This window comes from Chamaea fasciata, unplaced genomic scaffold, assembly GCF_029207755.1.
Source record: "Chamaea fasciata isolate MVZ Bird 193981 ecotype frontalis unplaced genomic scaffold, bChaFas1.0.hap1 SCAF_1, whole genome shotgun sequence".
Taxonomy (NCBI): Eukaryota; Metazoa; Chordata; class Aves; order Passeriformes; family Sylviidae; genus Chamaea; species Chamaea fasciata.
This window is the reverse complement of record NW_027094086.1, coordinates 135,358,822-135,503,000: the sequence shown is the minus strand read 5'-3', so window position 1 is coordinate 135,503,000 and position 144,179 is coordinate 135,358,822. Positions and strand designations below refer to the sequence as shown.

Genomic DNA, 144,179 nt, shown 5'->3' with positions numbered 1-144,179 from the left:
ACACTGAATGTCCACTAATAGCTGCAGTGCCCTAGGTGAAACTGAGGTACATTTTCTAGTTTAGTTTCAACTACAAGGAATCCAGTTTAGGCTCTCTGAGACTCCTCTGCAGTGCAAATCAAAGAGTGCAGCAGCCAGGAGATCTGCTTCAAACACACTCTTGTGATGGAACGGACTCACTGCAATGTCATTGTGCTCTGGAGCAGCAAGAACTGTTATAGTCTCACATGTCCCCAGCAGGGCTAAAGTGAAACTGATGGCCATATGCAGCACCACCATCAGGTTAGACAACTCTGAAAGGAAACCTAGTTAGTGTAAAAACTGTTCTCTGGAGTGCACCAGTGTGGCATAATTGCATTGCCTCAAAACACAGCACTAATAGAGATGCAGTTGTAGCCTGGATTTTGTGGCAGAACATTCATTTCTGCTTGGCATATAAAATGGAACTGAAGCAGACCAAGCCTCTGCACTGGGACTTGGGAGGCAAGGATAAGAAGGATTTCTGGAGATGGGTTTGAAAATTCATCTGTGTGCAGACGTGACACAGCCCTAGGCATTTAATGAGATCGTACACCATGAATTTTTCCCTCTGTGGAATAACATAGATGGAAGAACTTCCTGCCTTCTGAGCCCCTTGTAGCCTGAAAAAACAGAGGTAGTGCATCCTGGAAGCAGGGCATTGCTTCATTCCAGAATTTTGGGTATAGGGACTTTTTTCTTCTTTGGTTGCTTGGTTGCTTTTGTTGGTTTTGATTTGGGGTTTTCTTCTTTTGACAACACAGTTGCCATTAGGTAAAGATTCAATATGAAAGTTCTTCAGCTGTTGGTGGGAGGTTACAGGTGTGTAATGGCTACAGCTGAAGTCAAAACAGGTGGCTTTGAGTTTAAGGACTATTACAGCTGTTATGAAGAAGACAAAAGTCTTTAATTACAAATTCTTTTTCTTAGATAGCCTGAAAAAGTCTTATTATAAACCACACTCACTTTTGCTTTTTTAAAGTATTCATCTATCATTCTTTACACATTACAGTTTGTTCCAACAAATTATAACTGGTTCCAATAATAATAATAAACGTAATATTCACCTCACAAGCAAAATACTTTTTTATGTATCTAGACCAAATATTAACATTTAATGCATTATACTTTTTAGCTAAGTAATGCCTTAGGTAAATTAGAATGTGTTTGTGTTCTGGGCCGTATATGAGACATCAGGACAATCCAGTAGAAACTATTTATAATTATGGAAAGCAATAGGCAAATACAACTGTTGTAGTGTCAGTAATGATTAGTAAGTCATTCTAATTTTAACTGCATTTTCTTGATTTCCAGATAGTTTTTTGAAGTTTAATCTTCAGGTACTAGGAAAGTAACTCATCAGATCATATTCCCAGTGATTCCACTGAACCAATCCAGACAAATATTTATTTAACTTTGAACATTTTGGAAGGCTATTTCCTCACTAAATCAGCAGTCATTAAGAACTGTTTTAAAAATACAGGGATTTTTGCTCCATGCTGCTATTTGAAAACTCTTTATTTTACAAACTTGGACAACAAAACCTAAGAATGGTTTTCAAAAATGCTGTAGCTCAAACAAGATTTTTTTTGACTAGTTAATTCTATCTCTTGAAGTATTTTGTTTCATTTGATATGAATCTACACACCTGCCCTAATGTTTGCTATGTAATAATTCTGTTTTCTTCTTTAGTGGCGTAGACCTGACCCATTGGAGAAAAGTCATCAGACCACATTCACTCTGATAGAAATGGAGCAAAGAATTTCTGTACAAGTATTAATTTGGGACAAGAGTATGCATAGAAGTGCTAAAGCCAGAAACTAAAGTTCTTCAAAACTATAATCATATAGACTCCTGGTTTGCTTACATACAGTGCTTTATAGTTTTTTTATGGAGTTCCTAGTGTTTTTCCTGTGTAAATTAATGGCAACATATCTGTTGATTTATGGAATTTCAGGATTAGATCTAAGTACTAAGGTAATTATAACAAAGACATGTAGGCTTACAGTAAAACAAAGACCATTCTAATCTGTTGATTGATACATTGTGGCAAGTGTTTAACCAGCTTGTTTATTAATGGCTGTCAGCTAATAAACACCACTTTAATTAGTTTAAACAAGTACCTCATTGAGTAGTGATAGCTGAAATTACCAAGTGCTGTAAAAGCTGAATATGCCAGAGCTCTCCTGGACACCCATAGTGTGAATGAGGTCAGGGCAAGCAAATCTCTGATGTATAAGGTAGATTTATTTATTGGTTTTTTGTTTGTTTGTTACCCCTTACTCCCCATCCTCTCAGAGAACTGAACATGGCACAACGTGCTTTTAAACTTGCTCACTAACATCTTAATAGAAAAAATGTCCTGCATCTGCATAGAGACTGTCTTTTTGGAGAGGCAGACATGCTTCCTGTACCAGACTGCTAAGGAATGATCAGCTTTTGTATTTGGAAACAGCTTTTGTACAATAGAAATGGTGTTTATGTGCATACACAGCAGTGTGCAGTATATAGGTAGGGCAGATATTTGCAGGGGGGCTACAGGAGAGGTGGGAGTGCCTGTGCTGGACATCCTCGCCTAATGGTGCAGGAAGCAAGGAAGGAGGGATTATCTGTGCTTAAGACAATGTGACAGAGACAAAAGAGAGCAATGTTTGAGATCATCAGCACAGGATGAATTTCAGAAGCATTTATCTTTGATGAAATGTTGCTTTAATTGTTTCTCTTTGAAATGTGTCTCATTTCTGATAGCTGTTTGTGTGGAGAAGTAGCAATGTTCAGCGCTTAATGCATTGGATGGAGAGATCTGGGATTTATCTGCCTCTGATTCCCTGTGTGATCTCCAGTTAATTGTTTCCTCTCCCTGTCTCAGTTTCCTTATCTGTAAAGTGGAGTTAATAATCCTTTCTATCACACAGTGCATAGTGAAGTTAGACAATTCAATTAATAGTTGTAAAACTAATTTAGCTGCTGGGGTAGAAAATGATAAAAAATGTATAAAATTATTCATAGATGTGGTAAGCTATCACTGTCCGAATCTGAGGAATGAATGTTCTGCTTCATATTTTTACCAAATTCTGCTAAGTTACTTGTATCACTATTTATCTTTCTCTTTACTTAACATATTTGTATTAAGGCAAGCAAAAATTTTTTTCATATGGAGTATTATATTAGCTAACTGCTAATATCAAACAAGATTAAAGGTATAGGCCATATGCCACCTCAGTAGAACACCAGTGATTGTAAGTTTGAAGTTGAGACCCACTGAGCTATTGGGTGAATTTGGCTTAGCCTTTGGTGTGGTTTTATTTATGTTTCTTTTAGCCAAATAAAATACTGTCAGACCATGGACTACAAATAGTATTTCACACTGGTACTAATTTAGAATATTTTGATTTTCTACTGCAATAACCATACACCCTGAAGACTGTCAGAGACATTCATATAGCTTAAAGCCTTCTGTTTACTAGCTAGCTGTACAGGCTTCCGTAGAAGTAGACAAAAATCCATCATGTCCTTGTTTCTGTGCATGCAATTGTGTAGAAGGAAGGCTAAAAGCAAGTACAATGTTCTGTTAGCTGCCTGGCTTAGTTATGCATGTTGCAATAAAGAGCAATAAGTGGAAGTTGACCTTGTTGAAGTTATAAGGCTTTACAAAAAGATTAAGATATTGCAGGGATGTGAGGGATGAGAACATAGAATCATAGAATCACAGATTCATAGGATATGCTGAGTTGGAAGTGACCCATTAGGATTATTGAGTCCAACTCCTGGCCCTGCACAGGGCACTCTAAGAATCACACCATGTGCCTGAGAACATTTTCCAAAGACTTCTTAAACTCTATCAGGCTGGTGCTGTGACCACTTCTCTGGGGAGTTTTTCCAGTGCTCAACCACCCTGGGGGTGAGCAACTTTTCCTGATATCCAACATAAACCTGCCCTAACCCAGCTTCAGGCCACTCCCTCGTGTCCTGTCACTGGTCCCAAGACGGAAGAGATCAGTGTCTGCCTCTCCTCCTTGTGAGGATGTTGAAGACCACAATTTCCCCTCAGCCTCCTCTTCTCCAGGTTGAAGAGACCAAGTGACCTCAGCCACTCATCATAAGGCTTCCCATACAGATCTTTCACCATGGCTTTCCTTTGGACACTCCCTAATAGCTTTATATTGTGGTGCCCAAAAAAAAGCTCTTCAAAATGCTGGGAAAAGAAATTGCAAAATCTGTGATGAAAACCATTCTGAAACTCCACCCCACCAAAAATTTCTGTGTCTACCTTTCTGGTCTATACAGGCAGTACATGAGGTGTCTCCTGATGGAGATGAGGACTGCTGGACCTGCTCCTCCTTGCTTTCAAGGCTGATTTCATATTAGCCCCGGGCTTAGCAAATGATAGTCTGTAGGAATGCAGAGTGAAATGCAGCCTCTCATGCATGAAACATCAACTGAAGTGGCCATTATACAGAAACTGCTGTGACCAGATCTAAGACTTGAGTGAGCCTCCCACATTTCAACCTGAAGTAGGAGCTTGGGGTAAGAGCTTGAAGTTGCCAGTGAACGAGACTTGTATCATTCCTGAGCTTTGAGTGAATAGGGCAGAAAGAGCTGAGGTCACAGGGGAAGGCAGAGAAAGTCAAACTGTTGCATATATCCAACATTTAAGGTGTTAAGAGAAGGAAGTGGGCTAATACGTGTTCCTAGTATGGTGGTACAATGTTGGTTTTGTCTATAGCAAATGGCTAAACAACATTTCAAGTACTTAATTCATTGTGCTGCGAGTCTTGTGCCCGATAGGTCGCCAGATGACTGTGAGGCAGGGCAGAGAGCAGCACAGTTTTCATGGTCAGCTGATACTTTCTGTTACAGATATTTCTTTTCTGTTACAGATTTTTTTTCTCCCCTGTTACTTGTAGCTTTGCACATCCCCAGCAGCTTTGGCTAAAAAAGTCCACCTTGAACGGAAAAAAAGATTCAGACAGTCAATTTTCCCTTCTTATGAGATTTGTAAATTCTTATAAACTCCCAGTTTGCTTATGTTCAGTAGAGAAATTTGCATTTTGGAACTAAAAAATCCGCAAATTCCACTTTACTTAGGGTAGTCACATGTTTGACAGCTCCCAGGATTGCCAAGACTTCACAAGAGCATCTTTGCAACCTGTGGACTCAGGGACAAAGCTGAACTTTTTTTATGTTGAGCTATACTTTGGAAGAGGTGAAGCTGAACTTGAAGCTGATCCTGTCCTATATGAAACCCATTGATACACACAATAAACAACAAAACACATGTAGTTCTGGGTTAAGAGGTACTGAGAGCTGAGAGCATTTTACTAGGGAACTTGTAGAGTGACTGCAAGCTTGCCCTGTGCTTGTACAATTTCCCAGGCATGTATCCCATCAGTTGACAAAGATAATGTGCCACAAAAGCACAGTGGAATAGGAAAGTATGAACAATAAAAACCCCAACAGAACAACCAAGTGGGAGACTGGCAGTCTAAACCATTACAAATGTGTGGTGCAAATATGCCTGCATATGTCTTTTCTTCAATTAAATAAATATTTCATGACAAAACAGGATATTCAGAAAATCTCCACTCAGTCCTATAAAATAACATTGCAAGTCAGGATGACTTCTGAGCCCCTTCTCTCTGCTCAAGGACTTCTTTCTCTCAGGTTAAATCTGGTTAGTTGAGGCAGCTACTGCACCTTTGAGACAAACTTAGATACAAGAGTGAGGGTGGCTACATAAAAGCAGCTGCATTCCAGTATAATCATGCAAACTGGGTTGGGGTGATGCCCTAGAAGTTCTGTACCAATATGGATTATTCCATACAATGCCTATAGGACCCAACATGCCAATTAAACTGTAAGTTTTCCAAAATGCTGTGAGGTTTGGGGGATTTTTCACCCTTGAAAAAACACTCTAAATAACACTCTAGTTACCCATCTAGAGATGTGCATGATCATCTACTGAAGTTTAAAAATGAAGCAGACATTTTCAAAGTCATAAAATGGAAGCATTTGGAACAGAAGTAATTAAAAAGACAGCCAGTACACTTCCTGTGAGGAAATTAATTTTTCTTGTTTGTATCATTGACCTGTCCTTACTGTTCCCTGTAATAGGAGCCAAAGGCCAGGTGCCTAATAGTGTTACTCTTTCTAGGTTGCCTCATCAGAAACAAATCTTTCCCCACGTGTTGTTTGGTGTGGTTTGGTTTTTTTAAGCAGGCTGATCTTTCTTCATGGCCAGGACTGACAGTTTCCAGTGTCTGTTTAATAGCTGATATACAGGTAGGGCTTTGGGAGAGCTTCATCTCTAACTTTGGATGACAACAACAAGAGGTCTCTGTCAGGCCAAGTCACCCCTAACCTTCTTTCGTATTCCACTGAGAGGAAACAGAAACTTTACAGGCATGGTCCAACTGTCCTGCAATAGTGATCATTGGATCTTCAATGCTTAGAAAGGAGTCCAGATGACTAGTTCAGATGAAGAAGTCTTTTGAATCAAAAAAAGACCCTGTATTGAAATTAAAATCTCCCTGTCCTTTGTCATTCAATGTGATTCTAAGTATAAAAGCAAACCTTTTAGAGAACGACAACTTCTCAAATTGAAAAAGGGAGGAGAGGTGAGGCAAGGCAAAAGCAACTTAAGGGAAGTGATGAAAAGATAATAGGTTTCTTTGACTTATTAAAAGCAACTGCATTTCTTTAGAAAATTATAATAGTAAGGAATATATTTAGCTTCCAATACTTCCAAAGGAAAAAAGAAAATAGATACGTCTCAATTAATATATTTAAGAGAATAGATGTAATGTCTTGTAGTGTTGATGTTAGCCATGCTATAACAAGAGAAAAAATGAGTGACAGCAACTCATTACAGTGACATACCTTAATTTTCCACATTCAGATATTCTTAAAATAATACTTGTGTAGTAAGTACTAGATGAACTCAGAACACTAACAGAAAACACACATGAAATTACTCATTTCCGTATACGAAAAATAAAGTATTATATGCTTCCCTGAGCATTTATTTTTTATGTTCAAGAAAAAGGTAATAATGCAGGAAAATTGGCATCATTTTCTGATTATAATGGAAAATCTGAAATTGCTTGAAAAATTCATTAAATGAGACCTTAAATAATTGCTTTGACAAGTAAAGAAAAAAGTTGAACTTGTTTTTTTGGTGTTTCTCTCTGGTACAGCTACTGTTTCCATTTCAACTAATATCTTGAAAGTGGCAATTCACTGCAAAAATCTAATCTCGAGAAAGCACAATTTAATCTGGGAGCAGAAAATCTATGAGCTGTATTATAAACTATTAAAAATGTCTGTGATGTGAAGAATAAGATATTCTATTCTGTAAGAAGTGAATGGTGAGCCCAGATGTACAAATTTAACAATTATTTGAGATTAATTTTCCTTTATATTTTTTTGCTTTTGTGATATTCATTATCCAGCCAAGATTTAAAGAGACCACTAAAATGTTTAGAATGGTCAAAATTTCATAGTAATTTGTGACATAAATGTTAGTTGAAGATATGCTTCAGATACTTGGATTTTATCTCAGCTATCCTCGCTTGATTATTCAGGTTCATTAGTTAGTCAAATTACAGAAATGTCATTGAAGTCACCTTGTAAATGTCAAGCTGAATGTCAGCTGACAGCTGAAATGGTGACATTACTGAAATGCTTCATATGAGGGTACTTTTTGTCACAATAAAAATGTTTTCTGTCCACTGAAACAGCTGTGGCTCAATGGTATCTAATTTTACACATACAGAAGAACAGAAAGGATGGCTTCTGCTTTCGAAGGCTGTGGGAGAAACAATTTCATGAATCTCAATATGAAAATCTATTGTAGAACCTCTTCAACATTTCAAGTTGCACACTTCAAAATAATTAATTCATATGTTATTTAATATTACGTTGGTGACTTTTGATGAAATGAAATCAATAGGTTTATGTTCCAACCTCAGTGTTTCTTTTTGTATATTAGTACAACCCCTAATTTGGGTATGAGGGGGTTAATTCCACCCTATTTATCTAATTGTCTACCCATGCTGAAGCAAGCAGAGCAACCGCACTGCACTTGACCATAAAGTGGTGGAGTTTTTGTTTCTGCTGGCACACTGGAAGGCTTTTGGGCCATTGTGCAAATTACAGTATAATGCAATACCCTAGAAGAAATAATTATACCCAGCCTTTGTGAGCCAGAAATCACACAAAAAAATTTGAGCCTTTTATTTTGATTACATATAATGTATGAAATTCAGTTCTTCCAAAGCTAGGGGAACCAGGGGGACCAATATGATTATGACTCTATGAATATATTTTTTCCATTTAAAAACTGGGATCAGACCTGAACAGAACAAAAGGATGAAGTACAATCTGAATGCTAGAGACTGGTGTGCAGGATAATATGAAGGGAAAAACACAGCATATGAGTAACTGCTCAGTGCCTTTGCATGTCCTGAGTATCTGCTCCCTAAGGTGCCCTTTCAACAGCAATTTATACTTTGTGAGTATGACAGGTAATACTGAATCATTCCCCATTTTTTTCCAAATCTTTAGAAAGGGTAAGAAATAATATTACTGTGTGTGTAGTGGAGGAAGGAGGTCTTTGTGGTTCTTTTTACCATTCCTCTAAAAGCAGACACGAAAAAGCTACTTTGCTTTGTTATAGCTAAGGCAGATTGTGATTAGTTATATACCAGTGCGGTTCTCCTGTCTTTTGAGTATCTTTTCCTTTGACAAATTTGTAGCTAGCACTGTAGCAGAGTAACTTTCCTATATTGCAAAAGGTGAAGGGTATATTCTCATTAATTTAGCAATATTGAGTTGCACCTTATTTAGCCATTACCATTCTTTGATTTAATAGCAATATATGGAAAATGAGGTGTCCAAATTTGGCCATTTGCGAGGGAAGCCTCTGAAAGTTCAAAAAAGCAGCCATGTTTCAAAGAGTACAAGAAGGACACAGAGGCAGTGTGCCACATTGGCCTCTGAAACCAAAACTGCAGCAGCATCATCATGGCATGCATGATATTTGTAAGATGCCACTAATCTCAAAAGGTTGAGACTTCCATACAGTAACAACATTTTAATTACATGTGATCTTCAAAATTAGTGAAATTGCAGGAAAATATCTCTTAATTTCTATTCCTACCACAAAAGAGTGGAAGAAACGGAACTTTGCACATCACAGGAGGGGAGCTCTCCAGCAAATTTCAGGTTGTTCCATTTCATTCTCACAGATGCTGAGCAATTAATCCACACCTTTAATCACAGTATAATAAAAAAGATACACAGATGGAGAAATACAGTGTCTGTAGAGAAACAGAAGGGTCTCAAAAAAAAATTGTTGACTCTCTCTGCATATCCAGTGGCAAACAGAAAACGCCCAAGTTTACTGTTTGAGAAACAATATGTTTACTGAAAGAGAACATACTCCTAAAAATTGTGTTTTAGAAGTTTAGTGCTGATGAGATGGCTCTGGGCTATTGTGACCAAAACCTCAGAGTATGCCAAAGGCTGTGATTCCCTGATAGATCACCCTGCCTGCCTCCTCACCTCTCTCTTGTGCTACTGTTGGTACTCATCTGATCCACAGTGTACCAGTTCAGGGACTTAAACAAGCACAAAAAATGCAGGTTTTGTGAACTGGATCTTCCCAGGCTGAGACATGCAGAAGTGGTAGCACAAGGGAGAGAAGGGGGAAGAGGGTGGGAAGGGTGAGGGGTGAAGGGTTGCTAAATTGTGATGGAACTGCATCATAAGTGAAAGTTAAGACAAAAGATTAATTAGTGACATGTTTATACTTGTTGAGGTTACAAGGGACCTCTGGAGGTCATCTGGTCTAACCCCTCTGCTCTAGCAGGGACACCAGAAGCCAGTTGCCCAGGAACACGTCCAGAAAGCTTGTGAATATTTGTGAATACAAGAGGGAAGTTCTTCTGCAATTATGCCAAAAATAATGGGTTTTATTTCATAATAGGTTCATAGGATGTTGCTCCCCTGAAAGGAATGAGTACATGGCCAAGTGGTTTTATGAGAAATGCTTTGAAAATCTGCAGAAATTTTCAGATTTGGGACTCACAGAAATTGGGCTTCTCACATGGAAATGTTTTAAGGATTGAGTAGTCCAATTTTAGCTTGGGAAAACTGTTCCCAAAGACCTAGATTTTAATCCAGACAACAATGCTTTAGAACCCCAAATCAAGTCCTCTAACATCAGCAAGTGTCCCAGTAGGTACAATTAGACCTGCTGCTGGTTTGGCAGAAATCGAGCCTAAGGAGCTGAGCTTGCAACATGACATCTCTCCTTGTGGTAGGGTTAAGTGTTGGTGTTGGCATCCCCAGATGGCAACGAAGTGAGCGTTCTCTAGAGAAAGAGGGAGGGCATCAGAGGGGGTTTTTTAAATGGTCTTTAAAGGTTGTGTGTCATCCAGAGAGACATACAAAACAGATTCCAGCCTGAAAGGGGAAAACTTGTCAGATTTTAACAAAGCAGACCAAACCATAGGTTGTAGACTGTTTAAGATGATTGTATTGAAACAGTTGTCCATCGTACCTGAAATGCATTGGCTGAAATTCAGATATCTTAAGAAATTAAGAATTTGAATCATGTAAATCATCTGATAAACAAGATAACTTTTTAGAAAGCTACTAAAAGGGTTGAGGATTAAAATGCATTAGTAAACGTAATTACTTTGGATCAGGTCTCTAAGGATTTTGGCCATGGTGTGAAGAAAGAAGCTTGAACTTAAGTATTGAAAGGTCAACAGTGAAGGCTTTTTTGTACATGAACAATAAAGTCCTTCACTGGGTAAAGAGGACTGAGCTAGAGCAGTGGCTGTGGCCAGACCATCCCACATGCCAGGATGGGGGGCCTCCTGGCAAGCATAAAGCACTGCCTCTTGGCAGGAGGCAAACAGGAGTGAGCGAGCACAGGATACCAGATTAGCTCATATTGTCACGGACTGGCAAAGACTTGTGCCCTGTTTGCCAGAAGATACTGATTCATGTTCCTGACTGCCATTCACTTGTATGACCAATTTATTCTAACCTCTCAATGTCTGTTTTCCCCATCTGCTAAGAATCAGTTAATTAAGAAATCAACTGCAATTTGTTCAATGCTTTAAAAAGCTAATATGATACATAAATACTAAATAATAATAGTAACTTCCTTTGGGATGCATTATGAACTTTTCCTAAAATAGCAACAGGTCCTGTCAGCTAAAACTCCAGGTTTCTCTCAGCAGAAAAAGGCTCAGCAGGCAAAATGTCCATTCTGGAAATTTCCACAATATTGGAAATTTCTCCCTGTCAGGAAGCTAACAATGCCCAAACTGGTTGTTTCCAGCCTTTGCGATGGGAGGTGCATGGTTTCATTTAATTTCAAACATTAGGGCTGCCTGCTCTCTCTTTTTTCATTGCAGCAGCTTCCCGTGCTGTGGTCACCTGCTATGCGCTGAGACCCTGTTGTATCTGACTTCATACTGGCCCCAGGGTTTTCTTCCTTTTGGAAAAGGGACTTTCCTTTAAGCCATCAATTTTCATTTTCAAGGCAAAAATGGTTTTGCCAAGACCAGTGTAAGTAAATCCCAAGGTGCCCAATAGATCTCGTGCTTTAGGTAAAATTCTCCTCAATCAGAATGATTTTCCTGAGTAAAAATCAAAAGAGCCAGTCCTCAGATGCCGTTATTCACATTTTCTTCACTTCAGGTACCAGTTTGAGGTAGTTTTACCATAGGACAACGCTTTTTCAGGTAGTTGTTTTTATCTGAATGTTTTTCAAGTGCACTTCTGCTCAGGTGAAAAATGTGTAATCAATGACACTTTCCTATTCCTCAGATCCCTCCTTTGTGTATATTTGGTGAGATGACTCTTTACTGAAGTAGTTAAAATATTGTTATAGTGCTTCACTACCTCCTACAGCACAGAGCTCATCTTTCTGCAAAGACTTTGGGTGTGACCAAAAAATCTTTACGGAGGTCCAGCCCAGTCAGTTCACCAGGTGAAGTCAATGAGGGCACCATTTATGCTGCTGAACTTTGAGAGTCAGAAATAAGTGGAGAAAAAGAGAAAAGGAACCTTTAAATTGAAGGCTGATTTTTGAGATTGATCATTACCTCTAAGCTTGAAAAATTTCACCTGGACATCATGGAAAATATGCCTGCACATTTATGGACAGTATTCAGGAATGGGATTTTAAATCTTAAAATTTCTATTCATGTGAAAATCAGTCATTTAGAAACTGAAGCTTTTAATTGGTTTAGCCGTCAACTTTAATCCTTTATGCTCATGTTATTTACGTGGCTGTAGATTTCCACATATATCCTACATTCATTTTATATTTAATGTATCTATCCACTTTGTTAGACTGTAGCCTAAAATTGTTAAAGCATTGTTATTGAAACACTTGGGAATAATCTCAGGGCTACAGCACAGAGAAATTACTTTCTCCTATAAGTTTCATAGGAGAATATTTTTTATCTTTTCAATGTTTACTATTGCTATATTCATAATTACTGCTTAGGTATTACTGCTTTTATTACCTAACAAGTGGTGTGGTATTTGGAGGAATGGTAGGAATTTAGTATGTAATTTCTTTGTGTACCAGCTGGGATACAGTAAAGCTAGACAGGGAGTACTGTCGGGGCGTGGTGCCTGTGATACTCCTGTAATGTAGTGAAGAGCTGACCCGTGCAGCTCTCCATGCATGGGACTCAGGGGGTCACAGTCTCCACTCCAGCCCATTAGGGTTAACCACAGCACACACCACTCCTGTACCATACACTCTGCTTCCTCACATGCAAATATTGTTCTCTTCATAGAAACCAAATTAAGATACAAAAGACTACATGTATTTTTTTAATAGTTCCTCATCCAAAAGATACTCTAACTTGGCTTTTTTTTTCCTACTTTTCCTTAGAAACTGTTGGAAGCAACAATATTTCAGGCTTATTGGAATGCTTAGAGAAATATGTCTTTCTCCTTGAGAGATTTGTTTCAAGCTAATACTACTTTCCACAAGTGAACATAATGAAGGACAGAGCCAAGAGGAACCTAGTAACTGATAGAAAACATCCCAGTAATGGATAAGAAAGCAAATTATTAAAGTACTGACATGATAAGTCATACAAATGGTTTCTTTTCTCTGTGCAAAAGGGGAAATACAACTTGCTGACAGAATGGGTCACTTTGATGACATACTTCATGACACCCGGTGTCCCAGCAGCAGCTATTTAATTTCATTTATAAGGTAATACTTGTTTCAAAAGAACAGTCTTATTCATGGTTCCTCTGCTACTTTTTTTTTAATATCTGATGCCTAAACCTCCAAAGTAATTTTCTTGTCACGAAGAGCATGCAGAAGAGGAAAGAAAACACCCACTGCTTTCTTCCTCCCTCTTCATTATATTATGTACTTGTCTCTCCTCCATTTCCCTTTTTTTCAGCTCTTCACTGTAACAGTCTTTCTGACTCATGTATTTGTGTGTATGTTTCTGCCTAGTTGTGCAAGCACTAAATGACAAGAAATAATATTTTCTTGTAATTTTTAATGGTATCTTAACACTATTCTTTGGTACTCAGATAATGATCTTGAAAAATAGATTCTGCTCAATAATTAGTGAAAAAAGCTGACCTGTTTGCCATGTACAAGGACAGCTAAAGCCTCTCCTTTGCAATGTTCAGGAGCCAAAATAATACAGAAAAGGACACAAAAATATCAGATTACATAATTATATTTACTGATGTTTTCTCTGCTTTGGAAATAGAAAAGACTCCACAATCTGCCCCAGGTTTTCTTTCTTCCCCCTTCTTTCCCAGCAGGACCTGAACAGAAACCATGTGGTCTGCAAACAGTGAGTAGGATGGGAAAGGTTTCTTGCCCCATCACAAATATTTAAGTATGTCTGATTCTTAATTTTTTGGACAATTTTCTGTGAGTAAGTATTGGTTCTATAAGTGTCTGCAACAGTAAGTGTAGTGTTGATCCAGTGTCGCCAATACCCTGATTCTGTACTCAGCACAGCCTTTAGGCCTTGGAGCCTTTTCCTTCCATGGAGTGGGAGTTTAAAACATTTCTTACACTTGAGCTCAAACCAAACTATAGTTATTCAAGGAACTGAAAAACACACTGGAACATGTGAATATTTCATTTGTAGACAGCCTCTGTTTATCTTTGCTTCAAAGCAGAAACAAAGCCTCTTGGCCTCCTTGTTGTCTTCTTCAACTCAGGATGGGAACCCTGACTCAATTTCTGCAGGACTGTGCAGTGCCTAACATCAAAGAGCTGACATTTTCATCAGTAATTCTCCTGCAGCACTGCACATAACTCTGCAGTTTGCAAGCTTCTCAGCTACCCTTTCTGCTTGCCTTGCAGAGGAAATGTGGCTGCAGCTTCATCTCCAAGTGCAGAAACAGTAACAGCATAAGAAAGCTGAGGGCCAAATTAGCTGTGGTTTGCGGTACTTCTTCTGTTTCCATTTTCTGCCCTCTACTCCTACCCACCTCACACACATAAACCCATTTACTTTAGAGAGCGAGCTTTGGGCATGTATCACTTGCTCACCTGCGATTTCATTCCTCCCTGCCTCAACACCCCCCACCCCCACAATGAATCAATCACCAAGTCTACTTTAATCACAGATAAGATGCTCTCCTGGTACTAATCATTGTAGCTTCTTTGGTTTTAAAGGCACTGTGCTCTTTTTTTCTTCTGTGAGAAAAGGAACTAGCTGGGGTTAAATTATGTTCTGTGCTTAGAAAAGACATTCTTTTTTGCTTATAGTAACTCACATAGATAATTCTATACCCTCACTTCGTCTGTGTTATGTCAATTGTCATCCCACTCTGCTGGATTTTGCTCTCATGCAAAATAAATAAAAACTGGATTCTTGACGATCAAAAGAAAAAAAAAAGAAGGAAAGTAGTTAAAAACAACACAGAAGACATTAATAACCAATTTTAAGCTATTATGAATCACATGCTTATAATGTATCACTTTAAAATAAAGCATGACTCATATTATTTGGCCATATTTTTACAACTTTCTCACAGTGGAAGATGGGGCAAGTCTGCTTTCATTTACTTGTCAAAACAATATCTGCAATGTAAGTGGTGCTGGTCCTAGCCCTGGCCATATCTAGCTTCCCAAGTCCTCTACTACATATTGGTCGTGTTGTAACATAATCAATTTGGGGGGACCAAACTGATCCAGCTCCTACCTACCATGGCTCCTTTTTCCTCATGGGACCACTGGCTTTCTCCAAAGCTCAATTTCTGGAAATTATCATGCTTGCCTAGCAAAACTGAGAGGACCTAAAACTTGTTAGCTCTGATATCAAACCTGGGAGATGTGCTGCTGAAGACTGCTGTGAAGCTGTATAATGATCAAAGCTTTGTCTGCACATAGGTCACAGTGCTTGAACAACACTGATAATCCCTGCTAATTAATCTCACACCAGGACTCTGGTTACTGACACCAAAACACAAATGTAGATTGAGCAGTGTCTTATCACTCCTTGAAGTGCCACCTCCACTGCTAAAGCTTACCAGGGAAGAAACCTTGGGCAAAGAGGCACCTCCTCAGCTCTAGAATAGCCATAATGATTCTGATTATTGTAATTTTTAAACCAGAACAGGCAAAGCACTACAGTATCTGAAGGTAGAAGATGTCACACATGTAAAATGTTCTCTTACGGTGTAGCAACTTCTCCTAAGAACAGGAAACAACCTACCTTTGCTAGTAAAATTGTTTAGTGTAAACAGTTGCAGTTACCTCTGCACCTGGGTAACTATTTACATCAAACGTTACACCACTCATCTAATGACAAAACATTACCAGAAAAGAAATGTGTAGATCAGGCCTCATACATGTGTGCTTTCAAACAAGTACAAGAGCAAAGAGTTTTAGTAAACTGAACAAAACCATCACCATGGCCTCACGTAGAGCAGTGGTGGCCTTGTGGTTTGCAGCTGCATAGGCCTTTCAAGGACAAGTCCAAGCACAGATTTGCAGCACATTACCATGCACTCAAGCACCTTTCTCTTCAGGTCTACAGCATTTTGTGCAGCTTCTTGGAGATGTCACTAAAATCTCTTTTGGTCTTCTGCCGAAGCAGCTTTTACACTTATCTTCTTTCTGGTCTCATGAGAAATCAGGTTGTTCTTTTCTGAAAACTTTTGCGTTTTATGTAGTAATTACAAAGTAGTTAGATGGACAAGCACATAATTTGTTTTCTTTCCTTTTGTATTCTGGTATTTACCAAGCTGATTGTTTGCATTTATTTTATATATTTAAAAAAAAAGTAATATTTTAAATACCTTTGCCATCAGGGAAGTTTTTTTAGTAATGAAAAGTGATTTAAGGAGATTACTATGTGTAGTTTTTATTTTCTTACAGAATACTTCTTAGAAAATATGTATTTTTTCAAGTAAATCAAAAAGAATTTGAGAAAAGACTGTTATCTAGGGTAAATATTTCTCTAGCAGAACCACATCACAATTTACTGAAACCTAAATACTGCAAGTTTTTTAACATTAGAATAAAAAAAAAAAATCCACAGAAGAGAGACCTGAAAGATTTTAACCCTCTAATAGCATATTCGGGTCCATTGTAGGTTTTTTTAATTGACTGAAATAATAATATATTACAAAGAAGCCAGAAAGAAAGAAGGCAAACGTATCCACCTTTGAGAAGGACAAGGAGAATTTGAGGCCATACAGGCCACTCAGCTGAGCTGCACTCCCTGGGAATGTTACATACTGAATCTCCTACAAGCATTTCCAAGCACAGAAAAGATAAGAAGGTGATTGAGAACAGCCAGCACAGAATTATCAAGGGTAAATTATACCTGAACAACCTGATTGCCTTCTGTGATGAGATGACTTGCTCTGGGATGAAGGGAGGAGCAGTGAGTGCTGTGTACTTTGATTCTAGCAAGGCCTTTGATATGGTTTCCCATTATCTCCTTAGAGCCAAATTAGTGGGGTATGGATTCTCTAAGTGGGTGATAGCAGGGGTAGAAAATCAGCTGGACCACCATGCTGGAAGAGTTGCAATCAACAATATGAGGCAGAAGTAGTGACTGGTTGTACAAGTGGCCTCCCTCAGGGATTCATAGTGGGGATAACACTGTTCAATATCTTTATTCATATAAAGAATGGGGTGGGATGGAGTGCGCTCTCAGCAATTTTGTAGGCATATGACATTGGAGGGAGCAGCTGTGGTTCAAAGAATCTGGACAGACTGGAGAATGATCTGACAGAGACTCATGAAGTTCAAGGGTAAATGAGGCCTGGGATCTTGCATCTGGGAGAGATTAAATAGACTGTATTAGCAACAGTGTAGCCATTTGTCTGGAAAACATTTATTGCCCTCTGTTCAGTACTTCTGAGGCTGTATCTGAGGTGTCTCTTTGGGGGTACCCAGGACAAGAAAGGCATTGACATACTGGAGCAGGTGCAGTGGAGAGCCACCAGGACAGCTATGGAGCTGCATGATGAGCTTGTGAGAGCAGACTGAGACACCTGAGTGTGTTCAGCTGTGAGAAATGAAGGCAAAGAGAAGGCCCTACTGCTGGTTCCAAATCTAATGGGAGAGGAGCACAGAGAAAACAGGACCAGACTCTTTGCAGAGGAGCCCAGTGACAGGAGAAGCAGCAGCAGCCACAAGTGCTAAATGATCTTTAGAATTATTATTAGATATACAGAAAAATGTTTCCCCTGTGCAGGTGGCCAAACACTGGAAAGGCTGCAGGATTTCCTTCTTAGGAGATTTCAGAACTGGAATGGATCAAGCTGATAGGTGGTGCAATGATGACCATGGGATTTCTTCCAATGTAAGTTGGGCAGAGGTATACCTGTTACTTTGTTTAGATACTGTTTGGGTACATGGGAGACCTGATTTTCACAAGGTCTACTAGAACTTCAGAGTTCAGTTATTGTTGTCAGTACTCAGGGTCTTGGTATCTGAGATTTTGAATGGAGGCATTCAAAATAAAAGGACGTTTCTGTAAATTGAGCTTTGAAAACTCGGTATCTTACTTTTCCATGAGTTTCAGGAGAATTTCCAGGGCTAACCTAACAGTTATCAGTGGAGCATTTCAAGGTCTCTGGCAGAAGAATGCTAGAAAGTCCTAAAGAAACACTGAAAGAATGCACAAGCATAACCTTTTCTCAAAACAAAACCTGCAGTTCCAGGGACAACTGTCCAAATTAGAACACGTAGGAACAACTGTAATTCTGTGACAGCTCTTCAGCTATTGTAGCTTCTGTGATCAACCACAGTAAGCACAAAAAGCTAAAATGGCAGATGCTAAGGAATCTGCATTTCTGGGCTATGAATTCAAAATTCTTCTGAAATTTTGAAAATTATAAATATAACAGCTAGAGGGAAATGGGAACTACAATGTTTGGGGGTTTGCGCAAAATTAAATAAACTCTGCACCAAGCATTTTTTATTAAAGGAAGTGCAATTAAGGAATTAAATAATACATTTTATTTCTCAATCTATTATTCAATTGTGTGTCCTTTTATGTTTTAAGGGTTATTAAAAGCAGATAGAAGAAGTTTAAAATATTTTCCATATGATAAAGAGCGTATTTGGGGGGGGGGGGGAGGGATAGAAAAGAAAAAGGAAAAAAAAAGCTTTCTTACTGGCATGAGAGCAATTAATAGATTATTCAAAATTACATTTATTACCTGATGTTGAGCAAAACACCTTTCAAGTTGAAGAGTAAACAAGAAAATGTATATACAGAGTGTCCTTATGAAGCTTATATTTGATGCCTTTTGTAAAATATCATTATTTTAATAGTGAAATCTAGTCAGTTCGAGGAATTGTTGGGGGAAAAAAGGTTTATATATTGTATATACTGCCCTCTAACCCCCCTGGAGTAACAATGTACAGGAAGAGTTCTTCAATTTCCTAGCTGATGACACCTGATAAAACAGGAGTTGAATCAACAGAGAGACACTGGAAAATCTCACTTACTCTAGAAACTGCACAGAAACAACACACAAGGTTAAGCTGTATGCCTTGCAAACCTATAAAGAGTTAAAAGCCTTTTCTACAGAAAAAGGAAGAGGTTAGCCCTTAAAGACCATATAAGCTGCAAAACCTGGCAGTTGTGGCTTGTTAAACTGCTGGGAGGTGGAGCTGGCAGCTGTGCTGCCAAAGTGGGGAAGTCGTAAAAGGGAAGCAGAGGGCCCCAGAGGGAGTAGGACAGTTGGGTTTTGTATTTCTCTGCCTTGGAGACTTGACTTTGTTTGAACTAAAATGGACAGTGCTACTGCTGGATGCTGATCGTAGGGACACTTAGTTGGCTTGTTTATGGAGAGCCAAACAAGGTGAAAATCAGCTGTTCTGGCTTCCACTGTTTTTAGGATTGTGACTACAGGAGCGGCACCTGGCTGTGCTAATTCCCTAAACTGAAGTGGGATGCTATTTTTTCACCCTTAAAAAAACCAAACAAACAAAAAAAGAGAAAGCATCACTTATGTTAGATGCCTGATCTCAAATTGGAGCTGATAATCTCTTTGCAGGGCTTTGGTTTTGTACTGCGCTTCCTGATGAGGAACAAAAATAAATCAGCAGTGCTTAAAATGAAATGTCAGAATCCTTTTGGCTTAAGAAATTATTACATTTGTTTTTGCAAATTAATTTTAACAGTTTTGAATTTGTATTTTAAATTTTGTTCTGTAGACCACTTGGAATCTTCTGTAATAATGTGAAATTCTGTGAGTCCTATAGCTCTTAAAGGCACATCTGAAAACTGCAGGCAATGCTTTCTGTCTGTAAATATATGTATTCAGTAAGCATTGACAGATTGACTTGTTCTTCTGAATATGGAGCAATTAAGGAGTCTGCATTTTAAATAGTTGGTAGATACTAGTTTTCTATTTTTCCTTTTCTGTTTTACAGATGAAGGAAAGTATTTGTCTTAAAAATATTTGGTCTGGTCTTTTTGTATTTCCAAAAAAAATTGTAATGGTTAATATTTTGACATCCTTGTAGGTTTTGTGCTCTTGTAGAATATTAACTGACTTCAGACATTATTTATTTTCATCATATCTTTAAGACATTCTCTTTTTAAAAAGTGGCAGCATTTTAGAACTACAGGGTAGATTTAAAGTAACCCAGCTTGGCTTGAAGTGACATGTGCCCAGACCAATTTATGGAGTAATGGAACAATTTATGAGTCTGCCTTAGCTGAAATTAGTTTCTATGGCAGTTGGCCCAGGGAAACTCTGTGAGCCTTCTGTTCTTTGCAGCTGCAGAAAATAATAGTAAAGGGAAATATTACCTTCCAGTAGCGAGGCAAAGCCTCACAAACTATGTGATAACCCTGTCCTTCAGACTGGAGACCCTAACTCACCTGCAGAAATGCTCTGGGTGACCAGTGAGAGAGCAAGCAATTCAAATACTTTTTCATACTGAAATAAAGTAACAAATGAGTTTTATGTCTAAACAATAATACTAAACAAAACTCTGTGGCAAATACCAAAAAGAACACATAGGTTTTAGAAGCAAGCTTGCTAAATCATGATTAATCCCAAGCTTTTCTTAAAATTGAAGGTGAGAGCTCACACTCAATTTATTCTAACCACTGATGAAGTCAGTCAAGGGCAGCCATTCATTAGCACAGTCTTGCTAGATTGTTTACAATTCTTCTCTCTCCCTTGCCTACCAGCTTCCAGATGGGAATATCTTGCACCTAAAAAGGGACAAAGCCGAAATTTTAGAACTAATGGCAGAAAAAATGGAGCAGACTGGACAATGCAAAATAAATAGTTTACCCCAAGCCTACTTTGTTACGTTTTACAAGCCTAGAGGCTCTTCCTTTTGGTCTCCATTGATGTTTCTACATATAGTCTGCTTTGTTAAAGATAGTAAACTACTTTATGAGAGGCAGAGTACATCCTGTGCTTTCAAAAACATCAGTTTAGTCCAGTGGTGGCATCACACCTCTTTAATAAGGTTTCCAAGCGATGTGAGTTTGCCCTAGTTGTGTTCTTATTCAGTCCTTGTAGGGTGCAAAAGCTTTACATTCAGTTATCAAAAAAATGGACATTCCAATTCTCAAACACTTGTATATATTGAGGGGTGGATTGAGCTGAGTGGGAAGCGCCAGTCAGGATTTGAAATGCAAAGTAATCCAGAGAATTCATCTCCTCTCTATTTTCCTAAGTGCTTTACATGGGAACCAGATCCTGACTAGATTTCTAAGATGCAGCTAAGGACTCACTGAAACTTCAAAAGAGGTTTTACTGTCACATCTTGGCCCTTCTTTCTTTTTTTTTTTTTTTTTTTTTTTTTTTTTTTAATTTTTTTTAGTGTCTGGACCATCATCACATTTGAGTTAGTTTGTTCATCAGTTATCTGTGAAGTGAAACAAGCAGTGTTGCCTGCAATGCGGCATGAATGCAGTTGTGGAGATATGTGATCCACAAGATAGAATTACAGTCATTTAGATTGAAAAACACCTCTAAGAACGATTAACCTAGCACTCCCAAGTCCTTCACTAAACCAGGTTCCTAGTGGAGATGTCTCTCTGTTGGCACTACAGGCAACAAGGTACCAGGTTTAGTCATAGCTTTTAAGTGTTTAAATACTGTCCCAGAAGGTCTTTCATCTCCCATTTCTGTATGGGCACCATGAATGCTGACTGCAACATATACTCACAGTGTCATGCTATAGAAAACTGTTAATGGACTGAAACACAACTTCCATGTCATGACAGGCTTGCATGAAACTGTCCCTAAGTCATAAAGGAACAAAGAAAAGACCTGGATTGTGTGCTCTCTCTCTCTGTAGAGAACCTGTCTCCAAGGCTTAGCTTACAGTAAGGATTAGGGTACAGTTAGAATTAGGGTCGAGGGAAGGACAGCCTGCTGCTGGAGTTGGAATGGGTTTACAAAGGAGCTTCAGAGAAAAGCAGTGCAGAGAGAATTTGAAAGGAAAAGTTTTTTGGTGTGGGCACTAATGGGGTATCCTGATCTAAGACTCACCTTGTGGTCATGGTTAGGGCTGAGAAAAAGAAAAAGCCTAGGAAAGGGCTAGATAGTTGGAAGATGCTAGAAGAGGGCTCTCATAGTGAAGGGCAGTGAAATTCTCAAAGAATTTCTCTGCAAAGAGAAATTGGCTTCAAGAACTTTTTGTCCTGGGCCGTGGCTGAGGGTCATGTCTGAAGCTCAGCCTCTGAGATTAAAGTCAGGGAGAGAGGGAGTCATGAGCTTCTGCTGCAATAGGACTGTGAAAGAATGGATAACTGGAAGTGTTAGCTGCAAGGAAAATTTCATTCCCAGAAGTTTTCTGTTTGACCTAGCCCACGGTAAATTGTAGCCCAAGACTCAGCCTTGGGTTAGGTGTATTGATATGGCTGGGATGGGTTGACCTCGGCTGGATATCAGGTGCCCATCAAGTTATGCTATCACTCCCCTCCTCAACTGGACAGAGGGAGCCTCCTTCCCAGATTCACCTTCATTGCCAGCTTTTATGTATCTTTTCCCCCCACTGGGGGAATGGGAGCCTATAGTCAGATCATCACACATTGTCTTTGCTGCTCTGTTCTCCTCTTTCCTCCCCTGCTCCACTGTGAGATCCCTCCTACAGGAGACAGTTCTCCATGAACTTCTCCAAAATGAGTCCTTCCCACAGGCTGTAGTTCTTCACAAACTGCTTTAGCACAGGCCATTTTCACAGGACGCAAGTCTTTCAGGAGCAGGCTGCTCCAGCGTATGTTGGCATCTTCTCACAGAAACCACCCCTATAGGCCCCTGAACTACCAAAACATTGCTATGCAAATCCAATAGAGGCTAGGGTTACAATTATGGTTAAAAGAAAGAGAGCCCAGAGCTGCACTGAGAGTTGAGTTAGAAAGGAAGTGGGCTGCAAAGAGAACTTGGCTGGATGACTGGATTGGGAATTAAAAGAGGGGTGACAGCATTTGATTGTGCTTACATCAGGATTAGAGTTAAGGCTGGGAGAAAGAGACAGCTTAGAATTCCAGCAGGAGGAGAGTTAGAGAGGGGCTTTTAAGGGGAAGTCTAAGTTCAAGGAACTCGACAGGGCTGCCTGGTCTGAGGTTCAGCCTGCTCTTATGGCTGGAGTTGCCTCTGAGGTTATTTTTATCAACACAAGAGAGTGCAGTGCTGCAGTTAGAACAGGCCTAGCACACCTGGGGTGCAGGAAGAACTTTGTTGCAAGAACTGTTTGTTGTGACTGGTGCTCTGCAGTCCTGTTCTGAAGCCCACCATACAGCTCGTGTGAAGGTCAGGGCTGGTGCTGGGAGCCAAAGAGAGCCAGAGAGCCTAGAGCTCCAGATGAAGAGAAGCTTGAGAGCAGCTGATAGTGAAAAGGTTGGGCCACAGGGATACAGCTTGCCCGTAAAAACTTGCTGGTGGAAGCAATGGCTGAGGGGCCTGGTCCAAGGCTCAACATAACACCTAGGTGTAGGGTGAGGTTTGAGTTATATTTGACAGAAGGAAAGAGACAACAGCTGCAGCTGGCTCAGGGCTAGAAAGTGACTGTCCCAGGGAAGTGTAGGCTGCCAGAAGAATTTGGCAGCAAAAACTTCCTGGTGTGGGCACTGGCACCACATCCAAAGCCCAGCATATGGTTTGTTTGAGGCTTAAGGTTAGAGCTGAGAGACACAGAGGACCTGGAGGTAGAAAGGAGGTCTTAAAAAAAATGGTGTGGGCTAGAGCAAATGTAGCAGGGAGAATATTTTATTGAGGGTACTGGCTGGGGTTCCTGGTCCAAAGATCTGTGTTAATGTTAAGGTGGGCATTTGGACAGGGAGAGCCTAGAGCTGCACAGGAAGGGAGCTTAAAAGGAAACATCAAAGGAAAGAGTAGACTGTGAGAAGAATGTGGCTGTGACAATGTTTTGGTATGAGCAGTGGCTGGGGACCCTGCATTGTGACTCAGCATAAAACGTTTGCCATCAGGGTTAGTGCTAGAACAGGGGGAGAGAGAGCCCTGGAGCTCCAGCTGAAGGTGAGTTAAATGAAGTTTGAAAGGGAAGTCTAGGCTGCAAGAAGTAGACCAGGAAAATTTTTACTGTGGGCACTGGCTAGAGGGTCTCAGCCTCTGTTCTGTTTTATTTTAAGGGATTGGATTACAATTGAGGGAAAGAGACCTCCCAAGAGGAGTGTAGGCTGCAAGTGTAATCAAGTTTTGTCTCTTCAAGTGACCCCTGAGTCCAGCTGCATCTATATTATGGATTCAGTGGAAAACCTGTGCCCACAATTGTTCCTACAGGAAAGGCAAGTATAGGCAACCATCTTTGTTTGTGGTACTTAAAATTGAAGAGGACAAATCTTTGCCTCAGACTTTGTCATGTAGATAGCCCAGGCCCTTGATTTTTAAATTTTTTTTATTTTTAAATTCTGCTGTAATTGTTATGGTCAACATCTTTTGTTCTTCAAAATAATAAAACAACCTTCTTTAGTGAGAACTCATATTTGCAGGAAAGAGCTCTTCAAAATCTGTGCCAAGATGACAAGTCTTCTAGAAAAAAGAGCAACTTCCTTCTTCAGTCTTCCCTATTAAAAAACCTACTAAAACGTTTGCTATTTATTATTTATAAACCAAAATGCTTCACTGTAGGGATTTATTCTGGAAAGACAATGAAAGACACATATGTGGCAGATGTTAGTCATGTTGATGTGTGCAGCATTGCACATTGCTCAGATGTCATGTTCTAAGCATAATGTAAGGAATAAAATGGGTACTGAACTCTTCCGAAAGTCTGACTTCAAATCTATATTTAGGCATCTAAGTGACCTGCTTTTATTCAAAGGTGCTGACTACTCAGCTGCTTCCATTGACTGCAGCAGAATATAAGGCATTTTTTTGTTGTTGAATCCATTTTCAAGAACAAAAATTACGGTTTAGTATCTCTATAACTTTTAAGTAATTCTGCTGAAAAAAATAAATATGACAGAAAATTAAATACATCTCTGTTTTGTTCTACTTTCCATAAGATGAAGGAAGAGGACCGTATAATAAATCCCAGCAACTGTACCTATGCAGGAGGGAGATTAAACATTACTGGTTTGGATTCCAGCATGATAGATAACATTGAGAACACAATGGCAAAAGAGAAATGGAGATGTGCAACATATTTTTAAATTTATGAAAGCCTCTCTTGGGGTCCCAGACTCATGTATTGACCTTAGTTGCCCTGAATAGCCACATGTGGGAACACATTCTGCCCAGGACCTCCACTTAAGCTCAGGTAGGGCATAGTTTTGGTGTTTGCCTGAGCTGCATTGTAGGTATACCTGTCTTCAGCTCTGTCTTCTGGCTATACCTTGGGCCTCTCTTGTAGGTAGCTTGCCTGCACCTGCAAACACACCTTGCCTGTTTCTGGCCCTGGATAGACCCTGTGCCTACATTGTGCCTTCCTGGATGGATCTGGTTCATCACCTCAGCTTCTCTGGGACTGCTGATGCGATGTGTGCTCTTGCCAGCACCCTGCCCTGAGTGTGAGCCCTGTGGGCATGTGCCTCGTCACTGAGGGCACTGGTTGCAGTGGGATGGCCCTCACTTGTGGTTTGTCCACCTCATGGAGCTGCCCTGCTCTTGCTTCTCCCTAAGCATCTGGTCGTCTTGCTGAAGCATCAGCTGATGAACAAAGCAAGATCTACAGCAGGCAGCTGAGTTTGTATTATTCAGAAGCTGACGCATGACTTACTGTAAAGGCACAGGAGATGTATGCTCTGTGTTACCCGTGGGTACTGACCCCGAACAGTGACGGCAGATGTCATTCAGTTCCTCATCATACAGCAGAGCAAAGCCTATGTGGTGTTCGATATTTTTGAGCTGGGCAGATGTGCTTTTGCAGGATGTCACCTATCACTGACCACATCCTCTGTGGCCATGGAGACGATCAAGAAACATTCTGCTGGGGGTGTAAGAGCACAGTTGAGGTCACAGGGGTGCAATACTCTTGCAGGGGACCGAGCTTTCTGTATTTGCTGCACGCCGACCGTAAGGAAACGCTCTGCTCAGGGAGCCGAGCTGGGGCGGGAGCAGCTGGCAAAGCCCTGCCGCAGAGATACCTCTCATTCCTATCGATCCCTTTACAGAGAGGGAACCGGAACCGGAGTAACTATCACACAAAGTGTACAAAGTTACGGTGTGAGCAACTAGTTAGCTAAAGAGTAGGGCGGCGGCAGATTTGGTTTCCCAGAGGACTGCGAGAGGGCCGGCGGGCAGCGGACCAGAACCACGCTCTCCCCCGGGCGGCGCCGCGGCAGGACGCAGCCCCGCAGGCCCCTCTGCCTGAGGGGAGGGAGGTGCGGGCGCCCCCCCTGCCCCGCTGCCCGCGGCCGCGCAGGCGCCGCGCGCGGGGAACATGCGCAGTGGGGCGGCAGAGCCGGCGCTCCGCGGTTCCCGCGGGGGCGGGGCGGGCGCGCGGTGCGTGGCGGGCGGGCGGCGGCCGCTCCCCGCGGGGGGGGCGGGGCGGGGCCGCCGCGCCGAGCGGGGCCATTTCAGCCGCCAGGCCGGGATGCGCCCGGCGTCCCGCGGCTGCACGCCCGCCGCCCGCCTGCCCGCGGGGCTGCGGCGCTGACCGCCCGCGCCCTTCGCTCCTGCCCGCCCGCCGCTCTACCCCACACCGGCCCCTTCCACCTCTGCCGCCGGCAGCGCCATGGCGGCCCCCAGCAGCATCGTGCCCGTCATGGCGAGTAAAACCAAGACCAAGAAAAAGCACTTCGTGGCGCAAAAAGTGAAGTTGTTCCGGGCTAGCGACCCGCTACTCAGCGTCCTCATGTGGGGGGTCAACCACTCGGTAAGCGCCGCCGTTGGACGCACGCAAGCCCGCCCGCCTCGCTGGGGCATCGCAGCCGGGGGCTGCGGGGCGCGGGCGGAACCGGGGCAGGCACGTGCCGCCGGGAGCCCCCCGCCGGCTGTCGCCCCTCGCCCGGCGGGGCCGGGAGCGCGGTGCCGAGCGTGGGGAGCGCGGCGCGGAGCGGCTGCAGCGCCCTGCCCGGGCGCGGATGATGCGCGGGGGCCGTGCGGGGTGCCTGCGGTAGCCCGTGTTCGCCCTTTCGCCCCGCGGTTCCGCTCGGCGGCAGCGGGCGGGAGGTGCCCGGGAGGCGACGGTGCTGCGAGCGGAGCCCGAGCAGCTCCGCTCCTGCCGCCGGCCGCGCGCGGGCGTCGCATGGATGTGCTGCAGTTGGGAAAAATCCCAGTTATCAATGGGAACTGGCCAAGTTCGTCCCGTGTCCGTGCAGTTCGCTTCTGCAAGTGTCCGCTGCCGGTGTGCGGGGGAGGGGAAGAGGAAGGGCTTGGTGTGGTAAGGCGGCAGAACTGCACCATTTGCGAAGTGCTCCATCACCCTGCGGGGACGGGCGGCCCGGGCTCCGGGAGAACCCCCGGCCGGGCGCTGGTCTACGTTAAAATTAGGAGCTTGGTAAAGATGTCACATGGTTTGGGCATTACGAGGCTCAGGTCACAGCTTTGCATCTTTAAATAGCCACCGTGGCAGGTTAAAAGCGTAGAGCCCAAAGATCGCCAAAAATCGAGTATCAGGGCAGTTGAGCAAAAAGCGTATTCCCTTCTGCTGGCGGAGCGAAGCCTGTGTCGGGTTTGCATGGGTTACGTCTGCTGCTGAGTAACGAGCCTGTAAGAATGTCAGTGTGCAATTTGAGATTAGACTACAAATTTTGAAACAGCCGCATGAAACCGGCAGAGCTGCCTGTAGTACTTACTCGCTATTCCTTTTGTTTCCTACACATCTTTATCCCGTGAGTCTTTTTCCTCTGTGGATGTTTCAGTAGTTTGTGCCCAAAGCCTGGAGTCTGTGCATCAAGACTGAGCCCTGTTAGAGCTGTGTTAAACAGCACAGTGCCTGAAGTGAGGATCATGGGGAAAGGCTTTGGCTGTATGTACCAGACAGAGAAGAAGCTCCAGTGAAGTTGAATACTCTGCTTAAGGCAGCACTGTGAGTCGGTAGGAAATGGTGACAAAGGATTTCAAGTTTTCTGTAGGTCAGCTGTGAGCAGTGACATCCTATGTCATGAACTGATAAGACAGTAGTTATTTATCTGCAAAGCAGAAATAGCTTTGATTGTGGAAGTGTGTGTTACTCTGTTTGCCTGAATTTGGCTTAAATACACACATTTCTTTTGCTCCTTTTTTAGTGGCTGCTGTTATAGAAAATTCCCAAACAGGCCTCTTTAATGAAAGAAACAACCTGGTAATTGCAGGGTGAGAGATTTGTACTGAATGGCAGCATGTGCTAGCTGTTCACTGTCTCCCTGAGGAGAGAGGGAGAAGATCACAGATGAAAGCAGAGATGTTCCTGTTGCAACAGCTCATTGCTATGTGAGTTCACACTGGAAATACCGCTACTTTTAGAGGAAAGATCTCTTTACTGCAAGTAATAACCAAGTAAATAGTGACAAATGCAACATCATACGTGATCCTCACCATCCTGCAGTCGTGTGCTGTAGTGTGCGTAGCCGTTACCAGTAGAAAATGTAATAAAGTGTGTTAGTTCATGCACAGAAGCTTCAAAATTGTGAACTGAAATCCTTTCATTCGAGAGGCTCAAAAAACAACACCAGCAACACAGCCGGCTCAGAGAAAAGAGGTTTCACGTTCACATGAAGGTGATGGTTGTAGGTGTGAATATCTGTTATGTTCTGCAGATGGCATTCCATTTCCTTACCCCACTGCAAAATGTTGTCATGAGTAATGCTTGGAGGCCCTGTGGAAGTGAAATCCCGCTGAATAAGAGAGCATGGAAAAAAAGGTTAATTTGATGCGTCCAAATTAAACATCTCTTCTTGGCCAAGAATGCAGCATTGAAGTGTTGCAGGCTCCTCTGTTAGATGCTTTTCCTGTCATTTTGTAATGCTTCATGTGGCACTGTCCAGCAAATGAAAATAAGTGTGCAGCATGGTTTAACTCTGTTATCACAAGTAGGAGTTTCTCATGGGAGAAATACAAACAATGTGCGTGGATTAATTAAGAGCAGGAATTAAGAATCTCTGGGTTTCTTAGCAGAATAAACAGAAGTCCATAAGCAAAGGCTAGACTAGGAACTGAGCGTAGATCATGGTTCATGATGATAGTAATTAAACCTAGAACACAGTAATTATCTGAAAAATTATATTTAATACTGCCTATCAATTAATGAGACAATAGAAGTCTCTGAGTCTTACTAACTGTCTTGGGGAATAAGTATATATAGTGAAAGAGTGAAGCTGAGATGCAGTTCCTGCATTTCTGGCATTGCTGCATGTTTTGGAAGAAAACACTTGGTGAAGATAAAAAAGGAAAAACATTATTTTTCTGCAGGTTTACTAATACTATACTTGACTGTTGTGTTTTGGAGGATTTTCAGAGTTTGAAATTGAATGTGAAGAAGTTACGGGAAAAAAAACCCCCAAAACAACAAACTGTTGTTTAACTCTCCTGTTCCAGGAGAAAACACGACTCTAAAGGGGAAACCTAGGCATTGGTGTCACAAAGCTGAGGGCTGACAGCAGAGGTGTGAATTCTTAAGGGGGGGGGGGGGGGGGGGGGGAGGAATTTGCAGAGGCAGGACTGTTACCCAAGGTTTTTATCAGTTACCCGCCCTTTCAAGAAACGGTAAGCAGCTCTCAGTTGCTGTTTAGGTAGAAGTAGAGAGATAACTAATGCAAAACCTTGCTTGGTAGTACCGTCAAATTCAGTAATAACTTCAAAGGGCATGTGAGAGGAAAACATGCAAACATTACCCAAATGTCTTATGAAGCAAGAAAAAAATGTGTTCACATTCAGAGCTGTAAATTCATTTCTCAGTGTTCTGACATATGCTGTGGAATGAAGCTTGCTGCTAAGTGAAAGGGAAAGCAACTGTGTCCCATTTTGTAGATCTGATTATAATACTGATGACTTGTAGCAGCAAAGACTAATTGTCAGTGCTGGGATCTTGCAGGCATCTGCATCATTACAGTTGATTTTTATCTCGGTCTTTTACCCTGTGTCAAAGATAATCTGGCTGTGCTACTGAAATAAATATTTAAACTCAGTGGTTAGTATGACTTAAAGCTATATTTTTAACTAGCACCATAATTGTATTTAATTTACAACTGTGTGATAAATAACATTCTTACCTCTATATTGTCACTGCTGCTGGATTTCCAATGATTGTTGGAAGGAAGGTGGCATGTAACTTGTTTTTTATGCCTAAAAATGAAAGCCACAGATTCTGTGTTTTCTGCATCCTATGATAATCATCCCAGGCACAATGATGATGAGTGTGCTGTCGCTAGAATTGGTTGCCTGCTTCTGTTAGGAGCTTGTTGGGAAAGCTGGGAATTTGTAGGCTTAGGTCCTTCAAAACTTCACCCTGAAAGATGGCAGAAAACTAATACTGTGGGGGGTTTTGTAACTAATTTTGAGGTAAAGAACAGACTGCTGGAGAGCTTGCCCACTGTGTCAACCATTAAATTAAACGTATTTTGGAGAAGAGCATGAATGCCTAATGAAGTTATTGAGCATACTGTACAAGTTAAAATTAAAAAAAAAAAAACCCACAACCAAAAACAAACAGCCCCCCCCCTCCAGCCCCTGGAATCTGTAATCACCATCTGTTTCTTGGATGATTACAAGCTGATCCAAAAATTTAACAGGGCCTGACTTCTCAGTGGCACTTGCTGCCTAATAAGCAAGTGGAGAAACAAGAATACATGGATAAAATTACTTCCCCCCAGCAATTTGTGGAGTACATCAGAAGGAGTGTACTTTGTGTGGCTCAAGAATTCAACGCATGATAAACTCCATCACCTTCTTTAACTTCTCACATGAGGCACTGTGGGCTTGATGCTACTGTTGCACTCTCCCTTGTATTCTTGCTTGATATATTTAACATAAGTGGAGCAACACCAGGACAGAAAAATGAACAGAGTGGTGGGTCTCCTATGTATCAGTGTACCTCTTGGATTCCTTCACCTTAGAGTTAGAAACTCTAACTCTGGGCAGGGGGAACGTGTGACAAGTAGATGCATCTTTCTCCCCCTCTCGTGCAGTAAGATATATTTGATCACATTCAGAATGCTTCTGTATCTGCAGAAAGCTATAAAATGTCTATTCTAGTCAGTTTTCAGTTTGGGACTTTTCTTAGTTAGTATGCTGGCCTTTCCTGTTACAAACTTTTATACCGATAAATACACAAGTAGTGCACTTATTAATACCTGTCGTTATGTTTTAACATGCCACTGGAGAGCTTATTAGGTGAAGTGGAACCACTTGGTTGTGGCATAAATCACTTTTCTTAGTCCTGCCTTACCTAGCATCTCTCCTAAGAACTTTCTGTCCTGACACATTGTACAGGTAGGAAAATTACACTGAAAAAGTATCATTAAATTGTTCTGTGGGAAGATGAAACCTAAATAATTGAAAACTAGGTGATGCCTTCTGTAATACAAACTCCATGTTTGATTAATTTTCATTAAAGAAAGGGTGAGATCAGTGACAAAAACAGGCCCACAGCACTTAGTGGTAGTGGTACGCCTTCAAAAGTTACAGGTGTTGATAACTTGTGTCCATATTTTTAATATAGTCTTAAATGATAATGGAAGTGGTGGCACCCTGAGGATGTGGAGCCATAATGTTATCTCATGGCACTGGCTGTCAGCACAGCAGGTTGGCTGGAAACTGTCTTGAGGTGGGGAGGGCTACTCATCACCTGCCAGGTGGGTTCTTACTATTTGTATATAATGCCGAACATCACTGCTGTGGCTGTGTTATAAGTGGCTTTTCAAAGCTAAGGCAAAGTAAAACTGAGGGTATTAGTTAGGATTTTCAACAGTGGGCTTTGGAAAAAACCCATCTTTTGAATTGTTTAATGGGGGTGGTGTTAGACTCTGGGAGAAGGCTCTTTCTAAGAAGCTGGAAGAAACAATGTATTAAAAAGCATTGATTACATCAGAGCAGATAACAAAGCAATTAAAACTATTTTAAAATAGTCAGTTGGGCAGTCAGCCCAGATGTTTGCATATAGAAGGAAGCAGAACAGGAAGAGCTATTTATTGAAAACTTGGTTCTTTTCTGGGTGTCAGCCTCTGTGTACTGCAGAAATTAATTTGATACTGCCTTTGCAATTGAGTGGATGGACTAGTAAAAATAAATTGTAAATATTATGGTTAGGTTAAGGGTAGTAAACATGCCTCCATGAAATACAAATGGGAGTGATATTTCATGTCTTTCTGTAAACTCTTGAAAGGGACATATACAGTGGCTTCTGTTAGGGATGAGAGCGGAAGAGCTGTGAAGGAGCTCTAACAGCAGTTTCGAAACTACTTTCTGTGGTGTCTTACAATCTACAAGATGAGGTGCTGCAGAAGCTAGGGTCATTTTTTTTTCCTGTGGGTTTTTGAAACTGAATTTCATTAACCCTAGCAGAGAGGGCTGGACAATGTTCCATGAAGCAAATAGGCAGCATGAATTTGTTTTGTTGGCTCAGCTTAGTGGTCTTATTTGAGTATCCTGTACCACATGCCTTAAGAGTCTCTAGGGTATTATTTTTGAATTCCTTGCTCATTAAAGCAGACACTTGCATTACGCCCATTGCCCAGGCCTGGTAGATGTTTATTTTCCTCCTGTAGTTTCAGGGTGGCAAACTTTATTTGCAATAACTGACTCACCCCATTATTCAGTTCCTGCTCTACAGTCCTGTTTTCTGTTCTTCCTTGAAAACATCTTGTGCCTTAGGGATCCTCACACTAGTTGTACATTGTGCAACCTTGTGACAACTTTAGAGTAAGGTGAAACTACCCATTATTTAGAGCTCTTCAGTGTCATCTTGCCAAAACTAAGCACTTGGGAGTTGTAGTCATTTTGGCTTGTGGATATCTCAACTTGTTGAGAGGTTAGTCATCTTGGTTGTTAATTATAAGGGTTTAAAGTTTTGAAAGTAGTACTCCAGTATGTATATATTCATCTCCATACTCCAGTATGAATTATTTTATGTTTACCTCCAAGGCACATTTCCATGTGTTTCCACTTATTTTACTTGGTACTTACTATATGATATCTAACAAGTTCTGATTTCTCCTCCTCATTTTCACTATTGGTAACCCATGTGTTTGCACTTAGCAAAATAGTTGAAGCAGTCTAAGAAATTGCTGCCTCGCTGTGGACGGTAATGACAAACCTTGTTGGTTTTCATAGTCTGCATGCTGGTAAATGGTGAAATGGGTTAACTTTGAATTGTTGAGATGGTGACTTCTTGCATGTGGTTTGCTATGTGATCATCTGTCTTACAGTCTTCCTGTTGGGCCTGGGCTGTTATATAAGTTAATTAGTTTTGTGTTGAGAGATTGTTTAATAAGGGTGTTGTGAAAATTGTTTGAAGTAGCTGAATGCTGTAGTGATGGATGTCAAACTGAAAAGAAAACATTAGCTTTATCTTCAAAGGATGGAGTTGAGTAGTTTGCAGTAGAAGTACTTAATGGCCATACACCTTTTAGAGTACTTGATTTTCATCAGGCTTAGTGAAACAGCTACCTTGTGTAGCAAGGTAGTTAGTCTAATCCAGCTCTTTTGTGTGTATTTTAAGTTCCCACGGCAATCTGAATATTCTTAACACAGCTGTGAGTATATGCATGGTCTTTTTAGATTGTAAGACAAAGCTGAAAAAAAATCAATTCCCTTATGTGCTATTATTAGAAAGCCTGTGGGGCTCCTTGGTGAGACTGAGACTTACAGAACCACCTTTCAACTGCTTGAGCTAACTGGTTTAGTCTTTCACTTTTCCTCATCTCCCTCCTGGTGTCTTAGTCATATGCTGTCTCACAACCTGGCTATACCTGTGTTTGCATTTTATCAATCTCTGCCATTGCAGCCTTCCCGGTTAACAGATTCAGCCGTATCTGTTTTCCTTATTAGTTATTACTCAGCTCTGAAGTAGTAATCCAGCAAAAGTAATACGTTTTGAGGAGTTTTTTAGTTGGACCATAATTCGTTGAAGTTCATGGTGCAGCTATGCAAACAGCTGTGCCAACACAAAGAATGTGGAGTTGATGCAAAAACAGAAGAGACAGAGGGAAATAACTTCCTTGTAAGGAAGTGCCAGTTTAAGCTAACATAAGGTTAGACAAACTACAGCTTCCATAATACTGAAGCCTACTAAAGTTGGGGCTGCTGGACTGGTTTCTTTTCTCTCTGGTACTGGTCTGATCCTATTGCAAGTTCATTTGGGGAGATCCGCTAACAGAAAAGCAAATGCTGGAAGGTGAATGGGGTAGGAGTTGTATACCGGAAAAGGCCGTATTAGTGTCAGTCCCAGCTTAAAAGAGGAATTGCAAATACTGCATGGAGCATAAAGGGAAGAGTCTGATGTGTGTATATTCAGAGGTGAGTTTTTATAGTAGCTTTGGGAAAGTTGGAGGGACTTGTGTAGCTCTATAGTGGGTTCTTCAATTGACCACTGATCTCCTATCTATAGCTCAGTTTCATGTGTAGTAACCTCAAGTTAAACTGTTGTCCACAGTAAAAAAAAAACCCACCTGAGTAGAGAACTCTCACTGGATTCTGCGCTTTTAATGAGGAGACCTTTCTCAACTATTTTAGTCTCTTGAAATAGTAGTGTATTTTGAAAAAGACAAAACTGTCTATATGGTGCCCAATGGTTTCTGGTCATCTCTACAGTCTTGGTTTTTAGAACATGGTAAACCCTCTAACTTCATAACTTGCATATCCAGAGACTAAATGTCTTCAGAAAAGTTGTAATGGTTTCCTAGGGGCTGGAGTTTTTGAGGTTGCTTTTAGAGATAACTGCTGACATCTGGAAGTACTTTTAAACAATAACAGTTCTTGAGAATCCTACCTTTAAATAAGTCTCCTGCAGCCTCTCAAGTATGTGGCTGTAGAAGTCACTTTTTGGGGGGTGGGGGAGGTCTGGATGGGAGAGAGGAAAATAGCCAGCTTGGCTAGCCTAAGAGCAGTTAAAAGAAAGCAGCTTATTAGTAGTGTTACTACACTGAACTGAAATTGAGAAATGGCTGATAAGCTTGTGGTGCCAAGCCTCAGTAATCATGTTGCCCAGTGTTTTGTAGACCCTTGTTAGATCATGTGGATACCAAAAGCATTTTTGGTACAGCAGGTTATGATGTCAGTGTTGCTGGCTGTGCTTTTCATTTGTTCAGTGTGCTTTCCTCTATCACACAGAAATGTAAGTTTTCTGTAGTTAGTGTTTATTTGTGTTATGGTGTGGTGTGACCCTCGTGGGTTGGATTCTGGGTGATTATAACAGAACTTTCTAGAAGAGCTGAGAGAGAAATAGTTGTTAACGTTTGTGGTTGTTGGGGCCCTTTACAATGTACAAATCTCATGTGTTATGATTTCCTGGAGCTGAGCAAAAGTTAGAAGATTGACATAACAAAAGCAAGGTTGCTAATCTCTGAGCTTCCTACTTTGGTCTTTCTGACTTTTTGTATTTTGAGTTGAATACACAGCTAGTTTTAGGTGACCAAGTTGCAAAATACCAAAAATTGAAAAAACAGTAGAGTTGAAGTATGGGATATCTATTTTTACTTCTGGAAGAGGAAGGACTTCTCAACACATGCTGGCTCAGCTGGCTATTCAAAAGAGCTGGTTTTCTCTCTGGGAATGACAGCAGTCTCAGACAAGCTGACTTTACTGGAAAGCCCATTCCAAACATTCTCAGTCACTGCAAACTTGCAGGTAGAGGGCTCAGAAATGACTCACTCAGACCGAAATGCAGTGTCAGATGCTTGACACCAGCTTCCTGTGCAGTGCCTTGGGGTTGATGCAAATTAAGGTGTCCCTGCTGCTCTCAATGTGTGTTCCCCCTGCCCTCAGTAGCAGAGGAGAATTGAAAAGGAATTTTCTCGTTCAATAACTCTTTTAGGTCTTAAGCAGAATTGTCGGATGAATATGCTTTCAGTCTGGCTCATGATTCACTCTGCAGTGTGTGGTGTGTTAACCAGCCTTCCCCTGTGATGACACAGTGGACAGGACCAAACAAGAAAAGCTTTCTGGATATTCCTCAGGCTTACAGAGGACAAGAGGTAAAAGTCGTTTACAGAAACAAAACCTTTGTGCTTGTTAACAAACCTGTGTACCTGCTTGCAGGCAAAAAGCACTGCAACCACTGATTTTGGAACCTCTTGCCCATTCTGTTCCTGATATAGCAGCTTTTCCAGCTGTTATTTTGGGCTTCAGCTGATTCAACAATGCTGCTTTCTCTTTCTACCTACAGCTGCAGGCGGTTGTGGCTGGTTATTTCATTTGAGTGAGCAATGTCCTTCAGGCTATGTTGGCTCTGGGATGTTAATAGGGTTCAGATGTCTGTGAGCTCACGGAGTCTTGCACCCCTTGTTGCTCCTCTGCTTATTCTGTTGCAGTACATCAAAGCAAAACAGTATTGAAATATTGAGTATCTTGACCATTGCTAGTGCGCTATGCCTTTTTCTTGGTGTGAGTGCAGTGGATTTCTCTTCCTTCTCCACGATCTCTCCTGCGTGTTGAGGATTTTCCCCCCATGTTACAACAATTTCCTGGTATTGGTGCTTTTAGTTCACTTTACAAGGGAATTACTCTTCAGACATTATTTTTGTAATTGATGAAGCTTGCAGAGAAGTATATTGCAAGTTTCTCCTTGAAAGATGTCGTTCCATAGGATATTTTTAATATTCCTGTCTTGTTGAGGAAATCTCCCAGACTTTCACATATAAGTCAAGTTTTTCATTTTCTGTGAATGACTTGCTGAAGTTCCTGGCTGAATGTGACTTGCTTCACATTAAAAGTTTAAGCACCTAAGAAGTTACTGGAAGAGCCTGAAAGTAGTGGCTGCTCCTGCTGTGATGTGCTGGTCACCTGAAAAGTGAAGATTTATTGGGTTCTGATTGGTGATGACTCTTTTATGATGGGCAGCTTCTTGCTAACTACTCTGGGACAATGTGCTTGAGGTCTTCTTCACTATAAATACCCTTCAAAATGTAGAGACTCTTTCCTGAAAAGCCATGTTTCTAACTGTTTTACAGAAGAATGTGTGTAATGACTGGTCGTTTGGGGAGTGTCTCTATTGCTGAAGTTGCTAAGCCATCCTTATAGTATTTGACTTGTAAAAATTCTTGTTTTATCCATGTGCCTTAAGACTTACTAGGGTCATGAAAACATTCTTCTTGTTTGATTTTTGTCACAAGATACTGTTCTTGTGGCAGCACAAGGCTTAAAAGTTCAGAAATGAAAAACAGATGAGGGATATAGAAATATGTCTAGCTGGCAGACTAATTTAGTCAGCGGAGTTGCTGTTGTTGTGTGCATATCATTATCTCAATAGCAGCGCTAAAATTCACTTTAAAACTGCATTCACTGCTTAAGAGATCCTGTGGGGTTTTTTATTTACAGGGTAAAATTGATTTAAACCATCCTAGTTTAATGTGTGTTACTATACATAGTTGAGTTGGGTAAGCTGTCAGCTGGAACCTGGACACAAGGGCATAGACATCCTTATACTCAGGTGGTAGAAAGTAACACCTGAAGTAACCTGCTTGGTTCTATTTGTGTTGCCATGGGACCCCTTTTGAATTGAAGACATCATCCAGGAGATCTGGGTCGCATAAAAGCACATAACTGAGATTTCAGGATTGCTTGTTTTTCAGTCAGATTTGTATTCTGACCAATAGTGGCCTTTTGATAAACGAAACTGAAAGGAACCCTGATCATCTGTGTCTTGCTGATAGTCTTGAAACATACAGCCTGTTCCTCAAAAAAAAAAAAAATTGGGGGAGTTTGATATGTTCTGTGAACATTTGACTTGCTGGTCAAAAGCTTTGAAAAAAGATAATTTGGGACATGCTAATTTCTGGCATGGGAAGCACTGTATTGAAATAATAAAAAACTATGCCCTTCATTAAAGAAAAAATGTAGATTTGGCTGTATGGAGTTCTCAGGATGAAGTTGTATAGCTACTTGTAAAGGCAGGTAGCTTTACTGCAAAGGTTGCCCTCATTTTCTTCACCTGCTGTTGCAAACAGACTCAAATAGTGGTGCAAGCTGGCATGGATCATTTAGATGATGAAATTTAATACTGTGGCTTCAAGTAGGTGGAAGAAGCAACTGAGAGCCAAGATAGTAAAGCATGATCCTTGTGCTACGTTTTCTCTACCAGTTACCTTTGCTTCAGTAGCTGGCAAGCCTGAGCTCAGAACTGTTTTGACAGATTTGTGCTTGCTATGGTTTTCCCTTTACTTGAATATAATTTTTTCACAGGAGTTGCCGTGTAACCTCCCATGCTATGCAACTCTGCTGAGGGATGCAGAGAGTCGTCTTTCTGGGTACTATGGAGTGTGTCTGGAGCCTTGCTCCACACTTCTGGTGCATCCTGCTTTCCATATTATGCAATATGGACTAATAATAGTTGTCTAGGTAGTAGTGTTTTTCTCTCTCCTCGAGGGCTTGATATGTCAAATACTTGAAATATAATTCTGTAGGCTGTGACCATGTAGGGTACTTAGTTTATGGAAATGATCTCTCTGTTATTAAAGTTTGTTTAGTCCAGGAATGCTAAACTTTGTTACAGTGTAGTTTTTGGTGCAGTTATACCATACAGCAGTCTCTCTGCTAGACTTCTTAACCACTCTTTGAAAAACATGCAGTTTTATTTAAGTTTTCAGATACATCTAATGTCTCAGAGCTTGAGGTAGGGTGGACAAAAGGGGCCAGACAAACCAGGAGTAAAAATGCTCAGCTTTTGGACTCCTTGAACATAAAATAAACAGTGTGCAGTGAGTCTCAGCACTGCTGCTACATAACTGACGGGAGCTTGCAAGGTTTTTTTGTGGGTTTTTTTGGGTTTGTTTGTTTGTTTGGGTTTTTTTTTGTTTTTTCTTTTATGGATTGTCCAAAGGATCAGTGTTGCTGAATTTTGCTGTATCTTCCAGGACAGATAAGCTGATTTCCTGCCTAATTAACTTACTGCTTTCTGAAGTGTTTCCTAAAGCCTTGAGATCCTGTGTATTTACATGTATTTGCATAAGTAATGCACAAAGGAAAGTGCTCAGGAGAATCTGACTGGGGCTTCTGGTGGAGCTGGCAGCGCTCACTTTCGCACGAGGTACCTGCTTCACAGCTCCCCCAGCGAGCAGGCAGCTTTGCAGCCACCTTGGAGGGGCATGGTAAATGGAACAGTGATAGAAGTGCAGTCAAACAAATCCAGCCTGCAGCTTTGCTTTTGGGTCAGTCAAGCTGGCACAGATCGTGGATGCTGAAATCTGCTCTTAAAGTATCCAGGGTGACTGATCCGAGAGAGGTGCCCATGCTATGGATGTCTAAAGTTTGGAATGGTAATTGTCACCAAAAATTAGAATGAAATATAAAATTGTGCAAGATTACTTCAAAGCCAAGTTAAGCTAACCACCAGTGAAAACTCCACAACACTGTTAGTCATCTTCAATTATCTTGGCCATGACTGCAAAATTGTTGCGTGACTCTATTGTAAATATAAAATATATCCTGTCTTAGTATAAACATCTTTTACCTAAGTGATGCTCCCTTGTCACTTAGCTCCAGCAGTATGAAACCAAAGACATTTAATCTTGTTAATTTTCCATGGTGATTTGCTAATTAACTATTTAAATTATTGATTGGCTTCCCCCCCACCCTCTTCCAAGGTGAGCTTAAGGTCAGGAAGTATGAAATAACCTGACACCAGTAATACTGCAGTGTAATACTTTCACTCCTAAAGATTTCCAAAAATCTAAAACTGGCATTGTACCTTCACTTTCCACATATGGAAGAGGAAGGGTGTTTTGCAGACTAGAGGGGAATTTTGTTTGAGGGTTTCCATGGCTTTCAGTTGTCTTTCTCTGATTTCTGGGCAAGTTGTTCTATGAAAGCGTGGCTTCATCATGAGTGTAGGCTTCCCTAAAACCTGTCCTTTCCACAGGGGAGCTCAGCTGCTGACGATGTGTGTTTGTGTCTGGTCAGCCAGGTCAGCGGCTTGCCTGCTGAAAACCAACACGGTGTCAAGGCAGGCAGGGGGGAGCTGAAAGGATAGGAGTGGGATGCAAGCACTGCTGGGAGCAGTGGGCAGGAGAGCACCCTGGGAGTTGAGCTGTGTGATGCCTTGCTGCAGAGGTAAGGCTAAGCCTTGGTCTATGCCAGCTGTGAACCAGATCCTTTTTGGGACTCTGTTGGTTTCTTTCCCTGCATGGAGGGTAGTGATTTTGAAACTTGGAAGGTTGTAATGGTGATCTTCAAGAGAAGGAGCAATAGGTGAAAAAGTCAGATCTGTCAGCTACTGCTTGAAGTTTCTGCTTCTATAGGTTTTACCAACAGCCTTATCCTCCTAATAGGCCTCTTTATTCTTGAGCTTGTTGTCCTCTAACAACAGATACCAAGACTCTTAACACTTAACCAATTTTGTGCTTTCTATGTCAAGAAAAGAAGCAGTAAAGTCTGACAACTCTCATATTGCCAGTTTAAATATCAGTCTTTTAGGGGAAATGTTTTTAGATGTATATGCAGGAAATGCATATTTCATTACATTTAGTTTTAGGCAACTAAAATGTAAAGGAAATGAAAGTATAGTCTCTGGAATGGGATTTTCTAAAAATGCCTTTGGAATACAGGTAGTCCATATCTATGGTAGCTTTTGGTATCTTGGAAGTGCTTCTGCTTGTCCCTGTGGGAGACACTGGCACCAGTTTTAGTCTGTAGCTGGACCTAAAAATGAGTGTGTTGGACTTAGTCCATCATAGTATTCTGTCTTTAATGTTGTGGGTTTTGCAGTAAGTGATAAGGAAACCTGAACAAACTGTTCCCCTGCCTTTGTCAAGAAATGGGAAAGTTACTTTACTTCTTTCGGTTAGTCCTCTGATGAGACTTCTTCCTGGCATTATATGAGACTATTGAAAATCATCACAGAAATTATATCTTTTTTCCATGCCTAGAGTTTCTTCCCTTCTAGTTTTGAATGTACATCACTTACACCTCCATTGCTGTGTCCCCTTCCAGTTTAGAGTTGTGTCTCTAGTAAGTCTTTCCCCTGAGGGACAATTTGTGCTTACTCTGAATAACAATTTGCCAAATAGGTAGTGCTGTATTAGCTTGCTTGCATCTATGTGTCCTTTTATATATCTCTGACTATATGCTCCTAGTAGATGTCTTGGATGGGATAACTTGTAGTTAATTTTCAGGTATTGCTTCACTTTTACCTCATTTCAGCAACAGTTGTTAGTTTGATCCTATTTTTTTTTTCCCCTACTGTTCTCAGTATCATACCTTTGGCCAAACTGTTTTCTAGAGAGGAGAAAATATTTTTAGGAAATTGTGTATTTAGTTTCTGGTGGGATCTGACAAGTACTGCAGTCAGTGCAAAAGGGACAGGCAGAGCTGCCTGGTGGGATACGGGAGCAATGAGTCTGTCCCGTTGTGATAGGAGCAAGCTATTGGCTTTGGTGTCTTGCATCCCAGTTTTAACTTCACTTATATTAGGGACACTTGTAGACTCTCACAGCTGTGCTACTCTGTAGGTCCCTTGGGCGAGCAGGTATAAACTACATGAGCAAAAAAGTAAGGGAACTCTAATTGAAATTACATGTGTTTGTGCAGCCACTGTGCGCTGCCATGTGTTTTACATGATACATCTAATAGTTAACTGGATTACTAAAAAAGACCTTCAGCATCTACTATTGGTCCAACATACCATTTTAATTTGCCTTTGTTCAGAGACTGACGTCTCCTCTCTCTGCCACTTCAGTAAGAGACATGCTTCAGATTCAAGTGGTTTCTCTCCTGAGTGACCTATTTCTGTTTTCTCATGCAGTCTTCCTATTAGGCTGTGTCCCAGCAGTATGAATTGCAGCAGAGCAGCGGTACTACCTGTGGCTTTAAGGTGCAGGGATAAATAACTCTGATCAAGCCCTTCTCAGCTGTGTCTGTGCCTTCAATAAAAGGAGGCAGCGTTCCCACTGCTTAGTTTATGCTGGCTCTAGTATTTGTCTGATGATCCAGTAAATCAATTCAGCTTGCTAAAAGACCAGAGACTATTCTGGCAAAAAGTCTGTGTTTTGGGCTTTTATATTGTTCTTATTTTTTGCTGTGTTCATAAGCTGAGTCAACTTGCTTTCTGATTGAAGGGGTTGTTGGTAGAAAGGGGAGAAGGAGGCAGGACTATTCCCACTTGCCAAGTGGCAAATCACGTAATTCAGCTTAGCTGGGAAGCAAAAGGCTGGGAAAACCACAGCCTGAGCTGGTCTTGCTGCTGGCTACTGTCGGGGTAGGTCGCCAGCTGAGCTCAACAAAAGGCACATTGAATGCCAGGGGGTGGGAGGCTGGATCTGGCTGACAAGCTGGGTTGCTCTGCCATGGAGCTACTTTGGAGAAGGCGATGAGCAAAGTTAGCACTGTAGTGCTGCATTGTATTCTACAGTAGTCTTCCGAGTTTGAAGGAGTTATCCTGACAATTAGTATTTTCCCTTTCTTATGCTGTTAGGCTCCCATACATCAAACATGTATGTATGGCAGTACTTATGTACTTGCACTGATGTGCTTTCAAGAGCAGCTTCTAGTCTGTGTGAGTTGTAATGCACATACTTTCTGCAGATATTCGAGCTCTTCCTTTCGTGATGGCAGATCTTGGTGTGGGCTTGAGGAATTCAGAGTTGAGTTGACTCCGCATATGACATGTGCATCAAATACTTCCAGAGTATTCTGGATCTGCAGTTGAGCAAGTGTTGTGCTTTTTTGGGTGGTTTTCTGCTTCCCTTTCTACCACTGTGTCTGCAAGTGTTTTTGGTCATCACTATCTGCCTTGATTTTTATTTCTTTTCATAACCAGGATGTTCTGATATCTTACCTAAGTAAAATACTGTGTCACATGAAGGTCTCCAAAGAGGGTTGTGACTGCATGGCATATGTCCTTGGAAGATACTATACTCACCAAATTTCTCGGTATGTGGCCAAACTGATTTCTCATTTTGATGTTAAAGACTTTCAGGTATTGTGATGAGTTTTAACACTTCCTCCTTCTTTCAGAATTCTCTGCACAACACTATTGTGAGAGCTATGTATTAGTGCATGCCATGACTAATGAGCAGTAGGCTTGAATGAAGCGTTTGGGACAAGAATTTTGATGCTTGTCAAACATACTTGTAGGTAGCTCTGGTAAATGCTCAGAAGCTTTCATTTTTGCCTCACTAGATTAAATTTCATACTTGAATTCAAATCTTAGATACTACTTACAGTTTGTTGATGTTAGGTGTCACTAGTGCCTTTTCTACAGTTCATTTGTGAAATGTACCAAACAGAGTTGCAATTTAGGTGGCATTAAGTATGTCTGACTGTGTACATCTGTAGCGTGCAAGTGTGCTGGTGGTGAGGTAGACAGCTACTTTTTATATGTGCCACAAAAGAAAATTGTAAATACTGCACTGAGAGTGGAGAATGGCATATTCGAGTAAATCCTTGTAATTTCAGGGGACTTAAAACACAATCAGTGGTCTTGGCAGATGGCCAAGGGCACAGACGGCTTCTGGAACTCTTCCAGCTGTTAATGGAGTGTGGGTTCTGATTAAATTTACTGTGGCCACCGAGTCTTGGTCTGCTTGTCTCTGTATGTGTTAATGTATGCTTTTCTAACAATTAATATTTAATTTTAAAATCTGTTTTAATACTCAAAAGCAGCTTTACAGTATCCTCATGACAAAGATCTCTCCTTTATGTTAAGCACAATAAAGATTGAAACACTAGCAGCATGAGAGAGGCCCTACCATAAAAACTAGCTGTTGTAAAAGCCTTGAAATATTTGTCCTGGCAGTCTTGCAGCTTCCCAAGAAACACTGCTGCATTAGTTATGTGAAGTCTGTTCTATAGTTGACATAATTAACTGATTACAAATAATAAAATCTAATATAGTAGAATTGTGGCATGGTCAACGGGGCCTTTGACAAGATTTCAGGGTGGTAGTTTGGACATGAGCCTGCTGGATTGACTGCTTTTCCATTTTACTGTAGCTGAAAAAGTTGCATAGACGTGGACTGATAGGGCAATCCCTTATACTTCCAGATGTGTCAGTGAAAGGAAGAATATATTAAAGTATGATGGCTTTAGGATGAGGTTATTCTTTTAATTTGGAAGAAATGGGAGGTTTCTTAAACTTCAGACCCCAAAGAATAAATTCATGAGGATTGCTAGGCTCATGCCAAAGGCAAGTTCAGTTCTGCAAGAGCACTCCTGTTAAAAGGCTACAAATGCTTTTTACATCGATGCCACAAATAGTTTGAGACAAGGGGAAAGTAGATTACTGTAGCATTTGTGTGAGTGCTGGTATGATCCTACAGAGTAGGTCACTATATATTGGATTAGTTCAGCTCTCTACATAGAAGTATGTAAGAATTTTTAATTTTTTTACCTTATGAATTTTTCAGGTCAAGGAGTCAATCTAATTGAAGTCAGCAGTAAAAGGTGAGGTAATACTTTTCATGGAAAATATCTTAAACAGTTAATGCAGGAACATAACTACTGAAGAGTCTACAACAATGAATGGCTATGCCTCAATAAAATTATTTTAAAGAACTGTTGATTTGAATTGAGAGACCTTCAAGTAAGACTCTATCTGTAAGAGAAGTCACCCATCTGAATTACTTGAGAAACTTTTTAGGTTCTTGATTAGGTGATTTTTCTTTCCAGTTATTAATATATCACTCCTGTGACATAACTGCAGTGATGTCATATAGATAGGTCTTAGTATTTTTGAAATGCCTTTTCATGCCTTCAGTTTTGTTAAATTCTGTAATATTTGCAATGTTTTAGGGTGCCATTACATATGATAAAGAGGTCTGTGAATTTTAAATGCTTACTTCCTGCTTATGAAAAAAAAATCTGATTTATTGCTGCATTTTTTTTCTCTAGTTTTACTTTTGTTACTTATGCTGGTTAGCTTGCAAATTGTTGAAAGTGAACAGATGTAAGTCTGTTTGTGTAGCAAGGCTTCAAAGCTCCTGCTTAACTTCCCAGGGTTTGATGAAACTCCAGCAATACTTCACTGTGTTACGTCTTTAAGCAAGACTCCTTTGTCTTCACTATACATTTTTTTTCATGCTGAAGAGATGAACCAACACTCCCTAATGAGGGGAGGCTATTATGTGTGGGGTAGTACCTCGATTCTTAGAAAAATGGAAATGTTTGTTGTGTAGAGGAACCAGAAAAAAATAGTTTATTTTGAGACTAAGGCTAAATCTAAGGGAGGTGAAACTAGAGAGCTGTGTTTTGTCCCTCACTGAAAAAATGTAGCTAAGTGACTTGTTAGTTGCTATGATGTGGTGAGCATTAGATACACATATTTCAGTGTGTTTTAAGGCAAGTGTTCTACTTTGAAGGAATATTGAATATTGGGAAGTGAAATGTAACTGTCAGTTGGATGTTAAATATGCTGAGTACTAAAATGTTGTTTTAAAGACTGAGGTTTTGGAGAAAGATGGAAGAAATAATATTTCTTGTCTTGTGGGTAGATCAAGGTCCTGGCTTTGCAATCTTGAGCTATAAGGTAAACTGTTTTGAAATGCATTAGCCTCATTCTAAACACCATTATTCTGGAAACTGATGAGAACTGATTCTATAACTAATGCAAATTTAATGTTATGGTGTAAGTTATAGCTATTAATATCTCTTTTCTATAAGAAGTGATGCACAGTCTGCAGTCTGTGGGTGGAAAAGTGAACAAAATTAAGTCTGAATGATACTGTTCAGTCTTTGTAGATCTTACAGACTTTTAACTGTTGTTGTTCAGCCCAGGTTTTGTTTCATAATTTGAATATAATGTTACAGGTGCATATGAATTACTTATGTGGAAACTGGATTTATTCCAGTGCTAATATCTTGCAATAAGAGAGTAAGCTGGTGAACAAATGAAGTTCAGCTCCCACTCTGTGTTAAAGAAAAAAAACCAAACAGTCTGGCAGAGATTTAGGAGACCCATAAATTTAACTTTATCAAATCCTTGCATCTGTCTTTAGGGTTGGTTTGGTTTTTTTTTCTGTATTGTCCTTCCTACCCCAGTTTGATTTTTGGTTTTTTAAGGGTGTTGGAGCCTAACTTGAGTCAATGGAAGTGTCTGCTTGTGTAACATGCATGCACACCACATGTGATGTGGCCCAGCTGTGCTTATTACACACTTATCACCACACAGTATGGCTCAAAGAAATGGTAGGTGAGAACAGACTAGTTTGCATTTTTAAAGGAAGATTTAAGTGATTCTAGTCTTTTATACATCATCAAATACCTGTGTCAGAGTCCGTCTCATTCAAAGAGATGGTATAAAAAAGAGGGGAAAAAGCCATCTTGAAAAGAAAGTAACTAGGCAGCTCTTCAAATCTCGATCTCTCAATGTGACCTAGAGCACAGTGAAGCAGGTGGAGGTACAACATGGAGATCAATTGTGAAACAGAGTGCCAGTGTGTGTGCCGTCTACCAGAATGACAAGAGAGCAGAAGAAACTTGGGTAGCATAGAGACAGCTGCCTTCAAAACAAACAAAAAGACCAGAAGGAATGGTCAAATGTGTAAAAACCATGAGACTAGTAATCTAAATGTAGAAACACACTGAGAAGTTTGTGGTTAACAAAAAACTTCAAAACTGATCATGTTGCTTTCTTCCTGCAGATCAGAAAGGTTCCACTGCATGTGGGAATTGTGGATGAGGATGTAAACTAAGCATATATAGTAGATGCAGCTTTTGCAGGGAAATTAAATTAATTGTGTCTTTGTTCAGCGGAGAGGAAGGTTTCAATTTCTGAACTTTGTGAGGGATTTCTCAGCTGATGGGTCTAACATGGTAGAGGCTGGAGAAGAGTTTGTGGATGTGCTGATTACATTATCAGCAGTGAAGTACAAGGACAGGGTGGTTGGTATTCACTCTGGTCCTAAATACTCAACGATAAAATAGCAGAATGCTGATGATGTGTAAAATCTTGTATAAATCTACTGTGTTGCCACTGTTATAGAGAATAGCAGGTGGGGTGCCAAAATTTAGGTAAGGGAGACTGTAGCCCTTGGAAGGCTCTGATGCAAATGTCTGACACAGTCCAGTTAGTAGTGTTATTTATGCAGCTCTCCACTACTTCTCTCCTTGTAGTCTCTGCCTTCTCTCTTACAGTCAGTGTGCCTTTTGTAAGGAAACCTGTCTTGTAACTTTATGGGGGCTGATGGAGGGTCAATAACCATGTGGATAAAAATGATTTAGGTGTCTCTAGTTTCTAAGTGAATTTTGAGAGGGTCCCTCAAAATTTAAAGCTTTAAAGGGAGTTAATAAGCTGTAGAATAAGAAGGGACAGCCTTGTGCTGATAAATAATTCCTTAATTTGTAAAGAAAATAAGGTGGAAGTAAATGCTTGGCTGTATCAGTAAAGCAAGTCACTTCTGGGCAGGACAAGTTGCTGTAGGAATTAAGATTTTGCTACATTGCCTAAAAGCCCTGATGACCAGTGGGGAAGAAAGCTTGCTGCTGATATCAAATTAATTGGGATAGTAAGGGTGAAAAGAACCACAGAAAAAGTCATATGACTGAATTTCTAGTGCTGTCATTTGTCAGAACATGTAGCTGCATTGAGGAGAACAATGCAGCTTTACATATAGTGATGGATGCTAAACAGGCCATAACCATGCAGGAGCAAGGTCTTAGTACTGTTATTATTTAGTAGGTGTCTAACAAGCAATTGTCAGTTACCAGAAGAGGAATACAGAGTAAACTAGAAAAGGTTGCTGTTACTGCGTAAATCCAGTTTGCGTCAGCATTTTGAGTACTTTGTATGGTCTCCTCCTGCTGAAAGCTATAGTAGAGCTTAAAGCTCAGTTGAGGGCATGAAGGATGATGAAAAATATGGAATTGCTTTGATGTAGATACTTGACTAAGCATCAAGAGTTGTCAGGATGGAAAATAGATGGGTGAAGGAGATCTGAAGTCTCGAAAGTCAGAAAATTAAAGTGAGGACTGGGCAGGAAGTGATTTCTGATTTTTTCCATGAAAGATACAGAAGTCAGGTTCAAAACCACCAAGTGGTTCTTCATGCAGCAGATCTGAGACTTAAGAAGATAAGAACTAACAATCTTTACTTAATCTTTGAGCACAAATTGTTGTGATATACTATAGACTTGCTGTCTGTGTTGGAAGAGAAGGACTGAATTTTAAGCTATCAAGGTCATAGACATCTACTTTGTCAATGACAAGCTATTGCTGCTGCTCCAGTTCAAAAATAATGCGTGTTTTTTATGTTCATTCTTAAACATACTACAGCACAGTAGAAACCTAACTGAATTCTCATGTTTTTACTGTAGTGAATTTGAAACCAATCCAAAATAATGTTGCCTCTGTTTTTAATGTTTCTTTTGCTTACTGTAAAGCCTTTCCTAGCTAATTAGTTGAAGTGTGGTTGTGTTTCATATTTGTTATTAAAATCCAAAGAAAAATACTACTGTTTGAGAAGTGTTGTGATTTGTAGTTGCTTGTACAAGTTTACATGGGAATGCTCCTCTGATCAAGTTTACTGTTCTCTTCCTCAGCTAAGGCTGTAGGAGTTCAATGAGTTTTATGTTAGACACTGTACAAAAAGCTCATCACAGTGAGGAAGGTTGCTGATAATCAAGACCTGTGTTTAGTCTTTGCTTCACCATCTAATCTTGGTGCTTTCCATTGCACATCTGAATAACTGAAGAGATGACCCTTCTAAAGGGACATATGGAGGGATAGCTCTGCTGAAGAGTTTATTATAAGAAGTAAGTCTTGCCCTTGTCCTCAACACACCATGTCAGCTAAAATTAAAGATTGCTTCATTAAAGATTGCTTTCTTTATTTAAATCATGTAGCTGGCAGCTTAGTTAATTAGCTTTTTTAAACACAGAATTTTTACAGTTGATGAGTTTCAAAACTTCACCTCACTGCTGCATCATCCAAAAGTGGCAGTGCCTGCTTCCATGACCACTGGCTTGCTTTGGCATATATGTGTTTGTGCTGTTAGTTCACCTCCCACCATTTTTTGAAACCATAACTAAAATCTGGTCTTGCATGGAGTGATAATCACCATTTACTTTGTGTTGAGATATAAGAATGAGCTGTAATTTTAATTTTTCATATAACTTTTAGGAGATGAATAAAGTACAAAATTATGAGAAGTGACCTTTTATCAAAGTCTGAGGTTGCCGCTTGTTCTGTTTGAGTCTTAATGAAAAAATGTAATGATGAAGTGAAATAAAAGAACTACAATGAGAGGTCAGAGGTGAAAACTATGCAATCTCTTTACAGTGTCTAACAAAAACAGTAAAATTGCTTTCATGCTTTTACTTTGGCTTTAACAGGATCTGAGCAGTTACTAACATGACTTTATGACAAAACATCAGAGCATTAAAGGAAATCAATTAATGACTACTTACCTACTTCTCTACGTGATGTGTAGTTAAAGGCTTTCTGTTCAGTGTCCTCTCATTATTGTGAAAGGGGTTTTTTTATTATTCAGATGAATATTTTAATAAAAAAAGGCTTGTGTGACAATATGAAATTTAAGTGCCTTGCATTCATTGTGTTCTGGTGGACTTGTAGTTTCTGGATAGTTTGTGATCAGATTTACTTGCCCACTTATAAAGCAGATCTCATGTGCTCTGTAAGATTGTAATTTAAATTACTTAGACTGAGCTTACAGAAAAAGATTACTTGAAAAACTAGAAATTAATATAGCTGAAAGTTAGTCATAATTTGATGTAAAACCTCTTAAATCTCATTGATATGACTGTATGCAGTCTCGGTTATAAATAAGCTTCCATGCCTCTCAGTCTAATTGCTGTGCCTGAGAGAGGATAAAAATGCACATAAGTTTTTCTCTATGATAGCTTCTCCCTTTTTTTTTCCTGAGTTTCTCACTTATTATCTTATTTGGAAATTAAACAGTTGAATCTGCAAGCTCCTCAACATGAGGCTTCATGGATGTGGACAACATTGGTTCTGTTCCTCGATGAAGCAGCATCACAATGTGTTGTTAACATGTTCAAAACTGTTCAGTTTAGTGGTCCTGAAAACATACTGTCTGTATTGTTAGACTTGTAATCTGTAGTTTGATTTAAAGGTTACTTAGAGTTTTAGAGTCATTTAAGGATATTTAGAGTGTGTTTTAGGGTTGTGAGGGTCTTGTCCCTTTCTCTTGCCCCTTAATGCATACTCTAAGGCATAATCTGGTTCTGCAACACCTTTGCCTCACACACGTCTGATGTGTTATGCTGTTAGTTAGCTGATAATATTTCTGCTCTTTGATGTAAATTGCTGTAAGGCTTCAAAGTATGTAAAAGAACTTGGGCTACAGTTCTAACTCCTGTAGTTTACTTATATGCTGGTGCATCTTGTTAGGTCCAGCAACATTAAGTCTTTATAATCATTTCCACACATACAAGGTTGTTGTATTTTCTGTTTGCCTCTATGCAGAAAGAAAGAGCAAGAAAGTAGAGTGGTCTCTAAAAATAGATGTTTGGTCTTGAATTCTAGCAATACCTTTAGAAAGTGCTAAACTCTTAAAAGTCCATAAGGTTACCAATATGCAGTAGAAGTAATACCAGCTCTGTTTTTCTGGTTAGGGAATCCTATCTTGGCAAAGTTAGTCCAGTCATTAACTGTCATCCCTGAAAAGCGTATTGAACTCCTGTGTTTGACTTAATTCTGCTGCTTTGAACGAAGAACATTCTAATGGTTTATTTATCATAAAAAAAAAGAAGAAGGAGTAATTTGTGTGTATGGTCTCATCTGATGACTTCTCTAGAAGGAAGAAGGAACACGAGCTTAATGTTATTTAACAGTGCAGGATTGAGTAAAATACACTCACTGGGTGGTGGCTAAAGCACATGGGAGAAGATATTGCAAGACTGATTCCCCAGCAGAACTGACCTCAATAAGGAGCAAGTATTTTTGTACTAAGGAAAAATGTTGAGCTTAAAAGTGTAAATGTGTTTTAGTTTAAGGAAAAAGAGAGCTGTTCTTGCATTCTTCAAGATTCCATATATGTCTTCAGCTATTAACTACTGATAACTGCAGGGGTCAGAGGGGAGAAATACACTTGTTTCAAACTGTTGCGTGTTGAAAACATCTGTTGCAGTGAATGAGAGAGGTCAAATTAGTCCTGAATTTAATCATACCAACAAATTTTTAGAAAAAACTTCAAAACTAATTTCCTGATACAAAAGCAAGTTCTGTTGCAGCAGCCCACTTGTTAGAGGGTAGGAATGAGCCAAGACACAGATTTCTTGTTTATCACAGCATGAAAATAGTCCTGATTTATTCCTCTTTACAGCTCAGCCATCCTGACTCCAACTGTTCACTGACTTTGCCTGCAGCAAGCTCCTGCTGTAGGTTTCCCTTGCAGCCTCTGGCTGCTGGTCACTTTCTGCTAAACTATGACTGCATGTATTAGTTTGTAGACTCTGAATGCAGGCTTTTACCTAGCTAGACTGTGACTGCAGGTTCCAACAACAGGCGCTGACTGCAGACTCAGACTGACCTCACAGCAGTGATTCTCTCTCCCCAGCTGCCGCCTTCTTCAGAGCTGCCTCAGCATCATCCTCATCCATGATCCTCCCTCACCAGCTAACCCATTCCCTCTTATCACCCTTATCTTTATTGGATATAGCTGTGACTCATCAGGGGTGAGGCTGTATTGGGTAATTAACACAGCTGTTAAGCTTATCAGGGTGAGGTCACCTGTATTCCTTTCTCCTACAGTGTTCCTGTCTTGTGTCCCTGACACACGTACAAAGACAAGACGTGCAATTACAACGTTTAAGCCTGATATTATGTCTGCAAATACTTTCACTCAAGGTTTTGTTGAATTAAAATTTCCTGCAATGTTTTGTAGCCTGAATTCAGCAGCAACAGCTGTCAATGCCCCCCAGAATGAAAAATTACTCTGCCTTGTCTAGAGGGGAAAAGCAAACAAGAGAAACATAAAAAAAATAAAAGGAAATTTAAGGGCTTTGTAATGTCTTGAAACTTTCTTAAAGTGCAGAGTCAGAACCAGGTGAGCTGAGGTGCTGATGTAAAGGAGAACCTACTCTCTCCACGAGTGGGGTCTCTGCCCTCCAAGGCACAGACCTGTCAACAGTGTGCCCATCCCATTTTCCAGATGGATGAAGCACTCAGATGGTTTCTTTCAGTTTTTAGAGAGTGCATTAAATATATTTGTAAACATCTAGGTTCCAGTTCATAATGTAGGGATTTTAAAGATATGTCATGAGAAAATACATTAAAAGGTCTCAAGCAACAAACCACCCACTGCTGCCTTTCTCTTGCCTTTCATTTCCTCATCGCCCTTTTTACAAAAAACCCAACTGCCCACAATACCATATTTCTAAAGGGTGATTTGGAGAAATCTGACTGATACCAGATGAAGCTGGAGAGAGGATGAGATATGACTTCTTTTTTTAGTTCCTGACATCTTTTCCTCTAAAACTACAACATGGTAGTGTTGTTTTGAGGGTCAGGGTTAATCCTGCTATATCCAACTGATTATTGAGTGCACCAGGCAAAGATGGGCAGGAGCTCATGCTTTTTCCTGGTGGAGTGACTGAGTTGTAAGAGATAAAGGAGGCTGTTTGAAAATTAACAGACTGGTTTTTAAATTTTTTGAATTTCCTGGAAGGAAATTATCCCAGTGTGTAAATTCAGTTCATATTCCCACTACCTATAAAGCAGTATCAGCTGGTTAGTTCTGTCTGAAAAATGTGAAAGACTAAATACTGATAGAGCAATCACTGTCAGTTTCCAGATATGTGAAAATAAGACCTGGGGAAAAAATTAAAACTCATTCAGCGATTGTTTTTAGCTTCAGACTTCTGTGGGTTATATACATGGCCTCCTTTCTGCAAGCATGTGGACTAGACATTTTAACTTTGCTCTTATATAGAAACAGGCAGCAATGATCCTAGAAACTGGAACTTTCTGATAATACGTTTTATAAATTAGCAGGAGTTAATAACTTCAAACCAATGCTGTTGCACTGTTACATTCAATAGTAATGGGTTTTTGTGTCACTTGAGGAAGTAAGGATTTAATTTATAATATATGATGCTATTGTGGGTTTTTCTTTAGATCTTTGGAATAGTAGATGCAATTTTTTTTTTCTTGGGGGGTAAAAAAAGACTTTATCTTACTTTTTGAAGACAGTAACCCTTTTAACCTCTTGCAACTATACCATTTTAGATACCTATCAACATATGAGTTCACAAAACAGATGGTAGGGGTAAGTGCTCATGGTAAAACATCAGTGGAATAAACTGTAGCAAGCAATGGTTTTTGGTTGGTCCAGGATTTGCCGTGGGTGGTTTAGTAGAAAGTGTATATCCACTTGATTGCCAGCTCTCCTGGGTCTTCTTCCTAGCAATGGCCGCCATCAGCTTTAAAGTGTAATGGTAGAGTCTGAGCTTTTAATATTAAAGAAATGTTCTTGAACATGTAAATAATCTCAAAAATTCATTTTTGAGTAAGAGAATGAAGAGTGTGGTAAGCGCATAAATAAGGCTTATTTTCTCTAATGGATTTATAGTCTCATTTGACGTGCATTCACTGTTACTGGAGATAAATGCAGTGAAAGCTGAAATGACAGAAAAATAGTGATTCCTATGAGAAGCTGTACCATGGCTTCCCAGTGGAACAAGTCATGGTTTGACTGAAGCACAGTAGTAGCATTGTTAAAAAATCAGATATCTAAGGCTTTATCTAGTTTCCAAGTAAGTCAGTAAGACTAACTGATCCTGGTGGAGTTCTGGTTCTCACTCTGTCCATTTGCTGGTGGCTTTGGCAAGACAAGGTACTTGATTTTCCTCCCAACTCAATGTAAAAATTATTTCTGGCACTCCCTTCTCAGCCCAGATCTGACCCTGCTGCTAAATGGACTATCAGCAGCTTTGTCTGGACCCAGAGTTTGGACGGAAAAGCAGAGTGTGGTTTGGATGTGTGTTGGCTTTAATTAAAGCAGAGGTGTGAAGGTACCTCCCTGCTGTACATCCCCTGTGGCTCCCATCTGCCTTGGGAAGGTGAGCTCCTCCTCAGGCCTAATGCTCACCAGCTCTCCCATCCTAGAACAGGAATTTGTCCTAGTACTTCAGGAAGTGAAAGGTATGGTTGAAGAATAAAAATAATTTTAATAAGAGCTTTTGTCTAGGGTTTTGCAAACAACTTTACAAGGAGGTGCTGATAAAGGCATCATCTAAAGCCTTTGTGCCAATAAGTTACTCAGGCAAGTAGTCATCTCTTACACAACATGGTTAAAACTACATTTTAAATAGGGGGTTTTTTGTGTTTAATTGGTTCAATAGGCAATGACGTCAGTCTTTTTCTAAAGCTGACAGTGGTAGTGCCAGTAGTGCTACAGTAGTTGAAATTTTTGAGTATTGTATGCTTTCTCTTTTTTTTTTTTTTTCAGATTTTTAAAGATCAGCATGCTAAACTGGAATAAAAGTTCATTTACAGCAAGTACCTTGATTCAAACTTCAGACTGCTTAAAATTAGCTCTGTTTGGCAGAGGTCTATTTGTAGGTGTTAAGAGGGTTTTTTATTTAAACTTATTTAGCTTGGTAATTGAAAATTTCAAGCATTTTCCATTCTTACTCCACATGTGAATAAAACTGAGGTATGAGAAAGTGAAATCTGCTACCTCCAAAGTCTTGAAAGGAAGTGATTAAAAGTAACCAGGTTGGGTAGAAAAGCACAGATAACTTGAAAAAAGCAGCTTTGCTAAAGCCATTAGTCAAGACTGTTTAGGCAGTTATTACTAGCTGGTTACCATTTTAAAGCCATTTTTAAGTAATTTTTCTGAATTTAAAAGCTACTTTATGATAAACAATTGTCAACTGCAATTTTCTAATATTCCGATAAGCCAAGGAAGTATTTTGTTTCTCTCTGTTCTACGAGTTCACATGTGTGCTTGCACATATCTTACTACTCAGCAAAACAAAAAATACAATTAATACAGTGGAAAGTATATGTAGTCACTGGTAAATGAAAATAATAGTTAAAGCTCAAGCATTAAGATTAATATGTATTATATAAATCAGGAGGGTTTTGATGTGGGTGATGCATCCCTTCATGTTATACCCATTCTATTTTATGCAACAGTAAGCTTCTGTTCTGAAACAGGCTCTTCCTTTGACTTCTTACTGTTTTATTACTGAACAATAAGCTTCAAGGCTACAAATGGTTAGTTGTGACATCCCAAACATGTTTTTCAGCTGGAAATAGTGCTAATATACTCTTGGGCATTTAAGTGCAGAATCAAAAGGAAAAAGAACAAGATGTGTTGTGTTTTCTCTGTCTTTTCTGTAGCAAAACTACACCACAGAAAAGCCTGAAGATATCTTAGAGACTTAATCCTTTAAGCATCGGTAGGCATAAACTCTGTGGTCATTTGAAAAAATTGTGGAATTGAAGTTTTTGAAACAAATGTTTAGATTAATCCAAATGCAATATGAACAGAAGTGTGCATAGTAAGGGTCTTAGAAAACTGCAGAAAAAAGGGTTAAAAATGTAGCCTGTGTTGATAACCAAGGTCACCATTCCTAGCTGTAAAATGTGAGGAATGTGCTGTTTATGTCAAGACTAAAATGATAAAAAGAAGGCCCTGAGGATGCTGCATTCTAGCACCAGAACAGTCATGAAGGAGCAGCATGCCCCATGTGCTTCCCATTCCTCTTTAACTGGGGAGGAAAGCCTGATAATGGGCAGACAACCTGACCTAGTGCTCACTGAGACTGAAGTTAGTGATTTTGAGACAAAGGACCACCCAGTATTAATCAGTGACTCCTAGAGAATACAAGAAAAAAGGCCTAAAATTCATTTTTTTTTTATCACCAGCTGAGGACCCCAAAAATTTCAGGAGGACAAGAGTAGTTGTTTTCCTTCTGTCAAAACTTGTGGTGGAAGCAACATCTTGGTACTTTGGATTATGTGGGAGTGAGAATGAGTGAAATCTGAAAGTGTGAAGGTGTAAGATCAACTTGCTTTTCTTTTTTTTTTCTTTTATTTTATCCTTCCTGTAGTCTTGTACAGGGCTGCATGGTGCAAATTCCCCTACAATAGCTTTCTGGAAGATAAATATTTAACTTGCTGCTATTTGACTTCACTATTTTTGACTGCTAAAGTTATTAGGGAACCGTTAAGTTTGTTTGAAATGAGTTTAAAAAAAATCCCTAGACTTGGAGAAACAATACAGTATCGGTATCTTTACTTACAATCCAGCTTTCTGCAGCCAGGGAGGTAGGTAGATATACAGGAGGATAGCTGAGAACTCTGTAGTCTTTATGTTACAAAAAATGAGGAAATTATCTTTACATTTGGGATTCCTTGTCATGCTGATAGTACTTACCATAGGGAAGTAGCACCTTCTCTGCCATCCTTATCTAGGAATGGACTATCCTAGTGCTCCTGGTGAATCTGCAACGTTTGTTCTGGCAGCATTTCTGACAAAAAACTGAGGATAAGACTAAGAGCACCTAAGGTGTTGCCTGAGTATGTTGGTTCTAAAAGATTTCTGGAGAACAATTTGCAGTAAAACATTGGAGGGCTCTGTGAGTTCTTGAAGTGGTGTCCTTCTGCCCTCATAGTTATAGCATTACATGAGGCTGCTGAAAGCAGTGAGGAATGCCAAGGGGCATAATAGAGATATGCCAGATGTACTGGCATGAGGAGCTACCACATTAAACTGTGAACTAATTAAAGTGGATACAGAAACTTGCAAAACGTCCAACTCCAAAGAAAAAATACGCTCTGACTTGCGGGAGAGAAGAGGTGGTTCTTGGTAGACGAGTGAGCAAACACTATCTGTGGGTCTGCATTTGCAAGACACTCTGTGGCCAAATGTAAGGACAGGGAGAAAGGAAAGCTGCACCTCATTCTAGGAAATAACCTTTTTTTTCCTTGCTGGAAGCAAAAACTTAATAGTATACAACACTTCCTTAGAACCAAAGATATTCATATTACTATATAAGTATGTAAAGATGGTTTATGAGCGTAGCTAATTATTCATGGTTGGTGAACATAGGTAATTCTTCACCACTATGATCGAGCAGTGAGAAGAATAAAGTAATCCAAAATTCTCTAACAAGGCTGTCAGCCATTGTTCTCTACAATGCAGTGAAAACGTTAGTTTTTGTTTTCTCATGTTAATAATACATTTTTATTTAAAAGTCTGAAAGACCATAGGGCTGGTTTATCAATCTGCATCATGGTCAAACTGCTCCCTCAGCTGAAGGAGAATTCCCTCTCTTGGAATGGTTACTCAGTTATTGGTGTTAGTGCTGCAGGACCACTGCAGCTCAGATCCTCATGCTGCTGCTCAAGCCAGAGTTGAGCCACTTAATCTTGCGGAAGGATCTGGTACAAACTGCTTACTCTGAGGTGGGTCTGGTATCTTCCCTCGCCATCAGCTGTACATCTTAATTCACATGCATTAGAACCTGAAAAGGTGTTTCTGAATAGAAATTTTACATCTTTACACCAGCAGCATAGTCTCTTTTACTTTCTTAGGTAGGTTTTACTGCAAAATTCTTGTCCGTGCAGGGTAGTTCTTATGATGGCATCTGACTCCAAACTGACAAGGCTGGATTGTGGGGGTGGGGGTGTTCTCTGTCGGTTGAAAAAGTCAGACTGTACCATGGTTCTACTTAGGATTATAATCACTTTACACTGGAATTTGCCATTTTGGACTGGAGGATTACAGTTCTGTATATTTGCCCTTAAAACATTTCAATCTAATTTTGTTACTGACTGCTCATAATGCATGCCTTTGAGCTATTAAAGGGAATTTGATCTTCACATTTTTCTTACAATTTCAATTTAAATACTATTGCTGGACTTTTAAATGCATCATAAATAGCAGCTGTAACAACTTTATTGTGCCTCTCTTTTTAAATGCTTTTTGCAAATGATGCACGTTTAGAAGAATATCCTTTTGTAACAGGAAAATTAGAAGAAATACAGCTTACGGACTGACACTTAAATGTTTTTACACATAAATTACTCTAGATCTTACATTTTAAATTCTCTGCCTCTGTATTGACTGAGAAAAGAGCAGAAACTGTCCGAGCTTGGCGGTGTTTATGCAGCCTCAGAGCACTGTGTGACAGTTAATGACACCATGTTCCTCTCGAGATGGGAATGGCTAGTACAGATCCTCCTACAATGAAAAAACATCCTTGTATAAGGAGGCAATTGATGATTTCATGAAAGAAATCAAACTGACAATGATTTCCATTGAAATCTCATTTTAAGCCCTAAATATTGAGGCCCCAGAGGAAACAACAGTGAGTCAGCTGTAGCATAACCTCTACTCAATAAATTATTTGGTTTTTAGAATATAGTGCTTTGTTCACAAGTTTCTGTGGAAACTTAAAAACATAGGGAATATGAAATTCCGAGTTAAATAGCTTGTAGAGACTTGAAGTCTAATGGAAATGAAATGGAATATCAGTTACTGCTTGCTCAGAGAATTGGGTACTGTCTTCAGGATAATGTTTCTGAAGTAGATAGCAAATAGCAGGGGCTCCTGCAGCAAGAGTTGATGCAACTGAGGCAACATGCAGGGGATTTCAGTGGAAGATTCCAGATTTGTGTTACAGGGGATTTCACTCCCTCCTTACTCCTTCAGACACCTCCAGAAAGAAAAGAATGAGCTGTTACCAGCCAAGAAACTTGCTGCCTGAACTTTCCTTAATCAAATACTCTTTACTCATATGATGTACCCTAGTGAGCTGGTCAGTTTGCTATCTTAGTAATGGGTTGCATTTATGCTCTCTATCTTGAATATCTGTTACAACTTAAAAAAGGAATAAAAGGAATGTTAATTGCTCTGATACCTGGTTGTGGCTATTTCTGTATTAGACAAATGATAAGGGGTTTTTAGGTTTGTTTTAAGCATCTTGGAGATAGTTTGGTTAGATAGCAACTAAGAAAAACTTGCTGCCTAGCTCTCTTGATGCTAGAAACAGCACTCAAATTCCATTTTCACTGTTTCCTTAGGGTTTAAAAACATTAATGTCTCAGTAATGATGTTATTTGTGCTGCTTTCTCCTTACTTACGAAGTTTTTTCAGTGAAGTGTTTAATAGCTTTTCTTCTTGTGTGTGGGGGGGGAATCAATACCTTAATCTGTTTTTCTGAAGTTTTGTTGCCAGAAGATAATGCATGTTGAAAAAGAGGGTGTAAATGACAAGGGATATTGTTCCCACTACCAGCAGTAGATGTTTTAGGAGCGAATTTGCTTTCTGGAGAAGGACCTCACTCAGTAGTGGTAGTCTGTGTTTCAGCAGGAGGTGTTCATTGCTTAGGAGTTGCTTACTTACACCTTCCTCACATTTTAAGATACAGCTGAGGTAAGGTGGTGTTTATAATTCAGTGCAGCTAGACCTCAGGAGTTTCAAGCCTCTTGGTTTCTTGTTGTTATTGCTAATCTTCCATACACTTGTATCACAGTCTGTAAAAGTTGGTTTCTTTGTATGATACAAATAACCAGTAAAGAGATTTCTTTAGTTACCTGGTTGCAGAACGTAAGTGGAGCTTCTAAGGACAACAGGTGGAATACTGGAGCATGTGAATGCTGCTGTAAGCTGCTACAGAACGATCAACTTTCAAAGAAAAATAGGCAAGGCTCCTGTAACATTCTGCGTTTTTCCATGGAAGCATTTGGAATGTGTGATGGTTTGATCAAGCAGCAGAGCAAACAAAATAGACCTCTGTTTTATGGGCTGAAGGATGTATCAAAAATAACAAATTCAGTCGTATCAATGAAAAAATTGTACACAAGCCCCATCATCTTCCTAGGAAATATCAAGTCATTCCTGTTGTGGTATCTTTCTCTTTTAAATTACATGCGCCCTTGTCAGAGAAGCATCTACAGCTGATCTGACAACAAGTGGTTAGCAATTAAATGGATCCTTTGATTTCTACCGTGCTGTCAGCTGATGATAGTTGCCTTGAAACAGAACAGAGATTCTTGTGGTATTGTGTGATCTCTACAGCTCAGGATTGTGCAGAAGGGAGGAAAAATGCTCCTTTTCATTCTGGCATTGTACAGTAGCTGATCAGAGTGGCATAGTCTGCTTCTGTTAGCCCACGCTCATCTCTGATGCTTTAAAAAAAAAGTCACTGCATCTCTCTAAGGTAATTTTTGGGTATTTTCACTGTCCTTGTCATGATTCACTTTCTTCTTATACCGAGACAAGCTGTAAAAGAGTGGCAAGGCAGGCGGCAGTGGTCCTGACTATTCCAAAACAATTCCAGCAGCTTGCAGTGCTCTGTGGTGTGGGAGTCAATCTCCCCAAACTGCTCTCATCCACAGCCTCACAGGAGCTGCACAAGCCGCCGCATTTTCCTTGTCATCGTTACCGTAGGAGGAAGGGGAATCTCGTCTGTAGTCAGCTCAGCGGTTTGGAAAATGGTGCTTTCTCCTCTAAAATCAAAACAGATTGGGCAAACCAATAGCCCATAACTGGAATGGCAACTGCTGCCCTGAGGTGTTTGCTGGGGACTCAGCCAAGGAGGTTGGGACTGGCGGGAGCTCTGCACAGCCTGGGATACCAAACCACAGTGGTGATGGGCCTTCAGGAAGGAATAAAGGAATTTCCTCCCTTGTGGAAGAAATGATTCATGCAATGAACAGTCAGCTTCTTACATTTGGAGCGTCTAGTTTCCTTACCAAACTGAAAGTGTGTGAGGGTGTTATAGAAGCTTTCTTATTGTATTTAACCGTTATTTGGATAAGACAGATATAAACTAGGTCTGCATATTTTGGTATATTGCCTGCTCAAGATTTCATAAACTGCACTTCAAAATGAATGTATTAAAATCTATAAGATACAGGTTTTCTAGATCTTTGGTTTCCTGATTATCAGGCACTTGAAAGTGTGCACTGAGTAAAATATAACCAGACTACAGTCCTGCACTACCACTTTTCTAATCTTAACCTCTGCAAGGACAGAGGAAGAGTATTTTGTGGTGTGACTTTACTATTCCTATTTTAGATGTATCTTTGTTACTTTGAAATCTTTGGGATGATTAGCAAGGCTTGGCATTTGTTCTTTTTTTAAGGAAAAGTCCTTAAACCTTTAATTCAGAGTACGCGTTTTGCTGCAGCATCCTGTAGTTCTCAAAAAGCACAGTAGCGATGCATAAAAGTAAGGAGTTGGCAGAGCGTGTGCCAGTTTGCTCCAGTAGTCTTGCACAAGTGAGCTTGTTATCTTCTCTAGCAATTCTGGGGGAAAATGCTGGTCTTGAATTCATGCTACCTTTTCAGTGATCTTCAGGAAATGTAGTGATTTGTATACCTGAGAAACTCCTTTTGAAAAGTTGAAACAAGACTGAATGATGTGAGACTAAAACGACTTGTAAGAACCTTAGAGTGGACTATTCTAACATCTGTCTGTGGTGATAAATACTTATCATAAAACAAAATTGTTGTGTAGTTTCAAGTTGTTGACTTGGATAGAGTGTTACTGGTTTTTTTTATGTGCTAAAATAATGAAATTACAATAGCTGAAGGCAGACTCTAACCCTTCTAATTCTGTCCTTGTTCTTTTTGCTTTGAGGTTTAACCATCAGTGTAAATAGCATCCGACTCCAAGACCTCTCCTTTCTTGGTTAGGGATTTCTAGTGCTGTTACAGATGCTCACAGTGGTGTTACTTGGACTAATCTGTTGCTACTACAGGAGCAACACAGAGTTCTGTGCTTCCCAGAAGTGCAAGCTTTGTAGCGTCTGGGATGGGTTTTGTGGCCTGGCTGAGGCTTTAAGTGGGCAGGGTTTCACTGTTGTGCAGGTGGGGCCTATTTAAATATATACCTGTGTGAGTTCCTGTTGCCTCTGTGTAGACCTAGGTAAAATTTCAGGTCTGATAAGGTTGAAATTACTTGCATATATGTTCTCAGCTTAGCCGCTTGCTTCCTTAAGTGCTGCTGGAGGAAACTTGAAAAACTTGCCTTGTGTTTCCAAATCTTGAAGACCTGCTTTGGACTGATCTATTGGAACTGAGCCACCTGTGGGGCTTTCAATGCATTTTATGTTTTCAAGTTGGGGCATGGTATTTTTAAACTTCCAGGAAGATGAGTGCTATAATCAAATACATAATTTCTCCTGAGACTCTCTGATTTCATTGTGCTTTTCAAGGAAATAGTGGTAGCTTACTACTGAGTAGTGCAGTTACACAGTGTTTGGTGTTAAAGCTGTCTCCAAACAAGCAGTGAGACATAACTATTTAAAATGTGATTTTCCTAATGCTAATAATTTATTATGGCTGAATGTAGGTAGTACAATGGGAGTTACTACATGAGTTAATATCAGCCAATAAATGTGGTGATTCAGAAGGATTTTTATTGTTCAAGTAAGAATTTATCTAAAGAGGTAAAGTAAAAATCAGATCAACTGTAGACTCCATGTAGAGCGCTAAATACCCCTGTTTAAGCAGACTATAGAGTGGATTTACTTAAAACACTGGTTTGTATTGGGGGCTTGAATGGGTTTTTGTGGGGTTTTTCTAACATCGAGGAAAAGCATCTCTGTATTTCTTGGTTAACAGAAGATACCTTAGAATAATCTGATGCTATAGAATCTAGAGCTAGCTTAGCAACACAGGATAATATGAGAATATTAATTCAGTCTTGGGAAGCTTAGCAGACTTCTGGAGCTTCAGAATATTTGCTATGTCATTTTCTTATTTATATCTGTGGTTCAACAATTTAGACTGTCACAGTCATGTCCCATTGATCTCCTGGCAAAGTCCCCTTCAGTCTCAGGCAAGAATCCAGTTGCTTAGATCCAGTTGATAACTTGACGCAAATGAATGGAAAGCCTTGATATGGACAGAAGGATTGTCATGGGGTCATGCTGTGCACTGCTCAGGATGAAATACTGTACAACAGTGTAATATCCTGCTTAATTCACTGCTTGCCATTGTGCCTTGTGTCACCCCGCCCTGCTCTCTTGCACTGGCTGTGGCACTGATGTGGTGCAGTGATGAGCCATCTCAGCCAGTTAAACCATTGAAGGGAGAAGGAGGAATCGCAGTAGCTGTTCCTGTGGCTCAGCAAGGGGAGAGGCACAAGGATGGGATGCACTAGATTGTCAGGTTCTTTGTAGGTCCCCACCAAAAAACGGCTTTGATATTAAGATTTGTATGAAAAGTGGTTTTCAGGAAAAAAGGAAATACTATTTTGAGGGCTTTTTGCCATTTCTTCTTACTGAGGCTTTACAACTTTTGTTGTTCAGCTTATGGAAAAGCAGTTAAATTTCATTCAGAAAGCAGCTGACTTAGCTCTTCCTTGCAATAACAAGAACTGGGTCAGAAAAGACTGGAACAAGAATAACACTGATGAACTTGCAGTGCTTTACTTAGAGTGCAGATTTGCCATTTTACCCGTATTATAGTTCAGGCTTTTGTTTCCCTTCCAAATCACTGCGTATGAAAGGCCAGGTAACCTTCTGTTGATTTGTTTATTTTAGAAACATGCTCAACTACAAAGATAGTTGGGCAGGTGATGTGCCCAGAACAACTTGTAATTCCAAAAATAGCTGGTTTAGGTTGAGCGTCATGCTGATACCTTGGGAGTTGCCTGGGTTCTTTTTTTTTTGTTTTTGTTTCTTCCTTCCTACCACTGAGTTTCTCTCTCCTTCAATTTGTTTCTTTCTACACAGCTCTTGGCTTTTCTTCCTCTTAACCTGTCAGTATCAGTGGATATTTCCACTAAGTTCCTGTAGTTCCAATTCTGCAGCCTAGCCCTCATTCTCTTGGATATCGGGAAGACAAACACTGAGTGTGTGATTCACCTTTTTATTTCCATGGTTTTATGAGGCAGCTCCACAGACATCATCATAGATATTTTAGTTCCACAACCTTTGGGACAGAAAGTCAAGCAGCAGCTTATAACATGATGTCTGTGCATAATGTTTGATGTCAGGAGACACCAGTCCACTACATATTGGCTGAGACACGGCTGGGGTTATGTCAAAGTCAGAAACACTAAAGGTCTCTTCAGCACTGCTCCTCTGTCTGAACATTTAAGACTCCAGTCAAAGGCACTTCAAATGTCTTGTCTTTAAGGTATCTGTCTTACCTTCGAGGTTCCATACAGTATTAGTTTTTCTTGAAACTGAATATTGCCATCAGCATTCATTCTGTTGTGCTAGCAATGGTAGCTTCCCCCCCCCCCCTTTTCCAGATAAAAGAATTGTTTTGTTCTTTCTGTTTTAAAGGCTCTGGCTTGTTTTATCATGAATTCAATGTCTTGGTGTGGCATTTCAGAGAGAAAGAAAAGCTACCCACAAAAAACCTGCCGTGAAACTAGTTTAATCTGTTACAGGGGTTTTTTTTTATTACTGATGATTCAGCAGAAAACCAAGACATTATTTTGTAAGAGACAGACACACATTTATAAGAGAGACCACTGAGATGAGTCCCTATTCCTGACTGCTGAAAGTGTTTGCAAGGAATCTTTCTTGTGACTGTAAACTTTTACACGCTTTTCATAATAACTGCTCACTTGGCTTGATTATGGCTGCAGCTATAGATTTGTCACACATGGTCTAAGACTTCTTGTAGAGCATGGTTTGAGGGAGGGGGAGAAGGAAAAGATGCTTGGATTTAAATGCTGCTTTACTCAAAGGCAGAGATCTTCACTGGAGCTGTAACCTTGAGAGGTGAATGACTACTTTGAACAGAGCATCCTCCTGGGATTGTTCTGGTCCTCTCAAAAAGAAAATCTATCCTGTAATCGGGTAATTGTTTGCATTGCATGTAGAAACTGTATTTATTACTTTTATTGTCGTTGCAGTCTTCCTTTTCTGGTAAGGCAAATTACTGCTTCTGGAGGTTGAGCGTGTTTTGATTTTTCCAGAAAAAGAAAAAGTGGATATTTTTAGCACAAGCCTGCTTTCCAGGGTGCTGTACGTCACCACATTGCCAAATGGCTCCTCACCAATGTGGCAGCAGGATTTTGCCTCTGTGCGCTTGGGATAAAGGTGTGTTGTTTTTTGTAAGAGTTGACCTAAGGCCTGTCAGCTCTTTCCTAAAGTAAAGTTAAATACCTCCAGTTTATTAACCATTACTCGGTGCTTTGGCTATAGCTAAATATTTTAATTTGGGCAATGACTGATAAAAAGAGCATAGTTTGTCCTTGAATTGCCGCATTCTTGCTTTTTAGTACCTTAGATTTCCTAACTGAAAATCTCACAAATTCAAAGTCAATGTGATTATAGGTTTAAAAATGCACCCAGGATTTTATATTTAAAGTGTTTAGAAGTATTTCTACAGTTGAAAGTATGGGCAAATTAGTTCATAAAATAGAAAGATTCCACATGGAAATTACATATGCTAATGGTTATATACTGATCAAAAAATTAGACTTGCTCCACGTGAGGTGGAAAGTCTGGCATGGTTAAGAATTCAGAAAAGAGTAAATAATTTTTGGTAGTATAAACGTGTTTGCTAGTTGCTCTTTCTAGTCTAGTATTATTTTAGCTAATAGCTTCTTTTTTTTTCCTTTTCCGTACCTGTACTTTTATTAAAAACCAGTTAATAATCTGCGGTTGCAAAATACAAATCAAAAACATCAGAAAAATATTCAGGAAACATAATATACTTATTTAAAAAGAGAACAGATCCCAAACTAGTTACAGTGTAAATGACTTGTAATTCAGACATAGAGCCAGGAAAATATTTTCTGTCAATAACACTGCATATTTCATGTTGAAATGTGTTGACAAGACACATGCTTATTTATAAAAGTCTCATCAAGTTAAGTTTAAGAAACCAAAACTAAGGCTCTGTGGTTTTTTTTTTTCCTTCCTTCTTTCTCCTCCCCCTCCTCAGCCTGCGGTGAGCATTACTGTTAGTTCAGAGCACTTGCAGAGGTCTGGCTCTTGCAAAAAGAGCAGCTGCTCACAGGCCTTCTGCTTGTTGTGTGTCTGGTTTGGGTTTTTTCTCCTAGCACCTTTGCATGTCCCCTTGACTGTTTGCTTGTGTGTATTTACATTCTCTGCCAGGTAAATGTATTTTTCATGAGAGTCAACAGTCTTTATCCTTGGTCTCCAAAAGTTGTTCATACTGCATAATAGTTCCCAGTAAGTAGGTGCTTTGCAAATATTTGAATAGCAGAGCAGCAAAGGAATGATAAATGAAATCAATCCTCTGTGCCTGTACAGTAGCAGATGTCTAGAGCCGAACTAGTCACCCTTGACTCTACTGGGAAGTAAAGAACCTCTTTCTCTGCACTAAGGTCATTATATCTTATGGCCTCTTTGGAACACTAGACCATGGCAAGATCATTCTGGACCCAGTTTATTGTGGACTAGTTGGTTAGTGGAGCTGGACCTTGTGCTTCATCTCCTGTTGTTTCCATTGTCAGTTGAATTCTGCTTAATTAATAGTTGCAGAATTAACTACTTATAACTTAAACGAGTGCATTGAATCTTTAAGCAGCCTACAGTTAAACCCTTTAAATCCATTACATCCTTTAATCAATGTAGTTTCTATCTGGGGAAGACCAAAGTTTGTTGAAGGAGGATAGAGGAAGGAAAAGTGAAGCAAGTGAGAAATTATGTAGGTGTTTGCTATATTTCCTGTACATCAGGAGTTGTTAAAGGATTATTTTGGTTGGGTGGGATGAAGAAGAGAGGAAGTTAACAGGCTGTTAACAACTTGGTATGAACACTTGAGGTGCTCTTGGTCACCGTATAGCTGTGAGCTGGTAACAGGCTCTGGCAGGCTGGATCTGGGATTTGATTTACACTCGTGAATTCGAAGTGTGTCATAGCGACTGAAACAGCAACCAATGCCACAGGTGAGTGGATGCTAGTGAAGTGTCTCGGGGGTTGTTTTGGGAGTGGGATGTTTGTTTGGGTTTTTTTAGTAAAAGCACACAAGTAAATTGCTTTGGAGATGCCTACACCTCAGCTAGTGAAGGCCAGATTTGCTTTTGGCTTTATTGCTTGCCCGAAGGCATTAATGTAAGCACAGCACTTAAGCATACTGTTAAAAAGCACTTTGTGGCCAAATTCAGCTTGCTGTTCAAATGCATTAGTAGCACAAGGAAAGAAGGCAATCTGTAACTCTTATTAAGGTAAAAGGCAAGTTGCGTAAATTTCTTGGTTGAAACAATTTACTTAATGTTTTAAATATTATTTTCTTCTTTATTGCACCAAATGCCTTCCATATACTTTTAAAGTGATAACAATGAAGTGGATGCTTTAAGGATAATTTATACTCGTATTTTCCCCTAGGTTCTATAAAACAACAAATTAGCAGTAATTTGTGACCTCAGGAACGTTTTTCCTTTAAGCACCCTCTTCTCAGTCTACTCTAAAAAATATTAAAATTACTAATTGTAATAAAGATGGGATAGATGCTATTAAAGAGCCACAAAAGTATTTCAATAATTTTACTGCAAATGAATTTCTTATCTCTGAGTGGAGGGAGCCTTAAGTCCTCTGGATGTTTTGCTTCCTCCAGAGCACTTGTTAAAATGGAACTGAAATCTCTGCTGTGTGAGATGGTATCAGGAGCTGAAAGAGGTTATTGCCGTGATACTGGTTTTAAAAATTGTTCCTGCTTTTTCAAAAACAAAGAAAACTTACGGCTGGTGACAGTTTGTGAGTTAACACTTCTGAAAGGGAAATTGGACAATAGTTGTTTTCATATCACACTCTCTCCAGCATTTGCTCTGTCTGGAGATTCTTTAAATAGCAAAATTCATACTTTCTAAAGTTAAAGCTGTTCCTTTTTTATATCACTGACCTTTTATTACTTTTAGGCTGTAAGAGCTGGATGTTTTACAGAAAAACCACAGCTTGTACAGTACCCATAGCCAAGGGTAAACTCATTATTTAATGCTAACTTATGTCCATAGTGGATTTTTATTTTGGCTGTAATTTACAGACATCTCAACGGCAATTAATGCTACCTCACTTTGAAAGCTCTGACTTAATCCTTATCTGCAGAGATTCATTTTTCATGTTCGAGCCTCAATTAGATACGTTGTCTAGCTAGTTCTTGGAAGCACAGACTTTCTAAAATTGGACACGAGTCAGTGGAAACTATTTCTGTTGCACTCTCCTGTAAACCAGGTGAGAAGTACTCTAAAGTGGGCACCCAAAAATCTGCGTAAGGCTGGGTGCAAAAGACCCAGGTGCACCAGCTGTCTTTTCAAAGGGAATTGGTTTCTGTCAAGCGTAGCTAATAGGCAAGAGCTGTTTTGTGTTTTCAATTTGTATGTGAAACTGCACTCCTTCTGAAAAAGCTTGTGCTGATGTCTCCAGCTCACGTGGGATGAAGTAAGTTATGCTGGAAGAGGTGCAGGTTTTTTTCTGGCATAAATTAGGCCTACTTTGTGGTTTATTAGTGACACTGTCAAAAGCAGAGCTGGCTGTAACTGCATTACAACCTGAATAAAACTAATTTCAGATGGTAAACCAAAATGAAATATGAGAATACAGTACTCTGTGTATATGTTTCATGTGTACTAACCCTTCAAAAGAGGTAACTCAAATGTCTTCCTGGTTGGTACTAGTCCTTAATTCCACTTTACTGGTGAGGAAGTTGGGCCGCTTTCCTTGTGCGATTCATCTGAGCTAGTTCTATGTTCCTTGCCATATTTTATTTCATTAAGAAGGTACTGAGAAACGAAACCTCTGCTTCTTCAGAGGAAGATAAATTACCTTGTTTGTGAATCCCTGTACATTGGTTCCTCTAGAGCCCATTTGCACTGCAGATGATGCTCAGGAGTCCTTGTTGGAGGAAATGGAGAACCTTTCCTCTTAGGCAGTGGGCAGACACGCACAAAATACTTGTGCTTGCTTTTAGCTCTTTCAGTCCTGGGTCTGGTAAGCACAACCGCTGCTGTGGTTAGAGAGATCACAGTCCGACAGCATCTGTTTATCCATCATTCAGTATTTTAAGAGATTAGTACAAGGCTATTCTTAGCTCTGGCAGATAGATGGTATGTTATTTTAGAATGTGTATTTATTTAGTGTTTTCTTTAATGGTATCTGTGTTAGTATTTGAGGTCACTTGAACCAGCCAGGGTTGTGTGAGTCATTTTTATCCCGTTGAATTTACACATTGTGGTCCAAAACATTTTTTTTTACCTCTTAGGGTTTTTTTAAATTTCTTTTTTCTGTTTTTGGTTTGTTTTTGTTTGTTTGTTTGTTTTTTTCCCTGGATTATCACCCTATAAAAACAACATATTCCTCATGTTGTGCCAAGTGCAGCTCTGAAAATTTGCTTTACTTGGTCTGTCTTGCCTTCTGGGCTTATCTACTGCTAGACAGTAGAGGTGTGAGGGGGACAATACGGGGAGCCTGAAGACAGAAAGGTGTCCTTACAGTGCTGGCAGCCTTCCTGTGTTTGAAGCCTGCAAAGATGTCTTCAGTCTAAGGGAAACAGAGATGAGAATTGGAAAGATAAGCTTCCTACCCAAAAGTTCAGGAGAGTTTTTGGTTTCACTGCTGTTTGAATTCAAGTTTTAAAGTTTGTTGGCTCATTGAGAGTTTGTTGATATAACTGCTTCTGTAAGCCTAGGCAGAGATAGTGTGTCAGTATTTGTTGCTTCAAACTTTAAAAAAACAGTTAACACTAGGTTTGTAGAACTTCACTATCATTGGAGTAAATGTTTTTGGTTTTTTTCTAATATCTGGCTGTCCATAAAAGGATATATTTGTCTTGCATTTGACAAATATGCAAAGTTTTTTACTAGTCTTCTTTTATATTGAGACAGTAAATATACCTGGGAAAGATGTGCAAATATTGAAAACTTGTCATACACACTTGAATTAAAGGAACACAACATTTTAAGGCAAAAAGAAACCTAATGTTTTTCTTTTGAATGTTGTATACTTTTTCAGTCTTGTTGATGCTTAGGCATGGCAGTTCTTAGCCAAGAATTGAGGATTATTGGCTTGGTGAGTGCTTAGCAATTGTACATTTTCTTGCTGTGAGTAGATGAAATTCTGTTTACTTGCCCATTAGAGAAATCTCATCCATTCAGGTTCCAATAGGTAGCATGAGACAAAAACCCTGTCAAACAAGGCTCTGCTTAAGTGACTCTGAGGCAGCAGACTAGTGAATTCTAAAGCAGAAGTTTAAATGAGGCTTGGATTGATAAGCAATTGATTGGTGTTGATATGTAACTGATTTTAATTCTGGTTTGTATTTGTGTTTAATGAAGTCAGTAGTATCTAAGTAGGAAGGTCCACTGCATGCCAGTCTGCTCTGAAGATTCTTGACAGTGGGCTGGCTGGCAAGAGTTTGTTTTTTTAAGAGAGATCCTTTTTTAAATCCCCTTTGTCAAACTCCATCTGACAAATTGCAAAGCAATGCACTAAACCAGCATTCTTTTTCCTAAGTTAAATAAAGCAGCCTTAAATATCCAGGGTGCCAAAACTGGAAAATAAGTTAATCAAACCGAGTTTTATACTTGACATCATAATTTTTTTAAAAAAAAGGAAGTATTATCTGAATACTGTAATCAGTTCAACTCAAAAACATGCTTTAAGATTTCAAAACTAGTCTCATCTTCCGTGGCGTTTTTTAATCAGGGGACCAGAAAAGGAAAACAAGTTGGGTTTTTTGAGTCCCAATTGGTTTTTCAACTCTGAATGACCTATCTGTTCAACTTTGTTAGCAGAAAGGAAGAAAATACTCTGTCTGCACCTGAAAAACAAGGTAGTTACCTAAAGCTAGTTTTGCAGTTCAGCAAACTCGGGATTTTTTGAAGTACTTAAATGTTGGCAGCAAAATCAAATGTCAAAATAGGTTTATGTGCAGGAAGTCTAGTTATTATTTCTGGTTGCTGTTATTTTTCATTTTGTCATATGTTTTATGAGGTATTGAAGTTAAAATTTCATTTAAATTTTAAAGTACATTTTTGAATGCATTTTTCTTCACTTTGTAATAATCACATCTCAGACTGCAAGCAGCGCTCTCAACTTGAGGGGCTTTAGCTCATGGTCCAAGCACTTCAAGCTAAGGAATTGCAGAAGGAAACATCTCTCTGCTGCCTCCACTTCCCTGCAACCTCACAGTGAGCAGATTTGGCAAGTCATCCAAATGAACAAGAATCCTTTTTTGGCAGGTTTAGTTTGGGTTCCAGGTCTGGTTTGTCACACAGCTGACCACACACCCAGGTATGTCAGAAGGGGAAAAATTTTGGTGCAAAAGCAGAAGAAAATGGTGCAGATCTGAAGTGTTACTTTTGTGGTGATGGTGGCAACACTGACAAGTTTGAAGCATAGGCCTTTGTATGTTTTTCTGAGAAGACCTGTGGCTCACTGAGCCTGTTTTCTTCTCAAAAGCTTTCTTGTAACTAGACAGAGGAGCTTCTTCTAGATTTCCTGTGAAGTGCCCCAGTATTAACTGCGCATTTGCAGTCAAATTTGTACATAATCATAAATGTTTTCATAAATAATGGTAGGGCATCAAATACCAGAAATAAAAGCCTGAGCTTACAAGCTTGAAGTAGATACTTTTAATTCATCCTGGGTTTTGTATGTTACCTGGTGGATTAAAAGCAACAAGCAGGATCCTTATCTTGCTGCGTGTGAACTTGCCTCTGACTCCTGGCTTGGAGGGCCAACACATCACACCTGACCCTGCAGCCCTTTCACTCTTCTGCTGCTGTAGAAATTAATAGTAGAAATCAGTGGCTGCGTTGTCATTAGTGCAGATTACTGTTACTTCTCATTTTATGGTATATTTTACAAAGTATGAGAGCTTGTGGTCTCAGACCTCTTGAGAAAAATGGCAGTGGCTTTTACATTAAATTCCTCTTTCAAAAAAAATTTGAAATATGTTTTTCAGGTCTTTATATTTAAATGAAAAGTAAGGGCAGTATTTCCTCTTTAACACTGTTTTTCAGAAACTATTTCATCGACTGCAAATGGGAAAAATGAGTCTGTGTGCACAGAGGAACGTGGAGGGCATGAGGGTGCACATTCCAGATTGCCTGTGCTGGTGTGGTGATGCAAAGCAGCTGTGAGCCGAGTTCACCAGGCCCTTGTGCTGTGCAGGCAGTCTGCTCCTGCCTCTGGTCCCAAAAATATTGCTTGATTTGATACCACGTGGCTTCAGCTCTTCAAAAATCCAGTGTTGTGCTCACTGTGGGTGCATTATTCAGAACTCTTTTTTTTTTTTTTCTTTGATTTGCATTGGAGAATTTGCTGTGTTCAGATTAGCATTAATGGTTGAAAATGTGTATTGGTAGCTCAGGGCTTTTTAAATTAAATTATTTATGTGTATATGTAAAATATGTACGTATGTATATGAAATTGTTGCTCAAGGGATAAATTAAATCATTAAATGTTTTTAATTTGGATTTTCACATATGGAAATAATCAAAAAGCTAGATTTTCTTTCGCATACTGTTCATTAGCAATACATAACCTGAGTCAAATGTCAGTGATGATAGAGAATTTCTGTGGGGTGGTTCTGCTCTCTGAGTCGTGGAAATGTGATTCTTGAGTTCTGGAGAGGAAATGAGTGGCAGCTGATCAAATACTGTCACCAACCACCTCGTCATGGGAAATGCTTTTTGACTGGATTTGGAGCAGTGTTACCATGGCTAACATAATAGAAACTGCTGCAGAAAACTTTGAGTCATTGCAGTTTGGTTTTGTCTTTACAGTTGAAGCGATGTTTTGTTGTTGCCGTGCTTACTGAATGACAAAGTTTGGCAATGTCTGTTTGATCTCCTTTCGGAGGCACTGTGGCACTGGTGCGTGTTCAGATTAACAGCACTAAGACCACTGGGGTTGCTTTTTATTTATGGGCTATAAAAAGTATAAATAGAAAGCGGATTTGTCATCTTGCCTATTGTACGTGTCCTATTGTCCCCCTAAGCTTATGAAATCCTCTGATAGCAAAATTCTGACCTGCAAACAGAGGGAAAACGTTGTGCCATTACATTATGTTGCTTTTAACAGATTATATTTTATTTCATATCAAGGGATAAAGAAGATGTTTACCTTGAGTTGTATAATTATCTCAACTCACAGTTTAGTTGGACTAGGAGGGTGACAGGACTTGGGAGACAGTGAGCCCCTAGTGGATCTGCTACACCCTCCCTTTACTCTCCTCTTCTGCAGGGCTGGGAAGGCTTTCTGGGGTTTTGAAATATTGTGCAGTAATTTAAAAACTTAGCCTTCAGCAAAATGAACATTGCAGTTGTTATATCTGGGCAGTTAATATCTCATAAGTAATAATAACAAATTAATGAAATTCTGTATGTAGTATTACTGCTAAAATAAATTGAGATTCTGTGAGGAAAAAGGACATCCAGAGCAGTAGCAAAACCCAGCTCGTTATAACCATACCTGGATACTGGTCTTTCCCAAACACTGAAAGAGTGGCATGTAAACTTTCATAGCCAGAAGCTGCAGAGTATATATCCAAACAAATGTGTATTTTAATGTCTTTGAGAAGGGGAGGTTAATGCATATTTAGAAACCATCCATAGGAGAAACCATACATCCTGTCACGATGAGGTGGACAGGAAAGTGCTAAAACAACCTTTAAACAATCCCAGGTGTCTGTTCTGAGCTTGCTACTCCGTTTGGGTTCTCTTTGGTTTCCTTGGGACTTAAGGCCTTTCGTATCTTCTTCCAGCTGTCATGGTGTCTTGACTAGCAAGAGCTTCTGCTTTTGCTGAGACCATTTTCATAAACAAAGCCCATACAGTGGCGTCATGCAGCAAAATGTCTGTGTGGCATCCTGTTATGAAGGCATGTTTGACATCACTTAAGAAATAAAGGGTATCAGCAAAAGCTAGATTTAATATTAAGCTACAGCAGGACAAAGTTCATTGGCAAGATTCACTCTACTACTTACAGGACAGTTAAGGCACAGCAAGGAAAAAGAAGCAACAACAAAACCAAACAAAATCCAGGCAATCAAAACAAAAGTGAACTGAGAACTATCTAGGGGTGTGTGTCTAGGTGCTGTGTTAAAAGGGCAGTGAGGGTGAGGATGAAAAGGAACATGACCTAAAGCAGCATTTAACAGTACTTTAACTTATAACTTCTACCTTAAATAATTTAACAAAGGAACAACACTTAATTTATACCTAACTTAACTTACACCTTAAACTTAATTTATGACTTAACCATGACAATTTAACAGAGGAATAACACTTAATAGCATTTAACCTAACTTAGAACTTTGAAGTTATAGTAACAACTCAGCAAAAGAACAGCATTTAGCAGTATTTAAGTAAGTATTTAAATTGTATATCACAGGCTTATTTACAGGTCTATCTTGCTTCAATATCCAAGGTATTTAAGCATCTAAGAAAGCAGCATTCCTCTCAGATTTGCTATAGCACATGCACACGAGCATGCAGACAGACGTACAGAGTCACTGCAGGTAAGGCACATGTGGAAAGTTCCTCTCGTTTAGAATGCCCTGCTTCGACCTGGGTGAAAGGTTGAGCCTCGAGGAGTGGAGGTTTAAGTCCAGGACTTGTTGTTCAGAGAGCTTCTAAGTTTGGCAAACATGAGGGTTCTCTGGCTCTGAGAGGCCCCAGTCAGATGGAGGTCACTGATCACAGCCCACTGCAGCCCTGAAGAGCTCAGAGGACTCATTTTGGATCGCTGTTTATAGGGTGGCAAGAGAGTGGGCTTTAGTCAGAACAGCGCTCCAGCCTGGCCACGCTTTGGGTCGGCACTTTCTTTGAAAGTGCAAGAACAGGAACATTATGCCATTCAGGCAAGAAGAATTGTCCAAGGCTGTTCATAAGGAAAACAGGAGCTCATTAGCCATTCCTGGGACCAGACTGTGTTTCTGATAAGCTCAAGAGGAGCTGAGCCCTGGTGCTGTTTTCAAGGCTGGGGCCTAATGGGCATTTCTCAGATCACAGTGCAGCCTGGAAAGGGGATGGAGGGCAATGCACCACCACGAATCCTGATAAAACCTGGAAAGCTGATAACCCTCACAGGTGACTGCAGACCTGTTAGCCTAACTTCAGGCATTACACTACTTTGAAGTAAAAGATCATATGGTAAATGCGAGAGGACAGTGCAACAACCAAGATGTGTCAGAGGCATGGAGGGATTTCTCTATCCGAGGAAATTTAATTCTTAGTCATTTGGACCTCTAGCACAATATTTTGCATGGTGCTTACATGTAAAATTATTACTTCTCCTGAAGGATAGGAAATTTAGGTTGAAGCTAAAAAAGGTGCATTTAGCTGCAGGCTAAGATGTGCTAGCCGAGCGAGTTCTGTCCCTAGTGCTCTCCAATTACTCTGTTGGTCCATGTTACTGGGAGCAACTGCTGCAGTGCTTTACAGAGCACAGAAATACAGGTTGTGTGACCTTTGTGTACTTCCAGTGGCACTCTTGGTCAGCTAATTAACTTTTTAAATTAGATTTATATAATGCAAATAGAATTGCTGCTGTTTGCAGAAAATTTGCCTCACGGCTCCAGCCTTGGCCTAACGCATAGTCAGAAATGGCCTGAAGGAATCATGCTTTAATGTCATCTTTTCACAAGCCAACAGTTTTCTAAATAATAACATATTTGTGAGGTTGGAATGTTTGACAGCACATTAAACCACCTTCACAACTGGTCTTCTTTAACACTGTTGCTACTACTACTAATAATAATAATAATGTGAAATGCATTATCTTCATTATACCAGTGTAAAAATAGGCAAAAAATTGGCCTTTCTACATTTGTTGTAACTTGTGAAAAACAATGAGGCCCATCTGATGTCTTAAATTGTTGCTTTATGGCATTTGTTCTGCATACTTCCCAGGTTGTTTTTCTTAGACAGGATGCTCTTAAAGCCTTTCTCTTCATTAAGCCAGCCAAGCGTTACAGGCGAAATGGTTCTGTAGGTTTCTTTTCCCATTATGCTTTGCCTTCCTGTTGAAGACGCTTTTTCTATTGATTTTCATTTTTCAGTTATAGTATTCATGTAAGGCTACAGCTTCTGCTTGCTTGCTCGCTCAACTGCTTACTGGAATTTTATGTCTAATTTCGTGAGCTGATTTTTCCTTTTCAGAGATATTATACTTGAAAAATAGAATCCTGAAAGCTGTTATGAGATGAGCATTATTTATTAGTCAGACTCCTTTAGGTTTGTTTTCTGGCTGGTTGGCAAGTTTGGTTTTTCTCCAAATCTGGCTGACATGATTCATGGAATAGAAGTGTAATTTTATTTAGTTTTGTTCTTGTTGAATTATTTTTCTAGAATCCACAATAAATAGATAATTCAGAAACTTATTAGAACGTCTGTCTGTGAATAGTGTATTTTACTTCGTATATAGAATTGAATTTCTCTTCTTTAAACCTTTCCCTATGTCATAATAAATGGTGCCTCCTACCATCTTCCTCTTTGTAGTCATTCTTTTGTGAAGCTTTCAGGACAAAGCCAAGTGAGCTAAAAGTTTATCTCTTGCCAGATAAGCATTTTGTTTTTTAATTAGAAAAATACAGACCAGGTGGCTATCAGACCTTGTGACAAGTATTTGTATTTTAAATCAGTATTCCAAACAATAATTGAGGATGCCCATTGATACGAAAGATTGTCAAAGTGCATCAACCTGGCAGCACAGATTTAAGTTTCAAGAGGATGACTTGATATTTTTGCTCAAAAAATAAAATGTTCTTTTATCAGATTTGTGGCAAGCTAATAGCTTGCAAATTGTTGTCTTGAGCTGTGTCCCTTGTCTTGTTGTCTTCTTAACAATTGCATTTACAAACAAGGATGAGCTCATGTGTAAAGTGTGCCTCACAACTCATCCAAATACTAAGAGCTTACAGTCCTCTGTGATTTTCTTTTGGACTGAGATAGGACTTTAATTTTGTGTGCCATTTGCTACTAGAAGTGTCTAGCTTGTCAAAAATCTCCACTACAAATAAGTCATATTTCTATTATTCTATTTCCCATTTCATTAATGGGCATTAATGTTTTTGTACATATTATGTCATTTGACCTAGCTTTTAGGAGAATGAGGGATTATCATGGCAGACATTGTATCTGAGCTGCTTAATTTATTTTTGGCCTTTGATTATTTGGCACATTGTGAAGTGTTAATTTTTGCACTCATTGAAATGTGTAAGGAGATTCATGGGAACTTTAACCAAACCTGTAGAAATGTGACTTAATGCTTGTCTGACAGTATGCAGCAGTTCTGGGTATTCTAGACTGTGCAGGTGTCCAAGAGACTTGAAAGACTTAAAAGTTTGCGTCAAAATAGTTGGGAAGGAAATGCAATTTAAGTGCTTTGGTTGTAGGTTCTTTTGTCACTCCAAAGTCTCTGAACTGGAGTGATAGCCAAGCTATAAAACCCTTTGTCTAGATTTTTGGACCCTGATACTCCAAATTTAAAAATGAACATGATTGCTCTTTGAAAACCATTTCTTTGCTCTGTTTTAGGACTGTGTTTGGTAGTCACAATATCCTGTCCAGATCTTTCTTGAGTATGTCACAATATCCTGTTTTCCACATGGATGCATGTACTTCCCTCCCCAAACAGATCCTTTTGCTGTGGAAAACAGCAGCAAAGAAGTCTCATGAAAATGTCTGGGGTCTGCTGTGATTTTTTTGGTTTTTTTGGTTTTTTTTTTTTGTTTTTTTTTTTTTTTTGGTTTTTTTTTTTTTTTGGTTTTTTTTTTTTTTTGTTTGGTTTTTTTGGTTTTTTTTTTTAATTCAGAAGCAGATCATAAGACTTCAGAAAGGTCTTGCAACTCTTTTTGATAAAATGTAAAAGCTGTAATTGAGGTGTTCGTTTCTCAGTATTGCTACATACAGTATATGTTTAATACTTTTGTGGAGTATTTCAGATATTCTGTGCTTAGTACTTTAGGAAAAGTGTACATTAAGGCAGTTTGGAATACTTTTGGTTCAGTTAGGCCTACTTTTCTAGTATTAAATTATTGAATTTTACTGGAAGACAGAAATCTAATGACAGGCATCACCTGTACTGTGAAAACACAAAGCTGCTCTGGTAATTAGTGGTAGATGTTTTGAGACGTGTAAAACTTAGATTCTTGTATGTAGGTGCCTTTCACCTGACAGCAAGGTGATTTAACTTGGTTTTTGATTTTTCTTCTTCATATACCTTAAATTGCAACTATTCTAAACACACAGAGAAAGTTAAATGCTTTATCCTCCTTTTTTGTCATGTAATTGCATTAATTTCAGGACTTGATTCTGAATAGGTAACTGGGAATTCCGTATATAGAAGTATTATATGCCTTCTAAAGTCTAACACATTGCCAAATTTTAAAAATGCCTGGATAGTTTTTACCTTGGGGGAGGGGGAAGGGGTGGAAGGTAGGGGAAAGAGATTAATTTTTGAGTGATTGAAATGATGAAAACCTCATTTAAAACAAATTAAGGAGTATTTTGCTGAACTGATTTATTTCTCTTCAGCAGAACTTAGCTTAACCTTTTATTTCTCTTGCAAGAATGGGTTTGAGTGTAATTTAAACTGTCAAATGACATTTATCAAATGATGGTTTTGCCCTGTAACAGGCAAATGTCTTCCACAAAATTGATTAGCTGCTGACCTCATCCACCCTTTTCAGACCCTTCAAGGTAGATTTCAAAGAGTTGTAAAATAATCACTTCACTTTCAGTTTATACTTCAGCACAAGGCGTTTACTGTCCTGGTAGCAATACCACAGAGTGTTCCACATCTGGGAAGGAGAGGATGTAAATGCCTGCCTAGAGCTCTGCCTGTCACCACTCAGCCTGTTGTGCTTGAACCTAAACCTCCACTCTTACAAAATAGGAGCAGCTTTGCAAATGGCTTTTTACAGGACAATAGAATTAATAAGATTAAGAAACTTTATCTAATAGGTGATTGTGCTCTAGTGATCAGGAAAATGCTCTGTTTGGTAAGACCTGCAGGGTGTTCAGTATCAAGAAGGTGCTGGAAGAATGAGAAATAATAGTCCCCGAAATGTGAAATTTTATACCCCAAAGAGTTTTCCTCTGTTGTGTTCTTGTTCTGCAGCCTTGTTTTGTAAGACCAATCCGTTAGAAGCCCATAGACTTGCTTTCATTAGCATTAACCTACCAGTAAATGAATTAATTGTGCCATTGAGGAAATCTGTGGCCTGTTCAAAATGGTGATTTTGTGTCTAAACCAAAAAATATGGTTTGCTAGTTTTTTCTTTTCAGACTTCTGTGCAAGTTTCTTTGCCAAAGGAGAAGCTATGATGCAGAAAGTAAAACCACAAACATAAAAATCTCAGAACTGCTGGTGGTGTTAAAAGTTCAGTTCTATTTTTAGACCCCAAAAATTTCTTTCTTCCGAAGTCTCTACCCCTCCCACTTCTTCCAAAATCAGTGTTTAAAAATACCCAGATCTGTGTAAAATGCACTTGTCTTTCTCTTAGAGTAGCAAACCAGTTGCAGCTTGTTTGTCTCAGCAGATCAGACTGCTGTGAATCAGCTTTCAGTACACAAAGAGAGCTGGGAGATAAACAGCTGAAAAGAAGGTAGCACTTCCACAACTTCTGCCACATCCAGCATCAGGAGCAGCAGGGATTTTCCTGTGTGTGAAACTGCCAAGAGATGTAACTGCGATTGAGATGTTTTATCAGGCTGCTCTGTGTGAAAACAACGCATCCCCTCCATAGTTTCAGCGAGTTTGGCGGACTGATACGTGAAATTAAAAGGAAACAGTATCTATGCTGTATACTAAAGCTGCAACAATAAATGCAGAAAACTCCATAGAGGATGAAGCTTTAAATAGGAAAAGAGTTTCAAAAGAAACTAGGCATTGCTAAGTAGTCTGAGTGGGTTTGTGGTCTGTTCAGGATTGAATTTTGGATGCTGTGCATGGCTTCTTTGGGCTTTTTATGGGGATTTTTTTGGTCGGTTGGTCGCTTGCTTGATTTGTGTTTTAAAATGAGTAATACCAGCTGTAATGTGTTAGGAAGGTTTCTTGCTGTAGCATTGTAGCAATAGGCATCACCTTGTATCTGTTGGAGAATAGGGTTATTGTTCTGACTCTTCTAGCTAAACATGCAATATGTGCTGTAAATTGCCTTTATTATATGCTGTTTAAATATCTCATTGTCTGCTTTGCATACAAGCAATTTATTGCTGCTTATGTTCTGACAGAATGAAAACTAATGCTTAATTATGCATTGCCCTAGTAATGTGGTGTTTAGGGTGAATGTATCTGAATTAAATAAGGGCCATTAATAATGCCTAACAATTTATGATATATTCATTGCTTGATTTCAAATCATATAAATTAGAGAAGCTTATTTGAAATGTCACCAATATAAGATGGCTTTGTGGGAACACCTCTCTGTGTGCTAATTTCAAAATCATTACCAGCTGAGTCTTACTATTTATTCAATGTCCAGTAGGCTTTTATTATTCCCTTATTTGCAGTTTAATTACAACCTCTGTTTTCCTGACAGTGTGAATTCAATCCTAAACCTGCAGGAGCAAAATGAGTTGCAATCAGTCGTTTTTTGCCTGAAAGCTTCTTTTTGCTTTGGCTCTCTCCCACCTCCCATGGCCAAGCCACCACTCTGAGTCACAATTTTTTGTGTGCGTGTTTAAAGGGGCAATGCCAGTCTAAGGCTTTTATCATTCTTCTGTCTTAAATCTTGTAAGTTGTGGGGAGATGTTTCCAAGTTGCATAACCACCTCTGTTTATGCTAATATCACTGAAGATACTGAATAAATTACTTAAAGAGAGGCTTCCGGGTCACTTGTGTTAATATTGTGTGTGTGTAAGTTTACAAATGTTATTAATGCACATGAGGTATTTACACATAATATGCATGGTTACTGTGCAACTAAAATTTTAGTCATTCATATTTAAAACAATACATTCTGTTAGGCGATTTTATGGGATTTGAATTCTTCAAAAATACAGCCAGCATTGTCTATTTCAAAAAAGACAATCTGCAGCAAAATTTTCCTTTGGCAACAGTAATTCAAGGCAATTGAAGGATGTAGGTTGCAAGACTAAAAGAATTTTCCTTTTCAATATGATGCACGTGCATTTATTACAGAGATGCTGTGCATGTGGATTCTCAGAAGTAATTGCAGTTAAATGAATGTTTGGTCCTGAGACCTCAGTCCTCTGTCCAGTGAGCTCTTTTTGCTTCATGTATGCTTTGCAGTTATCTCTTTTGGGAAATTGTATCTTGCTTACGATTTTATTACATTCAAAAGCACTCCTTAGAGGAAAATGGGTATTTCTTATGCAATTATTACAGCTATTGTAACACAGTTCCTGCGCTCATTTGGAATACTGAACTTTCATTCTCACACACACATCTCATTTGCTATTGCTAAGGGAGCTAACTGTATTAAATGGGTAACATGAAGAGACAGGCATAGTACTTGTCAAAGGTATCACATGCATCTTAACACATTTTCTGTTGTGCTTAACTTTCAAACACAGAAAAAGAAGCAAAATACTCATTTGAGATAAGTTGGAAGACTCAAACTGTTTTCTTTGCATTTCATATTTAGTGTCTTTCAGATGTGACTGTTTCTTCACACAGTGATGGCCAAGTAGAGAATTGATCCCTCTGACCTTTCCCTTTTCTTTTAGCTTTTCAAGAGCTGTTTGAGGGGGGGGGGGGGGGGGTGTTTTGGATATTGTTTCTTCTCCCTCCCCCCCACAATGTGGTTCCAGTTTCCACCAAGATCTAATGACACGGGCGTTCCATTCTGTCTTGTGTGCATTTTCCAGTCTGGCCTCATCAAATCTATCCAAAAATGTACTATTGCACAAAGAACCAGACACTGTACTTGAAAGATTTAAATTAATTAATGGTTTTTGCTACTGGGATGTGCCATTACTCAGATGGTGTGCTATACCAAAGGTCACTTTTACAGTGTGTTCATCACTTGCTTTTTTCTTTTCCTGTTCTCCTAGAGAGGAATTTCTAAAAATATTAGAGAAATTACTCCTGCTTACCTCAGATTTGGATGAATCTTTAAAAAAAAACCCAACCAAAAAAAAAAACCAAACCCCCACCCTAAAACAACCAGAAAACCAAAGCAACCAACCAAAAACACTAACAAAAAAAAGCACCCTGAAAAATTTATCCCTCCTGAAAGAAACAGAACAAAACCATCAAAACTTCTGTTAGTGGGCACTTTTCTGCTTGACTGGGGAATGGGGAGAGTGTACATTCACATCTTGTAGGGAACTTCTTAGGAGAAGTATTTTGGAATTCTTTTCTTAAAATCTAAGAATCCCCACATATGCATATACAAAGGCTTTTTCATTGCACTGCGTAGGTGATGCTTGTAAGGCCTTACAGGCACAAGTAAAACTGTGCCATTACATAGCACAATTTTAAATATCCACAGCATGAAAGCTAATCTATAGATGTATGCAGAGGAACTTTGTATCAGCAAATGAGGAAAGCAAGTACGCATCAAAATGAAATCAACGCAGTTTTGATAATCTAAAATGTGAATTTGCAAGCAAACTTGTTCGTTGTAGGTAGCTGAAAATGTTTCGGTTCAGCATTTTTGACAGCATTCAGCAGAAGGTGTTCTCGGGATCATTTTTGTCTGGAACATACATGCATGTATGTTTCTGCTACTCTTCGTTGAAGTGTGAAATTTGTGTGATCTGGCAATCTGAAAGAGATGGTAATTCTGTAAAACAAGTTCAGAATTTCATATCTCTGTGTAATATATCTACATGTCCCTGGTTTTATTTGTACAGCAGCTAGACTGGTTCTGCAGACTTGTGAACTGCCTTGTGGCTTCAGGGTGAGATTGATGTACGGCGGTATCAGCTTCAGTAAGAGCATGTATGCTGGATGTAGTGATTTTTCAATCAGTGTTTTGTTATTTTACGTTGTATTTAATGAGGTGTCATCATGATTTATTAGGCTTGTACAGCTGTGTTTTCAAAAATTTATTGGAGTTTCTTCTTTCTCGTCCTTTGGAGTGGGGAAAGAACGTTCTCCCTCCATCTCCAAGGAGTGAAGCACTTTGAGCTTATCCCAGACCTTTCTCTTTCCTTTCTCTGCTCTGCTTATGGCTGCCACACTTCTATCTAGAACTTTTCAGGTCTTTCCAAAGAAGCATTCTGTAAAATGTAACAGATCTTAGCAGTTTTCATGTGGGCTGCAAGGATCTGAATGATAAAAATGAGACATAGCAGGGAACATTACTGAGGCTTTAAAGTATTGAAAGGTAAGGAGACTGCCTGACCTGCCTGCCCATATTGGTTTCTTTCTTCTGCTTAAGAGCTAGACGACTCTTCACTCTTTTCCTATTTTGTTTAACTTCAGTTCTTCTAAAGGTCATACTTCCAGGGAGTGCATTTTTTTTTTCCCTCCAGTATTTTTAACTTATAGCTGCTTCAGTGAAGGTTTCTCCAAAAGCATTTCTTAAGCAGGGTAGCATTTACTGACAATTAACATCTTCCTAGTTGGAAAACACTGGTGGATAAGCAGTGTTAGGGAGCACAGGAGCACATCTGTGTTGCTAAATCCAGCCCCGCTGTGCATTTCCACTCTTACAGAGTGGGGCTTCCCTCTAAACCCTGTAGGAAACTGCTGAGAAAAAATGTACTCTGTATGAGCAAAAAGATTTGTCTGGGTAAATTGAGATGCATGACCAGGGTGTAGAGTGCTGTAAAACCATGGGTAAAACGTGTGTCATGGGTATTTGGTGACTGTTGTTGTAATGGGTATCTCATTCCTGGTTTGGAAGGACCATTGCAAGCTTAACAATTCTGTCTTGTATTTATCATGTTTTAGTTAAACTTAAGCAAAGTAAGGGTAGATTAATACATGCAGTACTAAAACATGCCTACAAACTAGATCCTGGTTAAGTTGTCTACATTTTATAATAGAGATGTGGTCAGAAGTAAATTACAAATATAAGTGGAAAAATCCTAATCTTGAGAATACTGACAATGTTCATTTCAAAGCTAGGAAGAGTAGGTGGTCCACATGAATGTAAGAAAATAAGGAAAACCTTAGGACTTATGTGCATCTGTACTTCTAAGCAAAAATTTATCTATTTAAATGGTTTGTCCAAAGTGAACAATCAAAGAAATGCCAGAATACTGTGACTTATAAAAACTCGTCTGAGTTCTGCACTAGTGTAAGAAACAATCTTCTGCATGTTGAGCTGAAAGTATGTACATTCACATGGATGAAAAATTTCACTTTGTTTTCTCTAAACAGTTCAAGGCATGTAAGATTACTGCATAAGCTGCAGGGGTAAATAGTCATTGGAAATGAATAAGTTGAATTATCTTTGGGAAGCATAGCTTGACTAACAAAACAAGAACAATGTGTTGGTATAGGAGACCTTTTGCTGGCATTGTCATTGACCTTCCATAAAAGGTACACTCCAGGTGTGCTTTAAAGCACTTTTTTTATTTCTGAAACAAGTCTAAATATGGAATGCTGTTTCTTCTCTTCCAAAGTGTCACTCTTGAGATTGCATTTCATCTGGAAAGAATAACACTGCTTTTACATTCTTCCATTACCTGCATTCACTCCTGGGATATATACACAGGAAATATTAGACTTCCAGAATAAAATATATTTGTAGCATCTTTGCAAAGACAGTAGCAACTAAATATATTCTGTTTTCCGTAGATCAATGAACTGAGCCATGTTCAAATCCCTGTTATGTTGATGCCAGATGATTTCAAAGCGTACTCAAAGATAAAGGTGGACAATCACCTTTTCAACAAGTAAGTACAAGTAACAATTTTGTGTGGAAGTGGACAGTGGCAATGATATTTTTATGAAGTACTATGAACTCTGTTATTTTTCAGTGCATGGGACTGAAGTTTTGATGATTAAGTTAATCCTGAGATAAACATAACCATCTGTGCTGTTCTAAAAAGCAACAGCAAAGGCTGCTGGGTAGAGTTTTTCCTCCATATGGTTTATTATTGCCTTATGAGTATCTTAGATATTGAAGGTGATCCTTTCTTGGTATGATTATTTATGGCTGATATGAGCATTTATTTGTGTATTTCTAAAAACATAACTTCATATGCATGTGCTCTTTATTAAGTCTAGTATTTGAATAAGAATGAGAATCTAAAGCCTATATCAAATGTCAATAATGTTCAGCTTTTTATTTTCCATAATACAAAATCGTACCCATCATTTAGAAGCTTCAGAAGTATTATGGTAATTTCATGTAATATCTATTGTCTCTTAAAAATAAAATGCCCCATGAGCAATGCGTATAGACATACAAAACTATTAATACTGGTTTGTGTATAACCTGAATTTTATTCAAGAATATATGTAGAAAAGAAAAATTTTGCTACTTTGAGACTTCTGCTCTGTGGCAAAGGTCAAAATAACTTTTCTCTTGTATAGGTCCAAAATGAACACTAGGATATTAAAATTAGTTCTGTATTGAATGAGTCAAATTTTCTTGAAGTTTTGGCACTATTAGTAATTTTTGATGTCACAGATGGTATAATAATTCTTGTATAAGCCAGTCTAAGATTTCCCCTTTGAAGTTTAGGACAGTGGGAAAGCATTCTTTTCTCTTGAGTCCGTGTTTCAGAATTGTCAAAATACAGTTTATGTTCATTTCATCATTGTTGTGGTTCCTTAGCTACACATAGATATTATAGCAAGCAAATAAACATTCATTAAGCATTGTGAAGAAAAACAACCCAATCTCATTGTAAAAAAGCATTAGAAGAGAAATTGTAAGAGGGTTGTTACCCTCAGCTTTCTATGAACAGTTTTGAGAGAAAATTCTGGAAATGCTTATTATGTATGCACAGTAATGAAGTAGTATTGGTTTTATCTTCTTTCAGAGAAAACATGCCAAGTCATTTCAAATTTAAAGAATATTGTCCAATGGTTTTCCGAAATCTAAGAGAGAGGTTTGGAATTGATGATCAAGACTTTCAGGTAAGTTCACTTTGAAAAAGCTGAGACTGGTGAAATGCACATTTCTGTTACACCTTTTGGCCTGCCCCAGTTGTCTTCTGGTTCCTGCCTTTCTGCCATCTTTGGTCTTCTGTGTTTCCCATTAGAGTGCCTCCATATAAGTCACAGTTATTGAAGCTGCAGGGTAGTACCTCTTGCAATAACCAGGAAAAATAATGTCTGGACACTTCTGGCAAGAGATTCTATATTCAGCTGAGCCACTTAGATAAGAGTTGCTTCAGTGTTCTGTCTGTATTAGATGTGGTTTCTGAAATGACCACAGCCTTTTTTATTTTTCCCCTCATGCTCTTTTCGGTTAGAAGAGAGTGACCTGTGGCCTGCCAGCTTCTTCCTGCTTCATTGTGTCTCATTTTCCCTTGTTAAGAGGATCTGGAAACAAATTGCTTGTGTAAAGCAGATACAGCAAACTAAGAAATCGCTCTAGATTTGGCAGGGTTGTTCCATGCAGTCAGAGTTTCATTCTGCCCTTGCAAAAGAAAGTCCTTGAACTCTGCTTTAGCCTGATTTGCCAGTTCTCACTGACAGTTCCCTTTTCCATTAACAGTTCTTAATGCACAACATTTCAGTCACAGGGATAATTCCTTTTGCAGTCACACTGCAAGATGTCCTGTCCTAAAGAATGCTTGCTGTGCAACCCAGTACTGCTTTCTCTCACACTCTTTTGCTTTTTATAAACTATTTTCATGTGAGCTGCAGTTATATTTATAATGTTACTAAGATATAAGTGAATTTTTAAGAAATGGTTTTCAGTAGTTAAACAAATGTTGCAAAATGCATTTGTACAATAATGCTCCCATTCTTGCCAATTGAGCAAACTGAATGTTGCAGCCAAAATCTATATCTGAGTCCTTCAACAATCCTTTTTAGCAATTTGCCCCTTTTCGGGATCAAACAATGTGTTAGAAATGCATAGGTGGGTTAAAATGTGCGGGGATGTAGACAGAGATTATTATGAGTCTCAGCATACAGCCACTGTAACCTTGTTAAGACACTTTGCCATTCAGAAGAGAAGAGGATTGTTGGTTTATTTTGGCAGAGCTGTCATGATCGTGTTCCGTGATTTTTCATTATCCTATTTATGAAGAGCTGTTCAAAAGGAAATGCACCAAGACTGAGGCCAGCAGTTTTAACAGATATATCAAATTGCACTCCTGGTTCAGTTCTGCTAATGGACCAAAGAGGATCCTATTGCTTGGGAAGTTACTTCATCTATTTATATGAAGATTTCTTTTTTTTTGGCAAAGGAAAAGGATGAGTGTCAAAGAAGGAAGATGTGTGATTGCTTTTAAAATTGATGTCAATTCATGTTTGCTATCTTTAGAACAGGGGCTTTTGACATTACTAGACAGTGGAAGGTAGAGTTCAGTAAATGTTAGAAGACTTAGGATGCTGTAGTGAGTTAAAACTGGCAAAGTTGGCTTAATCAAAAATGCTGCATTCCACAGCACTGTGAAATGTTTCCATCTGCACTGCAGCTCTGCAACAGAAATTCCTGTTGTAACTATGTTATGCTGCTGTTTGGATTTATTAATGATAACAATGATAAAACTGCATTAAGGAACTGTCACTGGATAAACTGTCCAAATTTTCAGATTAAAACCAAAAATACTTCTTTGTAGCTATGTCTTTTGGTAACGTAACCAATCAACCATCCAAAATAAGAACATGTTACTACATCCTGGTTTTTGATACAACAAAATTATGTATTAGGAAAACAACCTCATGCTTTTTAGTATTTAAAGCATATTTAGTGAAAAACAGAAGATAGTTAATATTAATTTTAACCTAAGGGATGACAATGTCTGCCTTCACTATTGCTTTTTTCCTCAGCCCAAGCAATTTATCACTCTGAATTCTTTTTCTACTGGACTAATCTGATTAAAAAGAAAAGAAATTAAATGCTCAAAGTATTAATGTGTTTTGAACTCACTTTCAAAATTAAATTATTTTTACAGAGCTAAGCATAAAGAAAAATTGTCTCCCCACGTGTAAGATAGGGATTATCCCTACTAAATGTAGAAGTTGCTTCCATTTTAATGTTACAGTCTCTGTGATTTAAAAAGGGAATCTAATTCGACAAAGGGAGTTTCACTGTATATACTTTTTTCAAATAACCTTTATCTTCAAGGAAATTATTCCAATTATTATTGATTAAAATTATTGTCTTACACTCACAATCAAACCTAAAACTGAAAAATTATTTGCAGTATAGAAATAAGAGAAAGCTTACAGAAGAAATATCAAGTTACTTTCTCTGATAGTTTTTCTTATATAATGATTTTCAGGAAGGGAGCCCTAGTCAACTGTGAACAGTGTCATTCCCATTATTGAGCCAGAAAGGATTGGTTTAGATAAATAAACCCAATTACCTTGTTCATTAGTCAGACACATCAGTCACAGTCTCAGAGAACATTCATTTTAAATGCCTTTGTTTTCTTCAGAATGTTCTGCTGATACCCTTGATGAGTTCTTCCAGAGGGCAAATAGTCTTTCCTTATGAGTAAGCACTAAAAAAACAAAACCTACCTCATGAAAAAAAATTGGTAGTGTATGCTCTAAGTAGTGGGCTGTACTAATTTTAATTCTTTACATTGGGTTTCTCATTTTGTAGTGATTTTGTGGACTACATAGCACATAGATCTAGTTCGCGTGTGGAGTAATTAATATATGAAACCTGTCTTACAGAGGTCTCCTTTTGTCTCTAAGGGGAGATTTAAATCTCACAAAGTACATGATTTTTTCCTACAAGTAGTCTTTGTCTTTGCAGTCAGGAATTCCTAAAGTTGTATATGGTTCATGCCTTACAGGAAGCCATTTCTAGTAATGGCAATTACAGTTCCTGGAATGAACTCCCTTCCTTCACAGGACACAAACCAACTCCCTTTCTTGAGAGGTTTTTGGTAATCTGTCCTGCATCTGTCTATATTTCATAGCTAGTTGGGCATCTCCAAGAGACATTTAGTACTGAACTGGGATTGAAATTTGGTGGAGATGTATGTGAGGTTGCTAATACTGAGTGTGGACTTTTTTTATGATTCATGCTTTATAATGGACAGCAGTGTAGAAAATATAGAATGAAGTTAGTGAAGCCTTGAGTTTCATTCAGAGATTGCCAGTACAAACTTGTTATGATAAATGAAGTCTTTAATCTAGGTTAAGAAACTTTGTTCTTATATTTAAAAAAATCTAAAACAGTAACTGCATTAAATTAAAAACTGGTCTGGCTGTTTTTTCTTAAAAGAGGGAACACAAGTGATGATCAGTCAGTATAAATCAAAATTGCATTTGAATGATGGAAAAACTTTAAAACCATTTTAACCACTTACAAAGACTATAAATTATCAAAGGGAAAGAGACTATTGTTTTGCTTTGTACTGTTGGATGTTACAAGAAAGTACATATGGATCTCTGATTGAAGATTAGTTTTTTAAGTGTCAAAATAATTCCAAAAGCCAGAGCATTAAGTAATGACAGATTTTGCCTTGATAGGGTAAATTATGTATTTTTGTTAGTGTTTTCTTGTTTAATTAAAAAAGAATCCTTTTAATATTCGCAGGAGAATACTTGAATGCCTTAGCTGTTTCTAGTAGAAAAGAAAAAAATTATTAGAAAACAGATATTGTAAATTAATTTTAATTTCTGCATTCCCCCTCAGCTTTAGACACTGTAAAGGTTATTCTACAGAAAGATTTCTACCCCCTCTACCCACCCCCCCCTCCAATTAATGGGATAGCTGTAGTTCTTTAGGGTTTCTTCTCAAGTCAGTTGACATACTTTGTTATCTTAGAAATCCAAGAGTAGAGTTCTGTTAGAAGAATTATAAGGTTAGCTTCTGTAAACTGCAAAATCATGAGAGATTTAACAGGCAGGCAGCTCACCTAACACCCCCCAACAATCTGTAGAAAAATAGGATCTACTGATGTTGCTCTGGGAAGGGAAACTTTTTTTTTTACTATGCTCCAACACATCTGTTCTTGCTTAAAGTTATTGCTGAATCCTACATCTGGATTCTGCTAGGCAAAAGAGGAAGACTGGGTTCTTGCCCAATAAAGTACAATTGCTCATACCAGAGGGCACCAATTTCCCATTGTACCTAATGATCCTTATACTGGGGATGAGGGAGAGCACAACTGATTTCCCTTGAAGTTTTAGTACTTGGTGTAATAGGAGACAGGCTCAGATCTGACTTTTCCTGTCTGCAGAAGCAGTTTGTTGAGATTCTCTGTACAAGACAAAGAATTCATAAAGAACTTTTAGCAGATGGGTCCGTAAGTTCTTTTTAATTTACCTATGCTTGGTATTTCTCTAAGCATTTTTCCATATAAAAGATTTAAATCTAAAATAATTAATGAGAATTCCTGCTTTTAAGCAGCTTTCCTAATAACAAACCATACGAACCTCTGTATCTTTAACTTCTTCTGATAAGGCTGTCAAGGAGACTTTTCAATATCTCCCAGAGCTTTTTTGTGCAGAAGGATTTGTAGTCCAGACTATTAACAAGGCATCAGAAAAACAATGCAAATTCCGGGCTTGTTTTTTAGATGTCAACCTTCAATATGATTTTCTTTTGAGGTATCTAAACTTCACATCATCAAAATTCTTATCAATCTCTATATATTTTTGTTCATTTTACATGACTCATACAAGTCCTAAAACATTATCTTAGGAACTTAAAAAGTACCTTGCAATCCAGGATGATATGTTTCTTCAGACAAAGAAATATTAATCAGAGCTCTCAGCTGGTGCATCTGCACTAAAATTCATGCTTTTATTTCTTGGCCCTTGTTTTGGGAAAGAACAAGCCACCTCTAGCATCAAACTACAGACAGCAAGGTCAGCAGCAACTATGTTAGGAGTTTGACCTTATTCCTAAGACAGTTTCTTCAATTAATTCCATAAAGTGCATTAAAAATCGTCAAAGCCAGAACTGTCTTGTAAAGAAAATACTGGTGCTAGTCATTTTATTTTAGTATGGTAAGTCTGAGAGTGCATGAAAAGTTCCTGGGTTCATCTATCAGATGATGTGTAGCAGAGTATAGTTTGTGTGTGGGAACTGACAGTGGTCAGAACATGGATTCTGAGGCTCCAGGCAGTGCCTTGGAGCCTGTGGGAAAGCCAAGTACAGAACTCTCTCAGTCTGGCCTGGGAAATCATGAGGAACCCAAAACAACCTTATAGATATCCTCCTCCTGACACCTGGTGTTTTTCCAACTTGGTTACCAGTAGAGATGTTTACAAAAAGGCGGTGCCCTAAAGGATCAATCCTATTCATTTTACCGAGACACTGTATAAAAAGAATCTGTCTTTCAATAAACTTTGCTATACTGCACTCTGAAGAAATCCGAGTTCTACATGTCATTCCATGAGCCGTCCTAAATCGTAGCGATATTTGTGGATCTCAAATGGATATTGATACCAAGTTCAGAACTGCTGACATCTTGTTTGATGTGAGTATAGACAGTAGTGGTAGTAAAGTGTCGAACCAGCTGTAGTAACAAAAACTGTGCTGTTTGTAGTCTTTCCAGCATATAATAAATGAAGTTTGCAATCTAAATCTAATGTTCGAAGATTTAGTGCCTTAAGTGTCAGCCCAAATAATAATTTAGTGTTGGTGGGACTTAACCTTAGTACATATGGCAACAGAAATTCTAACTTGTGGTTTCTCTCAGTTTTCCCTAGAAAACATTTAATTTGCCTTGCTTTTGGTTGTTCCTTGCCTACACTGAGTATCATTCACAACCATGCATTCAAGCTGGAAAATAGTAATTTAGCATGTGCTGGCAACATCAAAAGAACAAACTGATAGGTACTCCCTGAGTTTTTACAGACACAACTATTGAAAGGAAGGCATCAAGCCAAGCTTTGCCTGGCTAAAGGGAAAAGGCTCCCAGGAAAAGAGCCCTAACTCTTTCCAAAGCCAAGTGCATGCCTTAAGCTGACAGCTCCAAACCCAGATCTATGGTCTCAATAGGATAACTTGATTTAGGAAAGACCCTCATGTTTTATTCATTAACTCTTATTCAACGAAGTCGAAGAACCCATAACCTTTCTCCTGGAAGGATAGCTCAATGCAAAAAAGGAAAAGTTTGTGTTTCTTCTTTCTGTCAGAAGTTTTTCACATCTTTCACCATAGAAATCACTGCCTGAATACATTTTTTTTAAAATAAATGTTCATAGGTGTTTGGAGTATGTACATCCACCTCTTACCAAGGTTGTGAGAAGGAGCTCATCATCCTATTTCTGATGGGTGCAGCACAGGACCAGTGGTGTCCTGTTTTCATCTTTTGGAGGTCCCATGACATTTGCCATAGGCCTTTTGAGAGTCAGTCATGCTTATGAGCTGACAAGAAATCATCATGAAAAATTGTCCATATATCTGGCAAAGGCAGAGGAGGCTACACCCCTGAATGTGCTTGTAGCATATGTTACTGGCAGGTCAGGTATCCTTCTCTCCATGTCAGACTCCTTCCGGTGTCAGAGATCAGTGTTGCCTGGCCACGCTTCCACAGCAGGGTTTCCAGATAAGCATGTGCTTAATGGCAAGAATGCAGTGTCACCACACAAAATAGACTCAAAAGTCATCCCTACCTGTCCCTGTATGACAACCCAGATATCTCTGGGTTTGGTGCTTCTGTTGTTAAAAAAAACACCAGTGCTTTGCCTTTCTTGCCTCTACAAGTCACTGACAAAACACTGTCCTGAAAATCATCTCAGAAGTGGGCTACTTGTTTCAAATTACAGCAAATGACCTTGGAGCATCTGTGTCATCTATGAGTTGTATGACACTGTCTCTCTGATGTCCTTCTTAATCAGTAATCCTGGACTAATTTCCAAGTCCATGATTCCTGAGGTCTTGTAAAAAAGAAAAGAAAAAAAAGGTTGGGGGAAGCTGCAGGTTTGCCTTGTTGGGAAGCTGTGCCTGGCCCAGAGAGCAGCACCGTGACTTCTGCTGCAGAAGAACAGTCAGACCGTGTGTACATCATCCTGCAACAGCCATGAGCCACTGCCAGGCTTTTCCATTGACCTATGATTTCAGTCATCACAGAGCATCATCTGTGCACTTGTTTTTGCCTATTTGTTCATGCAAAGCTTGCCCAGAGGCACTCTTAAATAGTCTGGGATGTGATCTGATTTGTCTTTAGGGTACGTTGAGCTTGTGAAGCCCATTTTAGTTTTCCACAGCTTTTGGATGAGATCACAGCACCAGAAACCATTGTTTGTCTTTGTCCAGACATCATGAAATGGGGAAGATTTAAATCAATGAGAAGCTGTTAAGCCAGTCAGTTTGAAAGATTACTGTTCTTCTAAAGCTCTCTATGCTTTACCGCCAGAATTTTCCTATTGCCGTTTTTCTCTTTCTTAGGAAAAGCTCAGACTCAACGGCAATTTTTATTGGGATCCCTTTTTAAATCAGTTACACAGAGTATTTGTATTACATCCAACACATAGTTCATGTGTTCAAAGTTTCTAAAATACAATCTTGTCTGCTAAAATAGCAGTTAGAAAACAATGACATTTACATTAGGCGTGCGAGAGATTAGAATGAGCTAATTAAATTGACCTTTAAATCTCTCCACCCTCTTGGAGACTGGGGCTAATCCTTGGCCTCCCACTGTGGAGATAAAAATTCATGCTGTGAACATTTTAAGCAAAGTGGGCAGAGGAAGAAGAGCCTCACCAGCAGTTTGTCTTTGAAGAGGGGGGAAATACTTCGCCAGTTATAAATATAGCTTTCAGTTATGGTGTGAGATGGGGGACAAGTTCTTCCTGTACTTCAGTGGCTTTGCTCCATGTGTTTTCTTCACAAAAATAGTTTCAATTAGATAAAATAGCTCCAAACAAGCTTAACTTGTTACTCCTAGAAATGATCAAAGCCTCTCTGGAAATTAGCATAGTTTTTTTGATATCTGCTATTTGTATAACTAATATTATGAGTCAGATCATTATTGTTATTTAATTACAATAGGGTGCTATTTTTATTGACCAGTGTGCAAGGTAAAAATAGACTTCTAAAGGATAAACCATTAGGTAGTGTTTTAGCTGGCTTCTAAGGACTCTTGAGGATGCTTCTTACAAAGTATTTGCCTTGATATGTTGTGTCTTGCATTTTTTAAATGCTAATTATTGCAGAGTTTTATAATAAGAAAACCCAAAAATTATATAACTAATGGATAATTAAATTACAACAGTCAAAAATTAATTGTCAACGAGCAATTGACATTTCATGTAGTGAAATCTTGCAGAGGATGCAAAATCCATTGAAACGTTGAAGCAGAATGAACTCAAAGATTTTGTGCAAAACCCGCTTTAATCACCTGGCATTCTGAGCCTGTCCAAATGAGATCCTTTTAATATAGTGACATGAATACTTATATGATTAAAAAAGGAGTGCAGAACTATGGAGATGAGGGCTGTGTTCAGGGAGGTGGTAGCTCTGAGAAGAAACGAGAGGTCAAAGAGGACAAGAATTTAGCACTAGGGTGACCTTCAGACTAGGAGGAGTAACTGCACCCTAGGGTGGATAAATTAGAAGGAATAAACATAAGATGAGAAAGAGTTCAAACTTCTTTTTGACATCTGTTTATTTTATACCTGAAGCTAAAACTATGTATAGTTTTAATGTATGGGTTTTATATATAGTTTTGATGATAGTAGTCTTTAAAAAAGGAAGTTGAAATTTGGATGTAGAAAAAATACTGGAGAAGTGTCAAAGGAATTAAAGGACAGAGAGAATGCCATTGGATTGGGAGTGGCAGTCTGACCTGCTGCACTTGGAAAAATTAGAATTAAGAAGTAAGTAGTTTGTGAATATCTTTGCAGAAAAAGAATACTAGGTACTTCAGGGATAAAATAACTATGAATGACCAGAGAAGGAAATAATTAAAATTCAAAATTAGACTCACCTTCCCAGCAACACAAATGGCTAAATACTGGAAAAATTGCAGTGGTGAATCTTGGTCTTTTGAAGATAGGAAAAATCAGGACTGCCTTTCTGGAGCTTACCTAATCCAAAAGTAGAGATTAGAGTTCAGTTTAGGAAGTGCTGGAGGAAATGAAATAGCTTCTGATGGGAAGCAGTTCTGTTGGATTCCAGTTTACGAAATTTTGTTGAAGTCTCCAGAGGAAGCTCCTGTGAATGTCAAAAAGTTGTGGATCAGATCCTAAAAGCACCTATGGAAAAAAACCTTTTTCCTTACCTGATACATGTTTATTGTAGGAAATAAAACTCAGGTAAATAAAATTGCAGGTAGTTTGCTAAAGAATATGCTGTTCTTTGGTGTAATTATGACATGTAATTTAGGTGTGCTGATTAATCTTTTTTTCTCAAGAACTCTCTGGGAAGTTAAGTACTAGTAAATGGTATAGCTTTTAGTAATATGTATTTAAAGCTATATATATATTTTTTTTTTATTTCTTTAATCAGAAATTATTTCTGTGTATGGAACGAATTCTTTGTGATTTGTTGCTTCTCAGCACTGAAGATCAAATGAGAATTTCTAGTTGCCTGCTAGCCAGTGCAGGATGGGTGGGGGTTTTTTTAATACTCATTTATGTAAGGTCACTTAAGCTTCCAGCCAATGACTTGTCAGAGGGAAACTATTTAGGAAAGAAGCAAATGTATGGAGAAATTCATCTAGTAGAGGTATCTGTGAGCTTGGCATGTTAAATGTGTCTTCAGTTGTATAAGTAATTACACAAGTAATTTAGTGTAGTCTTTAAGTGACCTCATGAAAGTATTCACACTTTAAAAGTACAGAACCTTTTCTTTCTCCTGAGACCAAAAAACCAGCAAGCACAAGATTAAAACTTCACAAATGAGAAGTGAATGGGGAATTGGCAGAACACGCACACCCAGAGCAGGAGACTTGCAGTGAGTTGCTAAGTGAAGCTGTTAAGTGGAACAGGGTATGCGTGGCTGACAGATGTTTTAATTGTGCCAGAGATCCAAGGCACACCGTGGAAAAGTTGGAGAAGGCTGGGAAAATCTGAAGAGGATAGGGCAGTCTGACCCTTACTTCTTTGAATTTTGAGCTCACTAATGCCGTTGTATAAGCTGCTGATTTTTATTAACTTAATGGGGCTAATGCCTCCAACGTTGTACAGCTAGAGATGTGCTCTGCTGGCTCCTGGCACGGGAGGGAAGAGCTGTGTTGTAGCAGTAAGTGAAGGTACCAGGGTTTTTGGAGCATCAAACCTGTGTCTCTTGGAGGGTAAGAATTGGGCATTTTTCGTCTCCATCTGAAGGATATCCTCCCTGTTCTGGCTTTGTGGCTCATAGATCTGTCTGTGCTAAGTGAGGAGTGGTTCATTTCCCATCTGTTCATATTCCACTTAGTATTCCCCTAATTAAGAAGCAGAGCCAGAGGGAATTCAATCTGGTATTTGCCATGATATCTCTCTCTCTGTGTGTCTCTCCTTTCCCCCTCCCTCAACCCCCAATATATTTTCCTTTTGGAAAAGGGAGATGCTTAAGTTTCATTATTTATTTCCTCCCTAGTCCACTAGAGATGCTTCACTTAAGGAGATACTGCTGCCAGGGACCCCAGTGGCTCTCTCTTAACTGAGCTTACTGCTGGATCCAAGCAGAAGAGAAGCCCTACATGGCTCTCTTTAAACAGGTTCAATCAGCTTTGCTTCCAGGGAATTTGTGCACAGATGTCTATAATGCAACTTATCCTTCTTACTTTTTGTACAAATCATCACTGAAATTTATCAGTGTGTTCTGCCAAAAGCTGTCTGAATCCCAGAAGCTACCATTTATATCTCAAAAGTGCATTCAACAGTAGGAGAGAAGTCTATACCATGTTAGTAATAGTTATCTGAACATTTCAAATAAATGAGTATTTTTAGGCTGTCTAATGAGCATGATGCTCATGTTGTGAAGTAGAGATTCATTGTTGTCATCACCAGGTAACAGTAAATGTATTTTACTTGAGACTGATTTCTATCTAAAAACAAGTATAACTAGTATAATTGAGAGACATAGTATTTTGCAAGGTACCTGGAAGCTTTGCTTCAGAAGGAATTTGAACTTTTGTCTGCTCACAGAAGTGAGAATTAACCATTACAAATAAAATTGTCTACATGCAAAACTCAACTACGTATTTATCAACACAAGAAAGTGGCAATTACAAGTAATCCGCACAAGATGATAAAATTAGATTTTCTACATTTTAAACCACACTTATTTAATAAACTTGGGTAAGTATCAAAAGAAAACACAGAAAATAGTAATAATTAAATGTCTTCCATGTTCAAAGTGCTTTTAAAGTTCAAAGTAACTACATTCTGTGTCTGAAGAGTGCATTGTATTGAGAGAGCTATCACAAGAGTGGGGAGATAGTAAAAATAAAGTGTCAAAGAAGTTGTTTAATTAGAGGCTGTTTTTTATTTAAACATGTTCAATGTTTAAACATCTGATCTTAATTTATCACTAGAGTCAAAGTATTGTAGAGAGGGCACTTGGGTTATCTGTACATGTATGGAAAGATGCTGCTTAGCATAAAGTTGGTTGGTTTATTCTGACAAATTAAAATGCATGTGGTAAAATGATAGCTATGTGCATTCTTAATTAATCTTGATATAGATAACTACTAATAAAATAGCCATCTACTAAAAAATAAATGCATCACTATTTTAAATCCATTAAAACATTAATAAAAAGTCAAGTGCAGCTAAATAATTATCCAGAGGTATATGATATTCTCTTGCTAGCAATATTTTTGGTGTGATAGTTACATTTGCAAATTGATTTTCATTATACTTAGCAGTCTGGCAGAGTAAATTTTCATTAGGGGAAAAACAGGGATCTCTTTAGATGAAGGCAACTTAAGCCCATTTCCTCTTGTCCTTTTGTTAGTTACCTGGGACAAGAGACTGACTGCCACCTGGGTAAAACGTTCTTTCAGGCAGTTGTAGAGGGTGGTAAGGTCACCCCTGAGCCTCCTTTTCTCCAGGCTAAACACCCTCAGCTTCTCCTCATCAGACTTGTGCTCCAGACCCTTCCCCAGCTCCGTCCCTTCCCTGGACTCTCTCCAGCCACCTCAATGTCCTTCTTGTAGTGAGGGGCCCAAAACTGAACTCAGGATTTAAGGTATGGCCTCACCAGTGCCCAGTACGGGGGGATGGTCACTGCCCTGGTCCTACTGGTCACACTGTTCTGATCCAGGCCAGGATGCCATTGGCCTCTTGGCCACCTGGGCACAGCTGGCTCATGTTCATGTTGACCAGCCCTGCCAAGTCCTTTTCCAACTTGCGTCTTTCCAGCCACTCTGCCCCAGCCTGTAGCACTGCAGGGGTTGTTGTGACCCAAGGGCAGAGCCAGGCACAGGCACTTGGCCTTGGTGAACCTCCGAGCTCTGGCCTCTCCCCATCAGTGCAGCCTGTCCAGATCCCCCTGCAGAGCCTTCCTGCCCTCCAGCACATCAACACTCCCACCTGACTCAGTGTGTCTGCAAACTGACGGAGGGGCCCTGGATCCCCTCATGAGGATCATGGATAAAGACACTAAACAGAACTGGTGCCAGCCCTGGGGAACACCACCGGATGTAATTCCATTCACCAGCACCCTCTGGGCCCGGCCATCCCAACAGTTTTCTACCCATCCAACAGAGCACCCAGCCAAGCCATGAGCAGCCAGTTTCTGCACGAGTTACTGTGGGAAATGGTGTCAAAGGCTTTCCTGATGTTCAGGTAGGCACATCTGGAGCCTTTCAGTCATCCACTAAGTGGGTCATCTTACCACAGGAAAGGAGATCAGGTCAGGGAGGCAGGAGCTGCCTTTCACAAACCTGTGCTGGCTGGGGCTGATCCCCTGGTTGTCCTGCACATGCTGTGTGATGGCACTTAAGAGGATCTGCTCCATGGCCTTCCCTGGCACCAAGGTCAGACTGGCAGACCTGTAGTTCCCTGAATCTTCCTTCTGGATTTTCTTGTAGATGGGCATCACATTTTCTAACATCCAGTCAACTAGCATCTCTTTCGTACCCACTGCAACCCAGGCCTGTATTTCACTCAAGTATGAAAATCTTTTCATGAAGGGTATTAAAATACACCTGAAGAGTACTTAAAACTTTGAGTCTTGTCCTTCACATTTTCCTTCTCCTTCAGATGTTCAGTGACCAACTAGCCAATATCCTCTCCTGCATCATTTTATAGCTAAACAACTTAAGTCTCCTGCCAGGTTAATTGCTTTCAAGGTTTATATTATATGAATTACAGTCTGAAGACTAGAGTTCTGTGGGAAAAAATACGTTCAGAATACTGCGGTTACTGCTTTATTGCAATAGTTAACCTCAGAATAATGCACCCTTTTCTGCTGGGAACAATAACAAGTAATTACTCAGTAGCCTTTATTATTACTAACTGAATTATAGCCTAATAACTTAGCAGTAGTTTAATTCACTACATACACTAATGGTTACCCATGCATTCACTTTTTTTTTATTAAAAATAATTATTGCATTGCATCATATTTTCAATCTGTGATGAAGGCAACTGTATTTGTACTTAATTTTTTGATTTTAACTTCTATTATCAATTCTTCATCTTGAACTATTAAATATAGGCCCGGAAACAAAACCAAGTTCTGATTGTAGGGCACAAAGGGTTTATACCACTACCTCCACAATTCAATTTGAAAATTATTGGTATCAAGTATAGCCTTAAGAAAATTTACTCAGTTTATAATACTTGTTTCCTTGAATGGACTTCAGTACATAAAAACTTTCCAGTGTTGGAGTGGTGGGAAATTAATTTCAACAGAAAAGATCTGAAAACAGGCAAAGAAAATGGCTGTAATGCTTGAGTTCTCTACTGTCTTCGATACCATGTGAGGTGATGGCATATCAGGACTTGTTTTTGTTAAAATTGACTATCCAAAAGCTAGTGCAGAGAAGGAACTGCAATGTCTGCAGTGGTGTCCTTAAAGCTCTCTTCTGATTAGTCTAGAAAAAATGTTGATTTATAAGCCACAGAGAAGCACCCACATCCTTTCTTTCCTTATTGAGTAGAGAGGATAATAGAGAAAGATGTCACTCTTTATCATAGACATCAGTAATTATTCTAGCTCATTGTACAAGCCTAGGTATATACAGAAAGAAGTGCAAAAGATTTATTTCTCCTACATGTCATAATTAAGGTTTTCATTCTAATAAGCCCTTGTAGAGCTGTGTGCTTTTAGGTGATTTACTGTTTTTCCTGCTACTCCTGAGTATTTCTGTTGAACTAAGCAACCTTGTGGGAAAATGGTTTTATTTCATGTTAAATTGATTTCAGAAAGCACCCCACAGTTGGGATAAATTAAACAGTGCCTGAAGGCCTATTGAAATCAATGGATCTCCAAAATACAGAGACATAATTGTATGTGTTCAAGTGTCTTCTTAAACTGGGGGCTATAGTTACCCTAATTCCTTGGTTGAGGTTAATACTTTTTAATAATTACTGACCTTCTGTCACAGGGGTTGAATCTGTATGTCCAGTTCCTACTGAAGTCCACAAAGCGTGTGGACAGATTTAACAATGGCTAAAACCTCCAAATAAAATGTTTTTAGGTCCTACAAAAATAAAAACATGTAGGTTTGGTTCGTGAGTATGGTAGATGAAATATATTGGTAATTACTCTCTCAAAGCATCGTCGTTCCAGTGCAAATTTTGTGACTTAGTTCGTGGTGCCTTACCACACCACACAAACATTAATTCTCAAACTCTTGGAGCTGAACTTCCACTGTTTAGGAATCTGCAACATTTGCATTTTTGTATGAAATTATATTAAAACTATCCTTGTAAGTAAAATGGCTTTTCACCTAGCAGGAAGAACATTATGCTGTGTGAATGTGGAAAGAGAGGAGGTATATTTCAATTCAACAAGAGCTGTTTGTGCTGTATGGTAAAATGAGGTAGGATAGCAGGAGCTGGGGTTTTCTGCTAGGAGTAGGAATATACCAGATGGTTACTGCAAGTTTGTTTCATAAACATAGAAATGTTCCAGTAGTCTATAATTAACTTGTTTAACCTTTTCAGAGTATGTCCATATTTATGGAAATACACAAGGGGTCCAAAACATCATTTTTTTCTCATGCCTGTGTTGCTGCTGTTACTACCTTTTTTTTTTCCTTTTTTTCTTTTTTTTTTTTTTTTAAGTGCAATTCAAGTATTCAACAATTGGCATAAGTTCTTATTGGTAACAAAAGATGTCTCCAACTTTCCGGGAAGTTGTTATACTTAGTCTAATTTTTGGGGGATTTTGTTTTTATAAATACAAAGAAATCTAACCTAAATACTACTTATTCTCGGAAAAAAGCAGAGGGCTTCTCTTGCTTCTGTTGAAGCACCAGTAATTTTAAACTTCACTCTAAATATAGTCCTTAATCTCTCTTCTAAATGCTATACAGTCATTAACTAATTTTCTCCTCTTGAGACATTATAGAGGTAGGCTTATTTTGCGAAAGGAGGTATTGTACAATATTATTTGCTTAACTCTAGATATGAAATCATTGGAATAGCTCTGGCACTAGAACTCAGAAATGTAACCGTGTTCTTGGTTATGTACCAGATCACACTGTCTCAAGAGCAAATCCTGCTAGTGTTAAAGTGAAACTGTAACTGTGGATGAAACCTCTGTTTATAATTATTGTGGTGTAATGCAGTGTTCCTTCTGGATTTTTAATTACTGTATGTTTTCTTCCCAAAAGCTGATAATGTATATGTATCAATGTCCAATAAATTCTCATTAAATGTTGAACATGAGTTTTGAACTGCTGATGAGCAATACCTTTCTCCTCGAACATGCTTTTCTTCTCAGAATATTTTTGTAATGTTTTCTCAAGATATTGAATATGTGCTTCGCAGAATTCAGCTTGGTGCAGATGTATTGAAAAATATTTTTAAATAAATGTAAATTGTTTATATTTGCTCTAAATAAAAGTCACATACTTTTGTCTGACTTGATGCTTTTTTTTGTTTTGTTTTAAATCAATTGACAGAATTCATTGACAAGAAGTGCACCCCTTGCCAATGATTCCCAAGCACGCAGTGGTGCCCGCTTTCATACGTCTTACGACAAAAGATATATCATCAAAACTATAACAAGTGAAGATGTAGCAGAAATGCACAACATACTGAAGAAGTACCATCAGGTAATAAATGAACTCTGCCAAAGTGTGGGATGTCTTCTTAAATATTATAATGCCAATCTTTTTTTGAGTCTTAGAAGTTTTAAATTAATAATTATGGAAAAAGAGTCACTTCAGACTTTTCCCCATTTGCATCAGCAATTTATTGTATGTCTGCAATTCACAAGGATGGACTTTTCTAAATATCTGCACTAGTGTTTCATAGAAAGATACGTCTACATGAAAGAGGTAACTTGGAGGATATAAGGTCCTTTGCCTAACTGAAAAGGTGATCTTTCTTTTGGCAAGGAAAGTATTTCATTCTGGGCTTGCTTGGAGATGTCCGTGTACGTGTGTATGAATGCTGCAGGTGACCTTCTCTTTTTGATCTGGTCAGTGAATGTTCGGTGTTTCACAACAGATTTCAAAGATTTAAAGTTGTATTACATAAGAAATTAAAGATTGGATATGATTAATGTCAAAATCCTACTATTAAAAAAATTTGGGTTGATAATGTGAATTTTCATATGCAGTAGTAAAGTTAAAACACTCGAGATCCCTCAAATCAGCCTTGAAAGTTGCCGTACAGTGCTGGTGCATAGTTTGTGTGACTGGCACAGAGGGGAGCAGAACCTGGGAATTACAAAAAGCGTTAATAAAATCAGTGCTAGTTTTCCTAGTCCTACATCTGTTTGAATAAGTTCTAAAGCTGCAGAAGTCAGAAAAGCCTCTAAAAAATTACCTAAAACCTGCTGTGCAATAGGAAGGGGGTTTTTGTCCTTCTTTCCATCTTCCTTCTTTCTGTGAGTTGGAATTCCAGGTAAATACTTAAGGACATTTGGGGTTGGTTTTTTTGTTGTTGTTGTTGTTTAGGTGGGGGTTTTTCGGTTTTTTGGGGTTTTTTGTTTTTGTTTTTGGGTTTTTTGTGGTTTTTTTTGTTTTGTTGTTTGTTTTGTTTTTGGTTTTGTTTTTGGTGCAATATTCTTGTTTGTAGTAGGTTTTGGATTTTTTAATACATTATTTTGTAAAACCAGTTTCAACTTCTGAGGTGGGAGGCCCAAAGCATTCTTTCAGGATACTTGGAACTGATGGTATTGCCAGCTATCTTTGTAAATCTCAAAGGGAGATCTCTGAAGGCCTTCCAAGCCCAGAGTAACTTGGGAAGACTTCAGGATGTTAGATGTGATCCCTCTTCTCTCTTCCTGTGGTGTTCCTTTGTTTGAATAACATGTAGGGCCATGGTGTGTTTGTTTTGATGTGGATAAATATTACTACCAGAAATATTCTTAAGACATCTCCTAATGACAGTTCTCCCAAAGAAAATTTTAAACCTAATTTAAATCTAATTGTATTTTGGGGTTTATTTTTATGTGAGTTTTCAAACTTACAATTTTAGTTTTGATCTGAAAGGGTTTGATCTGTGAAGCTGTACAGCAGAATTAAAGTTTTAGTCTGTGTTATATTTGGCATCAGAAGCTAGTATTAATGATGCAGGTTTTGGGACTTAATCCAGCTGAAAAGCCATTTTGCTTTTCAAAGCAGTAATCTTTCAAGAGTATCAATGAAGTCAGTGCTAGCATGAATGAATTTAATAATTTGGAATCTTTTCCATTAATGCTTTCCAACGTCGGGGTTCATATTAGGCTAGGTTACAAGGAATAATGATCTGAAATTTATTTCTACCAGGCACCTAATTTCACTTTATACTGGAAAATCTTTCATGTAAAATAGCTCTCACTGGTGCCTCCAAGAGATTCATGAGGATACAACTTGTATTTCTTTTTGTCTCAGAACTTGAAAGCACTGTACAAAACTCTAAATACAGGAGCACTCACGTACAGAGACAGTTTAATAGTTGGACTTTTTTATTTAAATAAATTCATTTTGGTATATTCAGCAGTGTACTGAACAAGATCTAGATTAAATCCACTAGCTCTAATGGCAGCTGACACAGTGCCCTCTGTGCTGCTGCTGGAAATTGAATGCTTGGGATCACTAGTTACAGCAGCTTGTCCTCCCATTTCTCTAGATGTTTTTCAGGCAAAGCTTATCTTCTCTTGCTTTTCAAAATCTAGCAAACCCATTGTCCTGATGGAAAGGTATTAATAATTCCCTGGACAAAACTGTCCCACACAGATTTGCCTTCTGCTAGCAAACAGTGCAATGCCAGATACCATCCTCTGGCACTTGAGCTCATTAATGGTCCCTACTGTAGTTTTGATTTGGGCCAGTTTACTGTCTCCTAAATAATTCTGGGCAAGAATAAAGGTGTTAATTAAGATGAGTTAATATTCCTACTTAGGAGTTTGAATATAAGCATCTTTTTTTTAAGAGGGGAGCTTAATAACTTAGGTGTGAGCTATTCCATTCCAGCTGGAACTGATGCCTGAGGGCAATCCAAGACCTGTCTATTTCACTGGTGTGCATGTAACTTTATGGTTCTGTAGGATGGCACAGTTGCAGTAGTACCAGACTTCTCAGATGCTGCCCTGGTACTCCTGGTAGAAATCTTTGTCAATAAAAGAAGTTCTCATTAGTTCAGTTTTATTTCAATGTACTCTCTTCTACCAATAGAGGAGTTGTCAAGTTCCCTCTATTGATTTTCATACCTTACTGTCCAGTATCTTTCTTGATTGTTAATAACGGTACACTAGAGTGCCAAATATGGGATTTTTAGGGAGAAGTCTGCTTGTTAGCTTTTCTCCAGTTTCACTTCACTGTTTGTCAGCAGCACTCACCACATACGTGAAAATTCCTGGCTGAGCTGTGTTTCACAGCCCAAGTGTGATTGGGAATGGTTTGGAACTTCTGGTGGCATGCCCCTGCAGCATACCCTGGCCAGTCTCCTCTGGCACATTTGAAAGGTTCAGCCTTCTGAGAAAGGGAGTGTGCAGACCCAATAAGGCAGTGCAGGGATCATCCTGGAAAGGACAGCCTTTTACAGGTGCATGGAGTCTAGGGAGGTGATTCATATGAATTTTAAGCTTTTTCTCCCTTGTTCCCCTCAAAAAGCTAAAGTTAGATCATCTGTGCATTAAGAACAGTGTCTTGTAAACCATTATCTTGCACCCTCTTTCAGGTGCCCAAGAAGGCAGTAATTCTCTTCCATTACTTCTGACATAAATATGAGTGAAATTCACGCCATTTGTGACAGACAAACTCTTTCAGGTTTTGTTTTTTCTCCTCTGCAAATTCATTCCAGGTTCCCTCCTAGTTTGAAACTTTGAATGAGTTTCATTTAAACCGTAATATTTACTCACCTCTTTCCTTATTAAGGCACAAGGCTGATAGAATCATCCTAGACCTTGAAAGCACCTCTCTCCTTGCTTAGGGACCAAACAAGCCTTATCAAATATTTTCCAGGACTGCTTGAACTGCTTAACAATAAATAGCAGAGGAGACATCTATCTTGAAACAAAGAATGCTGGAGAGAGAACCATCACAAGGCAGAAGTGTGAGACTCAGTGTGTCCTTCATTCACCAAAACAGTTTTCATCCTGGCATTTGCAAAAAAGCTGTTGTTTTCCTTGCACCTTTTTGAACTACAGAGCTACCCATGAGGCATCTGGGAGTTTATGTGGTTGGCAGAGAAATGTAGCACAGCAGCTTTTCCCACGGACCTCCAAAATTAATTCCAAGTATTAGTTATTTTTTGGGGGAAGTCACCAAAGGGTTAGATAGAGACATATACACTGCCATTGGCAAGTAGAAATGAAAGTTATTTTATCAGTAACTGGACAGCATGGAAATGTATGGTTCACAAGCCCATGCAGTTCTGTTAGTCCTTCCTCTCTCCATCTATCTGTAGGTGTAATAACCCGTCTGCTCTTTGGAGCTCAGAGGAACTGAGGTGGTAATTACACAGTCTGTGTATGTAGGAGTTTACAAAGGGAGAAGGAATACTTCATAGCCTGCAGACATTTCTAAGTTTAAAAATCCCAAATCAAGACTGGTGTTTTTAAATCATAAAAGATGATCTGATCAAAGATAAATTCCAAGCCCAGGGCTACATGCTAGAAATGTATAAATAACTGAAAGTGAACTGGGCTTGAAGGGGTGTCAAGAGAAGTTACAGAAACAGCATATGTGTGTATATATAGTGATTCCAACTTAAAATTGTTGAATTGTAAATAATAGTCTTGACAATTGTAAATTATACTTGCTGTCCGAAATAATGTGTTTTCAAAAATCATGAGTTTCCAAAATCATTTACCCTGTCTATGATGCCTTTTTTTTAGTGGCAGTCAGGCCCACAACCTCAGACAGATGGTGAACACTTCAGTCTAAACACTGACTCTTTCTGTCAACTCATCAGATGAGTCTGACACTTCTAGTATTGAGTAGAAACACTGGAGATAATTATTTTCTCTTCCAAAGTTAAAAGGAAAAAGAAACACAAAACACTGAGCAAAACAAGTCATTAAGCAAACAGGAGGAATAGCACCTTTCTCCATGTTTAAAGCAGCAAAACATCTTGTGTTTTATGACTAGACTATTAAAGACCATCATGCATGGATCAGCCTTTTATCTACATTTGCAAAACAGAATGGCCTAGAGGTAGGTTTTGAAGTGTTGTGGTAAATACAAATACATATATGACATGCTAGGTTCTTAAGCTGTGACTCTCCATTCTAGCTAGTTTCTAACTACAGAAGTCTTTTTTGGTACATAGTTTGAAATGCTGCTTTTAGTCACATTTCTTGTTAATTTGCAATCAGTTTGGGCTGCTTATATTATTGGTATATTGTCAGTTATGAGTAGAACTCTTCTCACCACTCTTCAGTGCTACTCAGCTGAATGTCATTTACTTATCAAATGCAGTAGGACCATTAATACGCTCAAATGGGTCAGTCTTACAAGTATTAGGAAAACTAAATGCTGGGCTTACAGATGTAGCTGGACCATTTAAAATTGCGTAAGTTAATCAAGCATGTTTATATTAAAGAGTGTTTGAGAGCAAAATCAAATATGCATTGGAAAGATCTCCAGATCTAGTGCAATCTTGTTTTAAACCTCGCCTCCTGACCCCTAGAACATGGACCAGAAAAACTGAGTTAAAACATACTGCTGCTTTTGGCATTGTTAAGAGAGAGTTCAGCATGATCATCTGTGATAAGTGTGTTGTCAGAATTTCACCCTGTGTTTAAGGAATGGGTAATACCCTGTTTCCTCCCAAAGGAAAACTTTCTATTTCATCATATATTCAAGTTATGCTCATATTTCTTTTTGATATACTTGATATATTGTCCTGGGCCAAAAAAGTTTATTAGTTTATATAAAATATGTATTGTAGATACTACTGTATTTGTAGATTTTTTTCTAAGGTACAAATGCTATTTGCAAGGGCAGAAATGAGTAACAGTTGAGTAAAATTCTGAAGGCATATTTTATAGTATCTGAAATGTCAGAATCAAGACATCCTGCCCTTTCCAGTGACATTAACTTGCTTTGAATCTTAAATCGGTGTAAAAGAGGAGTCCTTTGCTCTTTGAGAGTATATGATGGGCAGGATAGAAATTTTTAAAAATAAATGGAAGTAGTTTTAGTGTCTCAGATAAACCAGCAGCTTTTAAACGCTTTCTTTTTCATTAAAATGACTTCAAAAGGGAGGACTTATTCCTCATTGCTGACACCCAAGTAACTTTAGTAAAGAAGAGAGAAGCCATCTCAAAGCAGGTGAACAGAAGAGAATTGTTAGCATGCAAACCTAGGATAAAGCTCCTCATGAGTGCAGTTTAGGTTTTCTGTAGGCAGCTGTCCCTGTTGATGGCACAGTTCCCTTCTCTAGGCAGGTAATTGTATGCAGAACTGACACCTATTGCACTGCCTGTTTGTCTCCCTGGCAACCAGCAGAAATCGTGAATAGTGGTAAAGGAGAGGGACTGCCCGTTTACCGGAGGCAGCAAACAGTGGAGTGATGGGGAAGTGAATGGGAAGAAAGGAAAGAATAGAATGAGCAAAAAAGGGGAAATTACAGACGTAAATAGACAGAAATAGAGGACAAAACAAAAGCAGAAAAATATGACTTTAGCTGCTGGAGGGGAAAATAAAAGTGAAAGAAACAGAAAAGCAAATGAAAAGGGGGAAAATGTAGGCAATGAAGTGAAAATGGGAGAGATTGCACCAATAACAGTGTTTCGGGCTACACAGGAATCGAGGAACAGCAGCAGATTGTTATCTGGAAGGTAGGAGAAAAATTAAAATCATAAATAGATAACTATTGAAATAGAGAAACATTGTAGGCTAAAAACAATTTTATCAAAGAATTGATGATAGTATAGGCTGGAGAATATCCCAGAAAAGAAAGTGGGGCCTTGGTGCACAGGAGTTTGCACTGGCATGGATGGGCTTGTCAAGGTGGTAGGTTGCTGAAGCAGAGCTACGTGAAAGTTTGGATCATCCTCCCTCCACGTCAGTACTTGCACAGGTTATCAGTGGCTGCCTCCCAACCTCTGTCTCTGCATTTTGCCACATGAGTTGCGTTCATATGTATCACAAAAAAGGAAAAAGGTAAAAAGGCAAAGCAAGGCAGTATAATGTCGTGTTATTTAAACACAAACGTGAATAAAGAAGGATGTAATGGTGACCCTGGCTCTGTATGTCTTGAAATAGTAAGAGGTGAAGATTTCTAGGAGGTTTGCAAAGAAATGTAGTTGAAAAAAGCCTTTCAGCAGTTCTGTGTGGGAATCAAGTGGCAGCACAGAACACAGCTTCTGCCCTGTGCTAAGATAACTGACTTGTAAAGCAGCTTTGAGCTGAAAAAACAGGAAAAGCAGAAAAAGGAGATGAGAATGTATGTATGTATTCTCATCCAAACAGTCTGTGTTTCACCTGCATCCAACAGGCCCAAAAAACCCTAAAAATGGGAATCTTACTAGTGTGGTTGTCAGATGGAATTGCAGAGGTCTGATATGCAAAGGGACCACACAGACCGGAGCTGTAACCAAAAAAACCCACATTAAAAGTCTTCCATGAAAGATACGACATTTTGTAGGTAAATAACTACACTAAATGGCAGAATGGTCTTGGCTACACTGGCTCTGTTGGGGCCTGGGTTTCACCAGCAGGTGTTTTCCAAATATTTATTGGTTTATATATATATATAAAAGGTATTGATACTGTGCTCAGCACTTTTCTGGAGGGATCGATCCACACAGTGAGTCAATTGTAGCAATATGAAGTATGATGTTCCTGGTAACAGAGCTGCAGCCTAGATAATCACGTGTGGTGGTGACATTGAGATTACACTGCACTTAGAAGTAAAAATAACTGGCCATGTCTGAAACAAAGTGAAGGGTAAGGCTGTGAATCACAAGGCTTGTATATAAAAACCTGTATATTTATCAATCACTTCTTTAAATGAAATTTTCTTCTTTCATGGCTTATTTGAAGAAAACAGCCTTTTATGCCTTGAAAATCTGTCATTTTCTGGTGTGTGCTGTAGTTTGGCTAATTAATCCTTGCAGTGTATCACCTAAGTACCCAATGCATAGTATTCTGTATAATTGTTAAGGTGCAGGAAAGTGGCAAGAAGTGGAGTATTTATAACTCTGAACAAGTTTTCAGTCTTTTTTGGGAGGAGTGATTCCACATGTCAATGCTTGTGCACCAAATACATTGGTGAAGGATAGTTCTGATTGCATACAAGAGCATATAGAAGAAAAAGTTGAGCACAAAAATGACTACCAATGTGTAGTCCTGCGCAATGTCCAAAATGGTTTTAAATAATTATGTAATTTGCTATTCAGTTTCTTTAATGGAAGTATCCTGGTGAAAATATAGACTTGTCACACAATTGTGCTTAGATTATCAAATGCATGCCTTAATCATGATACCAAAATCTGTGAAAATACTATATAAAGGGGTAACAGAGAATGAGCATGTTGTGTATTTCTGAATTAATGTTTCCAAAATTGGGCTGTGACAGGAATGCTGACTTTTCACATAGAACAAAGATAGATATCATTCAAGATTTAATCTGCACCTATGTCAAATCATTCCACAGATGATCTCCAAGTGGAGAAGGAGAAATGGTAGAGACAGAAATTTTACTCTGTGTTTTTCCAAAGAGATCCAAAAGTAGTGTAACTTCTTTGCTAATAAATGGTATGCATTATGTTATCTTCTGGTACCTTACTAGCATTGCCATAGGGAAGCAAGAAGCTATTAGATAGGTAAAGTTTTATTCTTACTAAGGAATCTTGAAGTTGTATTTATACAAAAATTAATGAGAAAATAGGATCATAAAGAATTTTTTACTCATTTTTCAACTTGAAGCATGGGGTTCAAGAGAGCTCAGAAATTTCCTTATTTGAAATCTGTCCTGCACAGCTGATAAAACATGTCAATATGCTGATGTTACTTTACTGTGTTAATAATAATATTGTCCTTGTGCTGTGCACAAACATGAGAATTGTCTGAATTTACAAAAAAAAATGATGAGGTGTTTATTGCAACACTCATTTTTTAAAGAGATGGGTTTTGTTACTGCATATAAAGACTTGTAAATGTATTAGCTGAGTATTACAGTTTTATTTAGCAAGTCTGCTTAGTAGAATTGTTTTAATGTTCTTTTTAGAAAAAATTTAAGGAGTGAAGGTCTTTTTCTTTCACTGAAATTTAGCAGTCCTGTTAAGCATGTACTGGCTTATTTTCTAGGCTCACTTTTTTTCCAGCTGTGAGTGGGAAACTTCAGGAAATCATTCCTAAAAAGCACCTTGAGGTGACTAAATTGCTACTTCCTTTATATCAAGATGGACAAATTGAAAATCTGCCAACCACAGTCACCAGTGCAAGTCCTGCTGGACTCCCACCCAGACAGATGACACGTTTTGCCTCCTCTGTGATGCAGATATGGGGGATTGATAGTTTCAAAGGTAGGAAGTTCTAGACCAACCTTGTAGATGCTGAAAGCAAGTGGCATTCCTCCCTCTTTCCTTTGTCTCCCCATCAGGATAAGAATTACTGTCATAGGAAACATTGAAATCATTTTAGAGGCTTTTCTTTCATTTCCAATGGCATGAGTGTCCACAGTCAGCAGCAATAGGAAACAACAGTGCGGTACCTGGTCTGCTTTGAGAGGGTCTCTTAGAAATCTGCACGTCCCTTTTTATCAAGAGGAGCAATTCTAGCAGAGCTTCGTCGTGTCTTGTGTTGCATGCTGGTAACACTGCCCTTTCAGAAGTCTTTGTTTGCACACTAAGATAGTGAAACAACAGTGTTAGCAAATGGCAAACCCTAACTTACAAACAGGACTGAAGCAACTCTCACTAGTGGCCTTTTTGTCCTCGTTACATAGCACAGAACAGTTTGGGGGGGGGGTTGTATACTGCTAACCAAATAATTTATTTTATGATATTACAGTGGGTATGGTGCTCATGCTCTGATAATGGCATTGCATTTTTACAGATGGGTACACTCAGGACCAGAGAGGTTAAAATCTGAGTGCTAGCAGTAGCTAGGGTTGAAGAGGGACTTTAAGTGTCAGTACTGTGGCAGTCACTGCTGAGAGGAAGGGCAGGGGGTTACTAGTCTGGTACTCAAGATGCCTAGCTGGCATTCCTTCACATGGCACAAACTCTGTATGATTTCAGATAAAGGTTCTGCATCTGAGATGCCCATATGGAAAATTGGAACAATAGTATTTATTTTAATTCAAAATCTGTAGTTAAAAGCTGTAAGATTAGGAATGGCTGGGTACATTAAGGAGTTGAGTAGCGAGAAATCCTTAGACACTAAACTCCTGTTGGAAGCTAGATTTATTTTCATCTTGTGGAACATAATCATCTTAAAGTAGAATTCACTTAGCAAATATTTTTATAGGAACAAACCTTCTTACTTTTTATAAAGCTTTATAAAAGTATTTACCTTTAGAATACTTGATGTTTATAAAGAAATAATCGGTGTAGTTTTGATAGTATGGATTAGTACTTTTATGATTGGATCTTTAAGAGAAATGATGGTCAAAATAGGTCAAAGATTGGTGGTCAAGATGGTCCAATAGGTGTATCCTGTAATGTGTTATAACTACTCTGTGATGTTGTACACAGCCCTATGACTGAAAATCCTCCAAACTAAGAACTTCAACTTAAAACTTCTGTATCTTTTAAATATAGAAATCCTCTCAGGTGCAAAGTGATTGATCTTTGTGCACTGCTCCTGACTGACCTTGCTTTTGTGGCTTTTTACTGCTAAACTTCTGTTTGTGTTTTGGGGCATACAATCATACTCCTTTCCTAAGATTCTCATTTGTATTCACCGAGTCTCTGCAGCACCTTAAGATATTTTGCCTATTCATATGCAGTTTGAGCTCAAAAGTGCTTTGCTGTGAAGTGGCACAACTCCATCGTGGCTTCGTTCTATGCTTCAGGGCTTGAACCGCCAGTACAGCTCCGGGGGAGGCAGAGAGCAGAGTTACAGCCCAAAATGTGCCAGCAAGATTTAGCAGGGCTCACGTGTCAGCCAAAATTGGGTTCAATTGACAGTCAACAATTTCTGTATTTGTTTTCATGACCTTTGTTTCTTGGTGGACAGGATTGTTTCCAGGAGTCTTAACTCTATTTTTATTTTGCCAATTGAAAGGTCTGTGTGTGATATGTGCAGATTCCAGTATAAAGTTAGTGAGAAGAATTCCTTAAAATTAGCAGAGGAGCCCAAAATTGCAAAACCTCCAGGGTTTCAAGAGTTTTGTTACAGTATTTGTTACCAAAATACTACCTGCCTTTATTAAACAATTGAAATAGCTTATTCAGTTAACTAGTTCTAAATTCTTCTAAAATCTGTGTTTCTAATAACTGGGTCACTTTGGCACAAAGGAACAGCAGCTTCAGTAGGCAATTAATATTTAAAAACTGACTGTAGGTTAGATTTCATGTTTCCTATTTGGGCCTTGAGTTTTTTACATTTTCTCCAAGTTCCTCTGTTTGAGACTTGGTATTAACAGAAAGAGGAAAGCTGGTGAGTCCTTTCTGGTTTACATCATTGTGGCTTAACTTTTCCTTGGTTCCACAAAATATGTAAGTGAATGTTTTTGAGTAGGATTAATATAATATGGACGTTTTTATTCTGGGAATGGAAATTTATCCTTTAATAGTTCTCATCATCAATGTGTGTCTGCTTCTTCTGCTTCCTCCAGTGCTCTTTCTAATAGAACAATTACTTGTAAGGCAAATTATTAGGAAAAAAAAGTCAAGGTTGCAGGTGGCAAATTTTTTCAAGGTTAATAGCCCATTTTTATGGAATATAGTGACCGTAAGGAAGTATAAGGATTCATAAATAAAAAAATACAGGGAATTTGCACTTCATTGCTCATCTCTATTGACCCCGAAATGCAACCACCACATAGAAACTAGCAGAAGGTTGGTGATAGTAAATAATACCCCTGGCAACACCATAAATGTTCATCATCATAAACAAATGCTGAGAATGGTGAAACATACAATTTAATTTTGGTCTGGAACAACACTGTACAGATTACAGCAGTGTGATGTTCAAAAAAGTACTTGGGTTTTGACATAACTGCCAAATATATGCTATCTGCTTAAGTTTGTTTTCTTTGTTAACATAAAAGGTCTGTCAGATGGAGTCTCCTTTTTCTATGAGATTGTCTGTGGAAGTCGAGTTATAAGTTAAACAGCTCAAGATTTTAATTTTTCAACACTGGCCTAAAAGCAGAGTAACTTTCTGGTGAGGGGGTCTGGTTTTGCATAATTTTTTGACGGTTTGTCGCCACACAAATATTCAGCAAATAAATGTGTTGTTCCTTGGTATTTTATATCTAAAATCTAAGTACATATTTATATATTACATGTCAATCCTCATTTCTATTTTTTCTTTTCATTCTGCAGTTTATTGTGGAGTGTCATGGGAATACACTTCTTCCCCAGTTTTTGGGCATGTACCGGCTTACTGTTGATGGAGTTGAAGTATATATGGTCGTTACAAGAAATGTGTTCAGCCATCGTTTATCTGTTTATAGAAAATATGATTTAAAGGTGAGTAACAGCTGCTGATTAACTGAAAAAGTAGCTGAAAATCTTTACTATAAATGTTAGGTTTTGCTGATGCTTGAATATTTCTCAGAAGTTTAATTTAAAATTGTGTTATGTAAGAGACAGCATAACTAATTAAATTCTGCAGCTAGGTTTGGCAAGACTAAAGGATGGTTTTATAGACATTATACAGATTTATCTGTTTTGTGCATTATTAAGTGCAGCAATTTATCCAGGTATGTTTGCTAAATGTTGCTAGTGGTTAAAGGTAAAACCTTTCACACTAGTACAATAATAATTCTGCTTTTTATAGGTTTTTATCAACATTATGGAAAGCCACAGTTGATTCTGCAAGGCTTTTATAAAACAACTAATTTAAACCAATAAATGCTGCTAACAGAGGTACATCACTATTGTAAAAGCTTAATAATTTATCTGATATTTTAAAAATAAAATCAAGTGAAAAGAAGAGTCTTTAAAAAACCAAAACATCTACTTTTATCATAAGATCTGTTATAGTTTTGTTTCTTAAGCTTTTCTGCTCATTATAATTTTGACAGTAGTTAATATACAGTGCTTACAACAAATAATGCAAAACGTGGTCTTAGCCCTTCTACCCAAGGGATGGTATTTTAATTTCCTCTCTAAAGTACCCCCCTAGAAACCTACTTCTTTCTAATACATTTAATTTCTATGTGCTGAACCACTAAGTGCATCTGCAAGCTTGTTTTAAAATGTTCATTTATCATTCTGTTTTAAGAGATTTGTAATGCTGTATAGTGCACCATCCTTTCCTACTGTCAAGTCTCCTTAACAATTGCTTAGAGAGTTGACCGAACTTGATTTATAAGAACTGATTTCCAGAATGTCAGCAACTTGCTTTCTGATATTCAGTATTATTGGCAGCAGTTGTTACCAAAGAAAGTTTTTTTTTTAATTTGAGAGAAGTGTGATTTAGATAATGTCCAGATGCATTAAAAAGGGCAGGAAAGCACAACAGAAAGAAACAGTAATTATATACAATATGTTCTTAACATTGGTGTCAACAGCTCTGTTATTTAACTCTCTGAATGCTTCTGTACTCTATTCAGTTTGTCCAGCTGAACAGCATTGCTTTAACTTCTCATGCAATTCAAATTTAACATCGATATCATATTCCTCAAAACAAACTCCTTCACCGAACAGATTTGTATCGACACTGCATATGTTAGAAATTACTTTTTCTTGATATTCTTTGCTATGGCGTCTGCAGTTGTAGATTCAGAGTCCTTTCTTGTACATGAATATTTTTGACACCAACTTAGAACTCACTTTGTAGCACAAGTCCCTACCTCTGTAGATACAAGAAAAAAGACCACAGATCAGCATAGGATTTCAAGGGTATTTTTTTGTCCATGGACACATTTTGTTAAAATTATTTCAATGTCATTTTTTTACCAAATGTCAAATTTGACACCCTTCCTTAATTTTTACTATTGTGAATCTTTTTTTCTTTCCCTTCAGTTTGGTTTTCAGTTGATCTTTTTTCTGACCTTATAGTCTGTTGGAGCACAGAATACAATATAAAAGGTGTCTCCTGAGTAAACTAAAATGTTAGGCTTTTACTATCAGTTAAGAATAATTCGATGAAATCCCTGCTTGCTGGACCATACATAATAACTAAGAGATACTGTCCCATGTATCTTTTCTCTCCATCACTTTCGAGTTTTCTAAGTTTCTTTCTGCAAACAGAATAAAACATGCTATAAAAAGGTGTGATTAGGGATCCTCACATTCTTTAAACTAGTAGGACTCCACTCCAGCTCTTCTTTACACAGTGCAAACCCTTTAACAAGCAGCAGAGCTAATTTGCCCATCTTTCAATGTCTGGTTACCATATTTGTAGTTACTATTTCTTGCAGTGCTGTTATGTGATAAATAAATGCTGGGTATTTAAAGGTGTGGTCCTACTCCAAGAAATTTTTAAGGACACTTATACAGTCTTTTTTTTTTTTTTTTTTTTTTTGTCAGCTCTAGGTTATTCAGAAAACACCATATTGCCCACTAGTTTTAATTTAAAAATTAAATACACAAAGAAAATCTAAAATGTCTTTGGCAAGCACTGTAAGTCTTGTGAATCCACAGTTGGTCTCTTCTTTTTACTCTGTGTTGCTGTGAGATGCATTGTTCTTGTTTGTACTTTATGATCTTTTAAGAATTTTTTGTGTTTATATTGTGTGACATCCTTTTCAAATGTGTACTAGAAATGTCCAAACAGTTATACAGAATAGGCTATTCCATATCCATACAGCTAAATTGGCACAAAAAGATGAGAAGTCCGCCAAGCAAACTGAACTTTCCAGCATGAAACACTCAAAATGAGGATGAGAGTTGAGGAAAAGCTCCAGGAATTAGGAGGACAATAGAAGTAGAACATCTGAGGATTTAATCCATCTTTCTTTTCTCATGATGCGTCTTCTTCACATGATTGCAAGCAGTTCAGCAGTCTTAGACATTCTACCTACTCTGTCACCTTTCTTTAAAACATTTCTCAAGTTCAAAAGGATACAGTTCATCCACTTTTTGACCTGTTATCATAACATTTTCAAATTAGTTTCTGACATATGCACATTTTTAGATTCATTTTTTCTGTTTCAGGGTTCTACTGTGGCTCGAGAAGCCAGTGACAAAGAAAAGGTATGGTGCATTTCTGTTTCTTTTTCAGCTAATTAACCTTCTAGCTAGACTCAGAACAAACATAACTAGTGCTGTTCTGACCCTTTCCTTTTTTTTCCGCCATATGCTTCCCTCTTGAGTTCTACCTTATCCCTCCTTTATCTGTCCTCTATTTCCTGCAGACCTTTGAATACTGGTTTGCAAAGGTGTTGAAATTTCAGAGGTAAGTGAGCCAATCCTCTGCCTTCTCCTTTTCCTTTTCTCTTCTCTTAGTTTCTTCAGGGCCTACCCTGTGCTACGAAAACATCAGAACATTGTTCCCTTCTCTCAGTTTTTCTTTGTGGTTTAAGTGAAATAGCCAGATGGCATTTTAGGAGAGGTTTCTCTGGAGATTCTGCACATAATTGGAAGTGGAGCATAGTCTCCATCATCTAAGACTTCTTAGATCTCAAATTTGGGTAAGGTCTGACAGTCCATGGCCCTTGTATTTTTAATTTGTCCAAGCACATTCCTCCTGAATTAGCATGAGATCATTCAACAGTTCACTTAAGAGACTTCATGTTATGTTGTCCCCAAATTCCATTCAGATCATTTGTTTTTCTCCTAAGCACTAGTTGTACCATACCTGCCTTTCTGTGTCTTCTGCAGATCACACAGCTGCACTAAAGGAGTAAGGGACATGCAGTAGCAGTCAGTTCTCGCTGCATGAAAAACTCTGTTGACAGGTTTTTCCACCTTTCCTAAGGCATGGTGGAACACTTAAAATTCCTCTTCCAACATTAGGCAATACCACAGCCTCACTTGGGAGCTGCAGTTACGATTGCCAGCATCAGCTCTCTTCAGCTGTACCAGGCCCTCAAGATCATGTCTTGAATGATCTCCGTTCTTTCCTTTGTCATCTGTTTTTGTTCTTGTTAAGTGGCAACTGTAGTTTTTAAAGTGCAGGGAGTAACCCTTCAGTGTCTTACAAACAATACCTAATGTCATTGAAAACCTCTGCTGAACTGTTAAAATAATCTGATAGAAAGGATGAGGACAAAGTATTTGGATGGGACTGCTTCAGGTTGCAACATTAATGCCTGGACTAGTAGCATAAAATCTAAAAATATGTATAGTCAGCTATACAGGAACTGATAATATATAGTTCTTTAGCAAAGTAGTTTTGAGCAATTTTAGGAATATGCCTCATAATAATAAATAGATTAATGATAGTACATGTATACTGTAGTTAATACATTGAGTGACAACCTCAAAGAAACTGTGCCCTAATTTTGCTCCTGTGCAAGTTCATGAAAGAATTACTATTAAACTTACTTACAGATGAATTGAAACAAATTTGTGTAGTTTTATATAACTGCATACAACAATCATTCTGTAAATTTAATGTGAAATTGTAACTCCCATGAAGCAGATAACAAAAATTCTTATCAACTCCACATCTAGAACCTTCCCTTTGATTTTGAGTACTTCTCTGAAAAAAATGCATACAAGCCTTGTCCCCTTAATTCTTATTCTGCTATTTTAATAGTTTGATTTCTTGGGGATGGAACTGCACAAAGCTTTTTGATGTTGTAAGCAGGCAGTCTGAGGCTTTTGGAACAGCTTTCTGTCACTCATCATACCCCTCAAACCCCAGTGCAATGCAGCAGGGAAGTGACAAGCTTGCATTCAGAAAAAAAGATTTCCAAGAAAGGATATTATTGGGTAGGCTTCTTCATTCATGGCTGGAACAGCATTTTACACTTTGAGACTCTTAGAGATTCAAGCAAGGGAAAATTAATATTTTGCTTATTACATGGCTTTTGTTTAAGTTTTGGAGACTGCTGTTTGATTTCGAAGAGCCAGAATGCCTTTTGCCTGTGGATTGCAGATGTTCAGAACATTTGTCATCACTGTGATCTGAATCTCCTGCAGTAGGCATGGCAACAGATTTACTCACATAAACTACTCAAGCTACTACACAGCTTGTAGGTTTAAATAAAAAGGGTGCTGTATATTTACATGAATAGACAAGGAAAGTTTGGTTCTGAAACTCTAAGCAGTGCTAAAGAGCTGCTGTCATGAGAGGTACCTCTGCACATGTGCCACTGATTTCAGGACCTGAGGACTCTGTTGACCTGAATATGTAGATGGTCCATTATTCCTGAGTGGCATGTGGAGCCCTGTGACATGTTTTTTTACTTTGATTTTCTCTTAAGTAGATGTCAGTATTTCAAACTTTTTCTTGTCATCTGTGAGAATCTCAAATCAGTTTTAAGATTTGAAAACAACAGGAAATATTTGACTTGAAAGGGGTGGGGGGGAAGGCATTTTATTTTTTAGCAAATTCTCTGAAGAGTTTTTGGCATCTCCTATCATAGAAGAAATTGCCCTCGGGGATTAAACAAAACCAGACAATTTGAAAACCTGAGCTGGTGTACTAAATTATTAGCTGATTTTTAGCCAGATGCAAGCTAAATCATCAATTTATTAATGTTATTTGAAATTATAGTAATACTAATAAATTTCAATTAATGGCAGTATAATTACTTATTATAACTGTATGGCTATTCACATGTGAGGGTAATAAAGGAAGCTTTGGGTATTAAATGCATAGCTAAATTGTCTAACAGTGGCTAGTTTTTGAATGGGCTTTTAAGTAATTCATACTGAGTTTCAAATTACAACATTCAAATGGTTTTTAGAGTATCAAGAATAATATGTTTACTTCTCTTAAAGCTGCGAAAGTCAGAACACAGAAGAACAAGTCTTTCAGTCACATTTTAATGCAGACTGTAAATTTTAGATTAATTACTTTGTATAGGCAAATTTGGTGAAATTTATGTTCTTGAATCTTCTTCCTATCAAACTAAAAATTATTTACTCAGTTAATAAAGAAGAGACAAATATGCAAAAAGATTTAATGCATAAGAAAATGGAGAAAATAGTATAACTCTACTTTAGTTTGGTGTTATAAAATAGGTATTAGTATTCAAACTTTTTTAAAATCGGTTTTTAGGATGAAAAGTTGTCTGAGAATGGTACTCTTCCATCCTGTTTGCAGTTCACCTCCTGTTTGACTGTTTTCAGCTGTTTAATATCCTAGCATATGGATGAGGAGCTCCAAAACTGTCATTTCAGTGTTTTGTGATAATCAGTGCAGAAACAAGCACCATTCCCTTAAATTTCACCTTATCACACAATGCCTTTCATTTGTGTTACAAATGATACTTTTAGTAATACAGGCATCACTTTCTTGGCAACGTGTATCGTAACATACACTTACAGATGCCTTGGATTTTGAAAGAACAGTATGTTTCAACAGTTGTCAAATTCTGACAGCTACTCTTTTTTTTTTTTTTTGTCTTTACTACTCTTTTTAGAATTTTTATTATTTTAATAGTGGGCATTTTCTATTTATTCTTTGGATAATTTTGCCCTCTTAAGTGAAACAAGGATAATGCAGAAGTCCCCTGGTGATCTAGCTGCTCACAATTATGCCATACTTGCAGTACAGCATCGAATTAGCAGTAACAGCTGAGACTACTTGTACTGACAAAAGAATCTAAGCTGTTGCTTGTGAGTGAGCCATTCAGAAAGAAATTTGAAGGAAAATAAATCCTAACTGAACTGATATCTGCCATATTTCATCTTTCTCAAGCAATTTCAGAGATTATTACATGTTTTTAAATCAATCTAAAAGTGGCTGCATTGCCACCTCTGTAGTATGTATTGTTTCATAAATCACCATTCACAAATGCAGAAAAAATATAGTAAATACAATTGAATAAAGGATTTCCTATTCAAGTTTCTTTTGGGGAAAAATATTGCCATAGTTAACAGCTATGTTACATCTTAATTAAATTGTATGCGAAGTACATAGCTGCGATAATCAGATTGGAAGTTGTCACTAGACGTTAAGTTTGTGTTTTACTTCATGTATTACAACATGGAGTAATTAACTGATTTCCAAGGGGAAAGTAAAACCTAAGGAAGAAGGGCTTTAGTAGAGGAGCATTGCAACAAGATCACTCAGTCTTGACTCAGGTTTTTTTTTCTTAACTTTTGGTGACACTATGTAAAATTGTATTGAAGGAGATCATTCCAAAATCTGAGCTATTTTTTCCTGCTGTTTTAGAATTGCTAATTTCAGAACATTTTAGTGATTTCAGTCCGCTTCATGTGCTGATCTCACACAAGAGACTTGTGTTGTGAATTTATCTATGAAATAAATCTAAATGTTGCAATGTACAGAGATTATAACTTTCAAAACATCACACTCCAAAGATAGGGAGAGACATTCAGGGGTTTGCTTTCAGCATTCACCCTTCTCATGACACCAACCCCATTACAGTTTTTCAAAACAAATCACTAGTTTGCCTTTGTTTGGTTTTGAGGTGTGGGAGTGTTTTGTTTCTTTTTTGTTTAGAAGTCTGCCTTCCATATGTTAAAAGAATTTAAAAAATAACAGGGGAATTTTGTGTTGCATTTTATATGTTGCATGTTTATTTTGCAGCAGGAAGCTATTAATGCTAGGGGTAACTCTGGGTGCATTTCCTTGAGCATTGAAAAGACAGTTTCTATTTTGGTATATGCTTGAGTATTTAACCCTTCTATACAGCATCCTGCACAATTTTTTTTTTCTTACTTTCCTACAAAAGTTCTTGTTTTGCTGGCAGAAGCCATTCCTGTGTAATTTTGGGGTTACAGCTCTATTTCCATTGTCCTTTACAGACCTGTGGTGTCAAGTGGAGCTGCAGACCCTTGGTATAGAAACCCCCGTCTAGGACAAGGCAATTTGTACAACAGAGGTTTGCCCCCAGCTCACAGAACTCTTGGTGGCAAGAAGCTGCATAATTCCAGAGGAAGTTATTCTTCCATCTTGTAGATCTAGTGACTCCAGAGTTCTGATTCAATTCAAAATCACCTGTTCCAAATTATTGCAAACTGTATTTACTATTATAGCCTTTTTTTTTTTTTCCGAGCACTGCCTTCCATAGATGCTGATGAGCCCAGTACTTTAAAAAATTAAGGTGTATGTGGGCCATTTGCTGTTAAAAAAGTCCAGGGTGTGGGCCTTCATTCTTGGCAGATGTTTTACATAATTTTCAGAAATTATAAATTTTAAGCCAAATTATTCCATGATTAGCTGTGTGAATAATGTGACCTGTGGCTAGTCCCAGAGAAAAAATACGGCTGCTATGCAACATTTCTCTTAAAACCTAAACCTTGTCTTTGCTAGATGAGAAATTGCTGCCAGGTCATGAGGACAATTAGTGTTTTTCCTTTTTCAGTCACCTATTTGGACACTTACCTGACCTACAGCTATTTTAGCAAGCTGCTTCCAAAATGCCAGCATTAATGTTAGCTGTGACCATTATTTTTGATGTCATGATGCGCACAAAATCCCTTTGGGGGAAACAAAATTGCTAATACTCATTTCAGCTCAGTAGGATAGGATGCTGAATTGAGATGTCCTAAGAAATATACGAAAACTATTTGCATGTTCTTCTAGAAATAAAACTACACCCGGTTCTTACAATCCAAGATTTTTTTAAACTCAAAACAGTATCAGCTCTTACACTATACTTTTATTTTGAATGAGGCTTTACACATTCTGTCATCTTAGTTACTAAGAAATCTTTATTGACTTTCAACCTTTCAAAGGCAGTGAAATCTTCCTGACATTAAAATTCTCTGTGACCATGGCAAACTTTGGAATGCAAACCTGAAGTGTACCAATTACGTGCTTTTTTAATAAATAAGTATTTTATATTTGTAAAATCTGTTGTGCCTTTCTTGCATCTTTAAGTAGGAGATTAAAAACAGTGGAGGTGGTTCAGAAAGAAAATCTATTATTAATTTAGTGGAAGTAGTTAGATGCTCATCTCCTGTGCAGCTCTTAAAATATTTAGTTCTTTAATGACAGTAATATGTTCATTATAATGAATTACATTCTAGGAGAATCATTTTCCAACTAGGATTTTGCTTCGTTGGAAATATTTGAGACATCATAAAAAATTAACCATATCAATTATTTCATTGAAGCAAAGTCTCAATTTTTTTCATTCAGATAATGTTCTAAACTGCCACAGTGTGACTCTATTTGTGTTTATTTCAGCATGTAAGAAATGAACATAGTGGGATTTTTCAACATGAATGAATATATTATTAATTTGGCATAACTACAAGAGCCCCTCCTAGTTGAATATTTCATAGGTTTTGATTCTTAAATTCGCAAATCAATTTTGAGACAAATTTCAGTTAAAGTACTACTAGAATCACTTCTGCTGGCAGCTGTCATTGCTAATATGTGGGACTACAACAGTATCCCAGGAATACTCAGCTTTAAATAAATCGGGGGAATAATACTGCCTAGTACACCAAAAAGGAAAAGCTTTGTCTAGTAACATCTAGAAAGAGGGAAGAGAATAGGCTGGGAAGCATCATGTAAATAATATAGTGAGGGCAACCACTGGCAAAGAGCTTTTTAGCTTCAGTTGCTTAGATGGGACCCACTGCTTTTACTTTGTCCTTTTTCTCCTCTTGCTTCGGAACAGGCTTTTAATTTACGTGGTTCTACGCTTGCCAAGACTTTACAACTGTGGGTATTTGGGTGAATAAAAATTACCTCAGATAAATATTGTCAGAGGGATGCTTGTGAACTGGGGGAGCCTGCATCCAAGGCAGTGAAGAGTCTGGTTTTTTGGGAGTGCTGACTCACTGCCTGGAATGTCCTTGGGAGTACCCCTTGGGTCTTGTGATGACAGGCAAGAGCTGCAGCAGTGTCAGCTTTGCTAGCTCACTTCTATTAAAAATAGATCAGAGACAAGGATAAAGTGAAGTATGGCACCTGCACAACTGGCTTACCAGCCCTAGCATCTTCCAAAAAAGGCAGTTCTTGTAATTTAAGTTTATTTTTACTACCGTTAGACTGTCCTCAGTGGCGAGGCAGCTTCCCCCCACACCCCCGCCAGTGTGACTGGGGCTGTGCTCTGCGGGAAGCCTGCGGCAGAGCCTAGAGGCAAACAAGCATCTCAGCATCTTAACCACAAACATACCCTCCCTCTCTGCTCACCCCCAGCTTTAAACAGCACTAGTAGAGGGGGGTTTCTGCGTTTATGGGTTTGTTTCACTTTAACCTCTGCCTAATTTAATCAATAACTCGGATATACTAGGTGGAAAAATAATCTGGGGATATTTTTTTTTGTTGTTTTTTGGTGGGGGTTTTTTTTGAGTAATTTTGGGCTAAAAAGGAAGCTTGGTTTCCTGCATTGTTTTCATTATTGCTTCATCTTAAATTATTTCATCCAAATCTCCTCTCCGTTCTTAAGCATCCCACGCACTGGATTCCATCCTCCAGTGTTGGCAACATCCCTGGATCCACAGTCCCGCCTCTGCAGAATTAGCCCTGTCCATGGGACACTGTGCTCAATTGAGTATGGTAATCTCTACAGCTGTTAGCCTGGAATGCTTATCTGATGTTACCCCTGCTCGTTTGTGTCCTAAACCTATTACTGAGTAGACCAGAAAGAAAATCAATGCGTACTGTGCAGTCATGTTGTGATAAACAATTCATTGAGAGCTTCAAAACATGCCCAGCATTGTTTTTGAGTAAAGCAGGAGAGCACTGCTGTACGACTCCTCCTTGGAAGTGAAGTCTGGGACAGATGGATGGTTATAGCTCCATCTCAGCTGCTTGGGTGTTTGTTTTCCTTTTTTTTTTTTTTTTCAAATATAAATAGAGGATCGCTATTAGAGGGTATTTAAATGTGTCAGAATATTCTAGATTCAAGACAGTAATAATTCGGAGCAGGCAGACTAGGACCTTATTTTCTTTCAAACTTCATCGATATCAGGATGCCATGGATTTAATAATGGATTTGTAATTATTACAATGTTACTAATTTTGTGGTTTTGAGTAGCTATTGGGAGGAAAGGATTGCTATTCTAAACAAAAGTAACAATGTGGAATCTCAAGTGATTCAGAAATTCCAGGTCCAAAAAAAAAATATGAACAGTTGGGGAACTGAGTATTTTGGCCACCTCAGTGCACACAGCCCAAGAGCAAAAAGAACTTTTGGCCATTGTGAAGATTTATAAGGGCCTTTTGGAGTCTGCTGTGGTGCTCACATTTTAGTGCTGTGCTTTCCAAGGTATATGTATTGGAGCAGAGGAAAGAAGCTCTCAGATTCTTTTCCTTGCTGTGTCATAGGAAGAAAATAAACTTAATGAAAAATACCATCTCTAGTAAGATTATAAGCAATGTCTGACTAGTTAAACTAATGGAGGATGTTCCTGTAGGCTGGTGTTAGCTGCCTTTTATTCCTAGCAGAAGGACCTTCAGATTAAGGGGAGATTATTTTATTCAGGATACTCACTAGTTCTTGGCTATTTACAGTTCATAGGAATTGCAGCACTGGGTGTTCTGTAACATTATCTTTGTAAAGGAAACCTGTGCTTCCATACTATTGATTAGAAGAGGGGCAGGAAGAAAGGCTGTTCATTGCTCTTAATGGGCCAATTTTTTAACAGCTCTGATTGCAGGAGTTACTATTACTTCTAGCTTGCTTGACCAAATGTCCTGAAGGAACTGCTCTTTTGTTTGATGGTTTGCTGAGGTTTTTTGAGTAAACTTCCAGTCACTGCCCATTAAAAACAGAGCCCATCTGAGGTGTTGCAAATCACTTCATGGCGAAGTTGATGATGAAGGTAATCAAGTTGCTCCAACATCAAGAGTATTTAATTACATATTGAAGCAGCAGTGGTCTTCTCTGGCATTTGCTTCTTTTAAGCAGAATTTCATAATTCATATTCATGTGATGCTTTCCAATAATTATTTGGTATTAGGCACTTATCAACATTCACAGTAGTTGTGCAAAATGCACAATGCAAAATGTCTGACTTCCTCTGTAAGGCCTGATGCAGGCCCCTTGTTCTGAGGTATAGATTGTGTTTGGACTTCACTTACTGCCAGTCGCTTTGACAAATGACACCTTGGAAGAAGCTCGATGCAAATCAGTGTTCAATGCAAATCTGGTATTGAGTGGAGATTTTGTCCTGGCTACATTTGCTGCCCACTTAACACATACCTTCTAGGCAATTTCCAGGTGGAATAAGCTAAGGAAAGAGCTCCATGGGTGCAGTTATGGAGATCTGTGTGCCATGGAGGAGAGGCAGCTCGGGGCTGCCTTCTCAGGCACAGGGGCTGCAACAGGCCAGCAGCTTCACCACACTCCTCTTTACAATCCTGCTCTTACAGGAATTTTGGTTTGTTTTAGGCCAAGGAGCTGCCGACATTCAAAGACAATGATTTTATTAATGATGGCCAAAAGATTCATATTGATGAGAGTAACAAAAAGATGTTCCTTGAGAAACTCAAAAAGGATGTGGAGGTAAGAACGTGCCTGTTCAGTTACATGTGATTAAAATGTGTGGTAAATTATGGAAATCCCAGGAAATTGTATTTGTAATTCATTAATAAAAATTCTTGTTTCTAAAACTGTAAACACTGACTGTTTTAAATGAAACACAATTTAAACTTTCAGGAGTTGATCACTGCTTTGCTGATGTGATAAATGGCTTGCTGCCATTAGCTGGTTGCCATACATTGTTCCTGCCTTGATGATGTGATGTTAAAATGATGGTACTGCTTAGTACTTAAATGCTTTACAAGCCTAGTACTTCCAGATGCCCCCGAGAGAGAGGTGAGTATTGTTAGTTGTATTTTACAGGTGGAGGTGCACCAGAGCTAAGGCCAAATACAGACTGTAGTCCATAACAGAGGAGGGGCATCTCCTCTGCTCACGGCTGTGCATGCCCTTTTTGTTTCATATTAGTAATCCAGTTTTAGATCATTCTTTGTATCACAACAGTAGAGTGCTTCAGTAATCTAAATTCAGCAGTTGAATTCTCATCATTTTAATGCAGTCTTTCATATAAATTTGTAATTTATTTGGCTGGATATAGTAAATACTTGAAAGAAAAGTGTTAATGTACAAATTTAATGAAATATTTTTACTGATTTTATTCAGCTTATAAAATAAATATCAGACTAACTTGTTCATACAACTTGCCTTTAGTTTGCATAATTTAAAATATTTTCCCTAAACATGGTATTTTGCAGCTTTATACTCAAAGACTAAAATCTGTTTTCAAGTGAAAAGGCAGATTTGGAAGAGACTTGGTAGCAAAATGTGTCTGAGACTTAATAAGTCTTTCAGCTATTTATATCAAAAGAGCTTTGTGAATTGACTTTCTGAATTCTTCAGATCTGTATCTCATTAGTTGTATAAAAGAAAATACTATTACTTTAGAATTTACCCGATAATTTGCTTCTGAGGAAATCGAATTTCCCATCATAGTAACAATGGGAAATTTATGGTGGTGAGGATGATGAAAACATAAATACTTTGTGAAATATCAGTGTGTGTTTATTTTATATTTAAAATATTGTGCTCTACTGATGTCACTGCTCTAGAGATAAGTTTATTTGGGTTAAAATTTTGTGGTCTTTTAACATATACTGCTGTTGCTGACTACCGCTTTTACAGTAAGTAGGTTGCAGATAATATCTTAAGTGTGTGGAAGGAATGTGGAAGATACTTTCTTACCCTGAAAAGTAGATTGTGTATGATCTATATCATGTACCAGACTGGGAATATAATGGTAGATTCCAGATTATGACTTGAGAGGCTGTTTTTATGGGTTTGAAGTTTATACAGAGAATTGTTTAATATCCGTGTAAACCACTAGTGTGAAGTGATCTGGCTCCTCATTTTGACAATGGCAAGTGATTCTTTAACCTTGTTTTTCTTTTGTTGGTTCTTTTGCCTTTATTAGATAACTGATAGACACACTTTGTAACCAATGTGTAAAAGCTCACATTTCACTACAATGAAAAGAAACACACCACACAACACTTAGTACATGATTATCTTATCAGGCAGTATGTAGAGTTAAACGTATCATGGAGTACTATTCTGAGCTATATAGCTTTATATCTGTTCTTGTTTTTTGTTAAGTTTTGTTTCTGTATTTCTCTCCTAATCATGTCATATGTCCCCTTCCTGCGTTCAAATACTTATTACTGCTGTTTTGATGTCCCCTTGTCTATCTTCCCATCTCCTTATTCCATTGCAGGTGTCCTGAGAAAAACTACATATTTTTCCCATTTAAAATTAGATATTTTTCCTTATGCTGATCTTCCTAAGTCTTTTTGTTGTTAGCAGCAGCACACTTTTTTCCAAGAGCCATTCTCTTCTAATTTGTAGCTCTCTGTTTTTTTCCCTAGAGTCCGTTCTCTTTCATGCTGTCCTGTATTATTATTGGTAGATTTCTTTTTCCTTTTATTTGCCAAGTAGGGAACAACATCCGTGTAGTTCTTCCACCCCATTGCTGTTGGCCAGTCTCATCTGTTTGTCTTGTATATTGCTATGCATCATCTCTTCAAACTTAGATCCCTTCCAGTCTTGTGAAGACCCTCTTGTTTTATTATGTTGAAATAAACTATACTGAAATCATTAAAAAACAGTTTCTTCTTCTTAAAACCTCCTCTCACTCTCACAATATTTCTTCTAGCACTTGAATTTACAGTTATCTCCAGCTTGTCTCTTTCCTCAGAATCAGAATTTGAGAAACTGGAGTTTCTCATTACCTAGTATTTTATCTTTTTTATCACCATCACTATCTTTGTGCCAAGTCTAGCTCAAATGCCTTCTTCCCTGGTCTCTTCTAACTTCCTTTTTATAACCATTTAGAGTTTACAAAAACTGAAGCAACTTTTATTTTCTGCCACTTTCTCTACATACCACAAGCATGGGCTTCACAAGTTTGAAATCACAGTACTGCTTTTGAGCTGCAGCACAGCTCTGTCCTGCCTATCCCTCACCTCCTTGAGCTGTTTATCCCATTTCCTGCTTTTATACCTTCCTTCTTTCCATCCTCCTATTTCTGCCTTATCCTGTTCTCAACTAAAATAACACTTTGTTTGCACATAGTGTATTCATCCCTCTATTTCCCAAAATCTCTCATCCTTATTCTTTACTCAAAACCACCCTTTCATTCACATACATGTTTTGCTTTCGGGATGTAAATCATGAGCCTGTCACCGTGAAGAGAATACAGCATCATTTTCATGTCTTTGGGGTGTAAAACTCCACAGCTTTCCACTGCAAGAATATTTGAACACTTTTTCATGATTCTTTAATAAGACTTAAAAGTGATTGAGAGGGTGGGGTCAGCACCAGATCGTAGTGTGCTCTACACCTGATGGCACCGAGACTGCTCTGGCACTGAGCAGTGACAGAGCGGTCCCCACCTCAAGTGCCTTTGTGTGGTCCTGGGCACCACATAAGGAAGATATAAAGCTGTCCAGAGGAGGGCAGAGAGGATGGTGCCACAGCACCAAGCCTGCCAGAGGTCAAGAAGCATTTGGTCAATATTCTCAGGCACACAGTGTAAGTCTTGGGGATGATTCAAGAGTCAGACTTGATGATCCTTAGGGGTCACTTCCAACCCAGGATATTGTATGGAACTGCAATTTAACTGAAACATGAGACAGGAGTAACAGTTGTCAGCTTGCAAGCACACTGGCCTTCACTACTCTCAGATTTTTTTCCCTGAGGCTTTTGGAAGAGTGGGTTCCAGTATAAATTTCAAGCAATTTGTGTGTTGCTAATACATTTTAGTAAAATCAAGTATCTCTTTGCCAGCTTTATCGCCTAATCTTCCCTTTTGCTTTCTCTCAGAAGTGCCTTAGAAGTTTTTCTCAACTGGTGACACCTTTGTGTAACTTCTGTTTGTAAGTGGAGCTTATGTTTTCCAGCAATATTGATAGATGCTTATTATCACTTTCTAGTTCCTTGCTCAGTTAAAACTCATGGACTACAGCTTGCTGGTTGGAATTCATGATGTTGAAAGAGCTGAACAGGAAGAAATAGAGTGTGAAGAGAATGATGGAGAAGAGGAAGGTGAAAGTGATGGGACCCACCCCATTGGAACCCCTCCAGACAGTCCAGGAAATACACTGAACAGCTCACTGCCTTTGGCTCCAGGGGAATTTGATCCAGCTATTGATGTTTATGGAATAAAATCCCATGAAAGTAAGCAGTAAGAAATATTTTTTTGTTAAGATGGTTTGATTCTTGCATCAGAATTCTAAAGTCCTCACAACCATGTAAAGGCAAATGTAAACTGAAAAACAGAAGTTCACTCTGTGGAAAAGGAAATTTGCTCTTTGCTGCAGCAGAAAGGATAAGATTTATACAATACTTAGCTATTCCAGTTCACCAGTTCTTCAGCAGTTAATTAATGGGGTTTTCATCCCTTTCAGGAAGTCTAGTATCTATAATTGGTCTTTTCTGGCAGATAACACTGTTAAACGCAGTCTAAAAAGAAAGAGAAAAGAAGCATTCCAAGTTGTATTTCATATTTTGGATTGCTTTTTGAAAATTTGTGCACTCATACCTAATTTCTGTGTTGCAGCTAAGAAAATCATCATAAGGAGTGTGTAACAAGCCTGAAACTGAGTTTAATGTTAGCGTGTAAAATTAAGTATAACTAGTTGCTTGTGGCTGTTCAAGACAGGAAAGATACCTTTTCTTTTTGTTTATAAGTTGACATGGATAAATACATGGTTTTATTCATAAAGAAAATATGATCTTAAGCTGCACCAGGGGAAATTTAGCTTAGATGTCAGGAAAAGAGTGATTGGGCACTGGAATCATCTGCCCGGGGACATGGTGGAGTCACCATCCTGGGATGTGTTTTAAAAAAGACTGGATATGGCACCCGGGGCCATATTTTGGTTGATGAGGAGGTGTAAGGTCATAGGTTGGACCTGATGATCTCAAAGGTCTTTTCCAACCTAGTTCATTCTGGGATTCTGTTTGTTGACACAGAAGCATTACCTTTAATATAAAACTTCATCATTTTTCCACAAAGATGAAATCCGCATTACTTTAACTGAGCAATAATTCCTATTTCTGTATGCTAGTTTTTTATTTTACATTCATTTAGGCAGCTTTGCATTGTATGTGAGTGCAGTTGAACTCTAAATTATTAAGGACAGCTTGAGTTTGTGGTTTTTACATATCTTGATTATGACTGACATTGACCTGTCTCAGCTGCTGATTGAGTCTTACCAAGTCTCCTTTGTTAGAAGGAGGACTCATTAAGATGTTTCAGAAGTCCTTCTTACTGCCCTGTGTTTGCTGTTGGCAGATGCACCCAGGAAGGAAGTGTACTTCATGGCCATTATTGACATTCTTACTCATTATGATGCAAAAAAGAAAGCTGCCCATGCTGCAAAAACGGTAAAGCATGGGGTAAGTATCTGGGTTGGTTTCTTCCTCTTACTCTGTTTATATTCATGCATTTTTGTTTAGTGCCCTGATACAGGACAGTTCAGTAAATCTAGCAAAAGGGGAAATAGATCAGAATTTTTTTCAATTTTTTTCAAGTTTTATATGCAATAAAAATGTACAGGGTAACTGCTACACATTACATACTGAGAGTGGAACTCCTTTTTCAGCTGTGTCCACAGCTTTCTCACCCACAAAGAGCTCTAGTGAGGTGCTTTTTAAGACTTTGTCTTAAATTCGTGAGATGCACCTTATTCTTGCAAACAAAGCCGTTGACTACTTTATGAAAGCTGTCATGAATCTAATTTCAGATGCAGGGCCCTAATGATGGTTCCGTTATTTGGTACAGCCTGCTGAAAGTTAGTTCATCAGCGTGTAACGTGGCTCACTCTAGAAGACTTCTTCAGAAAAAAAGTACAATTTACAAAATCAGGCATAAAAATATAATTTATATATTAAATACTCACAGACTATTCAGTGAAGACTTCTGTTTGACTGCCATTATTTAATTTTGATTGAAATTGCTGCTTAGCAGCACACACCAAAGAACGGTGGTGAAACAGCCCAGTCTTCCAGATTTAGGATTGATATCTACGATTTATATTTATCTATGATTTATATCTGTTATCACTCTTGTGGTGATGTAACGTTCAAATTTCATAAACTTCTTAAAAAGAGCATTTTCATTCATGAGGCTAAAATCCCCCTGTGTTTAAGTATCTAAAGGGTTAGGGCATTGTGGAAAATTTTAAGCAAAGGGTTCTGGGCCTTTTAGTTACAATAGAGGATGATGTGACCTGCAAAGGCCTGTAGGAGGTATTTTTTTGTCTCTCTAAAGCAATGCTCTCATTACTCTCTGATTTCTGGGCAGCTGAAAGTTGATGCAGACCATATGCAGCCATTATCTAGTGATTATTACTGAACTTTTTAAGTAGTAGACTTTAAAACTCACACTTCTGGCTTAAATAACAGAAATATGCTGTGAGTAGCAGCTATGATTATTGAAGCTGATTGTGATTAGAACTTATTACAGAACATTACTTTCATACATTCGTTTTGTTTATTTCTCTGTCTCCATCCTGAGCCACATGACATTGAAGTTCATTCAGTAATTGTATGCATGCAAGTTTCCTCTTTTGTAAAACAGGAAAGATATAAATTAAAATATGGGTAAGGCTCTGAAAAACTTAAGTAAAATATGAATGAAATCATAACTTCATTGAAATAACAATTGTATGGCTTATTCAGTGAGTCCAGATTTAAATGCATAAATGTTGAAAGGGTGTTACTCTTACCATGTACTTCAAACCAGGCTATGTAGCATTCAGGTAACAATACATGGTACACAACTGTTGACATGCCAGATCTAAGTATGGCAATTCAGTCTTCTCTGTATGAAGGCACTGCTGCTCAAGAGACCAGAATCTGCTGGTGAATCAGTGGGGGTAGCATGGCTAATGTGCTGTAAAAATTCATATAGAAGACTGAAGTACAATGAAAGTGAAGAGAAGCATGGAAAGTAAAAAGAAAGTTTTTCAGAAAAGGAAGATAGCTGTTACAGGGGTGAGTACTGACTATCAGTGTCCTCCTGTGGAGCCTAAAAAGGCACCACTAAGATTCTACTTGAGGGCCATTAAAATTTGTGTTTCTAGTCTCTGGTTCTGAAACTGCATGTGAAATTTATTAACATCTTCAATGACAAAAAGCATCAAATAAAACACTGGTTCTTCTTTCTTTCTTCTCTCTTCCCAATTCTCTGTATAGGCTGGTGCAGAAATTTCAACTGTTAATCCAGAACAGTATTCTAAGCGCTTCTTGGACTTTATTGCCAACATCTTGACGTAACCTCTCATGTTACATAGGACAGACACAAGACCTGGGGACAGCAGCAGTGGCTACAAGTGTAGGGGAAAAAAAAGGAACTCAGAGAAGCACTCATCTTACAGAAAGCAACCCCTTTGTTTACATCTGCTGGCAAAGATGACTGAAGTGGGGTGAAGTACTCGCTTTAACAGCTGCCTGATATTCCCAGCATAGTTCTAGCTATTTCTGACTCTTTTGTGTGTGCAAAAAAAAAAAAAAAAAAAAAAAAGAAAATTTAAATAATTTAAATAAATAGAACAGCTTACTCAGAGTGCACTGTGACAGTAATACTCTGATGCTACCAGCTGAAATGGAATAAATGAGCAAAGAGGTGTGTGGGGTGGGGGTGGGGAAGAGTAAATGCATGTTAAATCTACAATATTGATATCAAATTGTAAACTGTGGATCAGTTTATTTTTTGAAAAAAGATACGTGACAGTATTCTTCATGATGATGATGATGATGATGATGATGGCGATAATAAGGAAGACCTTACTGCGAATGTTACACTTACACCCTGCTCACTGGCACTCCCTAAAAGCGCAGCTGCAACAGCCCTTGGTGCCGGAGGCTTTTCGCATTTGGTTCCTAGCAGTTGGGATTTTTCCTTTTCTTTCCTCCCTCTCCGGTTTTTTGTCTTCTTTTTCAGCACATTGCATCAGGAAGGTCAGCCTCTCAGGCATCTGAGGGCTGGCATCTCTTACCTTACAAAGAGCTAACATCATTCGTGCTATGTGTACATTTTTGCTATAGTAAACTTACATTAAGGGAAAACTTTGCTTATTTCTCTTTGTTACCTGAAGTTTTCATTTGTTTTGCATTCTTGCAATATAGGAACTAATAATGTTACAAGTGTAAAGAAAAGCTTATCTGAAGAAGCGCATAGTTTTGGGCAATAGTAGCTCCATCTTCTACCCATCCTGAAAGGTGTGCACATTGATAGAAATTCCATTCCCTTGTAATTTACTGGGAATTTGAAGTTTAAATGCTTATGTTGTACTGTTGAAATAGCGGTATTTTATTATAGATTATCCCTTGAAAAATGAACCCTGAATTTTACTGTTTACATTATTAGGAAAGCAGGGATATTTCTGAATTTCAGAGCCGTGTACAATATAAGACTTTTGAGTTTACATGTAAAGTTATTTTGCAGTACAAATGAAGTAATGTTTGTCATCTTCCAAGAGGTAATGTGCAGTAGTGTACTAAAATGAATGTCTCGCTCACGTCCATGATAGACTCTTTTACAATAAAATGCGAAAGAATATTTGGGAGGGATTTTTCCCAAGGTTGTCTTTCAGCATCAAAATGACCTGTCCTACCATTTGCTCAATTTTGATTGTATAGTACATTGCCTGAAACTGTGCTGATCATGGTTAACTTGTTTAAGATTTTTAAACAACATTGTATTCCTTCTCCTCTTGTATTTTTCCTTGAAAGACTCCATGCTTGAAAGAGACAAATTTACATATGCTTAAAAGTTTATCTACTTATACACTGTGCTAAAGCTGTGCCTTTAAAATTTCTTTATTGAAATTGTTAGATTTTGTAGGCAACGTAAGAGAAGTCAAACCTCCCTCTCATCCTTTCTAACTGGGATCCGGAGTGCCAGCATGCCTTCTCCATAACTAATGTCAGTGCTGCTCAGCCTGCAACTGTGTATAACCTATGTTGTGGTTCACTTCAGAGGAGCCCCTACAACAGCAACCCCTTAATTACACTCTCTTCAGCGGCCAAAGGCAATACTATCCCTGTTGCTGTGTACTAATTTTTCTTCCTTTCCCCGACCTTTCCCACAGGGTTTTTTTGTTACGTTTGACTTAGTGATATCTGCAGCACTGTAATGTATGTGTATACTTTTGTATTGTATGTATTTAAATAAGTTGGTACTGTGGCTTGATTTTTTTTTTTTTTTTGCCCTCTCCCTGAACACCCTGGTTGTCTATGTTCTCACCCAAGTTTCGTTTTCTGAAGCTTCTGAAGGTATGAGGCCACAGGGAGACCCTGGAGTAAAAATAAGGTACTTGGAGTACGTATTTAATTGCGGCCAATGAGTGTACATTTTTAGACCATTTTAGACATTTACAGCAAAGCATTCTTTTTGTCTGTGTAGCATTTTTGTCACTCACTCTTGTTGATAAACTGTTTATTTGGACAGGGCAAGGAAGACTCATTATTGTGTATGTTAGTTCTTAGATTACACTCCAAACATGAGCAAGGCTTTATAAAATAAAGCACTTTGATGACTCACTAGGTAAATCCTTTGTTCTTGTGTTTCACCTGTGGTTTTGATTGCTTACAGATGAATTTTGGATGTTAAATGCCTGTATCACAAAGGAAAAAAAAGTAAGACAAAATTTAAACTTGAAGTTTTTAACTAGATTTTAACATGCTTCTTCCATGCTTACTTTAAGGGGCTGGAAACATTTAGTCTCTGGGGTTTTGGTCTGAGACTGGATCTGAGAGCGAATACTGAGGTTTGTAATTGGCAAATCTGTGGACTAAATCCTAGTATTAATAACAAAACAGGAAGAGCATCCACAATAGTTAATTGATAGAAGGATTGTCAGAACTCTTCTGGCTGTGATCTTATGCTAAACCAATTTTTTTAAAAGTATTTGGGAATAAGCCCAAACTTTAATGGGACGGAGAGAGGGGTTTCTGTTCTAGAATTTCAAGACTTTGATTGCTGGGGCTTTCAGTGCGTGTTACAGCCTGTGCTGCATATTGTGGGCAAAGGGCAGAAAAGTGTCTTTTTGTCTTTATTCTGACTTAACTTTTAATTCTTTTAATACATTTGTCACTTTCTGGGGTTTTGTTCAGTTTATTGCACAGATGTAGCAAAGCAGTATTTTCAGCAGTATTACGTGTGAATGACTGAATTAATGATAAAGTTGATATATACTCCAAAGACAAGGTGGCTGAGGAGCTATTCTATTAAAAGTAGGTGAAATGATAGAGTGGAGAGATTCAGCTTCTTAATTACTCACTTAATGATGTCTCTAGTAATCTAAGGTTGCACTTCACATAGCTGCTTCAGCTGCTGGGAGTTTAGTGTGAACATGGTGCTCGAGGAATGCTGCTCAAGTTACGTGGACCATTAGCCACGGTGGGCAGCAAGCAGCTGCAGGACCTTGTCTTTAGCAGAAGTGAGTATATGGCAATGTGTAAGAAAAGGTTATCTTTCCTGAAGGCGGTGATGATATTCCACATGGGAGATCCAGCTGGCTTGTTAATGCAAAGACTGCAAGAAAAGAAATAATTAAATGAAAAATTTTTGAAACAGTAAATTTTCTATGTTAATTATATGACCTAAATGTGTAATCTGAATTTCCAGTTCTGACTCGTGTACACTTTGTTTCCAAAGTAATCTTACTTAGCAAGTCTCTGCATCAAGTAGGGCCGTTACATTCCGATGGTCTCAAAGCGTGCCTTTATCCAGTGTCTGCTCTCTATATGTCCATTTGGTTTCTCTCAAACTCATATATTTAATGGGAAAAAAAAAATACAAAACCAGAGAGAAGTTAACTTCAAGGAGAAATCTGTTCCATCTCTGTCTGTCCTGATTTCTCTATGGCAGAAATTGTTTCTGCAGTCAGCATGTCCCTTACAATGCCAAGTGACGAAGGCCTTTTCTGTGAGATGAAATCGTTAACAATTGCTTTATTAAAAGTGCTAAAAAACAGATCCGCAGAGGACTTGAAGAGGTAGTTATAGTCTATCACAGAGCAGTTCAGCTGTAAATAAACATTGGTGAAAATTGGGTTAATCTTTTCCAGGGAGGGTGGTTCTATGACTTCCCTATGCTATCCCTTCCCGTGCCTCACTAGCTCTATCATAACAAAGATTTTTTTTTTCTAAAATCTTACCTGACTACATTACTACACTTTAAGCTCATTAATATTTGTTCTATCTACAGTGGACCCTAAGAACAGTTTATTCTCTTCTTCTTCCAGTTTCTCTTAATGTGATCCTGCCTCTATGTACTGAACAATGTAAATATTAGCTTTTGCACATATTAAATTGAATATTCCCTCTCTTATTTAACAAAATTATCAGAATGGTTTGAGCAAGGCAGAATGGCCTATTCAATTTTCTGTAATGTCTAATTTAAAAAAAAAAAAAGTTTAAGTAGTGCTTCTTGAATTTCTGTTTTGAGAATTTTCTAGGCATTCATTTACCATCTAGTAAAAAAAAATTGTCATAATTGCTGTTAGCACAAAGTGCACTTTCAAAATGAGCACAGCTATTCCTTGGCTGTAGTTGTTGCTATAACTGCAATAAAATACTGTTTTTCTCTTTTCCCAAAGTAAACAATATCATGATCTTAGCTTTTCTCATCATATTCCCTTTTCACAGCTTCCTGTCTCATCCCCATTAGTGATAATGAAATAATTATTTGGGTATAGGTATTAAGATGAAAAAAACACTTCTTGCAAGATGGCATAAATTCATTCTTACCCAGTACTCTGAATATTTGTAGGCATTTTAGTTATTGCCCAATATGCTTTGAGCTTATAAAAAGCTTCTACTTTGTTCCAACTCAATCTGATTCATTCATAGGGACTCATTTTATTTAGCAATGTGTGTTCTGTTGGAATAAATGGTGTTTGTGTAAGAACCATGTGTTTTGAAGAGGTTTAGCACTTCCACACAAGCCTGGATGGTAATTTAACTCATTGCATTTCTGGTATTTCACCTTGCCCAAGGCCAAAGCACTCTACTTTCTTTTCCATTTTATGTATTTTTAAGTGGATGCATAAAGCTATTATGTTTATAAGAATATCTCAGTCACTCTAATGTCTAGAGTGCATGTGTCGTACCAAGGCAGAGAGAAGGGCTAGCTCCAGTGGCTGGGCTGACAACAATTCCAGTTTGTCTTCCACCACCTGAGGATAGCAGGGTCGTGTTTGATTCTGGTTAAGAGGAAGTCCTGTGTTCCTGAGATGTGCCTGTTTATCCCAGCACCTTGGATTCAAGTGATGCATAAGAATCCTTTCTGCCAAATAGGTCTGATTAATTAGTGCCTACTTTAACCAGGCACATAATGCTAAATTGAACTTCACGCTCTGGATCAGGGCCCTATCTTCTTTCACACTGTGGAACTACATAACAAAACGAAGTATTTTATGCCTTTAAAGTCTTTTCTCTCTTAGTTCAGAAGTCTTAGATAGAAATCTATTTGTACATCAGCTGCACCGAGGACTTTGTGCTTCAGGCATTAAAATATCAAATTGTACTGTGCAATGATGATCATCTCTTCATAGGGTAGAATGGAAAGAATCTGCTTTTAGTTAAGCAGTGATGTGCATGCTCACCTGCTTAATACTGCTCTGCTGCTTCAGTCAGCAAAGATCTGTGTGGAAAGACTTACAGTGTTTGATCTGATTACCCCGTGCTCTGGAGCAGAAGTTTGCAAGTTGTGTTTCACATGCCACAAGCATCTCTGTGCTGGGCTGCTCTTTCACCCCAGGATGCAGGAGAGAGTGGGATGGCATGAATCAGTTGAAAGAGAGAAAGCTGAGTGCATTTGTGGCCTTGATACTGGACCCAGCAGTACAATGGTGCTTTTGGAGGTCCTGGTCTGGAGGGAGAAGAACGTGGTTTCTGTACAACACAGCAACTGGGCACAGGCAGCACAGCTTCATGAGAGGAAAGTCCTACTTACCAAACCTGAATATCTTTTGTGACAAGGTAACCCAGCTGGCTGATCAAGGGGAGCCAGTTGATAAAATGAGATTTTTGGATGTCGGTAAAGCTTTCAATGCTGTTTCTCACAGTGTCCTTCTGCACAAGATGTCCAGCGCACAGCTGGATAAACACATCATGTGATGGGTGAGCAACTGGCTCACGGGTTGGGCACAAAGGGTTACAGTGACTGGGGTGACCTCAGACTGGTGACCTGTCACTAGTGGGGTTCCACGGATTGCAGTAACAAGGGTCTAGGGTAAGAGGAGAGCACAAACCTTTTCTAAAGTGGCAAGGAAGAGATAGTAATGAGGCCAGTAAAGAAATAAAGCTGACAATAAGAAACAAAATACAAAGAACACAGAACATACTCCCTGGGTTGGGCATTTTCTGCATCTCTTCTGGGGTCACAGAGGACAGTCCCACATGAGAGCAGAGAAAAATCTCAGACCATAAAATTATGCGCAAAAGGAAAGGCGTAAATTACTACATTGATGACACCATAAAAGCATTTTACGGTAATTACCTTCTCACCCGAAATACGGGAATAGTGCTACGGTGTCAGATTGGAAGTAGAGCAGTAGAGCGAATCAGAGGGAACTGATCAGCCTAGAGAGCAGATGATAGCAACCCTAAAAAAAAACCCTAATCCCACAGCATATTTAAAAGCAATTCAGTAAAAGGTTTAAGGAGATAGCCCTGTAAAACATAATTAAACTGCTGGACTTGGGTCCTATGATAGTATGCTGATATAGAAAAGACTGAGCAGGAAGATGGCTACATAGAACATTTCCGTCATCAAAACAAGCTTTCTGTGACCCAAAGCAGTCTGTGGAAACACTTACAAAGGGATGGGATATTCTTTTCCTTGTGCTCTGTAGCCTGTGTCTCCCACTGTTTTAGCTCAGCCTCTTCATCACAGTCCCCACAAACACCTTGTGGCTTTGTTCAGAGTATCGAGTTGTCTGGTGTAACACAGTTGTTTTCGTGGGCACATTTGGGCAAGGGAAAGGTGATAGAGGAACAGTATCTTCAGATGAGAAGATAGGTGTGAGAAGGCTGTCATTCTCTTAAGGTCCCCTGTGAAGCAGCTCTTCCTTCTCCAGTGTTGGGAGTTAGCTTTGAACCCTCAGTTCAGCCTTTAAATTATCAAACAGGGCTCTGACTTGCCTTCTTGTGAAAGGTGCATCATGTGTCTCATCAATTCATTGGATGATGCTGCAGTGGAAGAGCAGATCACAGCTCATATCCTAGAAGTCACCTAGTCTGATATATACGCAGCAGTTGAAGGCTCATGCTTTAAATTAGAAGAAGAATTAGAATACAAATGTTTTAAATAGAAAAATGCTTTCCCAAAATGAGGTTCAGTACTTAAAAACATCCAGAGAAGAACTGCTGTCATATATTTTCTTGTGCTGGTGAACAGGGCTCATTATCCAGACCCTCTCCAAAGGCACAGTGCACTATGTGACCACTGAGCAACTGTACATTAACAACCGAGGTTATTACTGAAACAGCATTTGTTGGATTCTTGACAAACATGGCTTCACAGAAGAGAAAGAATTTACAGAGCTGTGGTTAGCAGTCAAATTCCATTACATACTAAAACTAAAAAATAAACTTTTTCAAACAGGTGAGAAACAAAGCAGGTTGCACCCTAGTAAGGACAAGTATACATCCCTAATTTAGAGCAAGAGGGTGGGAAACATGACACAGTGAACCGTGGCCGACCACAGACACCCAGAAGGTGAAGGCTGAAGATGATCTTCAAACAGCCAAGCTTTATGCTGTTAAATGCTTTGTGGATCAAAATTATCAGCTTAAATTAATCCATGCTTTATAGGCAGACAGTGTGAAAAATGCAGCTGGGACATAATAGGATCAGAGTAACTGAAGTCAGGGAGTAAATGAGTTGCACAAGCTGTGAGTAGAACAGAAACCCTGCTGCGACCCTGCTCAGACAGAATTGTGCTTGCTGGACCTCGTGGGCACCAGGGCAGGCACAGCTTTTGCAAGGCAGCCACAGCCCACATAAATACAGAGGCTGTGTCTGGGAGAAAGGAGTGATTGGAAAGAAAGGCCGTGTACTCAAGCTTGTAATGTTTCCAAACATACATTCTGTCATTACATAGAGCAACTAAAGAAGAGAGTTTGCATAAGAGAGTTACAGGACTTGAAACATGATTTCCTAGAAACATCATTTCACGGCCTAGCACAACCAGAGGGCTAAATTTCACAGTTTCTCCTGAAGATAAAAGGTGGAAAAGTTCAGATAGTTCAAAGAAACCAGGCAAGGATCACATACTAACATATTTCCAGGACTTTTCAGAATTTTTTGACCAATGTTTGGGTTTATGTCTTTCATGTAATACAGATATTGCCATGAAGTCTCAGCTAGGAAGTTTTAGATGTTAACAGCCAAACTGTTTCTAACTGTAGTTGTTGCTTTTTGCTAAACGAAGTAATTTTAAACAGACCTCCCATGTAGCTTATTGTGGTTTTTAAGCAAGCTGCTCACGAAAACTGCTTTAGCCCCTTCTGGTTTATTCCACAAATCAAAATGTTACTTTCCAGACTAATTCACAGCCTGGAGTACACTGCTCTGGTTTTTAATTGGAGTAATAGAAAATGGTCTCATCAACTTCCTTTGCACTGCCCCCTATGCAGTCACAATCAGGTCTGACTTTAGCTATGAGTTTCTTATAGCAAAGATTTACTGTGGTAAAAAGCAAGTTGTACTATTTCTGAAGTTCACTCTGTCAAGCACATGTTATTCCTTCAAACCATTATTCGCTTTGGAACGCATTCAACACATCAAAAGAAATGCAGAGGCATTTGAAATATTTTCTAACTTACAAGTAACTTGAGTTGGAAATTATAACTTGATCCAAAGCCCAGCAAAGTCTCCATCTAAATTCAATAGTTATTGAACCAGGTTCTTCAAGCATAACCTTTTCATCATCCATGACTCACACAAATTAGTCCTTGTGAAACCAAAAGGTGTTGCTATTTTGACAGTGCCAGCATAAACTCGTATTTCCAGTCTTTCTTACAATGGATCTAGATACATCTTGGTAAAAGTACTTATGTGTTTAGCCCATATCCCAGTATTTCCTTATGGTACTTATTGAAGTTATTCTGCTTTGTACCAGCATAAGATGCTTGACTGTTCTTGTACTAAAAGCTTTACAGCAAAACTGCAGCTTTAAAAGGAGAGTCAAACTTCTCACCAAGAGGATTACTGTGTATGACTGTATTAAGTATAATGAGTTAGCAAGACAGATGTTTGAGCAGACCTTCTCCTGAACAGAATCCTCAGTCCTGTTTGCCTAATGCTCCTGTGGTACTTAACAGCCAGCTCAAGCATTCTTTCAACTGTCAAATAAATTCCCACAGACCAGATGAGAGCAGAACAAATCCAGCTCCAGCACACACACAGAGTGTGTGCTAGTTTTCCTACAGTGTAATTAGTACCATGCTGCTTCTCTATGCAACAGGAGAACTCTCTGCCCTAACCAAGGGAAAGGAAAGCAAGCTCACACTGTCTGTGTTAGACCTTCTCAATTCCAAAAGATACTTAAATACATAATTTAAAACACAAGCGTGACCATTTCAACTTTAAGTTGACTGAAATGGTGTAGTAAGATGATGCTCTTCAGCTATAGTTGCTACAAAACCTTCCATGAGGTGTAAGACATGACAGAGGCTTGGTTTACAGCCAGACACAAAAGCTTTCATGAAATAAAAACATGGAAGCAATATTTCTTTCACAAATAGAATATGAAAACCAGTTTTTTCTCAAAACTTTTTCAGTTCTACTCATTCTTGTTTGAGAAAAAAATACCACAAAATCAACTCAAAATAATTTTAGTGGAAAAAAACTTTGGAGAGCAATCTTAAGTCCTAACAATATACATGTCAGTTTGCACCACTGAAGTATCTATAAGATAAGTATCATATCTGTAATATAGGTCTTTGTCAAAGTACTCCACCTCCAAGTTCCAATACTGCAAGAGATGGAAGAACCTGCCCAGATGTTCTGCTGACTTTCCTGCCGTCTTGCTCTGGTAAAGATGGAAAGAGTACCAGTGGACTAATAATTACAATTACTTTTATGAAAATAAGTTAGAAAGAGAGTCTCAACAATTCTAAGCCTCAAACTGTTTGACTTACCAAGTTTCATCATGCAAATGAAAAAAGGTGGGAGGTGAGCAGAAGAGAAATGAAGGGTGACAACTGTTAATGTACTTGGATGTCACACACCAATGAATGTTGTTAAAGAGCAGAATGGTGTCAATTCCCATTTTTGCAGCTATGGCACACCCCTTTATTCATGCAACACATCATACACAATTATCCTGCAGAGGTCACGGAAGTCAGCTATCGCTTTTGTCTCAGTCACATCAAGTAGAAAAATATGCCAAGGTTCAATGAGACCTTTTTTTTTCTTCTTTCTTTTTTTTTTTTTTTTTTTTTTTGTTTTGTTTTGTTTTGTTTTGTTTTACTTTTTATGGCAGTTAAGAGACTGATCCTTGATTCCAGAAGTTCATAGCCTACTATCATGTCCTCAGGGTGAGGGTGGGGGCTGCAAACAGGAAAAAGTATGCTGTTCTGGTAAAAAAGTGAAAAAAATAGATACCTTTGGTGTATGTCCCAAGGAAAGGTTATTAAAGATGCCCTGGAAGTCACTCTAGAGAGAAACAATAAGGGCAAAGAAAAAGGATGTTCATGGCCTGACTTGATTTTAAGGCAGCAATTTTACCACCCACAATCAGCTGTTTGTAGGGCAGAAGCACCAATTGTGCTGGTTCTGGGACAGCTACCAGCTATTGTGCCCAAAAAATCTGTCTGCAGCAATGGCATTAGCTGTGAGTGCATATTTCCCAACGTGGTGACATTCCTTCTGCTCTCTGGCTTTTGTTTGGATTTTAGCCTTGTGACCAGTGCAAAAATCTCTGCACCAGTGCAACACACAGGAGCAGCTGGAAGCTGTTGTGCAGCAGGAAAACTGTGACACATTTGGATGACAGAAGTGTGGTGGGATGGCTCACACAGGTGAAGAGCTGCAATGGATGGCTATAAACTCTTCAGAATGAAGAAGGAGAGAAGGTGGGAAAGCCCTGTATATTAGGGGTACTTTTGATTGTGTGGAGCTTAATGATGGTACCCGTGGGATTGAGTCTTTATGGTAAAGAACCTGGCAGATACCAAGATGGGAGTCTGTTTACAGACCTCCCAGCCAGGATGAAGAGGCAGATGAAAAATTCCATAAACAACTGGGAGAAGTCCTGCAATTCCTAGTCATGGTTCTCCTGTGGTACTTCTTCATAAAATGTGGGAGTTGGTCTGTATTCCCAAGTAACAAGTGATAGGACAAGAGGAAATGTTCTGTAGTTGCAGCAGGGGAGATTTAAGCATTGGCCGATAGGAAGAAAACCTTCACCAAGAGGGTTATCAAGCACTGGAATGGGCTGCCCAGGGCAGTCCTGTTGCAGCCCACTGCAGGAGGTGAGCGTAACCCAGGTTCTTGTTAATAGATCTCTCGGGGCAGGTTAGAGTGAAACAACATGTAAGGCTTGGTGTTGGTG

General features: G+C 38.8%; 1 protein-coding gene across 2 annotated transcripts; it reads left to right on the top strand.

Annotated features, from left to right (window-relative positions):
* Positions 1-26,519: 26,519 nt before the first annotated feature.
* Positions 26,520-135,153, top strand: PIP4K2A (phosphatidylinositol-5-phosphate 4-kinase type 2 alpha). 2 transcript variants are annotated; one of them, XM_066198984.1, is made up of 10 exons: positions 26,520-26,821; positions 84,613-84,710; positions 85,806-85,902; positions 101,925-102,077; positions 113,900-114,046; positions 116,681-116,719; positions 125,959-126,072; positions 129,537-129,780; positions 130,901-131,004; positions 132,805-135,153. In XM_066198984.1, exons 1-10 carry the CDS (start codon positions 26,681-26,683, stop codon positions 132,883-132,885), a joined length of 1,218 nt encoding a protein of 405 aa, XP_066055081.1. In that variant the 5' UTR covers positions 26,520-26,680; the 3' UTR covers positions 132,886-135,153. The 2 variants fall into 2 exon arrangements, with proteins under 2 accessions (XP_066055081.1, XP_066055090.1); XM_066198993.1 differs by lacking the exon at positions 26,520-26,821 and adding an exon at positions 44,440-44,457.
* The last annotated feature ends 9,026 nt before the right edge of the window (positions 135,154-144,179 follow it).

Coding starts and splice junctions, on each gene's coding strand:
- PIP4K2A (XM_066198984.1), top strand. CDS start 26,681: ATGGCGGCCCCCAGCAGCATCGTGCCCGTCATGGCGAGTAAAACCAAG. Junction 102,078..113,899: donor TACTGAAGAAGTACCATCAG/GTAATAAATGAA, acceptor TTCATTCTGCAG/TTTATTGTGGAGTGTCATGG. Junction 129,781..130,900: donor TGGAATAAAATCCCATGAAA/GTAAGCAGTAAG, acceptor TGCTGTTGGCAG/ATGCACCCAGGAAGGAAGTG.